General features: G+C 40.3%; 2 protein-coding genes across 7 annotated transcripts; one reads left to right on the top strand and one right to left on the bottom strand.

Moving 5' to 3' along the window:
- Nucleotides 1-29,946: 29,946 nt before the first annotated feature.
- LOC131246310 (ABC transporter B family member 4-like) lies at nucleotides 29,947-92,871 on the top strand. 6 transcript variants are annotated; one of them, XM_058246284.1, is made up of 11 exons: nucleotides 69,743-70,072; nucleotides 70,152-70,448; nucleotides 70,547-70,814; nucleotides 73,461-73,519; nucleotides 73,871-74,051; nucleotides 74,463-74,526; nucleotides 81,154-81,219; nucleotides 91,566-91,739; nucleotides 91,891-91,935; nucleotides 92,648-92,739; nucleotides 92,857-92,871. In XM_058246284.1, the coding sequence occupies exons 2-7, from the start codon at nucleotides 70,401-70,403 to the stop codon at nucleotides 81,176-81,178; spliced, it is 645 nt and encodes a 214-aa protein (XP_058102267.1). In that variant the 5' UTR covers nucleotides 69,743-70,072; nucleotides 70,152-70,400; the 3' UTR covers nucleotides 81,179-81,219; nucleotides 91,566-91,739; nucleotides 91,891-91,935; nucleotides 92,648-92,739; nucleotides 92,857-92,871. The 6 variants fall into 6 exon arrangements, 2 of the variants coding, with proteins under 2 accessions (XP_058102267.1, XP_058102276.1); XR_009171314.1 differs by lacking the exon at nucleotides 92,857-92,871 and having other exon boundaries at nucleotides 70,544-70,814; nucleotides 73,461-73,605; nucleotides 92,648-92,805; XM_058246293.1 differs by lacking the exons at nucleotides 92,648-92,739; nucleotides 92,857-92,871 and adding an exon at nucleotides 92,305-92,641.
- LOC131246303 (serine/threonine-protein kinase 1-like) lies at nucleotides 55,228-58,080 on the bottom strand. Its single transcript, XM_058246271.1, has 2 exons — nucleotides 57,532-58,080; nucleotides 55,228-56,145 (listed from the first exon to the last, which is right to left on the bottom strand). Exon 2 carries the CDS (start codon nucleotides 56,113-56,115, stop codon nucleotides 55,237-55,239), a length of 879 nt encoding a protein of 292 aa, XP_058102254.1. The 5' UTR covers nucleotides 56,116-56,145; nucleotides 57,532-58,080; the 3' UTR covers nucleotides 55,228-55,236.
- Nucleotides 92,872-144,179: the final 51,308 nt, after the last annotated feature.

Below are 144,179 nucleotides of genomic sequence, written 5' to 3'. Positions count from 1 at the left end.
TAGTTGTGCAAGGGCACACTCAAATTGAAGCCATTGATTATGATGAGACCTTTGCCCCAGTAGCTCATCTTGAATCAATCAGACTATTTATATCCATTGCATGCTTTAGAAAGTTCAAAATATACCAAATGGATGTAAAGAGTATATTCTTAAATGGCTATTTAAATGAAGAAGTGTATGTTAAACAACCAATGAGTTTTGAAGACCCTAAGAATGCTGATCATATCTATCGCCTAAAAAAGGCACTCTACGGTTGGAAACAAGCTCCCAGGGCATGGTATGAAAAGTTGACCAAGTTTCTACTAACTTATAACTTTATAACGGGAAGTGTTAATAAGACATTGTTTGTAAAGAAATATAATGATAACATACTAATGGTGCAAATCTATGTTGATGATATTATCTATGGATCTACCTGTGCTAACATGATTGTTGAGTTTGCAGAACTTATGAAGTCTAAATTTGAAATGAGCATGGTTGGAGAATTGAATTATTTCCTAGGGTTGCAAGTCAAACAGCTACCTGATGGTTTCTATATTTCTCAAACTAAATATACTCTGAACTTAGTTAAAAAGTTTGGATTTGAAGTGCAAAAATTTTGATACTCCAATGATTACTACTTTAAAAATCTCAAAGGAATCTACAGGTAAGAGTGTGGATCCTAAGTTGTATCACAGTATGATAGGTAGTTTACTTTATTTAACTGTAAGTCGGCCTGATATTACATTTAGCGTTGAAATTTGGGCTAGATCTCAATCTGACCCTAAAGAGTCACATTTAATTATTGTTAAGCAGATTATGCGATATGTTGCTAGTTAAGCTAATCTTAGTCTTTGGTATCCACATGATACTAGTGTGCAATTAGCTGGTTACAGGGATGCTGATTGGACTAGTAACATTGATGATCGAAAATCAACCAGTGGTGGTTGTTTCTACGTAGGGAACTGTTTAGTTTCTTAGTTAAGTAAGAAACAAAGTTCTATATCGCTCTCAACAGCTAAGGCTGAATACATTGCTGAAGGAAATGCATGTACTCAGCTTGTATGGATGAAAACAATGTTAAGCGATTACGAAATTGTGCAAGATATCATGGTCTCATATTGTGATAATTCACGCGCAATTAATATTTTCAAAATTCCAATCCAGTATTCACGAACCAAGCATATTGATATTAAATATCACTACATTCATGAATTAGTGGAAGACAAGACAATTTCTTTGGATTATATTCCGACCGAAACTCAACTTGCTGACATATTCACAAAACCGCTCGACAAAAGAAGGTTTGCTAAATTGAAATTTGATCTTGGTATGTGCAATTTGAATTTTTGATTCATGTCTTTTTGTATCATAATGTATATATTAGTTATTTTGATTTTTTAAAAAAAATCAAATTTTATGAAAAATTGCACATTTTGTGTTGTGCATGACCAGTCAAGTATATACTCGACCAGTCGTGGCATGATCGGTCGAGCATGTACTCGACCCGTCTTAAAACACGGGTTTGCCTTTTTATTTAGGGAAAAATCACTTTTTCTTCATATGGGTCTTCTTCTCCAATGAGCCCTACATCGATCGATCGAACCCATCTTCGATTCCTCCATGGTTAGTGCGTTGTTTTAAATTTTCTTATAGATTCAAGTCTTTTGCACTTCATTTTCTTCATTTGTGTGGTTTATTTCATGTTTTATTTTGATTTTTAAGGTTTCCTATTTAAAAATCTAATCTACTAGAAACCCATTTTGCCTCTTTTGCAATCTCTTTATTTCTTGATTTCTTTGTTGCAAATGGAGGGTAGAACCAAGAAGAGAGGATCTCGTGGTCCCTCTTCATCTCATTCGACTCCTATCACAGTACGCCACCTTCAGTCGCCCGAGGATGATCCCCATTATGTGCGGGATATTCGTTTGCACAATGTGATAGCAGAATGGCCTGTTAACATTGATCATTTGGCTCCATTTGATATCCTTCCTCTCTTTCAGTCTGTAGGATGGGATAACATACTACATTGGGGTGGGCCGGCATACCGCTCCATTGAACAAGCTATGTATGCGTGCATTACTGATTTTTCTACTGAAAATCTAACATTTACTATTGCTACCAGAGAAGGTCAAATAGATGTGGACTGTCATCTTATTTATGGTTTAATGGACCTTCCAGTTAATGACAAAGGTATTCCCATTAGTTCTCTAGTGGCAAAACCTTCTGAAACTGAGAAACGAATGCTCACAAGAAATTTATGTAATATAGATGCGGAATGGAGTACTGGTAATGCGCTCGCCTCCAAGTTTCTATTACCTAGATACAAAATCCTTCATAGGATTTTCATTTTAAATGTTTATCCTTGATCTGGTAACAAAACCGAACTTACTACATTCATGGTTCGTATTCTTTATTCCATCATTTCTTGAATCTCTGTATGTCTTCCTTCTCTATTTTATCATAGTATCATTTAGTTCTGTCTCCACCCAGGACATAGTGACATACCCTTTGCTTATCTTATGACTATGTTAGCCACCCATTGTTTAGTGGCTATGCCGGTTAGAGAAGCTCTCATTCAACACCTAACCTTCAACAACTCTAATATTAACAAGATGAATTTGAAGTTGGCCCCAGGCCAAGTTAATGTGGGTGTTGATGGAGCTGCTGCCGCAAATGAAGAGGACGGTGATTTTCCTCCAGATGATATCAATATGGATGACCTTTTTGATGAAATTGAATCCGATTTTGTCGCTGATCCTGATTATCAGCCATCTGACTTTGATGCGCATTTGCGCTCACATGAGGAGAAAGTTGAAAGTATGAATGTGTCCTATGAAATGCAATTTAAATATATGCGCAAGTATCTGAAGCGCATTAACAAGGGACTTCATCAAATTGATTCTTTCATCCCTGCTCCTTCATCGGGTTCAGATTAATATTTGAATATGTGTTATGTAATAACTTTTAAACTACTTGAACTTCTCATGTTTATGTGCTTGGTTAACTTGCTTATGAACTTCTCTTGATCATATATTCTTTTATTTCTCATTACTCTTCTATTTACTTCCTTATTTATCTACTTCCATTATCGCTCTTTCCTTTGTCATATTGTGACAAAAAGGGAGAGAATTTATTCTATCATGGTTATTTCATTATGATAATGTGTGATTGTGGATAGGTATAGGTAGGCAAATTTTTCAGCAAAATTTTTTTTCTCCATTATATGAAGTTGGTAGTAAGGGGTAGTATTGATGAGTATTGATTGATGATGCATATTGGTTTAACCAGGATGTAACTAGTGCATGATTCTCTAATCAGGTTGTAACCGGTGCATAATTCTTTGTTCTGCATATATGGTGCATGATTCTTTATTGTGCGGGTTATGCTTATCTTATTTTAATGAAGTGTGTTTTGTCACAAATTTGACAAAGGGGAAGATTGTAAGTGCTATGTTTTCTAGCTCCTGTGATTGTCAAATTTTGTAGTGCCAAAACTTCTTGGAATCTGTATCTTGTTTAGTTCGTCTTCAAGTTCAAGAAGTTCCATTTTAAGATTCAAGTACAAGTTCAAGATGATTCATTTTAAGATTCAAGCATCATAAGTATAAGAGTTCAAGTACAACATTAACTGATAATTCAAGCTTTCAAAGCTCCATCCAAGTCATGACAATATACTTTACTTTGGTACTTAAAGCTCAAAGTGAATTACAACTCAAGTACTTCAAGTTCAAGCTTCAAAGTGTCACAAGTTCAAGCTTTAAAAGTACTTCACGTTCAAGATTCAATGTAGGTCAAGTTATCAAGCTTCGTGTACTTCAAGATCAACAATCAACCGAAATAAAAGATGTTTCAATGTTCAAACATTGCTTATAAGGTATAAATGACCCTAGATTGACTATAGGTTAGGTCATTGTTGATTGCATACTTTAATAGGGTCACTTCATAAGTGTATAGACTGTTTCTCGACTAGTCTTAGACTATGTTCGACTAGTCCTAGTACTGACTTGACTAGTCTGAGAAATTCCTCGACCAGTCCTAGGTTTGTTACTAATTTTTGAGATTTCTGTTATTGCTTCGACCAGTCCTGGAGACTGCTCGATCAATTGAGTGAACAGTGCTTGACCAGTCGAGCAGGCTCGACTCAAAGTCCAGTAACTAAATTGGGTCCCACACGACCAGTCGTGGGCAGGTCTCGACTGGTCATGGAGCCACTCAACCGGTTGTGCAGGCCCTTCGACCAGTCGTGGAACAGCTTTATTTTATCGCACCTAAATTTTCAAAAGTTTGTTGGTCCTTCGATTAATCGAGATGACCTCTAGGCCAGTCGAATGAGCAATTTCTGTACTTATAAATAGAGCACAATTTTCAGAGTTTTATATACAATTCAAGCATAATCAAGACACCACTCTGAGAGATAAGTTAATGATATTCTTAAGTTATTTAGTGCTCATTTAATATTCTCTTTAATTAGCTTCTTTACATTTGATTTTGTATTCTACATTCCAATCTTATTTGAGGAAGGGATTGAAGTTTTTCCATTTCTTAGAATCAAAATCAAATCAAGCTAACCCAAAGTGATTTAATCTAAAAAATCATTTAGAACTTAGAACCATTTCATAAGTGCATGTGAACATTGAACATCTACGCTGAACTTCTAAATCGAATTGGTTCTACTGGGCTGCATCAAAGGAGAATATCCATATAAGTATTTACAATTCTATAAATCTATTCTTTTGGTTTCTTTGAGATTGTGCCAGAAAATCTCTTTATTTTTAGTTTGTCTGAGGTGATCTAAAAAACTCAGAGTGTGAAATTTTTTGAATTGTGTAAGCCCACTTAAAAGACACAATTGTGAAGGTTTTAGGTGAACCTTGAAAAACCAATTCCATAGTAAATGCCAATATCCATTGTGTGAGGATATTGGGAGTGGAGTAGTTGTGTAGCTATTTTTCTAAACAGTTGGTGTACACATAAGCGAACCAATATAAATTCTGGTCTTGTGGTGATTGATTGATTGTGGGATTGTGTGGATGTTGTAATTTTCTTTTTAAGCATTTGTAGAGAATGTTGTAATCTTTTTACGCAAGTGTGGGAATGCTGTAATAGCTTAGTTATTTTCTTTGCTATTTTATTCTTTATTCGTCTGTTTTAGTTTGGTATTTTGATACACAAATCGTTCTAGAAATCAGGTTGTCCTACCATAAGCCATTGGTTTTTGGTGTAAGGTTGTCCTTAAAACAACATTTGTATCAACCTCTCAATACTTGTACATTTGAGATTGTTATTTATTTCTATTTTATGGGATTGTTTAAGTGCTATCTTTATTTATATTTGTTTAATTCTGCATTTATTTTTTTAAAATTTGGCATAGTCCTATTCACCCGCCCTCTAGGACTCTTAGCTCGGCCTTTTCATCAACTTGCTGAAGCGGCATGCCGACATCTTTGCATGGTCCCACCAGGATATGCCCAGCATTAACCTAGAGGTAATGGTTCACAAACTAAACGTTGATCCAGACCATCGACCTATAAGACAAAAATGACGAGTGTTCGAACCAGAGTGATACAAAATCATCGGTTAATAGGTCGGTAAGCTTCTCGAGGCCGAGTTCATTGAAGAGATATACTATCCCGACTAGATAATAAATGTCATGCTAGTGAAGAAATTAAATAGAAAATGGTGAGTATATGTCAACTACACGAACTTGAATAAAGCGTGTCTGAAAAACAATTTCTCTCTTCCAAGGATCGATCAGCTAGTTGACAGTACGACCGAGCATGAGCTCCTCAGCTTCATGGACGCCTACTTGGGCTATAACCAATCACCATGCACGAACACGACAAGCAGGAAATGACCTTCGTCACCGATAAATGACTCTACTGCTACAAGGTCATACCTTTCAGGTCAACAAGATATTCGTTAAAAAGATCAAGCACTCTATGGAAGTTTACATTGATGACATGCTGGTTAAGAGCACCAAGCGATAGACAATGTGGCCGACCTTGAATAAATGTTCACCATTCTGAGGAAGTACCAGATGAGACTGAAGCCGAACAAATGTGCCTTTGGGGTGAGCTCGAGAAAGTTCATTGGCTTTTTAGTCAATTAGAGAGGAATTAAGGTAAATCCCAATAACATTCAGGCACTATTGGACATGAGCTCGCCTAAGACTACAAAGAAATTATGTGTCTCACAGGCATAATCTCGGCCCTCAACAGGTTTATCTTTAGAGCCACTGATAAGTGCCTAACATTCTTCTGATAACTGAAAGGCAAGACGAAGACGACATGGAATGACGACTGTGAACAAGCTTTTCACCAACTCAAGTAGTACTTGGGGTTACCCTCGATACTCTCCAAGTATGAACAGGGAGAACCATTGTTGCTTTACTTGGTTGTCTTAGCTGCAGCGGTTAACTCGACCTGATACGTGAGGTTGAAGGCAAGTAGCTACCTATGTATTATGTTAGCAAGGCCATAGTCCAGGCTGAGACTAGATACGCTGATATCGAGAAGCTGATGCTAGCCCTGATTGTGTCATCGCAACACCTCTGCCCTTACTTCTAGGCCCACACTATTATGGTCCCAACTAATTAGCCACTTTGTCAGGTACTCTAAAAACCTGAGGTGTCAGGGAGATCAACGATGTGGGCAATTAAGCTCGACAAGTTCGACATCTTGTACCGACCTCAAGTCGCCATCAAAGGCCAAGCAGTGATCAAATTTATTGTTGAGTTCACCAATACTAAACCTCTGGAGATGGCTGAGAACGAGGAGAAAACTGATATGCAAGAATGGACCCTTCATGATGGATCTTCTAAGGGCAGTGGAGCAAGGATAATCCTTGTAACACTTGACCAAACCTGTATACAATACGTCATGAGGTTTGGGTTCTCGACCTCTTATAATGATGCGAAGAATGAAGCACTCCTAGCCGGACTCAGACTAGCCAAAGATATGGGCGCTCGAGCCTTGAAGATCCAAAGCGATTCTCAACTCATCGTCAACCAAGTTGCTGATGAGTACCAGGCCAGGGGGAGAAAATGATTGCCTACCTAATGAAGGTGAAAAAGCTTATTGGCGAGTACAGTAAGTGTGAAGTCACCTGGGTCCCCATAGTAGAGAACTCCCAGGTAGATGCTCTAACAAAGCTGGTCGCAACAGCCAATGATGACATTGCCAAAACCATCCCAATCGAGTTCTTACCCAAACCCAGCATCAATCGACCCGATCTAAGGGAAGAACTTCCTATCACCCCTACACTAAGCTGGATGGACCCGATCATAGGCTACCTCCAACGGAATGAACTGCTTGATGATAAGCTCCAAGCAAGAACAATTTGAAACCAGGCAGCTTCGAACATCATGATAGGGGACTTCCTTTACAAGAGGTAATTTTCCCTACCGTACCTTAGGTGCCTTTAACCTGACGAAGCTGAATATATCTTGAGGGAGATCCACGAAAGCATTTGTGGTAACCACTCGAGTGAAAGAGCACTAGCCCATAAAGTGATTTGACGGGGGTACTACTGGCCGACTGTTGAGGGTCAAATATTGTGTATTATCCCCCATTTATATATTGGTTATATGAACATGATAATACTTAATGTTCTATTTTACTCATATTTGTGTTGCAAGGTGAATTTAAGAGCTTGGATTGAAAAGGGTGCTAAAAGTATGGATTTGATGCTCAAGAATCACCAAGGCAAGGGATGAATCCTAGGAGACCAGGATTGAAGAATTCACATGCCAAAGATCCAAGAAAATCAAGTGAGGAATGAAGAGAATCAAAGATTTGAAGTGAAGAAAAGGAATCTAGAAATCATCCTTAAAAAGTATATTTGAAAACTCTAGGTTATTTTATGAAATTGCGCAAAGTAAAGTTTATTTTGAGAAACTGTGCAGAGTGAAGTCTATTTTATCAAACTGTGTAAATTTGAGGCGGTTTCTACAGTTTTCTAATTAGGTGCAAAAGTTAGAGTTCTACAACTATAAATAGGACTCCCTAAGATATTCCTAGGCATTTTCTAGGGTTTAAGGAATGGAGCAAAAGGGTGGAGAAGCTGTCGCTAAGAGTTTTTCTTCTTCTTCCTTAGTTATTTTCATGCTTTCTTCTAGGGTTTTAGATCCAATCATGTCTATGGTTGGCTAAACCTCTTAGCTAGGGCTAAGAGGTGAAGCTTGTAGCATGATGGAATGTTTCTATTACTTTGATTCATGTTTATGTTAAACTCCATGGATTCTAATTTGATATTTAAGGAATACTTTCAGTTTTTAATGGTTTATTGTGACTCAAATTACAGTAGATCTGTGATAGCTTTAAGTATCTTCTTTTCCTGATTTGAGATTGTGAAATAAGTAAGTCCTATTGTTCACATCGTCCCTTGGGCATGGCAGGGTGATGGAATCCTTCCTAATCTTCATAATTCTCGTGCTTTGAGATTATGAGATTGGTAAATCTTATTGTTTGCCATTGTCTCGTGGGCATGGTATGGTGATGGAATCCCTGCCAATTATCATAGTTCTCCTTCACTGAGAATTAGATCAATGGAAGTTCATATTTGGTTTTATTGACATATTTCCAATTGGATAGGATAAGACTCCAATTTTAATTGTGTTACTTGAATCAAGCAAGAGGGCTCCCTGATCACTATAAGTGGATCCTTAGCAACCCAATTCCCACCTTTAAATTCTTAGTTTTAATTACTTAATTCACAATTACTCTCTCAATCACTTCAGAATTAGTTTTATATCTTCTTCTAGATCGGTCTCTATCATGCCCCAAACCCGGAAATCAGATTCACAGGAATCCCGATCACCGAATCCGGTGCCGACAGCCTCCGTAGTACACCATTCTCGCCCCAGCATTCACACACCAAATTTCGATCCTGGGATCTTACAAGGAGGATTTTCAGAATGAATTTTTATTTTTTATTTTTGTAATGGACCATAACCACAAGTATGCCCAATTCACAAAGGCAACATCATCATCACATATCCACTAATATAATCAATTGAATACAATGCTGAAAGGGAAATATATCTATCAAAGCTCCAGAAGACAGCTGCACGCTCCAAGCTCAACGCTGCTGCAACCTAACGCCACCTGCACGCATCTATCGTACATAAGCTTAAACAAAGCTTAAAGGGAGGTGAAAGTGTGTGTAAGGTAAGTGCCAAGTATACAATAAAGCCCATAAGTCATACATCATCGGGATAAGCAGAAATACTGACAAGATTAGGAATCATACGATATTAGAGTAAACGGAAATATACCGGTAGGTCCATGAATTATACAATAACAGAATACGCAATTTGGATCAGCTACGCAAATGTGGAAGCCAAATATCAGATGCTGATGATGCATGCAATATGCAAATCCTGCTAAGTCCGTCTAGGCCATATAAGTGTAAAAACATAATAACCCAAAATGCTAAGTACTACGGATGCAATGTAATATGCGGTGCGAATGAAATGACTATGCTAGAATGTAAAGTTGGGATGATAGTATGTAATATCGTAGGCTATAGGGTCCACCACAAGGGACTTCTACCCAAACCAGTCCCATACCTAAATTTAGATAGTCAAACTCAATGTGGTAAACTCCTGATCTCAGGTTAGTCGTGTGCCCAACCGAAATCCTGACCATGCGATGGTACATGTAACAAATAGTTACACACCACCAACCCGAGTCGATAGTGAATGAATGAAGGAATTGATATCTAATTCCTTCTCAATAAGTCCACATATCAATACGGTTGCACTCTGGAAAAATCACCGGGGCCTATTACACTCCACATCGACTGCTGCCTCCCTAGCCGCACAGCTTAGCGAGTGGAAGAGACCTCACTATCCGCCTAGCCAGCAGTCTGCCAATACCTACTCGGCTCATCGATAGTGGACCCATTTATGAGCTGGTCATATTCAGCCTAACTTATAGCCCCCTCACTCGAGCGGAGTAGGCCATACCCCCTCCCAACCGACCACGACACAGTGGGAGACATGGCCTACTGGTATTCATCACTCGGATGCTCATGTTCCACTCGGTCTAGACGTTGGGGCACCTCCTGCCTTGGAGATTCTGTGATTTTCACTCAAGGATATCCTAAGTTTCCATAGTGCAAAAACTAAGTATTTTCGGTGTCCCAGCCATCCACGATATACCTATGGAGGCCACGACCCTGATGTCGCTAAGGCGTACAATGATCAAGTCACATATATGCGAAATGCATGAATCACACTATCTAGTCATGCAGCAATCCTGCGCGTACGGCGCGTTAATGTGGGCACTCCGTCTCATAAGGAGTCCTGTAAATAGTCTGCCCAATGGCGTATGCTATGATCAAACATTCCTCATATCAGGCATACATATGATGTGTATGGGCATGAATTATGGAGTTATACCAAGCATTTTATATAGTGATGAATTATCTTCACAATGAAGATGGGCCTTGATGGCCTACACACAACAAGTATGGGCCTATTAATAGGCCCTAGGGAGAGTTATAATGCGGACATTTAACTAACATTATTCTTACAATGTGGATGTCAAACCAACATTGCTCCCAAGGCATGGCCCGCCATAAATGTCATTACATAAACCATGGTAGAATCACACAATGCAATAAACCTTGTATACATCCCCCTCGACTCATGGGCCTCAAATACATCAAATGGACCTCATCATATGGTCCTCATATATGTTAAGGTGGGCCTCAACAACGGGCCTCATACACATCATGGTGGGCCTCAATAACAGGCCTTATACACATCAAGGTGGGCCTCAATAACGGACATTGAATACATAACAATGGGCCTCAACCCATGGGCCCTTATATATCACAATGGGCATCAACCCATGGGCCCTAATACAGCACAATGAGCCTTACCAAATGGGTCGGAAATACATTACAATGGGCCTCGTCATATGGGCCGGGAATACATCACAATGGGCCTCGCTAAATGGGCCATAAATATGGCAAGTGGGCCACATCACACGAGTTATATTATATCAAATGGGCGACACCCAAATATAAGTGGTGATAAGGATTTCCAGCATTAAAATTCCTAAGGGTTTAATGGTGGACATTCAAACCCACTTCTTTCTACAATGTGGGCCACTTGATCCTAGATCTGTCTTATTTCTGTCCCAAGCCTTAAGATGAGCTTGCCAAATGGATGGATAGTTTTGGTGCAACACATGCATCATGGTGGGGCTACTGCCGTCCAGCAACCCAGCAAAATGGCTGGACGGCATAGATAAAACACATACGGCGTAATGGGTCCACCGTCCAATGGTGTGAACGGTGTGGATAAAACACATACACCATGGTGAAGCCAGTGCTGGGACCCACTATACATTTATCTGCCATCTAATCTGTTGGTAAGGTCACACGGACCCAGATGCAGAGGAAACACAAATTTCATATATAATCTAAAGCTTCTGTCAACCTAAAAGGGGTTTCGATGGCAGACATTCAAATTCCATTGCTTATTGCTGTGTGGTCCACTAACAGGCAGATCTGCCTCATTTATCTCAAGTCTTAAGGTAGCTTACCAACTAAATGGATGGTTTGGATGTAACCCCCACATCAAAGGCGGGGTCCACTGACCGTCCAGCAGCCTATGGCTGGATGACATGTATAAAACACACACCGTGGTGGGTTCCACCGTCCACAACCGTGGACAATGTGAATAAAACACATACATCAATGGGTCTCATGTGGGGCCCACCATAACATTTATTTATCATCCAAACTGTTGATAAGGTCACACGAACCTAGATGAAAAGGAAGAACAAATTTCATATTAATCTAAAACTTCTGTGACACACAAAAAGGTTTCAACGGCAGACGTTCAATCACACTATCTCCTACCGTGTGGGCCACCTGAGTTCGAAATACGACTGATTTTTGGAGGGGGCCCACTTCAAGAAGGGGCCCACCAAATGAACGGTGTGGATGATAAAAAAACATATCATGGTGGGGCCCACGGTTGGGACCGTGGGTCCTACTGTCCGTCCGCCTATATGCGGTAGGCGCTGCCTACGCCTCTGGCAATAGCAGCATCTGCTGCATTTGTTTTTTTTTGTTTTCTAGTTTTTTTCGCTGTTTTTCATGCGTGGGGCCCACATCGGAAGAATTCGCTCTAGCCATTGCACTCTACAGCTCAAGGTAGATCAAATGAGCCCCATATTCGACGTGTTTCACTGTGTAGAAAAATTAAAGTGAATTTAAATAGTGAAACTCACTATTTTCAAAGATATGGCCCACTAGAAAATTGGATCAGCTTTATTTTCGGCTCAATACCTAAAATGGACTAGAGAATGGAATGAATGGCGTGGATTAAATCCATACATCGAGGTGGGACCTACACAAGTGGCCCACTTAAATAGCTTGTGGAACCAAGCTAATATTTGTGTTTTTCAAATAATGTCCAGCGTCCAGGGACGTTGAACGGTTTGGGCTTTCCAGGTGTAAAAGGTGGGCCTGCTCAGGTGGGCCACCAAATGATGGATGGTGTGGATACAACACATATAAAGTGGGCCCCACCTATAGATCACTTGGATAAAATACATGCCTCATGGTGGGGTTTATCCGGGTGGCCACACGGCCACATCATCACATACAATAGGAAAAAAATTGAAAGAGAGAGGGAGAGAGAGAGAGAGAGAGAGAGAGAGGGAGAGAAAGAGAGAAAGAGGGACATGTGTGATGGAGGGACCCCAATATTATGGGCCCTCCTTTCCGTGATTTACAACATGCATCAAGTGGGTCCCAATACATGTGGGCCCACCAAATCAAATCAACGGTGGAGATTACTTTTCCACCAAAATGGAAGGTCTAGATGACCCTTATCAAACTAGAAAGTAAACATGAAATCTAGGCTATAGATTACTTTTCCACCAAAATGGGGTCCATGGAGAATGGCCCCATCATGGAATGATTAGGATAATCAAGGTGGGTCATTGACCACATCTAGGGTCCAAAGTGAGATCTATACCATCAATCGGTAGGCCTCACTTGGCCCATCATAAAAACATGAAATCTAAGCTATAGAAGCACCCACTGTTTGATCTTCTTGGTCCATTGGAAAGCCGATCTCCTTTTGTCTCACTTTAATGGTGGAAGATGAGAAACGAACGGCTAAGATGAAGGATTTTGAAGTGGGAAGTGGGCCACACACAATACACTTTCTCTCTTGGAAAACCATGGACATCCACCACTTGTTGCTTGGATTTTTTTGTGTTTGAGAAAGAGAGAGAGAGAGAAGGGGTTGTAAGGGAGAGGTGATGGATGTGAGTGATGGAGTGATGAGAAGTTATACTTGACATGTATGGGTGTGTAAGAGAGAGAGTTGACTTTGGGGTTGCTTGTACTTGACATGAGGTGATTGATTGATTGATTGATTGATGGGACATGATGTAGAGATTCTCTTGGGATTGCAAATGCATGGTGTTTTTTCGAACGGAACGCGGATCCACATCTCCCTGCCAAGGTATCGGATCGGTGCGTAATACGGAGTGTCGGAACCATGGCGACGGCGCGGTTGCAGTGGTACACGTCTCAGATTAAGCCAACTCAAATCTACGGGATACGACTTAAGGTCATGCGCAAACGTCGATCATAAGTCGCAGGTTGCCAAAATTCAACGGGAAGGATAGCGGGAGTCAATGGAACAGTACGATTAGGATATGGGTCTTACAGTCCCGTGGATCGACCTCGGTCTTACTGAGATTATTACTACATCACGACCCTACACTTGGGGTTGTGAACACCGACTATCCATGAGGATGTCAAGAAGTATATAAGAAAATGTGATAAGTGCCAATGATTCACCGCAATACCTCGATAGCCCTTCGAGCAGCTAACCTCGATGACTAGCCCTGGCCATTCACCTAGTGGGGCATAGATATCATAGGACCTCTGCCTATGGGTAGAGGTCAAACCAAGTGTAACACCCTGAATTTTACAATACCTGAGTATTGAAAGTCTTCGAGTGTTACTAAGAAATTAACTTAACATGTACACATGTAGGGTACAAATCTAACAATCCTAACCTTACATCTATACCCTGATGCGAAGCTAACTATTGAAAATGATCTCTATTCAATAGATCAAGCCATTGGACTGTTAATTTTGTAAGTGCTATGGTCTCATGCTCCTTTGGTTGTCAAATTTTGTGGTGCCAAAACCTCTATATGTGTCTTGTGTAGTTTGTTATTGTATGGATGTTCAAGACATTGCATCAATGCTTCAAGTCAAGTATGGTGATCTACTTCAAGAAATGCAAGGTCATGTACTTGATCCTCTTCTGTAAGCTTCAATGTTCAGAACTACGTTAATCAGAAGAGTACATTTTCAAGTCTAAAGATGATGTTAAAAAATGAAGTACATTCTAAGAAGACAAATCCAAGCTATAGAAGATCTCAAGATCAAGCTACATCAAGTAGAGATCTCAAGCATCATAAGGTTCAAAGGTCAACCTTCATCTGATTGAATGAAGTTTCAATGTTCATACTTCATGTCTCAGGTATGATAGACCTTAGATTGACCTTAAGGTAGGTCATTTTGAATACATAATTCATATTGAATCACTTTATAAGTATTTGGTCTGTTCTAAGACTAGTCCTGGACCTTATTCGACTAGTCCTAGCACTGGTTCGACCAGTCCTAGAAAATCCAGGACCAGTCCTAAGTTTGTTGCAATTGTTTGAAATTTTCTATTCATCTACGACCAGTCCTGGACTCTGTTCGACCGGTCGTGTGAACAGTGTCGACTAGTCATTCGATTGGTCCTAGTTCTTTGACTCAAACTATAGCAACGAATCCTTGAGTCCTACGACTAGTCGTGGGTTTTCTAGGATGAGTCGTAGAGGTCCTACGACCAGTCGTAGATACCCTACAACCGATCGTGTAACCGTTTGTTTCAATCCCGCTTAAAAGTTCAAAAATCCGTTTCATCTACGACCAGTCATGGAGTACTCAAGACCAGTCGTAGGCGTGATTTTTGCATCTATAAATAGACGACGAATTTTAAAGATTGATAACTCAATTCAAGTAAAATCATGACATCACTCTAAGATAAGTTTGTGTTTATTTTTAAGCTACATTGTACTTATTTAATATTCTCTTTTGTTAGCTTATTTAATTTGATTTTGTTTCTATATTCCAATCTAAATTGAAAAGAGGAATTGTTGTATTCCTTCTTCTTGGAATCAAAATCAAATATAGCTAGCCCAACTGGTTTAATTTAAAATCAATTAGAACTTAGAACCATATCAAAGTAAGTATTGGACATTGAACTTCACATTCAAACTTCTACTCTGATTAGTTCTTCCGAGCTACAACAAAAGGAGAAATCCAAGTATTTTACATTTATTGTAAATTCAATTATTTTGGTTTTGTTTAAGGTTAAGCTAGAAAAATCTAATTGTGTTGGTTATCTGAGGAGAGCCAGAAAACTTAGAAAGTGGGGTTTTTGAATTGTGTAAGCCCATATAAAAGACACAATTGTGAAGGTTTTAGGTGAACCTGTGAAATATATTTTGATAGTGAACGTTGATATCCCCTGTGTGAGGATATTAGGAGTGGAGTAGTTGTGTGGTTGTCGTTTAACAGTTGGTGTACACACAAGTGAACCACTATAATTCTTTATGTCTTGTGGTTTGAATGTTCGTTTAATATTTCCTATCTTTTATCATTCAGAATTGTGGGATGTATGTGTGGATGTGAATGTTGTAATATTTACATTTCAAGCATTGTGGGAATGTTGTAATAGTTTAGACTTTACTTTCTGTTATTTCCCTTTATTATTCCTCTTCAGTTTGGGATATTGATACTTATCGTTCTAGTAAGGTTGTCCTGCCATAAACCCTTGGTTTTTATGGTGCAAGGTTGTCCTTAGAACAACATTTGTATCAGCCTCTCAAGACTTGAATTTGAGGTTGCTTTACATTTCTGTATTGTGATTTGTTCCATTTCTTTTGTTGGCCATCATATTCTTTAGTTTCTATTGTTAAAAGTTTAATTTGGCATAGTCCTATTCACCCCCCCACCCCCCTCTAGGACGTATAGTTTGGCATTTTCAAATTTTAAAACAAGACCCTCCATCATGTGATTTGACGTAAGTACTTTCCAATGAAGGACATGACGAATAACTCCCTATCCATAATGATTTAGATATACGTTCTTTTGTAAGAATTGTTTAGAAACGTGCCTACGACCATGTAAAGCCATTAGATTTCACAAAACTCTTAGATTAACAATAATTACAAAAATATCATTAACACAGACCCTGAATTTTAGATCACATGGTTCCCATGATCTACTTTAGGTGAAATTTTATACTATGCATATCTATTACTAATTAATTGTACACGTTGAATTTTAGCCCTTAGATCATAGTAAACTAGCTACTTGACCTCTACATCCGTCCGTACACTTATCAAATCAAGATTTTGATCCGTCCATTTTGTTCACCTCATGTGAATATGCTTAAACCACCATTAAAATTACAATCTGAGGAACTTATACATGTAAACCAGTCACTCGAATCTAACTTTATACATGTCCCACCCCTAATCACTTCAGAAACCCACTTTATGTCCATCCATTTACGAAACTGACCGTACATTCACCTACATACATGGTCAGAGTGCTAACCATCAAGTTTTCTTATTTTTAGCAAGCAATATAACCATACATCATGATTAGATCGGCCAAATAGGCCACACAAATATTATGGTAAACCGATCATCATGAAGATCTCAGGGTATAGGCCTAAACCACTTGGTGAATCGTCAATTAGATGTGTAAAAATATTATTTTTAAATTAAGGAGTGAGTTAGACATTTAAAAGAGCATCTGGGACATCCTTCGGAGATTGGGGCCCAAACTGGATCGAAGGAAAGAACACGAAAAATGATGAAAGCCCACCAAATTTCAAGACATTCGAATGTCGCAATTTAACGTAATGAGTGTTGAACGCCCGGTTGAGAAATAGATGGCAAGATAGTAAATAGTCAATGCCACTACATGCCACCGTAGATGATCAGTCTCATTTTTAGACCCTTATCCTAATAGGGCGTGTTAAACCCAATGAATAGAGCGGATCATACAACTACAAATAGTAAAGTGGACTTCACACAAAAGAACTCAATTCACGTGAAATTACAAATCTGTCACAGCAAGCAATGTCTCTCGTGCGCGAGGTTTAACGGTGAGGGTTAGATGCTACTTGGACTTACTGTACGAGGCCTACTCCAAATTGCTTCATATTTGACCCCGGGTCTTAACATAATGATACAAAGGTGGTGAACAGAGTAGATCTTCCAGAAGTCAATCACAAATGAACCCCACCTATTTTGAAATAATCATCCCATATAGCATTGGTCCGCACATCGTAACAAAAGGCTTGAACGGTGTGTGTCACCCACACACTTCCTAAATGTGTGGCCCACTAGAGACTTAGAATTACTTCATCTTTTGGGCCGATGCCTAACATGACCCCACGAAACCTATGGACAGAGTGGATCTTTTAAAAACACAACCTAGTGGCCCCACCAGAATCATAAACCAATAAGTATCTATGCTCGCGAATTAATCTCCCGTCCACAAAGGTGAACTTTCAGGAAGCTATAACCTGATGGACCACGTCTGTTTGAGACATATCATGGGCTATCGTAGCCGTTCCTTGAGGTGATCCAAACCGTTCATCAAGTTCGGAGGCCACCTTTGTCCCAACCCTAGGCAGTCTCACATGAGACCGTACACTTGTGTGCACATGACTTCCAGCAAATGAGGGATCTCTGTGCTGTAATGTTAACGAACGTCGTCTATTTGGAGACGTTTTGGCCCACCATTATCATCACTCCTGACTATTTGAACCGTCCATGGTGAACACGGATCAAAACCGACCACTCCCATGAAGGCCATTCGGAACAGATTTTGCACCTAAGTCACTAGAAGAATCGTTTCTTCAGGCGCAAATCCGCGACTGACTCTTTACGCAGAAAGAAGAGCTGCATAAAACGATTGCACAGGCAGTGCCTTGTGTGAAGAATACGCATAGGAGTTTTTGCCTCCCCATGCCTATAAAAACAAACCCCTTCCCGCAGTCGTGAGAGCATAGCAAAGAAAAGAGAGAAAGAGAGAGAGAGAGAGAGAGAGAGAGACTTCGGCCGAGCGGCAGTAGAAAGAGAGGTCCCGTTTGCCTAAGCTTGCTGCTGTCCAGCAAGGAAAGAGAAAGGAAAAGAAAGAAAAGAAAAGAGAAGTAAAGAAAAAAAGAAAGGAAAAGGAAGAAAGGAAAGAAAAGAGAAAGATAAAGAGAAAGAAAAGAAAGAAGGAAGGAAAGAGAAGAAAAGAGAAAAAGAGAGAGATGTTCAGACAAGCTAGGTTGTTTGTCTGATCATCAAGAAGAAAGAGAAGAAGAGAAGATGGGATTTCCATGTAGTCCGCTAGATTTGGATCGTTGGGTTGAGACCCAAAGCTACACAAGGTACGTTATCCACCTGTGTAATAACCTAGGTTAAATTTAGATTATTAAATTATATTACCCTAGACCTAAACTACAGGCCTAACCTTAGTCATTTATCTTAACTATACAAACCACTTGTTATTGTGATTTAACCATACGAAGTATGTTAATCATGATTAGATCTTGGCCGTAAAGTACGAATGCACCAAACTGTTGGAATTGAAAGGCAATTTGTTTTAAAAGGTGAGGGTTTTATCCTTTAAGCTTACATGGATTTAAGATGATATTTTATCGCTCCTTTTATGTTCCTTTTATCTCAATTGAATTAATGCATTTTATATTGCCTTTACACTTGATCTTTACATGCCCTTTATCTGTTCTCAGATTCCTATTACTTTCCCCTTGTTTGCATTTTAATTGTTGTCATCAATTATTGGCCCTTTTGGGATTTTTACATGATATCCATTGTAAGAGGGTTTCTTAGATTCATATGAGGCTATGGATATAAGCCTTACTCTGCCTTACCATTGATTGGCTCTACCACTCTCTCCATTTCCAAGAATCGATGATGGTCACTCTTCTAATTATAGAGTTGGCCGTTGCCACCCTTATTAAAGAATCGGCCATGGCCGCTCTTCTATTTATTGAGTTGGCTTTAACCTCTCTCCTCAGTTCGAGTTGACCTTCGTTGCTCGCCTCTTGCTCGAGCTAGTGATTGTCACTCGCCCCTTTTTCCTTAAGGGCTTAGCAAGTGTTTTGATATTCTTAATCTTCCATGGATAAAAGGAATTCTATCTTGATGCAAGTACTATGTTGGGAATCCCTCCTCTAGCGATCAATGAAATATCATGGATGTAATGCGCTTTCGGTAGCAGCCCCTGGGGTAGTACGCAAATCCACGTTTTCATATTTCATGTGCAGTGGTGCACAAATTGATGTATGTAATCCACAATGCATGTTACATCACTTCCGGGATTGGATGTCACAAATAGTTGCTCCATGAACAAATCGTATCACATAATTCTTCCAGGCATGTGTTATGTTTGTTTTGGGGTAACCGCATAAAGTCATGTTAAGCATGGGACAAGCTAGTGAATATCCGTAGTATGGGATGCGGGTCGAGTCAGATAACTCTAATCATATTCCACATTGTAGTGATCGGTAAGTGTGATGCACCATATATACTTTGCTAGGCATGCAACTCATATAGATTGATTGCACATTGATACCTCTTGTAGTGTGGATTACTTGATCTATCAGAACATTTACATCACTTTTATGAATCTCTTGAATTACTTTTAATCTTGAAGAATAACCATCATTATGAGTAGGGTATTTACCCCTCTCCCAACCGTACAAATGTTGTAGGTGATGTACAAATTGAAGACTTAGATGACCAACTTTCTATAGAAGACTACACCGAAAGAATATAAAGACAACTTATTTACTTAGCTTTATACTTCCGCTGCGAACTTAATGAATGTAATAAGTTTCCATTGGGAAGGCCTTTGATTATTATTTTACTCTGATGAAATATAATTAATACAGTTAATTTAATTCTTATGAATGTTACCTGCATGAATGTATCTGGATGTAAACCAAACGAAAAAAATAGGGTGTGATTTCAGAGCATCCAGTCTATACATTATTAACACCCAGTTTCAGCTTCGGCTTCGTCTTTAGAGGGAGCTGGATCTTCAGGTACTTCATTGGCCAAACAACGTGGGTCGAGTTCTAGGTACCTCTGCTGGACATGCTCATGGCATTGCTCATAGCCAAGGTTGAAGTATTCCTCCAGCTTGTCAGTCCGCTCCTGGGAGGCCTTGTATGCTTTCATAGTTATTGTCTACACTGCAGGGATAGAGGCCTCAACCTCTGCCAACTTGGCCTCAACCTCCACTAGCTTAGCCTCGGGGATGGTTAGGCACGACTTCATTTCCTCTTTCTCACCCCATAGCTTGGCCTTCCCTAGCCGAGCTTCAGCCAACAGAGACCCGAGGGTCACTCGTTCATCCCCGGAAACCCTCAAAGCCTCTTACAAGGACTCGGCCTAAACAATAGCCACAACCTTAGTAGCAACAGAGGCCTCGAGATCTGTGGCCTCAGCCCGAAGATCAACATCCACAGCCTCCAGGTAGCCCCTCATTTCATAGAAGGCCCGGTGGGTAGCGATAGCCCTGGTAGCACCTTGAGAAGAAAAACATAAGAAACATTAATTTATCTACAAAATATAACAAGCTCGAAAGACAGGGATAGAGAGCTGACACAAATACCTTGATAAAGGTGGTCACCAGCACCCCTATGAAGTCCTCGGGACACAGAGACGTCATCGCCATGACCTCTTCCTCGACTACATTTTGGTTGCTCCACTAAGCGAGAATCGCCATATGCCGATTAAGGGGTATGGGGGAGCATGATTCGCTCACCGTCGCCTTGGGAGTCTGACGTCCTGAGGTACCCCCATCTCTGCCTGCTGGTTGCCGACGGCTGCAGCACCCTCAACCTGACGGTCTTTATTCTGAGTCGAGGATGACTCCAAGTCAACGACTTCCATTGCAGCTGGTTTAGGGGGGAGACCTCCCTCGCTGGTTCGTTTGGAGGAGCCCCCTTAAGCTGCCCCGACTCCCCCACTCACAACCGCCTTAGCCGACCTCGGCTGTTCAACGAAAAGCCCCTTTGGGGTGGGTTCGGGCCTGTCCTTTATGACCTTATAAGACTCTCCTTGACAAGCTAGAGGAGGGGCGAGAACCTTCTTAACCGCCCTCCTCAGCTTCTCCAGCTTGGCTGTGGAGGGAAGCTTGATTCTCTTTGATGGGTGGGGCTAGTTTGCCATTTCCACAAAAATAATATGCAAATGTCAAATGAGTAAAAGGTAACGTACAAGCACAAAAGGTATAAAATGACCAACTAACTACAACATATCTGTTAGCTCGACTACGGATAGGCTGGCTTGGTGCAAAGGCGAAGGAGTGATCAGCCTCCTTCAATTTCTTTTAGCTATGCTCCGCTCCTTCTCCAATCTAACTTGGTAAAGCTGCAGCTGAGAGAGCTCGGGCTGCCTCCAGGAAAGGGCTGTAAGGAAGCACAACTAGAGTCAACAAACGAGAGATAGAATACAAAAATAATAAAAGAAAAAAAATATATAAGAACTACAGCTCGACAATTTTTGACTCAAGAAAGCAAAAGCAGTGGGGACCTGAGAGCGCAGTCTGCCCATCTCAACCACTGGGGCCTCCTATTCCCTCGACACGAAGAACCACTTGTCCTTCCAGCCCTTATTGGAGGATGGGTTGTCGGTAATGAGGGCCTAGCCCCAGTTCGCCCAAGAAGAGAAGTAGTACCAGCCCCGAGCACTTGGGCTAGCCTTCACTCTGTACAAGTGTAGAAGCTCATCTGCGGACAACTTGGTATGCCAGAGCATATGCCACAGGATAAAGGTACCAAATATGGCCCACCAGACATTGGGAATCAGCTGGCCTGGGGCAAGCCTGAGGCGGTGGGAAACCTTCCATACGATAAGATGGAGAGGAAGCCAGAGATCGCACTGAAGGGCCACGACATAGATGGCCACCTCGCCTGCATGAGGATGGCCCGGATCTTCCCCGACCTCAGGAGCTTGAAACTCCACAAAGTCGAGGATATGAAATTCTAACCTAATCAGGGCCAGATCTAGCTCCAGCAACCTCGACCCAAAGGGGCCGACGTCCAAAGATGGCCTCTCGACAGGCATAGTAGCCAGCCTCACTGGAGTAGATGCTACCTCCTCCTCCTGAGTTGCCATCATCGGCGATGGTCAACTCGAAGAGGCTCCCGGACGAGAATCCACACTTTCTAGGATGGATTCTCCCTAGAATGCCCTGGACAAGGAAGCCCCCCCTAAAATCTTCCGACGACATTTGAAAGAAAACAAAACGAAAAGGGAAGGAAAGACAGGAAAATAGGTAAGAGGGATTGGTGAAGAGATAAAATACTGGCCGAGGAAGCACCAAAGACGACTAACCAGAAATCGCTTAGACTCAGAAAGAAGCAGAAGAGCGATAGTGCAAGTGAAGCAAATAAGGGAATTAAGGGCAACCCCTCCCCCATTTATAATGATTTCAACTGCAGCATTACATGTGCTCATTCAATGCCATAATCCAAAGCGACACCTTGGCGCATGCCTCTGTCCATGCGGCGGCCAAGGATTCGTGGAAAGGCTCCACTATCAAGGTAGAGACAAATGTCCTCCTACCATTCGTCCAGAGACGGAGTGGCACCGTTCTATGCACGCCTCCTTGTACTACTCGTCGTTATCATCATGTATCCTTCTTGATTCCAACATACGCAGCCTTTCCCTCTCCCACAATAATGACAGGCAGCACTGATTGAGCTGACCTCCCGAAATCCCCCCACGTGAAATCTCATGCTCGAGCGTCAATCCAAGTCCATTTACTTCCTAAGTTCCCAGAGATAACACTTGGAAGTAGGGGGCATATATTATAGGTAAAACTGGACTGACAAAACACCTAAAATAAGATAGAAATAACAAGTGAAATAGCTGAGTTGGTAGGTCGGGTATGAACTCGGCCTCAGATGTCGACTCTGACTATAAGACTCATATCCTAGCCTGTACTGTTCCGTAGGCTTCCGCGTCCTCCCAATCGAATTTCAACGACCCGTAACGCGTAAACAGCATTTGTACACAACCCTAAGTCGTATCCTGTATTTTAAAGTTGGCTTGACCTGAGACTTGTACCCTTGCGACCGCACCGTCGCCGCGATTCCAATGTCGCGTCTCACGCACCGAGGCGATACCTAGGCCAGGAGATGTGGGCCCGCATTAAGTTCAAGGAAATGCCGCGCGTTTGCAATCCTAAGAGAATGTCCCATCAATCACATCAATTAATCAAGTACCATATCATATCATGTCAAGTACAACACCATCCCCAAAGTCAACTCTCTCCTACAACCCATCCCTTACATGTCAAGTACACATCACCCATCACTCACTCACTCACTCATCCCTCTCTCTCTTTATAACATCCCATTCTCTCTCTCTCTCTCTCTCTCTCTCTCTCTCTCTCTCTCTCATTTTCTCCATTTTTCAAGTAAACCCCAAGCAACCCAATGTCCAAACATTTTCCATGGGAGAGGAGAAGCTAGGTGTGGCCCACCTTCCTACCATCCAATCTCACTCTCCAAGCCTCATCTCAACCATTGGATTACATTCTTTGGAGCTATAGAACGCATTGATGGAAGAAGGAAGAAGAGATCTTGAGGTGGGTGATTTGTAGGGTTAGATTTCAATTTTGTAATGGACCAAGTGGGGCCTACCAATTGATGGCATGGATCTCACTTTGGACCCTAGGTGTGGCCGATGGCCTACCATGATTCATATATTCATCCCATGATGGGGCCATTCTCCATGGACCCTATTATGATGTTTACTTTCCTAGTTTGATAAGAGTCATCTAGACCTTGCATTTTGGCGGAGAAGAGATCTCCACCATTGATCTTGATTGGTGAGCCACATGTAATGGGACCCACTTGATGTGTGCTTGTACATGGAGGAGCTCCTCCCATCTCCACCGACCTCTCTCCCTCTCTCTCTTCTCTAATTTTATGGCCCACTTATGATGCATGAATTTTATCCATATCAACCACCAAGTGGACCAAACCGTGGCCCACATTGTAGCCACCTTGCTGCCCACCTAGGGAGGCCCTGTTGAAGGGAAAACACAAATATCAGTTTGGCCTAACAGTGGGCCACGTGTGCGTGGACCCCACTTGATGCCGGCTATCATCCAAGCCGTCCATCTGCAGTGTGCTGCTGGATTGCTGTCCAGCAGCTGATGGACTTTGGCAGTCCTAAAAAAATAAAAATAAATATATATATTATACGCACATATGTTATATACATATCTAGTGGGCCCCACGTGGGAACCCACCTATTGCTGGAAGCGAACTTGCTGGCTTACCACGTACCAACTATATTGCTGCTGTAGTGCAACACTTTCAATGGGACCCACTACTGCGTGGATTCCATCCATGCCGTCCGTCCATTCGTATAGAGCCCACCATGATGTATGTGATGGTCCACACCGTCTAGATGGCCGGACAGTGGGCCACACCATGATGCATGTGCTGGTCCACACCGTCCAGATGGTTGGATGGTAGGCCACTCCATGAGGTATGTATTATATCCTAACCGTCCATTCATCTGGGCCAGTGGCCTGCTGAACCCACGTAAGCAAGATCCGTGGGGCCCACATGATTTATGTGGTGCATTCCACACCATCCACCTGTCCTACATCCACGCTGCCCATCTAATGTGAGGCCCACCTTTGATGAATGTGCTTTGCATCTAGGTCGTTCGTCCAGGACACTGGATGCTGGCATATTTAGTAAAAAAAAAAAAACAACAACAACAACAACATATATATTAATAAAATAATACATAAGCACATATATATATATATATATAACATGTATATAGTGCATGGGTCACACCACGTGGGACCCACCACCATATTTCCATTAAAGACCCTAGCCGTCCCTGCTAGATGGGCCTGGATGGTGGGATCCACTTGAGGGACGTTCTGGTTGCACGTGGCCCAACCATGAAGTAAGTGTTTTATCTATGACCGCCCACCCTACACGTGTGCTGCATCCATGCAGCGTGGGACCCACATGTTGTATTTGTTTTATCTACACCGTCTATCTATGGGTCCCACAAGCCATATAATTGCTGGACGGGCATCAACAAGTTCCGTGGGTCCCGCTGATGTATGTGTTACATCCAAACCATCCATCCAATTGGCAAGCCCATGTTAGGCCTAAGACTAAAAAAAAATGAGGCAGATGTATCAGGTGGACCAGACTGCAAAAAATAGTGGGGAGATGAACGACTACCATTGATATCCTTTTTGGTACCATAGAAATTCTGGATCAATATGATATTTGTTTTTTTCACTTAATCCCGGTCTTTATGACCTTATGAACAGATTGGATGGAAAATAAACGTTATGGTGGGCCCTGTGATTTATAAACACATTAAAATCCACCCTAAGGCCCACTATACTATTTATTTGACATCCAATCTATTAATGAAGTCATACATGCTCAGATGAAGGGTAAAAAATAAAGATAAGCTTGATATATAACTTTTATGGCCTCGATAAGTTTTTAATGGTCCACACCCATTCAACACAGTTTCCTGTAATGAGGTCCACTTAAGATTGATATATATATATATATATATATATATATATATATATATATATATATATATATATATATATATATATATATATATATATATATATATTGGCCCATTAGTGAGGCCCATATGATGAGGCCCAACTTGATGTACACGAGGCCCATTATAATGTGTATTAAGCCTGTATTGTGTGGCCCATTATGATGTGTATTAGGCCCATGACGTGTGGCCCATTTGATGCATACGAGGCCCATATGCAGGGCCCACATGTTGTGTATTTATGGACCTTTACGATGTGGTCCATTGAGTTATATTCGAGGCCCATGTGATACGGCCCATTAATGCTGCCCACTTGTTGTATATGAGGTCATGGGCCTACGATATGTTTGGCTCTATATGGGCCGCTCATTGAATGTAATGATGGTTAAATGTCCACAATGATGGGCGATGATGGTTAAATGTCCACATTGTGACCTTCCCTTAGGCCTTGTTCCGCCGATTGTTAAGGCCGATTCTGATTGTCGAGATCGATTATCGAGGTCGATTCCGATTGTTGAGGCCGATTCTGATTATTGAGGCCGATTCCGATTGTCGAGGCCGATTCCGATTGTTGAGGTTGATTGTATAGGCTAATTATCGAGGCCGATTTCAATTGTCGAGGCCGAATATCCAGGCCAATTAACGAGGCCTAATGTGATGTATATGCGGTCCGTATTTGAGGCCCATTGTGATGTGTATTCAGCCCGTGTTTAAGGCCCAATGTGATGTATATGAGGCCTATGTGATGAGGCCCATTGTGGTGCATTTGAGGACCAGACGATAGAGCCCATTGTGATGTATATTAGGCCCACAAGAGAGGCCCATCGTGATGTGTATTAAGCTCTTGAGTACGGCCCATGGTGTTGTATATTAGGCCCTTGTGTGAGGTCATGGGTCCACTATATGTTAGGCTCTATGTGGGCAATTCCTTGGGGGCAATGTTGGTTAAATGTCTACATTGTCGAGGTCGATTATTGATGCCGGTTATTGATACCGATTATGAGTATGAGATAACATAGCATCATGATACATGCCTATACGCATCATCTGCATGTTTATTATAAAATGTGATTAACCATTGCATATGTCATAATACAGATTATTTATGAGACTCCGTGATAGGTGGAGTAATCCCACATAAGCGTACGGTATACGTAGGATTGATACATGATTGGACTACATGACTCATGCATCTTGCATTGTGTGATTGTGATTACTGCACGCCCTTGCGACATCAGGGTTGTGACCTCCACAGGTATGTCATAGATGATCAGATGAGACACCAAAAATGTTTGGGTTCGAGCATCTGGGCACTTTGGATGTCTGTGGGTGAAAGTCCCTATACCTACGAGGCTAGGAGACACCCCAACGTCTATACCTTATGGATACATGAGCGCCCGAGTGTCAAATACCAATAGACCATGTCTCCCACTATGTCGTGGTCGGTTGGGAGGGGGTGTGGCCTTATCCGCCCTAGCGAGGGGGTTGTAAGCTAGGCTAAGTTTGACCAGCTTCCAAATGGGTCTGCTATCAACGAGCCGGGTAGGCATTGGTAGGTAGGTAGTGAGGTCTTTTCCACTCACTAGGCTATGCAGCCGGCTGGGGCGATAGCCAGCTTAGAGTGTACTAGACCCCGGTGATGATCCCAAAGATGTACAGTACTGATACGTGGACTTATTGAGCAGGAGTTACATACTCATTCATTCATCCATTCACTATTCACTTGGGCTGGTGGTGCGCAACTATTTGTTACGTGTACCTTCGTAATGGCCAGGATTTCGGTTGGAGCGCGTGACTAACCTGATATCAGGAGTTTACCACATTGTGTTTGACTATCCAAATTTAGGTATGAGACTAGTTTGGATAGAATTCCCTTGTGATGGACCCCATGGCCTACGATACTACGTACTATCATCCCGACTTCACTCCAGCTTAGTCATTTCATTCGCATCGCATATTGCATTTTACCCACGGCATATGACATTTTGGATTGCTACATTTCTACACTTATATGGCTTAGACGGACTTGGCAAGATCTGCATATTGCATTGCATCCGCAGTATATGATATTTGACTCATTATGATCTGCATTGCGTATTCTGATATTATATGACTCATGGACTTACCAGTATATTTCCACTTACTCTGATATCGTATGATTCATTATCTTGTCAGTATTTTCGCTTATTCCGATGATGTATGATTTATAGGATTTATTGTATACTTAGCACTTACCTTATACACACTTTCACCACCCTCTAAGCTTTTCTATAAGCTTATGCACGATAGATGCGTGCAGGTGGCGTTAGGTCGCAGTAACGTTGAACTTGGAGTGTGCAACGGACTTCTGGAGCTTTGATTTTGATACATATGTATTTCCCTTTCAGCATTGTATTCAACTGTTTATATTAGTGGATATGTGATGATGATGTTACTTTTGTGATTTGGGTAAACTTATGGTTATACTTCTTACGAGATAAATGTAAGTTAGAAAATCTTCCTTGTAGGATCCTAGGATCGGAATCTGGCGTATACCCGCTGGGATATGAAAATGGGGTACTACGGAGGCTATCGGCACTAGATTCAGTGATTGAGAATTTTGTGAGCCTGGTCTCCGAGTTTGGGGCGTAACACTGACTTTCGCGACCAATTCGAGTGGCAACTAGAGTGTACACAGCTTGAACTTGACTTGAGTCGGTCCTCGAGCCTGACTGGCTGGCTCGGCTTGGTTCGGTCAGCAGCTCGAGCTAGTTCGAGTCGAGTTCGCCTGTGCAGCATTTTCACAAACACATGAACTACACCTTCAAATTCTCACTGTATGTAAAACAACAGCAGTGGTTTTACACGTATTTCATCAAACACCTTATATGCAACATCAAAATCATGAAAAAAATGGTATTTGTTTGATAAAACGTACTTTCCTTGCACCAGCCGACACTTCGTTGAGTCATTTCATTGAACGCTTGGTGAGCAACATCAATATCAAAGTACCAGACTCACCGAACTGGTTCGATTTGAGTTAGGTTTGATCCGAGTCGAGTCGAGCTTGGGCAAGCTTAAACTCGGTTTGAAATTTTTTTGAGCTAAAAAAATTAGCTTGACTTGACTCGAACTCGGTTTTGAACCGAGTCAAATCGATCTTTTTCGAGTCGAGTCGAGCGAGCTAACCGAGCTAACTCTGGTCATGTACAGCCCTAGTGGCAACCATGAACGACGACCTCAACTGCCTAGTTGATGCCTCACAGTCTCAACCAACGGGATGGTTCTGTATGCCAACCTCGAGGGCGACCTCGGCTGTCAGCCTCGAGGACCAGCTTTGACCAAGGGCTCTGACATCAGAGGTCGGCCTCGACCATCGATTTAGAGGTCAGCCCTGGCTATCGACCTTGGCCTTGGATACTGACCACTACCACGCGAAAGGGAAGATCCCCTCAATATACGAGTATGATTACCCCCTCAAGATCTTCACCGAGAATCACACCAAGATAAGTACGATATATTCAAGAAAAGACCCCTTCTATAATACATATCTATCTATCAAATTCACTGCATGTAAGTATTGTCAATGAGTAATAAGTAAGGACCCTCCTCATTGGAAAAGGAATGCCCAATTACCCTAGCCCAACTAACTTAGGCATTGGAGGGTCTTACAATAACCGGGACCTCTTGTTTCTCTCCTTGTTCTACGGGTGTGTGACGGGCTGACAAGGGCATCTGGACTATAGCATCAACAACAACTAAAAAAAACTTACAGGCATGCAAGTGACCAAGGGGCTGAACTCGGCCAAAACTATTTTGGCCCGGGTTGAGTTTGCTTTCTAAAATGGCGCTGGGCTTGAACCGGGCTTTGCCCGATCCTAACTCGCGACGACGCTGGTGTGAAGTGCACACACCCATATACTTCAATAGGCAAGATCGAACCACTCAAGTGGATACCACAGTGTAGATTCCCGGGCAATTAGTGGGGTCGCAAAAGTGGGCCCCTCTGATCTGCGGCTTGGACATTGATGTGTGCATGTGTGGGAGCAAGTCTATCTCCTAGGATTGGCCAACAAACACGTTAGTGAACGCTTGCCCACATGAGACATATGTCCAAGATCCAAGCCCTTGATCAGACGGTCCACAGCAAAGCTATGCCGGAAAATCAAGTTGGGCCACACGTGAACATTGAACGCCGATGCCTCTACGTTCTTTTTAACCATCCGTTGTATCGGTAACAAATGGCCTACCTGATGAACAGAACATCCAAATCGTTGAGCGAGGTCATTAAGGCCCGACCGATGAACGGCGAACGGTGAACGGTGTAGATCTCGTGTTGTTCATCAACAGAAAGTATGTCTCTGTCCTTCTCCCCCAAGACTCCAGCAAGAGCATCGAAGTCGTTTCAGACAGCGGCAGATTTCTCCAATCAGTGCGCTAGGAGTTAACCTGCTCGCCCTCCCGCTCTCTCAGAGCCTTCTTCTCCCTTCAAAAGCTCCTGTCATCTCCCTACCTGTCTCACTCTTCACTGATTCGAGAGATCACCAGCCGTCCAATCAATGGCGCAAAATACGAACTGTCGATTTCTTCCAATGCCGTCGAATCCGATGACCATCGCTCCTCTCAAGCTAATCCCATGCTCTCGTGAGAGCAATTTCGTTGATGCTCTGTTACGTGGTTAGGGTTTTCGGACTCAGAGCTAATAATGAAATGAAGAGGAGAGTCAAGATGTGCTGTCGGACACAATCAAACAGCTTACTAGAGGTATGCATACTTAGATCTATACAATGATTATTTCTTTGGTTTCTAATTTAAATGAATTCTTTCATATTTAAATTTAAATTTCAATAAAATCCCTTTTCGAATCATCCTCTTATTCAGTCATTCCTCTCTATTGATAACCATATCCTATATTACACCATAGATCATCAAGGCCCATTTGAATGTACTCTCAATACTGGCGCTTGACACCAAAACACAATTTTAAGCCAAACCCCATTTGTTTGTTCGTTTGGATGCATTTCTGCAAACTGTCATCTGATCTCTCTCAATGAAATAAGCGCTAAAAAGCTGACTTGGTGAGTGACCAACAAAATTGCGGGAAACCTCCCTTACACGGGAGTTTCATTCAAACAGCCCCAGGTATTTTCTTACTAACTCCACCTGCATCATTTTGGGCCTTCCCCTTGCTATTTTATAGTCTTCAACTGGAAACCACTCACTCCTAACTGGATCAGTTCTTGGTCTCCGTTGCACATGGCCAAACCATCTTAATCAACTTTAGCTCATCTTATTACTTGTTGGTGCTACTCCTAAGTTCCCTTGTATGCATTAATTTCTGGTACTATCCTTCGTCGTCTTGCAACTCATCCATCTCAACATCCTCATTTCTGCTACACTCGTTGTATGAACATGTTTTCACTAGTCAACATTCTGTCCCATAAAGCATGGCTGGTCTTATAGTTGTCCTATACAATCTCCCATTCAGTTTGGTTGGTGTATGGTTATCACATAAAACTCTAGAGGCACGTCTCCACTTCATCCACCTAGCTCTAATTTTATGAGCAACATCCTTCCCAATCTATTGCCATCATGAATTATCGGCCCAAGATATGAAAATGCTCATTTTGGAGTACTTGGTTGGTATTCTTAAACTGTTCCTTGTTTTCACTCCTATTGTTACTAAAATTGCATTCCAATTACTCTATTTTAGTTCGATTACCATTATGATAGTAATAATCATGATGCATAGTCCCTGTACACATGGACCAAGTTTGCTGGTGGGCCATTGCATGGATGAGTCCCAAGCAAAAAATGGCAGTGATTAGACTATCTTTTCTGTTTGATAAGTGTACTTTTGGACATTGAATATAGACTGTTCTTACTGTTTGCTCTACCATTTCGCGTAGACTACAACGTGCATTTTCCACAACTCATCAGGATGCATTAGGTTACCCACTGAGACGCGGCATACATGCATGCAAATCCAGACTGTCTAGATTGTAGGCTCCTTTGTGTATGGAGCATAGCTGTAATTTGCGTGGTTTGGATGATCCTAACCCTTTGGTTTTGCATGTTAAATTTGAACTGCTGACCCTAGCTTTTTAACCATCCAATTGACGGCCACCAATTGGAAGGTGAGGATCATTTGGTTGGTGTGGTTTTGGTTACGTTCCATTTCAGTGGGGCCCATGATTTGGACGTATATGCATGGATGGCATCGATGTAGTGGACGAGTTGCCACAATTAGCAAGTTGATTGCAAACACATCATATCTAGTGCTTTATATTGTTATTTTTCTCAAGCTGTCTATTTCCAGGCTACTAGCTGGATTCCTAAGATGGTCAGATCACCATGATCTTGGGGCTATTGCGCATCTGGTCCACTAGATGAATGGTGCCAACTGTCATTCAAATGTGCCATTTTTGTGGTTTGGATGTGCTTCATGAATACCACTAGTTGTCAAACCCAAACTTCATATTTGGAACTCTCCAAGCAGTTATGAAATGCAACTTGATGGGGGCATCCCAATTTTCATGGATTGGTGTTTACATTGAGGACAATTTCGATAATAGAAGAGATGTAAAGGCTGAAGGCTGCTCGCTGGACTAGGATTTTGAATCCCATTCTCCCCACAGATATTCAACATTGGGTTCATTCATTAGGTGGGTCTAACCACATATGTTCCATGGCCTGAAAATCAGGCTGGTATGGTTGTCAGGTGGTCTATGTGAAAAAGGAAACCAACTGCACGCATTTGGCATAGACATAACCAATTTGGATGCCCAACCAGCCTGATTTTCAGCCACAGAACATGCATAGAAAGGTTCCCATGATGAATGGCCCAGATCTCTCACACGGGCCACATGGAGAATAGATTCGGAATCCAAGTGGCCTTGGGAAAGAAGGATTATGAGACCGGTCCTATGAATGAGCCGACGTTTATGAAATGGGTGTGGTAATGCTCTGAGTTCAGTCTAGTTGTAGCATACCAAGTGAATCTGATGAAGTAGGCGGACTATTCATATCATGAAGAATCCAATACAAAGTGAACCACAACTGATGCGTACTACAAACCTCATACTTGCATTTGTTGCGCTCATGTTTGGCTTCTCTGCTCTTCATTCTCCCAATAAGATGGAATCATTTGTTTAATTTCTCAAGCCTTTTCTTTCCTTTCCAAAGGGGGGAGGGATTTACTTGATATGGATGGGAAGTGATAGGGCAATCTGCACAAGGAGAAAGTGAAGAGGTGTTCTACATCACACTTGTATGAGCTTTGGGCCACTCACATGCAGGTCTCACTGTTAACATGCCCAGGGACAAAAATCAGTCTAGTGCAATCATCACGTGGGCCACATGTCTATGAGCAAAACCATGGTTAGGAAAAATGCGACTACTGGTCTAAATTCAAAGATAAAGAATCCATCATCGCATCCTCTTCTTTTGACAACTCCATCCTCTATTCCTTGATATCAAGCGCCTGAGTTCCATTGAGATTGGATCCCATCTGCAGCTCCCGGTTCCCTTACACGTATTTCTTCTAGTGAATAATCTTGTCCTTTAGCAGCCTCAACTTTTGTAACAACACAAATCCCGGGTGGTCTTCCACCACGAATGACGCCCACCAGTCTTTAACCAAATCCTTGAAACCAGCTACTTAACCATGACAGCTCAAACCAGAAATGACAAGGGCTCCAATTTTCCTCCTCCACCTCCAATAAAACTGTGCAGTGGTCGTAAATCAGCCTTGGGAATCCCCATTGCGAAATGAGGGGGAATCTCTCAATCCACTTTGGAGGAACCAAAAAAAATATTGAGCCTTAATCTCACATTTGAGGCTTGCTCATTGGACAATATATAATTGACGTCTCCCATTGGCCGATTGACCATCTCATTCTTCTGCATCCAATTCAAAAAATCCCTCATTTTGTGAGTAAGATAACCCCTTGTAGGTTTCTCGAAGGAGAATCTAGTGATTTTAAGCCCCCTCCACGTGCCACCTATTTCCTAACAGCATTGTCCCAACCAGTGTTCGAAATATCGGTATCGCGCTATGTATCGCACCCTTAGGATATAGATACATATTGGTTATCGCATGTGATATATTGTTTGTATCGCATAATTTATCGCACTTTTTGGGAAAAATGGTGAAACATTGGAAAATGGTTGAATTTTTCAATGAAACTTTAGGGATTGTTAAAAAAGACCATAATACACACTTTCAAATCGTAACATCTCAAAAAAAGGTGCACAACTGCACATAATAAGTTTCCTTTGTATTGGGTCCTAAGATATGCGATGTTTTACCGAACTAATGCAGCTATATTTAAATTGAATGCATGACATTTATAAATGTATCAAAGACATGTATGAAAACACAATCAATTCATTGAAAAGCAAAAGATGTAAAAATTAAGAAATATACATATCAATAATGTGGAGTAGTTGTGGCTTAGACCCACAGAGTTGCGCGGTAGCTCGTAATCATTGTCTCCATCTCGACGGGGCTGTGAATACTACCGCTCCTCTGCAAATCGACAATACTGTGCCCATGTCATAATAGAGTGGTACCAGTTAAGATATTCCTTGACATAACGCTGGTATTCATCGTCTTCGAACTGAATCAATGCGCCCATCCGTGGGTACTGTGTAATTGTCACAATCTGTAGCTAATATGGATATGGGAAGGGCACATATGAAGCTCCTTGGTATCCATATTCCTGGCCATGTCCATGCTACTGCTCATCCTTGGACATATGCAGAAGTGAACTCCTGACCATAGTTGAAAAACGATGTGCCTTAACTACTGGAGTCACTCATCGCGTATCCACTAGGTCCATATCCATACCTATACTATGGTACATAACTCTAGCTACTCTCCTGTGTTTGTGATCCATATCCATGTTGTGGCCTGTAACACAAGCTCCCCTCCCTTGTCCGTGATCCAAATCTAGAGCCATCTCGCTTGTCACGAACGCCTGTGTCCCTCATGCATTTTGCCAATAGCTCCTCAAAATCTAAAAGCTTCCTAGTCTGCTTTTTCTTTACTAGCCTTTGATGCTTATATGGCTTATTGTAGATAAGACGGGGTTGTGGTCTCCTGGACGAGAATCATGGGCAGGGTCCTGCGTGGCATGATTGAAATCCTCCTCCCTAGTGAAAGGGCTAAGAGGCCTTTGATCCTTACTCCCACCGTTGCTGCCACCATCCCCGTCGCCATCATCACCACCATCGTTACTTTCATCAGAGTCATCATCACGCCCATTATTGTCATCACTATCATCGGACCCACCCCCTGCATCACTCTTTGACTTAGTCTTGGTGTCAAACAATGTCTCCCCGCCACGTGTCCCGCGTGATAGTGGTTGCCGCAGGCTGCTCCCTGGATTCCTCGTCAATGGGTCGAATGCCTCATTAGAGGACCTTTGCTACTCTACACGTGCGACAACATCAATCCCTTGTGTCACTGCTTCCGCCGCAACATGTAGCTCTAGTCATCCATCTGATGTATCCAAGTCATCTGGCCTAACTCACTGGTAAACTAGGTCCTCATCTTTAACATTTGCATGCTGTTCGACCGTCATCGGGTCCAGTGGGTCTTCCTGCGCTTTTCTTCTTCATTTGGCATGAAGCAACCTCTCTCGTAACTTCATATTGTAGTGATAATACACTAGCTTCTGAAGCCTCTCGTACCATAGTTTATTGCGCTTATTTGTGTGGATGATGGCGAATGTACTCTAATTCCTTTCACATTTATGACGAGGACACTGTCTGCGCAAGCACTACCATTCGTCTGCGTATCATAAAATTCTTTCATTAGTTTTAGATTTTCCAAAATAATATGAAATTTCAATTTACCGCAGTAACTCACATGCCATCACGTTGTTCCTTAACCTCACTGTAGGGGGAACCCAAGCATTCCAACCGCGTCGAAGAATCTAACAATCTGTTGATGGCATATAGCAACCAGGGTATGGAATGATTGAGATGAAGATAAGGAGAATGTAAGTGCGGAACATATTTACTTCACTATCGAAGGTGCCTTTCCTGTACAGTCGGGGAATAAGTGTTTGTGCACTTCATGTACAACCTTCTTTAATGATTTGTCTTTGTAGAGATTCTGACTGTAGTGGTATCTGGGATTTAGGGAATCTGCTAAAAACTAACATCTACACGTCAGTACAACTGTTGTTTATTCTTGCATATAGAATTTTTTTTTAATATGAGTACTTACCGGCCTGATGTAGTGGGTGAGAAAACGTCCTTTCCCAATGGTCATCTATTATTGCATGCACTTGCTTATATGCGTTGAGAGCTAGCCTTGATGGCCTCTTTCATCAGCTATATGGATGGATACAACGACCCCATCAATGGATTTGTCTCATTGTTCACCATCCTCGACACCACATAAATGGGCTCTACAATACCCATTACACTACGCACGTGATCCCAGAACGTATTTGTCAACACCAGCTCATCGATTCATCAAGTTACTTTCTTCACCTTCTTTTTCCATTCTTCATAGTCATGAGAGGCAAAAAGCTCGCGTAACCCCCATTTGTGTTTGAGGAGGCTACTTAAGACGATATAATTTGTGGCGAACCGTGTCGCCTCGCGGCACACTATATCTCCACCACACCTCTCGCGCATCGCGGCTAATAACCATATGTACTTATATACAAAGTTTGTGATGAGTCATGCGTCAGTAATAACGATGTTCAACGACGACCTGTCCTCGATTGCCTGCAGCATGAGATCGGTGCAATGAGCTGTGTAGGAGGTCCAATACACATGATACTTGTTCTGAATATGCTTCCCGGCCTTAACAAATGCACTCCTATTGTCTGTAACAAACTACACAATGTTTCTCCTCCCAACATCTTGCATGGCATTGTGCATTAGTTTGTAAATGTAGTTCGAATCTTTAATCTTATTACTCGCATCTACAAACTTTAGGAATGCCGCCCGTCCTCTGCAATAGACCATAAAATTTATGACCGAAATCTTTATCGGTCTGGTCCAATTGTCACACATGACGGTGCAATCGTACATCTCCCATGACTACTTATATGAATCTACATATGTCTTCATCTCTGCATATTTATCATCCAAATACTTCTCCATGATCTCAAAGGGCGTGGGCGACTGCACACCCTCACCCCCACGCTGCACTTATTATATTCTTGATGTGCGGGCTTTCTGCGACATTCACGGGTATTTGATCATAGATAAAAAGCTTCGCTATAGACTTTCCAACTTTCTTCCTCACATCCTCTTCACTAAATATGTCCTTTAATTTTTTTTCTGTGTCCCTCTTGCCTCTTTGTACATCCTCGGATCTGAAGGTAGATTCGGCACCCGGATACTACTACTCCTACTCATGCCTCATAATCCTCCCCGCCTACTACCCTCCCTTTCACCACCCCTAGAGCTCCCATGTAACGCCCCGAAAATCGGCACCCGAGTATATAGACTCCGATCCCGAGTTCCCAGGTGTTAACCAAATGAAAACGCACATGTCCTTATTCAGATTCAAATTCATTTCACACAGATAATCAAAGTAGCGCAATTCGAATTAGCGGATCCAAAGCGAGATAGAGACGACAATAGATTCAGAAATATGGGGCTAAGAGTTAATGATACAATTTCAATTGTGATGATCGCCTAAAATGAGATTATACAAGCTACAATATACATACCCAAGATTTTTAGTGTAAAGCTTTCAGTTTACTCCCAATTCTCCAAAACGTGACGGCGTTGGCACAACCCGATATAAGCCTATCTGTTTGAGGTTTCACTAGTACCTGCATCAACGATATCCCTAATTGGTATTTTAGAACACCGTCCCAGGTGGGAGTGAGTAGCTAACTTAGTAGTTCCATTAGTTTTAAGTTACACATGCTATCGACACAATCAGTGCAGGTAATGATAAAACAAGAAATCAAACATTTCCTAAATACTTTTGTTAAATGTGCATATGGAGATATGATATGATGCATGCCCTTTCCAAACAACACTCCCTCACAGGCGACTCTGACCACCAGTTTCGCAAATGACAACACTTCCTCATCACGCGACAACTAAGCCTGTTCGCCACATTTTAAGCTAATGCAATGCGGTGAATGATCATGTTAGCCGAGTAATTATTAAGTTCAATTCATCCAGCATATTGGCGAATCTAGGATAATGACGTTATATCACGAGTCTTATCCGAATTACGTGGCTTGTTACCGCACGTGGTGGCTCCTTACCAGTGTCCTTTGATCTAAATTTAGGTACCACTCGTTTATATCACAAATCAATAATTTCAAAGATACGATATAGTACCTAAACGTATGAGGATCAACCCTATATGGGTTGTCACTCAAACCAAGTATGATCACTCAGTTCCGAGGTTGTAACAGCCCACAACACGCTGCCCCGACTGACTAGGGCGCTATTTTCAAAGCCCGACTGATCCCACACATGGACCCGGATGACAACCCACGCTTGGACCGCAACCCGGATGAACAGTGGCTAGGGTGTTACAAAGGTGTGGGCTTATCACATTAAACTAAATCAATACAAAGGAAAAGGCTCGTCACTCAATTCCATTCACGCCAGATCGTTTGAATGGTACTCTGGCACAGAACCATCGGCCGGGTAATTTGACGGGGGCCGTTTGAACAATGGTCTATCACCTCCATCAGTGCTCACTGGTCACTATGGGGAGGCTCGTCACCCCAGCATAGGCTAACAGATCAGACACGGTGTCCCATACCACCATGCTCGACTCATGAGTCTTAGTTGCTCACTGGTCACTACGGGGCAGCTCGTCACCCCAGCGTAGGCTGACAACTCGGACACGGTGTTCTATACCACCATCCCCGACTCATGAGTCTTAGCGGGATCGTATCGCACTAACGGTTATAAATGGACACATCCATTGGGAATGGGGTATCTTAGATTCCATTTGGTCGTGTCATACATTGTGAACATACGTGATCAGTCGGGTAGTGGGCTAATTTGATTTGACCTAGGAGAACCACGACGCAACTTGCATTGGGTGCAAGCATCCCATGTAGTCTAACTATTGTCGGTCGTCTGTATTCTACCCGGGTCGATCGAACAAGCCTAGGGTGACCGCCCTAACTCGGGCCACCCCTTGATTTGAGTGATTCACCAACCGACCCAACATTGTAAGCAACTTAAGCATCACTACAAACTTAACAATTCGTCATGCTGTCAACATAGATTCAACGATACAACCACATAGGCATTTCATCGAACATGTAAACATATATAGGATACTACGTTCACTAAGGCATTAAATCAAACATGTGAGCATGCATAAAATAATACAATCACTTGAGTATTAAATCAAGCACATGAGCATCGAAAAAGTGATACATTCCACCATTCAATCATTTCATTAAACACGTGGGCATCCATATTCAACAAATAACATATATTATAAATAAATCAAAACATTTACATGTTACCACGTACAAATTCATCTATAAGCATCTAATCATTAACTGAGACCATCAAGGGTCGATAAATAGAAACCTAGAAATAATGGTCCGCACCTTATGACGATCTGCTTGACTCGTGACGCTTCTAGGATTAGAAAATTGGGGAAAATGATTCCTATATCAATTTAAAAACAATTAGGTAAGATTTATGTCATTCATCCTTTAAAAACCTAGGTTGGGGAGTAAGATTTATTTCTTACCTTCCAATCGTAAATGGGGTGGATTCGGCGGAGGAAAACGATCGATACTAGAGCTTTGATTGGAGAAAACCGATGAAAGGAAAGCACTAAAGCCTCCCCCACACCTACTCTCTCTTCTTCTCTTCTTCTTTCTCTTCCTCTTTCTTTCCTTTGAAAAATACAAATTCGTATGGGGAGATGGGGTGCCCAAAAGAGGCCCTTATATAGTGTCAGATGTTGCACAAATGGCCCCAAGGGCTAAGTTTTTATTATACTAGCCCTATGGGAGAGTGTTTCTAACCTCTAGGGCCCATTATGGGGTGTACATGTTGATATACACCTTAGGATAGTTAACCTTAATGACGATCTATGTATGGATATGATCGGCCCGCCATTTGGATGCGCCAATCAACGGATATGATTAGAAGTCTGTTTAACGGTCACCGATAGTCGATCGGGGCCGCAGCTATACGGATATGAGCATGGAAATATCATTAACTCATGCCTTGAGTTTGGTTGTGATCTAACGGTTGGAAAGCCACAACTTCACGAAAGAGTGAAAGGTCTATTTCACTTAAGTTTCAAATTTTGGCCTAGGGGATTCGCTCATTGAAAGCACTTAGCTTCTGGCCTAAGTTGAGCCATTCTAGGCACTTTCTTGGTTCGCCACCCGCAATGGACGTCAAGCCCAGTGAGACGAACATTATTTTATAGTTTTGGAACTAGTGGCCTACTAACGAGCAGTTTAAAGTTTGTTCGAAAAATCGGGCCATTTCTGGAATGAATTGGGTATTGAGATTTCTCGTGGGCAATGATTAGGGTTTGGATTAACTATGTTCATAGTGTGGCCTATTTATAATTAGTGAAAGTGAAGATGGACATTATTTTATAGTCAAGCCCAGTGAGACGGACATTATTTTATAGTTTTGGAACTAGTGGCCCACTAACGAGCAGTTTAAAGTTTGTTCGAAAAATCGGGCCATTTCTGAAATGAATTGGGTATCGAGATTTCTCGTGGGTAATGATTAGGGTTTGGATTAACTATGTTCATAGTGTGGCCTATTTATAATTAGTGAAAGTGAAGATTTGGTCATGATTGCTCTAAACCATCGGTTGTAGGCTAAAAGAGTAACAGGGTTGATTTGGTCTATTAGTCAAGATCCGGGCCTTATTTGACTCGGTTTCGAGTAGATCTGAGAGTGAAGGAGGGTTTAAGAGGGTTTTGGGGGAGTGAAAACTAGTTGGAAAGGGGTAAAAGGGAGTTTCAAGGGGTGTAGGGTCGTGTGGAGGGGACCCCCGCACGTGAGAGACCCACATGGTCGGGCCGGCGGTGGCGCGCCGCTGTTGTGGCAATGTCGCTGTGCTCCTCTGGAGCCTTCGGCGGTGCGCTGCCTTTCAGCAGTGGCCACTCCCTGGGGTTTGTGTTTTTGCTCGGCGGGACCCCCTGGGTCCCTGTAAATGTATCCATTTCATTTCTAAGTTGAGTATGGTGCATGTACTGTGGTCTAGGGGCTGTTTTTAATTAGTGATAGGTCGGTTAGATTTGGGCCCTATGTAAACAAATCCTGAGGCTAAACTCGATACTTAGTGATCGGGCGGGTTCATCGGCTTTCTACGGTTGATTTATTGAATTTGTGTAGTTCTTTACTAACCATCCGTGTATAAACTAACATTAAGTATTAATGGTCAGTAAGTGATAATATAAGTTAATTATATAAAAAAATTCAAGGATTTTTGGAAATCCAAAACAGCGAAAATCCAAGACGTTACATCCCACCTGATCCACTCCCCCTACCATGCTCATGGATAGATCCCTCAAATCTAGGCTTACTCGTGTCCCACCTCCTTTTCCGATCCCCCTCCCACTGATCCCGTATGGACTCTTGAACTGCGTATCTATATTCAGGATCATTATCGTCATTGACATCCACTACATACTCGTCACCTACATATGATGTTCGTCCCAACTCCTCCCTAATCTCCTTCTCTCGTGTATGTAGTTCATCTTTTGTCTTTACATTTTTTCTTCAATATGACCCTTATCTCTTCTCGCACATCTTGTGAGTACTTAAGGCAGTCCACAACATTGCGATACTCTCCTGCTAAGTGCTCCTTTAAGCGGGTTATCCCCCTCCTCTCGATTACTCCCGAATTGATTATCGGGAGTGGGCCGGCCGTATCGCCACCCTATATCAGGTTGTCTTCCTCTTCATCCTGACATATTTTATCTGTAAAAGAATATTATGTTTATACTTGTTAGGGCCCACCTTGGTGCATGTGTTGTATATCCATTCCGCCCATCCATTTTGCCAGATTATTTTAAGTAATGGTCCTAAAAATGAGAATTATCCAAATCTCAGGTGGAACACACAGTAGGGATTTCCATCACTAGAAACTTCCTGGGGCCCACAAAAGTTTTGGATGGCGCGGAAAATAGATGGATAGCGTAAAATTATTGGGAAATATATGGATAGTGTGGATAAAACACACATCATGGTGGGGCCATACAGCACCATCCAATAGGCAATAAGCAATTCAAGACTAAAACACATGCAGTATATAGTAAGACACTAAAATTAGATAGTCTCATGCATCGGTATGTAGAAAGAATCAGGAAATCAAGGATCTTCATGATATATTGTGCGGGGCCCATAGAGTAGTGTCAGTAGGCACCTCGTTACTGATGCGTCCCCAGGATCCACTGAGGTGGGTGGGACGCCTAACTTTGGGGGCCACTGTGATGTATGTGGCTACAGGAAACTATGGTAATTGACCATTAAAAACTTATCGTGGGCCACAAGTTTTAGATCAATCTGATATTTGTGTGGTCTCTTCATCCAGATCTTTTCATGTAGTGTGGCCCACGTAAGGTTTGGATCTACTTCATTTTTGGGATCATATCCTAAAATGATCTTTCAAAACTGTTGGATGGTGTGGATTTAAGACACATACATCACCCTGAGCCCCACAGTCAGGGTCCGACCCACCTCTGTGGATCCGCATCTCACCTAATTCCTTGGGTGCAAATTTCCTGCAAAAGCCTTTTGCAAGAAGTTCTTGCGTTGGAAACTAAGGTGGGGCCCACCGTGATGTATGTGAGAAATCCACCCCGCCCATCCGTTTTGTGAGCTCATTTTAGGACGTGGTACCAAAAATGAGCCGGATCAAATGCTCAAGTGGGCCAAAAATGTGAGGATTGAACGTACACAGTTGAAATATTTGTGGGGCCATAAAAGTTTTGAATCGTGGTAATATTTGTCTTCTCAGTTCATCCCAGTAGGATTGACGTCATGAATGGTATGGATGGCATTTAAACATCACTGTCGATCCCAGGGAGGTTTTAACGGTAGGAATTTCCCTACCCACCTTTTCCTTTTAGTGCGGTCCACTTGAGTCTTGGAACATGCTCACTTTTGGTCTCAAGTCCTAAAATGAGCTCACAAAATGGATGGACGGGGTGGATTTCTCACAAACATCACGGTGGGCCCCACCTAGGTTTCCAGCGCAGGAAATTCGGAAATCCTCGTCCTACCGGATCACAGACTGGAAGCTTCGTTGGCCCTTTATTCGAGGGGGCAAAGCATGCAATTTCGGGACCCGCAATGCACGAGTTGGTTATATCCAAACCAGCTGCCCATTTGGCGAGCTCGTCGTAAGGCTTGAGCCGAAAATAAGGCAAATCCAATTATCAAGTGGACCACATTGCAAAACGTAGTGGGGGATTGAACGTCTACCATTGAAACCATTTTGGGGTCACAGAAGTTTTGGATCAATATGATATTTGTTTTTCCTCTTCATCTAGGTATGTGTGACCTTATGAACAAATTAGATGGAAAACAAATGTTATGGTGGGCCCTGCAAACGTTTTAATGGTGAGAATCATTGTCCCCACTATTATTTGTGTTGTGGTCCACTTGAGCTTTGGATATGACTCATTTTTGGGCTCATGATCTAAAATGATCTTGCCAAATAGACGAACGGGGTGGATATATAATAAATACATCATTGTGTGGCCCATGTAACTTTGATCTCCTTTGATCCAGTCATACAACTCAGAGCTCGAAGAGTGTTAGCACTCGTCTTCGCACGACACAACCTGTGTGGTACACCAACCAGTCCTGTCACAGGCTCTATGGGGTCCACCTTGCTGTATATATTTTATCCAGGCCGTCCATCTATTTTTTCAGATCATTTAAGCATATTATTCTAAAAATTAAGTAGATCCAAATCTTGGGTGGACTGCGCTAGAAAAATGAAGCAGATCCATATCATTTAATGGTTAAGTGTTCATTAATCACTGTTTGATGTGGTTTGGTCCACTTGAGATTTGAATGTGCTTAATTTTTGGGACGACATCGTAAAATGGGCTATAAAAACGAATGGATGGAGTGGATCTACAACATATCATCAAGGTGGGCCCTACAGTAAGTGTAACACCCACTAAGTTGTTACTCATGTTGCACCCAATCCACGCCTGTAACTCACGGGTATATTTTATTATCGTGTACTTAGTAAACTCTATGGGGTCCACCGTGATTTATATATTTTATCCAACTCCTTCCTTCCATTTCAACAGATAATTTCAGGGCTTGAGCCTAAAATTGAAGCATATCCAAATCTTAAATGGACCACGCCACGGGAAATAGTGCGAATTGAACGTATACCATTGAAAAATTCTTGAGGGCCATAGAAGTTATGAATCAAGCTTATATTTATGTTTTCCCTTCATCCCTGTTTCTGTGATCTTATGAACAGGTTGGATGACAAATGAACATCACTGTGGGGCCTGGCAAGGTTTCGACGGTTGAAATCATTATTCCCACCGTTTCATGTGGTATGGTCCACTTGAGCTTTGGATATGCTTCAATTTTGGGCTCAACCCCTTAAATGAGCTGTAAAAACGGTTGGATGGTGTGGATAAACCACATACATTCACAGTGGGCCCCATAGGTTGTCTTAGTACGATAAGAGCATACTAAGTAACTAGTACGCAATCCGATTTCTATGTAGAAAGCTTCTGTTGAAGCCACCATTTCGAAAGCGGTAAGAGGGTTTCGGATCTTTCGGAACCCTAAAATTCCCAAATATTCTCCTCAAGCCAGCCTGATTTCTCGCCGAAATCTCCGTTGCGAGAAATCCCCAAATCTTCTCCTTAATCAAACTCGATTTCTCACTGAAATCTTTGTTGCTGTATCGATTCGAAGAAAAAGAAATAGGAAAAATCGTAATTACTGCTATCGATTGGAGTGGCCCACCAAATTCGACCTCCGATCATGCAATCTTCATCTACAGGTACCGAAATCCCCTCCAGTTTTTCCTCTTTTTTTTAAAAAAAAAAATTTATTTTTAAATTAAAAAAAATTCTTTTTTCGATTTTTCGGTAATTACACAACCCCACCTTTGGCCTTTTATCGTCGTCGTTGGTTGTTGGCTACAGTAGACTCGTGAGTCCGTGACAGACTTCGCAGTAAACCCATGAGTCTGTGATAAAATCCGAAAAAAATGCGTGATAGTTTCGATGGTATCCATGATATCGAAGATAATTGTGCAATATTTTACGATATATCATGCAATACAAACATTTCTATGATATATCACAGTGGCCCCTAAAGTTAGGGGTCCCACCCACCTCAGTGGATCTTGGGGACATGTCAGTAACTAGGTGGCTACTGACACTGCTCTATGGGCCTTGCACGATATATCATGAAGATTCTTGATTTCCTAATTCTTTCTACATACTGATGCATGAGACTATCTAATTTTGATGTCTTACTATATATTGCATGTGTTTTTGTCTTAAATTGCTTATTGCCTATTGGATGAAGCTCTATGGCCCCACCATGATGTTTATGTTTTATCCACGCTATCCATCTATTTCCCGGTAATTTTATGCAATCCAAAACTTTTGTGGGCCCCACGACATTTCTAATGGTGGAAATCCCTACTGTGTGTTCCACCTGAGATTTGGATAATTCTCATTTTTAGGACCGTTCCTTAAAATAATCTAGCAAAATGGATGGGCAACATGGATATACAACACATGCACCAAGGTGGGACCTAACAAGTATTAATATAACATTCTTTTATAGATAAAATATGTGGAGAGGAAGAGGGAGAACCTGATATAGGGTAGCGATACAGCTGGCCCACTCCCGATAATCGATTCGGAAGTATATGTAATTTATGTGGCCATGTATCGAGGAGTGAGGAGGTAACCCGCTTGAAGGAGTATTTAACAGGAAGGTATCGCAATGTTATGGATTTCTCTAAGTGCCCACAGGATGTGCGAGAAGAGATGAGGACCATATTGAAAAAAAAAATGAAGACAAAAGATGAACGACATGCACAAGAGAGGGAGATGAGGGAGGAGTTAGGGCGGCCGCCATATGTAGATGACGAGTATGTAGTGGATCTCGATGACGATGATGATCCTGAATATAGATGCGCAGTTTAAGAGTCCATATGGGATCAATGGGAGAGGGATCGGGAAAGGAGGTGGGACACGAATAGGCCTCGATTTGAGGGGTTTATCCATGAGCATGGTGGGGGGAGTGGAGCAGGGGGGAGTTCTAGGGGTGGTGAAAGGGAGGGTAGTAGGCAGGGAGGATTATAGGGCATGAGCAGTAGCAGTAGCAATAGCATGCGGGTGCCGGATCTACCCTCAGATCCGAGGATGTACAAAATGGTAGGAGGGACACAAAAGAAATTAAAAGATATGTTTAGTTGAGGGGATGTGAGGAAGAAAGTTGGAAAGTTTATAACGAAGTTTTTATTTTATTTTATTATATATATATATCTATGATCAAATCCCTGCGAATGCTACAGTAAGCCCGCACATCAAGAATATGATAAGTGAAGTGCAACATGGGGTGAGGGTGTGCGCTCACGCCCTTTGAGATCATAGGGAAGTATTTGGATGATGAATATGTAGAGATGAAGACATACGTAGATTCATGTAAGTAGTCATAGGAGATGTTCGACTGCACCATCATGTGTGATGATTGGACTGGACCGATGAAGATGTTGCTCATAAATTTTATGGTCTATTGTAGGAGACAGATGGCTTTCCTAAAGTCTATAGAAGCGTGTAATTATATTAAAGATTCAAACTACATTTACAAACTAATGCACAATGCCATGTAAGATGTTGGGAGGAGAAACATTGTGCAGTTTGTTACAGACAATGGGAGTGCATTTGTCAAGGCGGGGAAGGATATTCAGAACAAGTATCATATGTATTGGACCTCCTGCGCAACCCATTGCATCGATCTCATGTTGGAGGGAATCGGTGATAGGCTATCGTTGAAGATCGTTATTACTGATGCACGACTCATCACAAACTTCATATATAATCACACATGGTTATTAGCCGTGATGCGCGAGAGGTGTGGTGGGGATATAGTGTGCCCCGGGGAGACACGGTTCTCCACAAATTATAGTCTTAAGTAGCCTCCTCAAACATAAATGGGGGTTAACGCGAGCTTTTTGCCTCTCGTGACTATGAAGAATGAAAAAAGAGGGTGAAGAGAATAACTTGGAGAATCAAGGAGCCGGTGTTGACAAATACGTTATGGGATCACGTGCGAAGTGTAGTGGGTATTCTAGAGCCCATTTATCTGGTGTCGAGGATGGTGGACAATGAGACAAATCCGTCGATGGGGTCGTTGTATCCGTCCATACAGTTGATGAAAGAGGCCATCAAGGCTAAAGCTCTCAACGTATATAAGTAGGTGCATGCAATAATAGACGACCATTAGGAAATGACACTTTCTCACCAAGTACATCAGGTTGGTAATTACTTACATGATTTTTTTTTTTCTATATGCAATAATAAACGACGGTTGTATTGATGTGTAGATGTTGGTTTTCAGCGTATTTCCTGAATCCCATATACCACTACAGTCGGAATCTTTACGAAGACAATATATTAAAGAGGGCTCTACATGAGGTGTACGATCACTTATTCCCCGACTGTATGGGGAAAGACACCTTTGGTAGTGAGGTAAATATGTTCTGCACTTACATTCTCTTTATCTTCATCTCAACCATTCTATACTTATCTTGGTTGCCATATGCCATCAATAGATTGTTAGATTCCATGACGCGTTTGGAATGTTTGGGTGCCACCCTGTGGTGAAGTCAAGAAACATCATGATGACATGTGAGTTATTGTGGTAAACTTAAATTTCATATTATTTTAAAAAATCTAAAACTAATGAAAGAATTTTATGATACGCAGGTGAATGGTAGTCCATGTACGGGACTGACTGTAAGGTTTTACAGCGACTGGTTGTCCGTAGGTGCATGCAATAATAGACGGAGTACGTTCTTTATTATCCACACAAATAAGTGCAGTAGACTAGGGTATGAGTGGCTTCGAAAGCTAGTGTATTGTCACTACAATATGAAGTTACGAGAGAGGCTGCTATGCGCCGAAAGAAGAAGAAAAGTACGGGAAGACCCACTTGACCTGATGACGTTCGGACATCATGCATATGTTGAGGATGAGGAGGAAGACCCAGTTTACCAGTGGGTTAGTCAAATGACTAGGATACCTTGGATGGGCGACCAGATCCACATGTTGCGGCGGAGGTAGCAACACAAGGAATTCATGTTGACATACATGTGGAGCAGCAGAGGTCTCCTAATGAGGCATTCGACCCATTGATGAAGAGTCCGAAGGGCAGCCTGCTGCAGTCGCTATCATGTGGGACACGTGGAGTGGAGACATTGTCTGACACTGAGACTGAGTTAGAGAGTGATGCGGGGGGTGGGTCTGGTGATGGTGATGACAACGATGAAGGTGATGATGATTAATGACTTTGATGACAGTAACGATGGTGGTGATGATGGCGAATGGGGATGGTGGCAGTGAGGGTGGGAGTCAGGATCAGAGGCCTCTTAGCCCTTTCACTGGGGAGGAGGATTCCGATCATGCCACGCAGGACCCTGACCATGGTTCTTATTCAATATAACCACGACCCCATCTTATCTGCAATAAGACATACAAGCATCAAAGGCTATTGAAGAAAAAGCAGATTCAGAAGCTTTTAAATTTTGAGAAGCTACTGGCAAAATGCATGAGGGACACAACCGTTTGTGACAAGCGAGGTGGCTCTAGATTTGGATCATGGATGAGGGAGGGGAACTTGAGTTACAAGCCACAACATGGATATGGATCACAAACACATGAGAGTAGCTCGAGTTCTGTACTACAATATGGGTATGGATATGGACCTAGTGGATACGCGTGACTCCAGCAGTTACGGCACATCGTTTTTCAACTATGGCCAGGAGTTCACTTCTGTATATGGGCGGGGATATAAGCAGTAGTATGAATATGGCTAGCAATATGGATACCAAGGAGCTTCATATGTGCCATTCCCAGATCCATATCAGCCACAGACCATGATGATTATGCAGTACCCACGGATGAGCGTATTGATTTAGTTCGAAGAGGATGAGTACCTGCGTTATGTTAGGGAATATCTTAACTGGTACCACTCTACTATGCCTGGGCACAGTATTGTCGATTTGTGGAGGAGCAGTACTATTCACAATCCCATTGAGATGGAGATGATGATTATGAGCCACCACACAACTCTGTGGGTCTAAGCCACAAGCAGTACACATCATTGATATATATATATATATTTCTCAATTTTTACTTCTTTTGTTTTTTAATGAATTGGTTGTGCTTTCATACATGTCTTTGATACATTTATAAATGTTATGCATTCAATTTAAATATAGTTGCATTAGTTCAATTAAACATCGCATAGCTTAGGACCCAATACAATGGAAACTTATTATGTGCACCTTTTTTTTAAGATATTATGATTTAAAAGTGTGTATTAAGGTCCTTTTTAACAATCCCTGAAGTTTCATTGAAAAATTCAACCATTTCCCCAATGTTTCCCCATGTTTCCCAAAAAGTGCAATAAATTATGCGATACAAACAATATGTCCCATGTGATAACTGATACGTTTCTGTATCCCAAGGGTGCGATACATAGTGTGATATTGATATTTTGAATACTGGCCACAATTTAACTGACATTGCACATGAATCTCTTTGGGATTTTTTCTTGCATGTAGCAACTTTGCACAAGCCTTTGCAAAGGCTCTCTCGGGAGCTCTAAAAGAGACATGCCTTGCCCTCCCTCCCCTTTCAGTCCTATTAACAGACCTAATGACTGTGTGGTGTCACATGGAGTCGCCACCTCCAATGCTTTATCCTGAGAGAGGACGTTTGTCCCTGTCACAATTAAGGCCCCATCGCTCCTCAACATGTGTCTTGAAGAGGCTGCATCTCGCCCCTTGTCTCCCCTTTCAACCACTTGTATGACTTCCAGCCTTCTTTTGCGTGGCAAGACAAGACGACAATTGTCCCTTTCACCGTAGCACAGGCGATGTCTTTTGATTCCCCTTGCTATGTGTGCATGCGAGATGCTGTGTGACAAGGTATTTTGTTATGGTAACAGTGATTGTAACAGCCATCACTATTACCTTTACGAAACGGGTTGTATCGTTTGTTACGGTCTCTTTTTTTATTGATAAAAAATGAAAAACCTATATTAGCCCCGTAATGGACCGTTATGGCCTTTACCGGGGGGCGTAATGAAAAACCTATATTGGCCCCGTAATGGACCGTTACGGCCTTTACCGGGGGCGCAATGGGCCGTTATGGGGCTCTAAGGGCCATTACAGGTCATTTTTTCTATAACGCCCATTATGACCCTGTAACGTGTAATGATTGCCATCGTTACCTTTATGTAATGACCTTTACGGCCCTGTAATGGCCACTACGACACCATGCGTGTGCACCTTGCCTCCATCAGATGTCTGGCCTTGGTAAGCCTCCCTTCTCACATGTGTCCGCCCACCCCTTTGTCGTTTCTCTCCTCCCAACTTGTGGCACCTTGGATGTTTCGTAGTCCGCTGACCATAGGGATGATACTCCTTTTGCCCCATATGCGATGTGTCTTCCTTCCTTCGACAACACCGAGTTCTTTAAGCGACCATTTGTCGTTCTGGTATACTCAACAAAGCTTTACTCCCGAACCAACTTCACAACCACTCTTATGTTGCTCACCCCCACTGCCACGTTCTCCGGCACCGGTTTTTGCTTTTGTCTCTGAATTCACAATCTCACTACCCTAAGCTCTGTGCAATTCTTTGACTTGAGATCTATGGCAACAACCTCCCTTAAGCACACTCCAATTTTCAGAAAAACCTCTCACAACTACAGTGCCAAAGGCAAGCCCTCAAGTTGGAAACACCCTTCTTCCCATCTCAGACCAACCGTCTATCTGCATATCGAAGACACTAACCAATCCCTGAATAGGTTACCTGCGAGAATGATGCGCTCCACCTCTGCTTGCATCCAGAGCGATACCAGGACTTCTATCTACTTAGTCACACCAACATTCGTTCCTCTGTGTCCACCCCACAATTGCTTTCAAGCCATTCTCCCACTACCTCTAATAAAGCCCTAGTGTAAACGGAGACGACCAGGTACGACTGAAAGGTCATTCGAGCATTCTTTGGGGCTTGAGGATGGACGTATATTGTAGGACCATCTTCCTCCCACCTTCAAGTCCAGTTAGAGATTGTTTGAGCGATTGCTCCTTTCTCCTTCAAACTTTCCTCCTTCGTTGCTTCCCGCCGCAAACCTTTGCTAGCTACCACATCTCTGAAGGATCTGCTTCCCCCCATGATGGCTCCCCTTTAGCACAAACCTCCTTTGCTTCTTTAGTTATCTCCCTTGATTTCCCTTTAGTCTTCTCTCCCCCCTCTGCCTATTGTGACACCAGACGATTGATGACCTCTAGCCCATACTTCGCCTTCTTCACCAATGGCTGCTTTCTTCCAATTTAACTTTCATTCATTGTTGCAATAGCTCCCTTCACTGCCTCCTCCCTCTCCATTCTAACAAAAGAAAAACCCCACACGAATCCCCTTGATTGAGGAATCACCACCTCCTTCACGCACTCCACTGTGCCGCACTCCCTTTCAAAATGCTTCTTCAACCAACCATCCAAGTAGTTCTTAATGAGCAGTGTTGGGAGCTTTGATAAGGTCCTCTTTCCTTCTTCCCCACTCCTAGTCCTTGAAGGTTTCCTTTTCCTCTGAACTTGTACCCATTCCCTGTGCTCCCCCTCCTCCCTCACCTCTTCATCTTCTCCCTCACCCCTTTCTTCCTTCCTCCTATCTCCTTTCTTGATACCCTTTCTCTGCTCCTTCCCTCCTGTTCATCCCCCCTTCTGAGAGTTGCTTTTGTCCTTCCCTATGATGTCATGTTTTCCCCTCCTAATATTCTGCCTGCTCTCTCCCATCTCTTGTTATTGGCCGCCTTGATTAAGCCTGACAACTTTTCCTGTCACCACCTCTATCGCCTTTCTCACATCTCAATAGCTGCCTACCTATCGCCTCTGGCGTCCTTGCTCACCGACCGTTCGTCGACCCATGTCTCGATCTACCTTTGGACCACCAGCATGCCATCTTTGCTCATGTCTCATCTTTTTTCATGAATCATCCATGCCTAGGAAATGTAATGACACTTGTTCTCAACATTTCCAAGTGAAGAATGGCACGAATCTTCTTTGAATCGTTAATTTACCAACCACATGTCATTGCCAAGTCAAAATACATTGTGTCCCACCACATCTTGCACATGTGGCCTGCTCAATGTTGTCGAATCGCATATGTGATCATGTGCGATCGCATATGCCTATACGCACATGCAATCTCTCTTAGCTTGTGGGCTACCCCAAAGTATTGGGCCCCGATTAGAGGACTTTGTAAGTGCTACGGTTTCTTGATCCTATAATTGTCAAATTTTGTAGTGCCAAAACCTTTTTGAATCTGTATCTTATCCAGTTTATCTACATATTCACTGCCTATCTTTTCTACAATACAACTCTTAAATGACCAAAATGCTGTAGATCTCTGATTTGGTCACCTGTGACATCTTCTGAGCATATCATCTAATATTCCAGGTACTACATAGGATGTGTAAAACATTTCAACAACAGTTCTAGAGAGCACACAATAAGGCATATATTTCCTTTTGTCGTTTGTTGGATTGGTGAATGGACATAATTATCCAACTGTATTTTGTGGCAGTTTATCTCTAAAATACATCCGACTTTCTTCATTTAGATAAGGATATAACCCATTCAGTAAGGCACCACAAAAATAAAAGAACTTGAGTTACCTTGGTAAATAGGAATGTAAGATACATTGACCAAAAGATATAGGAGAATAAATGCAAGCCCTGACATGAATGAGATGTAATGTACTATGTACATGTAACTCCTGGTAGTTCTGAGCATTGATGGAGGCCTAGGCTCATTAATACATTCTAGAGCTAAAAATATCTGGTGAACTAAAAGAGAAGGCTCTACTTCGTAAATGGTGACAACCTTTAAATGATGTGAACAGTTTCAATTTATGCATTCAGATGATAGAGCGTCCCTTCACAAGTTCCAAGAGGTCAAGGCACCGTAATGTAAACCACATGGGCCAATTTTGCCTTTTCCTTGTAGAGGCTCTCATATTCTCATCTTGGGCCATACAGAGTAGCAGTGTAGCACACATCAGAACATTTTTTAGTTTAGTCCTTGAAGATTGTTTCCTTGCATGTTTTGATAGTGGACAGACAGTTGCAGGTTATAGTTATATAGGTTCCATTCAAGTCCTTGCAATAGACTGATGAATCACAAGTATCAACCGTAAGTCTCTGTAATCACAACTGAAGAAAGAATAGTATCTACATTCCCTGTTGGATTGAATTCGATTCCTCAGTTTTTACATAGCAATAGTTCAAGATATGACGCAGCATCTCCTTCCTTGTAACAGGAATGCTAAGAAGGCTTGCCACTTCTGCCCCACCCACCTGATGCTCCAGACCATAGCTACCAGTCTGAGAAACAGATGCAAGAAACGGATGTGCGAAACCTTATTTTATAATTACTGGTTTGGTGTTTAGCCATTAGCAAGGTCAAAATTAGAGTATACATGGCAAAAATCTCACTCATCAAGATCCTCACCGTTCAAGCTAAGGTGAGCTAAATATTGTATTCCTGGGTCATGGTTTATAATTGCACAGATGGAGAAATCACAGATGAGTAAGATTTCCATGTTATTTCTGAGCAGCCTCTGCAGTTGGACCTTCAAGATGAGTAGTCTGGATGACCATCATGAGGGGTGGCAGAAGCGATAAGCTGCTTGGGCAGCCACTAGGGAGCTCATATTATTATTCCTCTTCATCGCATGTAAAAGAACATAGATTAAGTGTGTATGCTCAGCTAGGGGTAAGGAGCCAATGCATTCTCTGCTTTTCTCTCTTGAGTGTGTATGCTCAGCAGTTCTGTTTTGGCCAAAAGTTGTTGGCTGGGGCTCATCTTCAATTGGAGATTTACTTAGTGTTTCTTTTCAACAACAGTTGGCTATTCGTTAGCTATTAAATTGGCTGAATTTGATGCTTTCTCTTTCACTAATAGTTGACTGCTTGCAAGTGATATTATAAGTTCTAAGTAAGGAAATCCAAGGAAAATAAGCATGCTTAAACATCAATGATGAGCCTACACAACTTGAAAGGATTTTTATTATCATGATTTCAAATTCATGTGATCATTCCCCAATGAAGACTTTTGAGATTTTATTTTTTTTTAAAATTTTTAAATTTTATTTATTTATTTTTTATTATTTTTTTTTTATTTTTTCTGGAAAAGTGTAATTATTACCATAAGCTCAAATTCATGTGATCATTCCCTAATGAAGATGAGGGGCAATCTATCACAACTTGCAGTATCGGCCTATCTATCCCCTTAAAATGACAGACCCCATCACGATGATGACTTGAAACAAAAGTCAAGTTGTTTTGCTGGTTAGGTGAGTACACTTTATATGGACGACCTGACTCAACACACAGGTGCAGCCCACGTAGTTAGCAGATCAGCCTGATTTTCTATAAGCTTAATCTGCTTTGTTATTGTTGAACCCCATCCCTTCTGTTATAGTAGATGGCTCTTCCCATCTCCGCTGCCACCCACTGTTGTTAACGTCATCAAAACCCATCATCCAGATTTTCATTTCTGTCCGACACCAAAAATCCCTATTGCAAATATCAAATCCAAAGCCCCATTGGTAGAACTCTAAAACTTGTTGTGTGGATCTGGTGTCCTTATCTTTTCCAACCATCTATCTACCGGATAGAAAGGAATCTCTTCATTACATATTGTTGTGCATCTCTTCTGTATTATTCTTACAAGCTACCTATTGCCGATAACCAGAAATGCAGGGAAAAAGGGGGAAATATGGGGGAAATGGTGGAATTTTTCAGTGAAACTTTAGGACATGCCTAAATACACATATTTACATATTCAAGAATGAAAATTTTGCAAAAAGAATGCATTAAATTAGAAATTTTCATTTAATGGGGGCCAAAGAGTATGCGTTGTCGTAAGAAATCACTCAAATAGTAACCAAAATTAGTTTATATAATACAAATGCAAGCTTACAACAATTAAGACATGCAAAAGTAAATGAATTGAAAAAAATACACATTTCTGGCCATGTTTCATCCCCACATAGAGTGACGAGGTGGCTCGTAATCATTGTCCGGATCCCGTGGCAGTTGAGAGTAATCTTACTGCCCAACATATTGGCAGTACTGTTCCCAGGTCATTCTCCTCTCGTACCAATTGAGGAACTCTCTTATGTACCTCTGATAGTCATCCTCCCCAAACTGTACGAGAACACCTAAACGTGAGAATTGCGTGACATATATCGACGACATTTCTTGAGCAGGGTACTAAGGGAACAGATCAAGTCCAACCCTGACCCCTTGATAGTATTGCTGTCAGTCATATGGGTTCCCCGAATATCCTCCTGTCAAAGGGTCATGACTCGAAGAACTATCTTCCGGCTGCCTGTACCCATGGGTAGATGAGCATGACTGAATGTCACAGCTGTCATGGTCATACCCGTGATATCCCCCATAAGCATAAGGTGGGACAGAGGTGGAGCTCCCCTGATCTGAACTTATGTCCATAGATGACAAGCTGCGTGTGAGAGCATCAGCCGCGGCGCGTCCGGCTTTCTTCTTCGAACGACGTTCGAACATATATCTGGGCTCTGATGCTCTCGCCCTGGATGGTGGACGAGATCCATGATCCCCGTCCTGAGTGGCATGGTCAAAGCTCTGCTCCTCAGTGAACTGGCCAACGGATCGTTGGCTCTGAGCCGTCGTGTACCCCCCACCACTGCCACCCCCACCCCTACTAGTACCACCTATACTAGTGTCGGTGCCTCTGTCCCCTCCTTCATCACCATCATCATCGTCGTCGTCGTCCCCAGGACCAGTGTCAAGTGGGGGTTGAGTCTCATCATCATCATCACTCACTACAACTTGATGATGAGGAGGAGGCCGTGAAGATGCTTCCTCACCCTGATTGGAACGTGCCGAACTCCTCACCAAAGGATCAAAGGAGTCTGTATCCGCCTTTTGTTCCTCTACTACTTGATCGACATCGATACCCAGAGCTGCTGCTCCCTCGGCTACCTGTGGAGCAGGGCCTCCCTCCGCATCATCTAAATCAGCTGATTTGACCCACTCATAAAGTGGGTCCTCATCATCATCACTTATCTGTGCCATGTTACCTATAGACAATAGGTCTAACGGGTCTTGATTTTCCTCCATGTCTCGGTCTACCCGCAACTGTCTCTCTCTTAACTTCATATTGTAATGGCAGTAAACGAGCTTTTGCAGCTTCTCATATGCTAGTCTGTTCCTCTTGTTGGTGTGTATGAGTGACCATGTGCTCCAGTTCCTCTCACACGGTGAGGAGGATACAGTCTGTGCGAGAACACGGACTGCCAATAACTGTAGTGCGGGCGTGTCGACTCCATACATCGCCCACCACTCACCTATATATCCATGAGGAGCTTGTTTTAGTTTGAAGTTTAAATAAAAAATGCAATTACCTAATTATGTTACCATACTCACATGGCATCATCGTTTCAGTCGATGCTTTTGCTAGTGCGGATGAGAACGTACCCCTTGCATCCCTAAACCGCAACGACTGTAAACACGGATTCACATGTTATTATTTTTAATCACCCATATTTCTAGAGGCTATAAGGAAGAAATTTTATTGCATTACCTGGTTATCGCTGTTGATTCTGGGAACAATCGTTCGAACGCCTCGTGGACGGCCATCGTCAAATCTTTATTCTCATGGAGCCGACGTTTATAATGAAATTTGGGATTCAGGTAGTATGCTGAAACCCAAATATTAGTTACTCAGTTGTATTAACATGCAAACAGAAGTGATGCTTAAAGTACTCAGTTGTATTAACAAACTTACCAGCTTGGTGGAGTGGATGCTCGAGAGTCCCAGTCCATCGACGATCGATGATATCGATCACCCACTGATACGAAGTGGGGATTGCAGTCATTGTCCCCCGTCTCATAATTCTCATAAGCTCATACATTGACCCCATCGAAGGCCACATCTCATTATCTACGGCTCGTAGGACCTTGTACATCGGATGCAGAAAGGAAACGATGTTGTGAACCTTTTCCTAAAAGGAATCAGAAAGCATTATCTTCGAACAGGTCTTTGCACCCCTGGTCTTCTTTTGATTCCACTCCATGTATTTCTCGGATCTGAACAAATTTCTCAGACCCACGCGGTGCCTGTATAAGCTGTCGAGTGCAATGAAGTTCGTGGCGAACCGTGTCGCGCCTGGTCTAACGATGTCCCCTCCACAACACTCACACATTGCAGCCAACAACCATGAGTGATTGTATATAAAGTTTGTCACTCTCCTCGCATCCTGGATAGTTTTCTTGACAGAATCCCTCTAGCCTATCTCCTCGGGCATTAAATCAATGCAATGTGCGGCACACGGGGTCTAATAGAGATTGAACTTCATCAATTTCTTCCCCGCCTTAACGAACGCACTGCCATTATCCGTCACAACTTGGACAACATTCTGGTACCCACCCTCTCTAATCACTCATTTTAGGAGAGCATATATGTATTCGTGCTCTTTTATTTTGACCGATGCATTAATGGATTTGAGGAAAACTGGTTGTCCTCTACAGTACACCATGAAATTGATAATGGACAATTTCGTGGGTCCTGTCTACCCATCACACATGATTGTTACCCCATACTGCTTCTAGTTCGGCTTGAGTCCACGTACCCAAGCCTGCATCTCCTCGTGCTCCCGATCGAGGTAGACGCCAAGAATCTCTTGTGGCGTGGGAGGCTTTACGCCGGGCCCGACACGCTGCACCTCCTCAATCATATTTTTGAAGTGAGGACTGGCTGCTGCATTTGCTGGTACATGGCTCGAGATGAACCACCTAGATATAGCGCCACCCACTTTCTCCCTGAGCCCCTTGCTCCACATATTTTTTAATCTTTTTTGATTAACGCCTGCGATGGGTGCATCTAGGACACGAGCGCTTTGCGTGCGTTGTAGGCCATGCCTGCTGCCTCCCTCAAATCGTCTGCTGCTCCCACCAGCCTCATGTCGGGACGTCCCAACGACGACCTACTCTCATCAATCCGTCTTCTTTGCTCCCCCTCCCACTCTGAAGCCCGAGACTCACGAATCACTTGTCTAAAATCACTCCTTTCTTGAGCCGTAACACAGTCATCGGGGTACACGATCCCCTCATCCTCGTCATCATCGTGCTCCCCATCCGGTGCCTCGTAGCTCCTCCCTCATATTCCTCTCCCAATCCCTTTGCTGCAGCTTGCGTGACTTCGCTTCAGTTAAGACTGTTCTCATCTCCTCTCTCACTGGCCTTGTTACACTTGGACAGTCTTTCACATTCTTGTATCCCCCTGCCAAATGTTCCTTTAGCCTAGACACTCCCCCACTCCGTATCACTTGGCCACAATAGTTGCATATGGCTCCATATTTATTTCCCTCCACTGGCCGTCCATGTTTCCACCCAATGTCCCGTGCTCCTCCTTTTCCCGATCCAGACGACATTTTGCTCCCTAGTAGTATACAAATTTGCAATAATTGACAAAAAAGGTGCATCGGCTCGTATTCAGTGTAATAAGCCCAAATCATTTCAAGGGTTAAGATGTTAGATCAAATCAAAATTTCTTATTAATTACAATTGAGGAAAGAGTTTGCAGATTACATACTAAGTAAACTTTAAGGGGCCTATTGTGATTTATACATACAACATGATGAGTATTGGAAAAAAAAAATGAAACAGATATAGTCTCAGGTGGACAATGCAAAAGGAAACGGTTGTGATTGTACGGTCCACCATTAAACGCTTATTAGGACCCACCATAATGTGTCCACAATGTTTATTTTCCATCCAACCCGTTGACAAGGTTACATAAATCTAGATGAAGTGAAAAAACAAATATCCAATCTTTTGTGGCCCATAATAAAGTTCAAGTGGATCCCACCATAGAAAATAGGGACTGTGATTGCATATCCACCATTAAAATCCTCCTAAAGATGGCTGTACTGTTTACTTGACATCCAATCTGTTGATTAGGTCATACAGATCCAGATGAAGGGAAAAAACAAAGATAAGCTTGATCCAAAACTTTTATGGCCCTCAAAAAGTTTATAATAGTTGAAGCTTATTCAACGCCTTTTCCAATAATGTGGTCCACTTGAGACTGTTATATACCTAAGTTTTGGTCTCATTCTATCAAATGATGTAGGAAAATAGTTGGACGGCATAGATGAAACACATTCATCATGGTGGGGCCCACAGAGCATCAACCACCATCCATGGCTGATGGTAGGGGGCGTAGCCAATCTGCTTCTTTTGGCTACAGTTTTTAGCTACAGCTTTAATCTGTAGCCAATGCCCCTGAAATTGGTTTGCTTACTGAGTTAACTCTTATTGTACTGAGTAAACTCAGTTGGGCCCACTGTGAATTTATGTGGTTTATCCACACCTTCCATACGTTTTTCTGTCTCATTTTAGGCGTTGAGCCCAAAATTGAAGGTTATATAAATCTCAAGTGGGCCATACCACAGGAAATAGTGGAAATAATGATTTCCACCGTTGAAACCTTTCTATGCCCCACAGTGATGTTTATTTTTCATCCAAACTGTTCATGAGATCAAACAAACATGGATGAAAGGAAAAAACAAATATAATCTTGTTCCAAAACTTCTGTGGCCCCCAAGAAATTTTCAACGGTATAACTTCAATTCACATTGTTTCCTATAGTGTGGTCCATTTTAGCCTTGTATATCCTTCTGTTTTGATAGAAGGCCCTAAAATTATCTTGTAAAATGGATAGACAGACTGGATAAAATACATAAATCATGGTGGACCCCACAGAGTTTACTTAGTACGGTTAGAATGCCTTACGTAGTACGCAAACGAAATCGGATTGCGTGCTGAGTTACTCAGTACGCTCTTATCGTACTGAGTAAACTCTGTTGGGCCCATTGTGAATGTATCTGGTCTATCCACGCCGTCCATCCATTTTTCCATTTTATTTTAGGGGTTGAGACAAAAATTTAAGCATACCAAAAGATCAAGTGGACCATACCACAAGAAACAGTTGGAATAATGATTTCCACCGTTGAAACCTTCATAGGGCCCATAGTGACGTTTATTTCTCATCTAACCTGTTCATAAGATCACTAAAACATGGATGAAGGGAAATAGAAAATACAAGCTTGATCCAGAACTTCTGGGGGCCCCAAGAAATTTTCGATGTTAAATGTTCAATTCACACTGTTTCCTGTGGTGTGGTCCAATTGAGGTTTGGATATATTTCATTTTTTGGTTCAAGCCCTAAAATTATCATGTAAAATGGATGCACGGAGTGGATAAAATACATAAATCAAGGTGGACCCCACAGAATTTACTCAGTACGCAATCCGCTTCCTACGCAAACAGCCATCCCCTTTCAACAGCAGCGCAGGACTCGGTTTTCCTTCCTGCGCTGCAAGCTTAGGTGGGGCCTACTGTGATATTTGTGATAAATCCTCCTCGTCCATCCGTTTTGTGAGTTTATTTTAGGACATGATGCAAAAAACTAACCGTATCTAAATCTCAAGTAAGCCTAAAACGTGATAATTAAACGTCCACAGTTGAAATATTCGTGGGGCCACATAAGTTTTGATTCAGCTAATATTTTTTTGTTTGAGTTCATCCCAATAGTAATGACATTATTAACGGTACCGATGGCATCTAAACATCACTGTTGAACCCCAGGAAGGTTTCGACGGTCGGAATTTTCCTAGCCACATTTTTCATATAGTACGGCTCACTTGAGCTTTGGAAACTGATTGGCTACTCCCCTGCCGTGCTCTGTGGGCCCCACAACAAGGTATGTGTTTCATCCATTCCGTCCATCTATTTTTATAGATAATTTTATTGTATAGAAAAAAAAAAACAGGTATATCCAAATGTCAATTGGACCACATTACAAGAAATAGTGTTGGATGAACTTTGACCATTCAAAACTTTTTGAGGGCCATGAAGGTTTTGGAACAACCTGATCTTTTTTTCCCTTAATCTGGGTCTATATGACCTAATTAACAGATTGGATGTCAAATAAACAGTATCGTGGGCCTTAGGAGGATTTAAGTGATGGATATCCAATTACTATTATTTTCCTGTGGTGTGGTCCACCTGATACTTTTATCCATCTCATTTTTGGGATAAAGCCCTGCAATGATCTACAAAAATTGATGAACTGAGTGGATAATACAAATACATCATGGTGGGGCCCAAATACATCATGGCTAGACCACACCGCAGGAAATAGTTGAATTGTACATCTACTGTTGCAAAATCCTTGGGGCCACGGAAGTTTTGGATATGCTTAAATTTTTGGGCTCAACCCCTTGAATTAGATAGGAGCGTACTCGCACAGCGGCCGTCGGATTTACCTCCCAAGCTTAGAAGTATTTCATTTTCACCTTCGCTCGACGCGAACTCCTCACCGTGAGAGGGATTTTCACTCCGCGAAATCTGATTTGCCATTGCGAGAGCGATTTCGCTCGGTGTGAAATCCGATTTCAAGGATTTTCGCTCGAAGCAAGAAATTTAAAAAACCGAGAAGCTCTGTCGAGAAAAGAAGGGAGATGGCAAGAAAAGAGGGGTTTTGCATACACATACCGGCTCTGTTGATCGAGAAGCTCCTCTTCCAGCTCCGGTTCCGACTTCCGATTAACCAGGTACGAAAATCACTTTGAAAATTTTTTTCCCCGATATCCCCAATATTTATCGCCGAAAAGAGGGGTAGGGGCTACAGTTTTCTCGTGGGGTTGGTGGCTACAGTCGAGATTCTGAAAATATCTGACGGACGCCGATAATATCTCCCGATATTTCGTCGATAATGGAGTACGAAATGCATATTCCGATAATATCGCCCATCTCGAAAAAATCGCCGATATTTCGCCGATATTTCGTCGACAACTAGCAGAGAAACGAATTTAGGGGGTTTCGGTGTCGCAGAGCTGACGACACCCTTGTTGTGTGGATCTGGTGTCCTTATCTTTTCCAACCATCTATCTACCGGATAGAAAGGAATCTCTTCATTACATATTGTTGTGCATCTCTTCTGTATTATTCTTACAAGCTACCTATTGCCTGTCCTTAGATGATGTATCTTTCGTATTAGGTCTTTACAAGATGTATATTCATTTTTGTAGCAGACATTTGGACTGAACTTGTTATTGTGCTAGGCATTTGGACCAGTGTTCTTTTATGCCAAGTGTTTGGACTGGCCTTGTTTTTGTGCTAAGTGTTTGGACTAGACTCCTTTGTGCTGGGCGTTTGGACTGGACTTGTTATTGTGCCAGAACGGAACGTCGTTATCCTATTGGTGTTATGGCATGTCTTTTTTTTTTTTTTTTCCCTTTGTTGTCAGAATTTCTAGAGACATGAGAAAAGCAGTAGTTAAACTCCCAACTACTGGAAGTATATATCTACCGGAAGAGCAATGAGTGAAATTCCAGTCACAAGAAATGTTAGGAACTATTTGAAACTTGGGCAGAGTATAATGCTTGATGTTTACGAACTTGTAAGTCGAACCCTTGGTTTAATTTGTCTAAAAGGTGGGTCCCATCAGCCATCTTCTCAAAATCACATTTACCGCAGCAATTTTAAATGATGATTGATGGGCATCTGTTTCTTGACTTTGAACTGTAGAATGTTTCCACTAGAACCGTTCAGTTTTATCTCCTACAATCTCATATTCAGGAAATTGAATTTATGTAAAGATTTGGTTTATGGACCGTCTTAGGTTTGAGTTAATCTTGAGATAGGCACACAATTTCTTGGTACTGGTTGTATACACCATCAAGCCCTGCCAGCAGGGAAACACTTGTGTCACCTAGGTAACTACCGTGCATGGAATCCATGCAGTCCATCAGGTAGACCATTGTTTACTTGGCCTGGATCCCAAAAACCAGTCTGATTCAGCACTTGAGTGGGCCAACCTTACACAGACTTGCATGTGTCTGTTTTTTAAATCATTATGGTAAATACTTGTATATTTTTAATTCACTATGGTAAATACAGGTAAATAGGTAATAATTATTTACCAATGTAATTTGAACACTATTATTCAATGCTAACCTTCATGTTTTTCTTTTTTAACACCAAAAACCAAGAGGTGTGAATTTCATGTAGAGCCCACTGCAATGTATATGGCTTATCTAGAAAGTCTGTCTGTTCTGTTCTGCTAGCTGACTTTAGGTCATGATCCTCATTTCAATGAGGCAGATCCAAAGGTCAAGTAGACCACATCACAGGAAACAGTGGAAATTGAATGCCCACTGTCAAAAAAATAAAATAAAAATTGGGGGCCAGAAGTTTTGGATCATTATCTCATTCTTTTTCTTATATATTTCAATATTTGTTTTTTAAATATTTATGCTTATGATTATTTGTTAACTGATGTTGTTAATTAGTATTTAGGCCACCTAGTGGTTTAGCAATGAACCCCCATATTTAGGAATTTATATTGAACAAGTACAATCATTCGACTGAAAATGCTTGTTCTTTGTGGATTCCTAAATTGTCTCATTTGGACAGTTTGGTACCATATCATGTACTTAGGTTGTCCTCATTTTTAATTTACATATAGTTGGAATTTCGATAACGTCTCCCTATATTTTCTCCAGATATGTGGTTTTTACTAATTGGTTTCCTCTATCCTTGTGTAATGGATTACATATGGCAACCAACTAGTATTGAGTTTTACATATATCTGGAAAATATGGGGAGGTGCTATCAAAATTTCGTCTCGCATGTAAACTATATGAGGACAGTACACGGTATGTTACCAAATGGTATAGAGGCAACTCGTAATGCAGGGGCCCACTAGCTAAATCTTTTTGCCACTCACATGTACAGGGATCTTGTTGCGATCCACACACACGAGTATACTACACTAGCAGATTTTGTTTACTATGGTTCTTTCGTTTGAATTTGGAATTTTGTGGTTTAACTCTAAATTATTAGTCATTATGCGGTGCATCAAATGCTTCTATAAAATAGAATGCTAAATGCCTCTTTAATCAAATGAACCATATATCTATTTTGTTTTGATATAGCTTGAATTGAAATATGTTGCTTGTTTTGTTTCAAGAATATAATCATACTTATTAGAAGTTCACTTCTCCAGCTGCAGATAAGAACCTGTTGAATCAGGTATAATTGTGTGCTTACCTATAGTCTTGGTTAATTTATATTTTTATTGCTTCATTTATATTCTGTTGGATAAAGAAAACCCATCTGTTGCTTTCAAGAGCTCTTTGCAAGAAACCTTTAAATGGGGGCATCGAGAGAAGACGTGTAAAAACTTTCTTCTTCTTCTTTTTTTCCTTGTTGGTGCAAATCAGATGCATTGTGCAAGATTGAAGGGTGAGGAGGTTGTTATTGAAGTACAATGACCTGGTATCAGAGCCTTGTTTACGGTTATATTATTTAGTTTAAATTTCTTTAAAACAATAGCCCGTTTGGTAGAAGAGATAACACCTCTAGCCGTGTTTTCTGAGCAGTAGCTCCTTTGGAACACTTTCACGTTGACTCAAGGGTCCTAGTGTGGAACTACCAGATCTGCCTGTTGAGTCTAAAAGAAAGATGCAGTGTTTTTTGTTTTTGTTTGCTAGTCTTATTTTATGCTTATACCTATGAAGGCACTTAATTTAATGGATTTGATATTGAATTTGATCTGAAGAACATTAGGGTTAGTATCTTAATTAGTAATTGGTTTGTATGTAAACCTTCTGCACTGCTCTACTTAATAGTATTATGGCTATAAAAAAACATATTTGTAGCTATACATTACTTTCCCCTTTACTCTTTCTCTTTTACTCCCGTTCATCCCCTTGAAATTGGTATCAGAGCCTTGTTTACGGTTCTATTATTTAGTTTAAATTTCTTTAGAATAACAGCCCGTTTGGTAGAAGAGGTAACACCTCTAGCCATGTTCTTTGAGTAGTAGATCCTTTGGAGCCCGCTTTCACGTCGACCCAAGGGTCCTAGCATGGAGACTACCAAATCTGCCTATTGAGTCTAAAAGAGATACGCAGTATCTTTTGTTTTTGTTTGCTAGTCTTATTTTATGCTTATACCTATGAAGGCACTTAATTTAATGGATTTGATATTGAATTTGGTATGCTTATTTTATATTTTGTCGCTTCATTTATATGATTTCTTAGAAGCCCAACTTATAACTCCTCAGAACCCGCTCTGCCGTAAGATATTATGGTGCATGACGGTTCCCAGTAGGTTAAGTTGCAAGTTGTTATATAAAGTTGATTGGATATCGAGTCATTATCATACTTGCGATTGAAAATGGAAATAAAAAACTTGTTTTATTTCACTAAAGCATGCATCAGAATTTCTTTATTCACTTTAAACACATTTAGTCAGTAGATTCCAACCATCATCTTAACATCAAAATTGACTTGATTATCTCATTTGTTGCAGAATGTCATCATTAGGTAACAAAGCATGGATGGACAAACATAGGTTAAGTCTAGAATATTTGGATTGACTTGTGCATTTTATTGAGTTTACAAAGAACAACGGTGGTGGATTTAATCATTATTCGTGTCCGTATGTGAAATGTAGAAATGGGAGTGGGATGTTCACTCTTGGACAAATTCATGAGCATTTGCTCATTAACGGTATTGATAAATCATACACACATTGGATTTTTCACGGTGAAAGTCTTGCCAAAAGTAACAAGCAACCATCAGCATCGACGTTTGATGATCAATCCAATGATGAGTATCCTAGAATGGAGGAACTTGTTAATGATGCATTTAGAAATATTGGAGAACATGCTGATGCTCTTATGGATGATCTTAAAAGAAATGAAAATTGTCATGAAGACCTTGATGCAGAAAGATATAAGGCTTTATTTGATGATGCAAGACAAGCTTTGTACCCTTTTTGCCTTAGAGAACTCACAAAATTATCGGTTACTGTTGAGTTGTATAGTTTAAAGGCACGTAATGGTTGGTCGGATAACAACTTTAATGATCTTCTTCAATTGATTAAGAAGTTGTTATCAGTAGAAAACACGTTTCCAGTGAGCACATATCAAACGAAAAAGATGATCAACTTATTAGGAATGACTTATGAGACTATACATGCATGTCCCAATGATTGTATTCTTTATTGGAAAGAGTATAAAGATAGACAAAATTGTCCAACATGTCATACATCGGAATGGAGGTCAGATTACTTGGCAAAGAAAAAAAGCGGTAGAGTTCCATCGAAGGTTTTGAGATATTTTCCCCTGGCACCAAGGCTACAGAGGTTATACTAGTGTGCATTCAATGTTAAATATAATTTTAATATTATCTCATATACCTTTTGTTAAAAAAAAAAGTAACAATTTTTTTTTCTTTATTTTCTAGTGTGTCATGGATAGTGGAGCAAATGACTTGGCATTCTCAATAGAAAGAATATAGTGGTATTATGCGACATCCATCTGATTCATCAAGTTAGATGGTAATAAATAACAAGTGGCAAAGTTTTGCTGAAGAATTCCGTAATGTGCGTTTAGGGCTTGTGACTGATGGATTTAACCCATTTAGACATATTAGTAGTGTCTACAGTTGTTAGCATGTCATTATAGTGCCATATAATCTACCCCCATCGATGTGTATGAAAAGAGAATTTTTAATGTTAACGGTATTGATACTGGGTCCAAAGGAACTGAGTAAGGAAATTGATGTCTACCTACAACTGTTGATTGACGAGTTGAAGAATTTATGGCTTATTGGAGTGTGAACATATGATTCTCATTTAAAGACAATTTTTAATTTGAAAGCCATTTTAATGTGGGAAATTGATGATTTTCTTGCATATGGGAGTTTATTAGGATGTGTTACACATGCACAATATGCTTGCCCTGTTTGTGCTGAGGGAACCCTCGTTGAACGGCTGAAGAGTGGCAAGAAGTACTATCAGGGCCATTGAAGATTTCTTCCCATTAATCATGTTTTTAGGACCCCAAAAGTGGCATTCAATAATAAAGTAGAAGAAGGAAGACCTTCTCACCGGTTAAGTGGTTCAGAGGTTGAAGCGAAGGTAATCGGTATTCAGATGGATGTCGGTAAATCAAAGGGGAAGAAATGAAAAAATTATGGTGATGATTTGATTGGGAATATAACTGCTTGGTACAAAAGATCGATCCTATTCGACCTGCCATATTGGAAGGTGATTTCCTTAACTTGTTACTTTCATTTACATGTATATCAGCGAATAAAAACTTAACATTCCATCATAATTGTGTTTTGCTAGGAGTTACCAGTTTGCCATAACTTGGATGTAATGCATGTTGTAAAGAATGTTGGTGACCATTTTCTGTCGACGATTCTAGAAGTCAAAGATAAAACTAAGGATGATGTAAGTGCACGCGAAGATTTGAAAAGAATGAACATAATGAAAGACTTGTGACTGAAAGAAGCGGATGACAAAACTATTAAACCAAAGGCACCATTTACTTTAAGTCGCAAGGAGAAAGAATTGTTTTGTCAAACATTGCACGACTTGAAGTTTCTAACAGGGTATAGTTCCAGATTTAAACATCTTGTGAACTTACAGACTCTCGAGATAAAGGGACTAAAGTCGCATGATTATCACGTCATTATGTGTTAGTAACTACCTGTGTTGCTACAACATGCTTTCTCACAGTATAAAACTTTGCGAACTACTGTTCAACACATTTGTTACTTCTTTAATGTCCTGTGCTTGAAGACAATTAGCGCAGATAATATCATTGCCATCAAACAACGTGTTGTTGTGCAATGTGTGTTTTGGAGAAGTTTTTTCCTCCTCCATTCTTTGTCATTAGCTTTCACCTTATGGTTCATCTAGCTGACGAAGCATTAGGTTGCGGTCCAGTTAGATTTTGGTGGATGTATTCTTTTAAACGGTAAATATCTAACCTTGATGCGATTCATTTAGACTTCATCGTCGTCATATATTAACAATATATTATTAATTGGATGCCTCCATCAGGTTAATGAAGATTTATAAAGGATACGTAAAGAATACAACACATCCTGAAAGGTATATTGCAGAGCGTTACATTGTAGAAAAATCTATTTTATATTGTATGGAGTACATGTCAAACGGTGAGAGAGGAAGTCACAAGCATACACGTCAAACGTTCCTGGACGAGGATGGCGTGTGTGATGAAAGGCCTTTGGATAATGGCAAGAATATATACTTAACTAACATACAACATCAACAAGTACGTAGATGGGTTCTACATTGATACAATGTAATTTATGAATGGCAAAGGTAAGTAGATAAATTTCTAAAATATCGAATCACGTGTGGTAACTAGATAAATACTTCCATATATTTCATATAGGAAGTATGAAATATATTTAGTACTGACCACATCAAAGGGGCAAAGAAGAAAGGGCAGTGTGTCGAAGAACAATGAACATGATTTCATCAATTGGTTACGAAAGGAGGTATTTTTCTAATTATTCATTTAATTTTAAAACATTGAGTGATATATTTGTTCATATATAGTTATTACTTTTTTCTTATTTGCACTTGGAGTTTGTTGAAGGCGAGTTGACATTGAAACGATTAGTAGATGGCCCTACGTTTAAGGCAAAATGTTATAACAAGTATCGCGTGAATGGTTTTGTATTCTCTCCAAGTGAATACGAGACTACTAAGTCAACACAAAATAGCGGGGTGTCCACGAAAGCCATCACTAAATACAGGGCAAGTGCTAAAGATAAGAATTACAAAGAAGATGAGGCTACCTATTATGGAGTAGTAAAACAGATGATCGAGTTGGATTATACTGTCTTCCTTCATATGGTATTTTATTGTGATTGGGTCAGAGTGGAAGATAAGACCAATGGATGCATTGTTGATCCTAAGTCAAATTTGGTAATGGTAAATATGGAGAAATTGAAAGGATATGAGAAGGAAGGAGATGAACCATTCATACTTGCATCCCAAGCAAGTCTTCTACTCTAGGGATCAAACAAGGCCTGGATGGTTTGTTGTTTTAATGTCTTCAAACAGATTGACGAAAGACGTGGACACACTTGAAGATCCGACTATGTTTTCCTCTTCTGGTGGTGAGAATACAAATTTAGAAAGTATTATAAAGGATATTAGGTATGAGTTGTAGGTAATTTTTTTGTTATCATACTTTGTGTTGATTCATTTGACATTTTATCTGATGTAAAAAATATCTTGATAAATGAATTTGTATTTGCATGATGATTTCTTCTTATATAAATTTGTGTCTATAGGCGAGCTTGGACATGTCAATAGCTGAGGAGAACATGTCAACTTTACAAGCATACACATCAAAAAATGCAGGTAAATACAATTCCTTCATTACCTTATTATTGTGATAATTTCATACATAGTTTTAAATAATATTATTTTGATACAATATGAGTTTTGTGTTAGGAACTTCATCGTCGTCAAAAAATAAGCTTGTGATTGCCTTAAATGCATTTGGACAACCTGTGGGCGAACACTCACATAGGTTGGCTACAAGAAGTGGAGATCTGGTTCACACCCATGTCTCTATTGCCATCAAGGATGGGCGTGCAGTGCCAAAGAGTAAGCAAGAAGAACTTTGAAAGCTCTTGTAGGTAAGATACAACAAAATTTCTTATGATATAAATTAACTATTTTTCTTTTTTTGCTTCAACTAAATTCAATCTCAAATTTTCTTGTAGGACAAGTTTGTTATTCCTCAGTCTTACTAGGAGAAATGCTTTAAAAGCATGTTGGATGTGTTCAGGAAGTACAAGACAAAATTGAGGATGCGGTACCTTGATCCCCATACAAATCATGATTCTAAATTAAACAACCGTCCGCCAAGAGTAGGAAATGTTCATTGAACATACTTCGAATCCCAAAACTGTAGAACAAAGGAAAAAAAATGCTGAGAATAGGAAAAATCTAAAAGTTTACCATACGAGTAGCATGCATGGCCACACGAGAATCGAGGAAGAAATGGTAAGTATTGATAGTTATATGTAACTTAAATTTTTTTAGTGGCTTTGTGTTCTTAATAACTAACAATGTGAAATTCATCCAAATATAGAAACGCCAAAAGAAAGATGGAGACACCTCGATTACTAGGACTGAAGTATGGATTAAAACCCATACAAGAAAAGATGGTTCTATTCACAGTAATTCGTCTTCACATGTGGTAACCTCGTTGTCTTAAACTTAAGTTTATAGAATTCAAATTCAGTGTCAATATATTACTTATGTGTATAATATTGCAGGAAAAAGTCAAAGAGTTACTTTCTGGCGAAGGAAGTAATTCCTACGACATCCTCAACGATCCATTGACTCAAGTGTTTGGTTCTGATAGAAGGGGTCGTGTTTGAGGTGTTGGGACCACCATTTCTCAATCACAGATCAGGGGGTCTGCTGCAGCTCTTGAAAATATCTCTTTGTATAAAGGAGAAGTAGAAGAGCAATCGTCCACAATTCAAGAGCAATCGTCCATAATTCAAGAGCTATCATCTAAAATGGATTTTCTTACGCGCGAAATTGGGGGTATCAAAGAGATGATTCAGGTCAATTTTCATTGAAATCCTTCTTTTTTAATTTTAAATAGTAATATTTTTCTTCAATTATCGTTTATAACACATGGTGTGGAACTTTATTACAGTAGCATCGCATGGATTCGGTTCAACCGGAGAATCTGCAATCGACTGGTGGACCTTCAGTTAGGAATCATCAATGTGCAGAGAGAATGTGGCCATGCAAGTTGTACTCTTGGAGTAAAGAGCTCGTTGCTCAAGGGCGAATTATTTTGGCAGATGGGCCTCAAATGATTCATGGCAAACCTCTTCGGGAAGATTTTTACAAGGTTGCCATTGATATCATTATCAAAGGAGACGTCGAATTGCCCGAGCTAGACAGATATCATTCGACTTTAGGTGAAATTGGAATTGGCTCATTTGTTGTATGACATCATTACTTTACTATTCGTGTGGCTCGGACAATTCAGCGTCTCCTTTGATAATGATATCAATGACAACCTTGTAAAAATCTTCCCAAAGAGGTTTGCCATGAATCATTTGGGGCCCATCTGTCAAAATAACTCGCCCTTGAGCAACGAGCTCTTTACGCCAAGAGTGCAACTTGCATGACTGCATTCTCTCTACACGTTAATGATTCCTAACTGAAGGTCCACCAGTCGATTGTAGATTCTTCGGTTGAATCGAATCCATGCGCTGCTACTGTAATAAAGTTCTACACCATGTGTTATATACGATAATTGAAGAAAAATTATTACTATTTAAATTTTAAAAAGAAGGATTTCAATGAAAATTGACCTGAATCATCTCTTTGATATCCCCAATTTCGCGCGCGAGAAAATCTATTTTAGACGATAGCCCTTGAATTATGGACAATTGCTCTTAAATTGTGGACGATTGCTCTTCTACTTTTCCTTTATACAGAGATTTTTTCAAGAGTTGCGGCGGACCCCCTGATTTGTGATTGAGAAATGGTGGTCTCAACACCTCGAACACGACCCCTTGTATCAGGACCAAACACTTGAGTCAATGGATCGTTGAGGATGTCGTGGGAATTACTTCCTTTGCCAGAAAGTATCTTTTTGACTTTTTTCTGCAATATTATACAATTACATTAGTAATATATTGACACTGAATTTAAATTGTATAAACTTAAGCTTAAGACAACGAGGTTACTACATGTGAAGACGCATAACTGTGAATAGAACCATCATTTCTTGTATGGGCTTTAATCCATACTTCAGTCCTACTAATCGAGGTATCTCCATCTTTCTTTCGGTGTTTCTATATTTGGATGAATTTCACATTGTTAGTTATTAAGAACACAAAGCCACTAAAAAATTTAAGTTACATATAACTATCAATACTTACCATTTTTTCCTCGATTCTCGCGTGGTCATGCTTGCCACTCGTATGGTAAATTTTTACGTTTTTCCAATCCTTGGCATTTTTTTTTTCTTTTGTTCTACAGTTTTGGGATCCGAATTATGTTCAATGAACATTTTCCAATCTTCAGGCCTAACTCTTGGTGGACGGTTGTTTAATTTAGAATCATGATCTATATGTGGATCGAGGTACTGCATCCTTAGTTTTGTCTTGTACTTCCTAAACATATCCAACATGCTTTTAAAGCATTTCTCCTCGTAAGACCGAGGAATAATAAACTTATCCTACAAGAAAAATTGAAATTGAATTTTGTTGAAGCAGAAAAAGAATAATAGTTAATTTCTATCATAAGAAATTTTGTTGTATCTTACCTGTAAGAGCTTTCAGAGTTCTTCTTTCTTACTTTTTAGCACTGCATGCCAATCCTTGATGGCAATAGAGACATTGGTGCGAACCGGATCTCCACTTCTTGTAGCCAACCTATGTGAGTGTTCGCCCACAGGTTGTCCAAATGCATTTAAGGTGATCACAAGCTTATTGTTTGACGATGATGAAGTTCCTAACACATATAAAACTTATATTGTATCAAAATAATATTATTTAAAAGTATGTATTAAATTATCAAAATAATAAGGTAATGAAGGAATTGTATTTACTTGCATTTTTTAATGCATATGCTTGTGAAGTTGACATGTTCTCCTCGGCTATTGACATGTCCAAGCTCGCCTATAGACACAAATTTATATAAGAAGAAATCATCATGCAAATTCAAATTCATTTATCAAGATATTTTTTATATCAAATAAAATGTCAAATGAATCAACACAAAGTATGATAACAAAAAAATTGCCTACAACTCATAGCCAATTTCCTTTATAATATTTTCTAAATTTGTATTCTTGCCCCCAAAAGAGGAAAACATAGTTGGATCTTTAAGTGTGTCCACGTCTTTCGTCAAGTTTTTTGGTGACATTAAAACAACATACCATCCAGGCCTTGTTATATCCGTGGAGTAAAATAATTGACTTGCTTGGGATGCAAGTATGAATGGTTCATCTCCTTCCTTCTTATGTCCTTTCAATTTCTCCATATTTACCATTACCAAATTTGACTCGGGATCAATAATGCATCCATTAGTCTCGTCTTCCAATCTGGCCCAATCACAATAAAATACCGTTTGACGGAAGACAGTGTAATCCAACTCGATTATTTGTTTTACTACTCCATAATAGGTAGGCTCATCTTCTTTGTAATTCTTATCTTTAGCACTTGCCCTGTATTTAGTGATGGCTTTCATGGACACCCCACTATTTTGTGTTGACTTAGTAGTCTTGTATTCACTTGGAGAGAATACAAAATCATTCACGCAATACTTGTTATAGCATTTTGCCTTTAAACGTAGGGCCATCTACTAATCGTTTTAATGTCAACTCGCCCTCAACAAACTCTAACTGCAAATAAGAAAAAAGTAATAACCATATATGAACAAATATATAGTTATTTGGACAATTCGGACAATAGTCTAACACTTTTTTGGACAATTTACCTTTTTGGACTGTATGTATGTTTTGATTGTATTTGTGGACTATCCCAAGTACATCTTGTATAGCTTACTTGATTAGTTGTTTCTACAGACTGAACATGATAGATGTAATGCAGGTTTTGGAGAAAAAAGGAGAGCAATCTTGGAAGATCCAGGCATTCTTATAGGAAGAGAGGTGAGATGCAACCCAATTATGTTTTTGGCATTTTGAGGATTGAAACTAGAAGCTGAATGTTAATCTCTTTGATGGCCCTCAGACAGGTAGCCCTTTTGGTTTACTTAAACAAGAACAAATTCATGTGTTAATGCTGGTTGATAAGTTCTTACTTAAACATGTTTATTATTTTCATTCATTCTTTCTTTGGTTACTATTGATGCATGGTCCGTTTTACTTGGTTCATTGAGTTGATCAGATCTGATTTCTCAGTACTGATGTCAAAAAGTGGTGACTTGGGTAGCTGATATCATTGCTGAGTGCCCTTGTTCTTGTATATTTTTTTAATTTTCAAGTTTTCCCACTTTGCAGGTTGGTAAGTTCATTCAGCTGATATCAACATTCGTGGGGGGCTTTGTAGTAGCATTTGTTCAAGGGTTGCTTCTTACCCTTGTTATGCTATCGTCTATTCCTCCTCTTGTGCTCTCTGGTGCTGCCATGGCTATCATGATATCAAAGATGGCGTCCCGTGGACAAACAGCATATGCAGAAGGTAGGTAGATATTTATTTTCTTCTTTGTCCATCGTAAACATAGGCTCATATGTGTCAATCCAGACTGCCCATATTGGTGGGGGCCACTGTATTGGACATGGCTGTGCTGATCAATAAGGCAACATGAGAAAGTTTTTTTTTTTTTTTTTTTTCTTTAGGGAGATGTGAAATAGTGTTTTTTTTTTTTTTTTTCCTGTGGGGAGATATGAAAATTGAAATATTATGCGAGTAGAAAACAGAAAAAGTATTCAAATGCCATTATCTTTTGGTGTATGATTTAATTGTTGTACCCTTTTGGGAGTGCGACAACTAGGGAACTGCATTGGACCAGGAATTACATATCTAATGCATTAGTGTTTGTACTAAATCTATTTACAAGCTTCTGACATGTGGAATTTGTTCAAAATTCAGCATGCTTTCGAGGAAGGGGGAGAACTTTATGGGAAGAAGGTTTACCTCTTCAGCTGCACAGAACGTGAGTAGCTTCTCTAATTTTCAGTTATTATTCTTCCTATATCGTAGTTCATGTCAATGGACTGAGCAGTAAATTATTCAATTCATGCCAGACATGCTACTACAACTTAGACTATTACAACTTAGACTTTACATCGTTTCTAGCTGTTTCCTCTAAAAACTCTACATAATTTTGTATCTTTCGAGTTTAGATCCATATTTTACACTCCGATTGATACATAATGGCTTCTACAATACGTCTTTTATCTTCATTATTTGTCATTTATATTTGGCTTTGGATGGTGCTATTGCAAGAAGCTGATACAAATCATGTGCATTCATATGCTTTATATGAAAATTGAAATATTTCAGGATTACTAGTTTTTCCTATTATTTACTCATGTTCTTATGAAAAGGGCGAGCTTAATAGTCCTAGCGAGGGGGGGGGGGGGGGGGGGTGTGTGTGGTTTGGTGAATAAGACTATGCCAAATAAAAATTAAAAGTGTTGAAATAATAGATAAATTAGGAAACTCAATTGCACTAGTATTGAAAAATTTATTCGATTTAGTTTGTAGGACAACCTACACCCAAAACAAAGTTTAGGCAGGACAACCTTATTTCACGGACAAATGTAAGAATCAAGATTTCAAACCAAGCAATAGAAAATAAAGCTATCTATTACAAAAATTCACCACTTTTGCATAAATAAAATTACAACCATTCTCCATAAATACAAAAAATAAAAATGCACCACAACACCAAGAGTTATAGTAGTTCAGTGTGTACAACAACTATTCTCAAACAGTCACACCTACTCCACTCCCAATAATCACTATCCACGTGATATTGGCTTTTACCATAAACAAGGTTTTTACAGGGTCACCTTAAAACCTGATACAATTATGATTTTAAAGGGCTATCACAAACAAAAACCTCTCACTGAGATTTTCTGGCTATCTAAAAAAAAACCAACAAATGAGATTTTTTGGCTATTTCAATAAAACCAAAATACAAAAGATAGAATATACTCATTTTCGCCTTGAAAACGTTTCTCTTGGTGTAGCCTGTAGAACCGCTTATCTTGAAGTAGATTGTTCAATGTTCAGTCACATAAACAAGGATTCTAGGTTCTAGATTGATTTTAAATCGATTCAAACCAAAGGCTACTTATTTGAATTCCTCGAGATCTCAAAGAAGGGTATCTACTCTCTTTATAGAATAAGATTCATGAAACAAGAGATCTAAGAATTGAAACAAAAAGCTATTAAAGAAATATTAAACATACCATGTAATTGTTAGACATGCCACATGCCTTGTATAGCTAATTTTTCATAGATAAATGATGTATAGCTACTTTCCATAGATAGATGATTCTGTTTTTATCATTTACCTTGTATAGATGATAGTAGATCTCTATATATTCAACCTTTTAGGGTTGTCTCAAATACAAAAAAAAACCAATTGTCTTCTCTTCATTTTCATGGTATCAAAGCCATACCGATCCTAATCCGACACTTCCTTCGTCACCAACACCACCTCCTGACAGATCCGGCCCCTGTCACGTCACACAGCCCCGTCCGACCACCTCTGCTGCTCCGGTCGACCACCCTCAAGTGCGTCTGACCATCCTTGCGACCACACCTAGCCCATCCGACCAACCCCGGCCCATCCGCACATCCTCAGTCTCTGTCCCTTTCTTCCGCACACCCCAACCCCAAGTCCCAACCCCTTTCTGCCGCTATTGTTGTTTTGTTACTGTTCTTCATTACATTGCTATTGTTGTTGTTGTTGCTGTTGCTGTTCTATTGCTGTCGTTGCGACCAACTCTTCTGCTGCAAGGTATCTACTTCCTTGGTGTGGTTTACATCACTTCAGATCTATGGACAAAGACGCCTCACGATGTAGTTTCGATGGTACCAACTACAATCTATGGGCCATCCACTTTCAGAGTTTCCTTAAGGGTTGTGGTTTGTAGGGACTAATTGATGGATCTGTTACTATCCCCACTTCCACAGATGCCGAAAAAATGGTTGAGTGGGAAATAAAAAATGGATGGATTATTACCTGGATTCTCGATTCAGTCGATCGGTCAATAGCTGTTGGCCTCACACCACCTCGCACTGTTAAGGCAGTGTGGGAGCATCTTTAGACAATTTATCAACAGAGAAATGCGGCTCGATTATACCGCCTGGAACAAGATTTGGTTCACCTTACTCAGGGTGACAAAAGTATTCAAACATTCTACTCTACAATTGTTGCAATCTGGACAGAAATGGCTATGATGGATCCGAAATTTCCTCATGACTTTAAATATTCCAAACCATGCACGATAATAGGCAAGTTCGACAGTTTCTTATGAAGCTGCGTCCGGAATCTGAAACAACTATTAAAAAATTTTCATTTTCTTTTACCAAACAACAAATCTGAAAATAGATCATAACCTCTCAAGAAAATCTTGTTAAAAAACAAGCAAGGAAAATAATGTCCCCTTTCCCATAATTTTTTGGAAATAAGCTTTTCTGAAAAACACTATTTCTTTTTCCATGCTTTCCTCGAATCGAAACAAGCCCCTAAGGCACTCAGTCATGGCATTTGATTGCTATCATAGATCCACGTTAAATCTTTGTATTCTCTTGTGTTCTCTTGTGTTTGCTTGGCCGTGGTGGTCGAGGTCGTAGCCGTGGTCGTGCTCTTTCTGCTACTTCCACCATTATTTCTTCCGAGCCTTCTGTTAATGATACTGCATCTATTGTTTCTGCTGAAGGACTTTCCTCACCTTTGACTCCTGTGATGCTCCAGCAGATCATGCAGGCCCTTTGCCGGTATGTCAGGTATATCCTCATCTTCTACATAGCTCTTCGATTCGGGTGCTTCTAATCATACGACTGGTGACGTATCACATTTTCGCGACATTCGTCTCTACACTGGAAATCAGGCTATTTCTACTGCGGATGACACTAGACTACCCATTCACTTCATTGGTTCATTGACTCTCTCCTTCTACCCATCACCAGTTCACCCTTCGTGATGTGTTTCATGTCCCTAAACTTTCCTCAAATTTAATTTCTGTTGGTCAACTTTCATGCAATAATTGCTTAGTCATATTTCTTCCAAACTATTATTTTGTGTAGGATCGGCAATGGGGAAGGTACTTGGGAAGGGTAGGCTGCATGGATGTTTGTACGTACCGGACTTTGACCCATCTGTCACTCCAATTGTTTCTTTTTCCATTTTCATTGGTATCAAATAAAGAAATAAAATATGAAAACAGGCACTTTCGCCTGGGTCATCCACATTCAGATCGGTTGATTTAGTTATTTTCTTTTGGCATGTTAGGGAATATTTCTCTTAATAAAAATAATTTGGATTATTCTTGTTCTTCATGTTGTCCTTCAAAAAGTAAGTGTATTCCCTTTCCTCTAGTACTACAAAATCATCATCTATGTTTGAACTAGTGCATACGGATGTCCGGGGTCTTTCACTAATTATGTCTCTCTCTAGATTACACTATGTTATATTTATTGATGATTTCATACGTTACACTTGGATTTACTTTCTGCACTCTAAGTCATAGGTTTTGAAAAATTCAAGATATTTCACTCTATGGTGGACACTCAATTTCGTAAAATTTCAAATTCTCTGCTTCCAAATAGGGGAGAATATCTCTCAATAAATTTTCGTACATATCAAAGTCATGGGATTATTTATCAAACCACCTGTTCTAATACTCCCAAAACGGGGTGGCTGAACGAAAAAATCGCCATATTGTTGAAACTGCTAACACCCTGATGAAAGCTATGAGTGTTCCTCGTTCTTTCCGGACGGAAGCAATGTTACTCAGTTTACTTGATTATCTGGATGCCAACCAAAGTTCTAAACAGAAATCTCCCTACTTTGTTCTCACCGGCTTACTTCTTACATATTCCACATTTCGTATTTTTGTTGTGTATGTTATGTTCACTGGCATCACGTGAACGTAACAAACTCTCTCCAAAATCAGCAAATGTATGTACTTAGGATTTGGAGAAACTTAGAAGGGTTTTCGATGTTATGATCAGTCTCTCGTCATAGTACGGGTATCACGACATGTTTTTCTTGAGCATATTGCCTTTTATTCTTCATCTGTTCCTCCTCCGTACGCACCAAAACTCTCCTGGTCTTACCGCTTTTCCCGACATTCCTTTTGCCTCAAGTACTCTCCCACGTCCGTTGCAGGTTTCTCGACGACGACCACGTATGCATCCACCACCTATTACTCTCCCTACTATATTGCCGATCCAGAACCCACCTTGATATGTCGTTCCGCTCATGTACATCGACAACTGATTGCTTGATATACTCTATGTCTGTCATGAATGCTACTCTGGATACCGTATCTATTCCTACTTCATACCCTCATGCAACCACTCATGATTGTTGGAAGAAGGCTATGAGAAGAACTTGAAGCATTGGATGATAATCATACATGGGACATTGTCACTCGACCCACCTGACCAACAATTAATTGGTAGTAAATGGATTTATTCGGTCAAGCCAAGTCTGACGGATCATTAGATTGATACAAGGCTCGGCTTGTCGCTCAGGGATACAAACAGGAATATGGAATTGATTATGATGAGACATTCGCTCGTGTAGCCAAGATAAAAACTGTTCGTACTCTTCTCAATATTTCCGTTCGCTCTTGGCCACTTGCTCGGATGGATGTGAAAAATGCTTTTCTTCATGGAGACCCCAAAGAAACGGATATTTGAAACCTCCTCCTGGCTCTTTAATCCCCGCCAATAAGGTATGTCGCCTAAAGAAAGCTCTATACGGCCTCAAACAGCACCTCGGGCATGGTTCCAACGCTTTCACGATATTGTTACGGGTGTTGGCTTTACTCAAAATGGTCATGACCCATCCTTACTTTTGCGCACCACTGCGCATGGAATCGCCATTATTTTCGTATATGTTGACGACCTACTCCTGACTAGAGCGATGATACTAACATCTTGGCATTAAAGAAAGTTTTGAAATCATCCTTTAAGATGAAGGACCTGGGTCATCTCACATACTTTCTTGGGCTTGAATTTTCACGTTCTAAATGTGGGATCCTAGCCAGCGTAAATATACCAAGAATCTTCTTGCCTTGGCCTCATTGACGAATCAGAAGACAGCAGACTCCCTTAGAACTTAACGCTCAATATGGCCGTGACGATGGTGATATACTTGCAAACCCACATTATATCGTCGTTTGGTTGAGAGTCTGGTTTACGTAACAATGAATCGCCCTGATATTGCCTACGCTGTCCAAGTTATCAGCTAGTTTGTTTTTGCTCCTCGGACTCTTCATATGACTGCGGTGTCGCATCTTACAACACCTACGTGGAACTCTAGATCGATCAACGTTCTTCTCCTCCACGGCAACTTTGACCTTCGTACTTATTCGGATGCTGATTGGGCCGGTTGCGCTCTCACACGAAGATTCCTGTGTTTTTCTCGGCACTTCTCTCATCTCTTGGAAGTGTAAGAAGTATGCCACTGTTTCCAAATCAAGCACGGAAGCCAAATATAAAGCAATGTCAGTAGCTTGTAGTAAGATTATCTGGTTACGTGGACTTCTTTCTGACTTGGGCGTTCATCTACAAGATCCTACTCCACTCCATGTAGATAATTGGAGTGCCATTCAGATTGCCTCAAATCCGGTTTTTCATGAATGAACAAAGCATATTGAAGTTAACTGTCACTTCATCCGCGAGAAGTTTCAATCTCGGATCATTTCGCTACCACATGTCGCATCCCAGGATCAAATTGCTGACATTCTCACGAAGTCCCTCACTACGGCACGACACTCATTTCTAGTTGAATCTGTTAGATAGGCCACATGCCTTGTATAGCTACTTTCCATAGATGATGTATAGCTAATTTCCATAGATAGATGATTCCGTTTTTATCATTTACCTTAGATGACTGTGGATCTCTATATATTCAACCTTTTAGGGTTGTCTCAAATACAAGAATATTAAATATAACATGCAATATCTTAACAATAATGAGGACTTCTCTCTCTCTCTCTCTCTCTCTCTCTCTCTCTCTCTCTCTCTCTCTCGATAAAGGCTTTTTCTAGATTGGATTGGTAATTTCGGATTGAGGGAAGACCTCTATTTATATGCAAAAAAGTTGTTGCTTTGACTCGTCTAAGATCTTCTTCGACTCGTCTAATGTCACACCCCAAATCTGGGGATGGACAGCTTCCGAAGTATAGCCTAACAAAAATATAAAAACCCATATAAGTTTGTATCTTGAAAGAACCTAAGCCTAAGGTCTTTCTAGGGTCTGTCATACCAGAAATGACTGAACATTGAAGTTTGAACTTCACGGAACTTGTTCTTCTACTTGATTCTTCAATAGAACTTGTAGAGCTTGATCTTTTAGTGGAACATGAAGCTTGAACTTTCCATCTTGATCTACTTCATGACTTGAACTTTAGTAAAGTCTTGAACTTTGTAGATTTTGAACTATCTGGACTTGAAGTAAGGTATTGAACTTTCCATCTTGATCCACATTAAACTGACCACTTCTTAAGCTGTTTTGTCTAAACGAAATTTGACAAACAAAGGCGTGCTTTATACAATGTAGCACTTACATCTTGTTTTTCTATTTTTGCAGCTCAATTGGTTTTCTTCAAAAATAGTGAAGGGAAAGTGATATGTATCCCTGTTGTGGTGGCGATATGTTCACTCATTGGCGTTATCTTTTCTGTTTGTTTTGCTTTTTTGCTGCTAAAAGTCGGCTATTTCACCTCGGTTGGTGAAATAGCTAAGACATGGCATCTATTTATAACTGAGCAATCATTAGAATTCCTGCATTAGACCTCAAATAGCTAAGACAAGGCCCTGATGATATGATGACAATGATAACAATGATGAGTAATACAAGTCATAGTATTGTTTTAGCCGGGAAAGGAAGAAGACAATGAAGACCCTTGCTAGAGCTGGAGACCCTCCAATGTCAAAGTTAGGACTAGGATTGTGTTGAAGGGTTCTAGAGAGAGTTTTTGTGTACCTTTCACTCTTAAAGTCTCTCATATTTGGAAGGAAAGGATCCTATCATGCTAGGATTCTTTTCCTGATATCTTGAAAATTTAATGCCAATCTAATTTTGGACTCTGGCCGATCCCGAAATCCTCGGGATCAGGGATCTTCCTGGATTTTCGGGGTGGTATTTCATTCTACACCGTTCCTCCCTTCATCGGCCTGACCGACTCTATTGATAAGCGAGTCTTGGCTGGCTATAGGAGGTTGAGCTACTTGCCCTCTGTCTGATGAGACGAGACCGATCCATAATCGGTGCGCCTTCTTATGCCAATAGCCGACTTTGTAACCGACGTAAGGATAGGTCAGTTTTATGGCCAGTCATGTGGCTTTTGAGCATTGGGCCTTTAGTCGGTCTCTTTGGATGCTGTTGCCTCGTTTGTTGAGCCAACTTTGTGCATCTCAAAGATTCTTTCAGTCTGGATTGGTTCCTTTTAATCCGAGCTAAGTCTCTTCTTTAGGCTTCGGGTGTACGTGCCTCGGTCGGGCTTGTTGCCTCGGGATCTCGGGCGATGTTAGTAGAGTTGGTCCATTCCATAGCCGAGTCTCTTAAACTTGTACTATTTTTTCCCAACAGTAAGCCCTCCTACTCCTTGCATCAACTTTGTTGACGCTAAGGAGTAAAGAGTTATTGAGTCGGCTTGAGCTGAGACCGACTTATGATGGAGCATTTATTGCTTGCATGCATTCTACGTCGTCCAGAATATGCACCGGTTCGTTGATCGAGGTCGGACGAGTGAAAAGCTGTCAGAATGTTTCACTGCCTTATGAGAGCCAGACATGTGGCAAAAAAGGCATTTGCGTCACCTGAAGCGCGCCACGTGTAGTGCAGGGGAGTCGAAGCGGGGAGCGGGATGCTGGGTTCCCATTTCCGCACCAGCATTTTTCATTTTCGCTTCCACCGTTTTTTTGCTTCCGCTGCTTTTCCGCCATTTTCGCCTTCCATTTTCGACTTCTGCTCCCACGTTCCATCCTTTCTTCAGCCACTCCTGCTGCCTCCGGTGATTTTTTTAACTCTCTCTCTCCCTTTTGGTTTCAATTATAGTGAAAATGCAAGGATCTTTGAGCCCCCGGGAGGGAGCTTCCGGTGATGAAGGTGAAGCGAGACGTTTTTGGGACATTTCGGAATCACCTTCGCTGTTGGCGGAGATGGCTGTAGATGCCAATGTCGCTTTCCAACACTCTGAAATAATGGTTGAATCTTCAGCGGAGCACCCAGTTCCAGCGGGTTCATCTCGCGGAGGGGCGATGTTTGCGACTGCCCCTGGCAGGCCCAATCCTCCTAAGGAGGAAGCAGAGGAAGAGGGTGAGACGGCTGAAGGAGTTAGTGAGTCGGTCGCTGCCCGAAAATCGGCAAGTGCTGTTGTCACGCCCCCGAATGAATGGAAGGGACCAGTTCACTCAATACTAATCGAGGCTGAATTGGACAAAATCAGGGCCGGGTACCATGTTCTAGACTCGGTCATTCTTCACCTCCCTCCCAGATGAATTACCCAACCGTCCTCCTGATAGGATGGTCGCGATTTTTCAAGTCGCTTTGCAGTGCTGCTTGCATCTACCTCTTCAGGGGATAGCTTGGGATTTGCTTTCCTGACTTCGAATAGCGCTTAGGTAGATACTTCCTATTGGGTGGAGGGACTTGTTCGAATGCGCGATATTATAGAATGAGATGGAGTAGCCCTCACTGACCATCGACGAGTTTCTCTATCTGTACCAAGTACGGCCAAACCCGTAACAGCCCGGCTGGTATTTTTCTATGCTTGGTGGAATAAGGGTGAATCTTTGATAACCGACCTTCCTACTTTCAATAACATTGAAGAGATAAGTGGTTCTGGACGTGTGGTCGCTGGCAGACTGCCGAGCCTGGGCTTATCGATTCTCGCGTTCCTCGGGTTTTCTCCTAAGCAGGTGACTCGGCGTACACTCTTTTCTTCACCTCCCAATAATTCTAAGTCTTTAAGTTTGACTGTGTATGTTTCGCAGATATTCCCGGGCGAAGGCCCAGTCTTGGAGTCGGCGCTCTACCTCAGATCAAAGATCTGAAGGCGCTGAGTCTAAAGCAAAGGTCTTGGAAGAGGCTTCTTCTACCGGATCATCTTTTTTAATCGGGTTTGGACTCGGCTTTAACAGGTACGTTCTGGCCGCCCTTCTTTATTCCCTTCGATTCTTGTTTGACTCGTCTTGTGGTTGATATAGAGATGGCTGAGGCTCGTCCCTTCCTCCATCCGTCTTCCTAAATGAAGGCCCCTCCAAGGTCAGAGCCTCGGCCTTCGAAGAGGCCAAAAACGGTTTCAAAGACTAAGGGGCAAACTGCCCTAGCCATCCCGACCGTGATTGTTCCTGACTCAGGGGAAGGGGTGGGAGCGGCCGATGCGGTGGCTCCTTAGTCTCGAGGGGCGAGCCGGGACCTGTTGCGTAGCCGGTTCTGGAACAAAGGGAGGAGCAGAGAAGGGAGGAGCCCTTAGGAGGGGAGACGACTCAATAGGAGAAGTCGATCTTCCAACGGGCTGTTAAGGACATGCTCCCCTGGGCGATCTCCCATGGGAGCGAAAAGGACTTCGCTGCCCTCTTCGAAGCTCCCTCAAGGTCGACTCTCTCCCATATGGCGAAGACGCTTCTCAAGGTAGGAACTGAACTTTGCGCTTGCTTTGTCAATTTTCTCAGGCATGGCTAACCTTTTGTTTTCCTTTTGCAGTTTACCCCTTGTGTGCTCAGGGCTTGCTCAGATCTGGCTGATGCCCAGAAACAGGCTGAGGAGGTGGAAGCACAACTAGCTACTGCTGTCACTCGGCTCAACATAATGACCGGCGACTTAGGGGTTACCAGGCAAACCTTCGAGAGGGCCACCGCCGAGAGTGCTCGTTTGGCCTCGCAATTGAAAGAGGCCCATGAGAAGAGCCAACAGAATTGCTAGGCCTATGTCTCCTCTGAAGAGAAGTTGGCTTGACTTAGGACCGAGACTATGGTTGCCCTTGCCCATGCCAAGGTCCAGGCCGTAGAGGCCTATCTTGAATCCCTTGAGTATTTGGACGAGCGGGACTGCTTGTATCAGGATGGCTATGCCAAGTGCATGGACCTAATGAAGCTATCCTTCCCTGAACTTGATCTTTCAGGATTCGACGAGAATGGCTCTGGGTCTGATGGTCCGGATGCCGAGGCAACTGGGTCTTCTGGTACGGCGGTGGCTGATCTTGAGATTACTTCCGAGGATGCTCATGAGGCGCCGCCAGTGGTTGCTTCGAGTGGCGGCAACAGCTGAATCCAAGCCACCTCTTGAGTTAGCTCCTGGTGAATCTTGAAGCTAATTTTGGATTGCAAAGCTTCAAGCACTTCAAGCACATCATGTTTGGCCGGCTCGAGAGCATCCGCAACCCAGGGGGACGCCACTTATCTCGGCTGACTCTTTTCAGCGTTTTTCCTTGTCACTTTATTAATGTAATTCCAAAGTACGAGCTAATATAACCCGATGTAAAATTCATACTGATGAATGAATATATTTGATTTTCAAATTCATTTGACTTAGTTTACAGGTTTTCCATTCTTTCCTCGTCTGATAATCGAATTTAACCAATTGCTCACTGGCCGACTTAGGGATAGTAAATTTTTAGATGCTCGGCATTCCATGGATGAGGGAGTAATTACCCAGTTAGATCTTCCAACCAATATGTTCCAGGTTGGATGGTGCTCGAGACAACATAGAGTCTTTCCCAATTGGGTCCCAGTGTGCCCGCACCAACTTCCTTTATGTTCAGGGAAGTTTTTCGGAGGACCATGTCCTCAATTCGGAATCGTCTAACCTAGACTCGGGCATTGTAGAACCGAGATACTTGTTGTTTCCGAACTGTCATTCATAGCCGAGCCCTTTCCTTTTGTTCTTCCAAGAGGTCGAGTCCGAGAGCCAGCAATTCTTTGTTGTCTCGTTCGTTAAACAAACTGACTCGAGCAGAAGGCATTCCGATCTCGACTGGAGTGATGGCTTTTGAACCATATGCAAGGGAGAAAGGAGTCTCTCCGGTGGCCGTTCGAGTAGTAGTTCGGTAAGCCCATAGTATTTTAGGAAATTCTTCAGCCCACGCTCCTTTAGATTGATCGAGTTTGGTTCGGAGGTGCTACTTAATGATCTTGTTAACTACCTCAACTTGTCCATTCGTCTGAGGATGATGAGGAGACGAGTAAACATTCTTTATTCCGAGATTATCGCACATTTCTCAGTATTGCTTGTTGTCGAACTGCTTCCTATTGTCAGTAACAATGGTCCGAGGTATCCCGAATCGGCAGATGATATTTTTCTAGACAAAATCTGTAATCTTTTGTTCAGTTATCATGGTAGTAGTTCGGCTTCGACCTACTTAGTGAAGTAATCCACCGCAACAACGACAAACTTGGTCTGACCCTTCTCCAAAGGGAACGGTCCGATGATGTCCATCCCTCATTGCGTGAAGGGCTAAGGACCAGCCATAGGGGTCAGTTCCTCGGGTGGCTGTCTCGAAATGACCACGAATCGTTGGCATTTGTCGCAACTTTGGACGATCTTACGAGTGTCGTGCTGAATAGTCGGCCAGTAATACCTTTGCTGCAAGACCTTGTGCACGAGTGATCGTCCTCCCGAGTGATTTCTGCAAATTCCTTCGTGAACCTCCTACAGTACATAGTTAGCCTCGTTGTGTCTTAAGCAGCGTAAGAAAGGAGCGAAAACCCCTTTCTTATATAATACACTGTTTAGTATGGTGTAACGAGAGGCTCAGATTTTCAACTGTTGAGTCTCGGCGTGATCCTTAGGTAACTTTCCATTGTCGAGATATTGAACGATCGGGTCAAGCCAAGTAGGTTTCAAATCGATCAAGTGTACGGTCGAGTTAGGCGGGTTGTCGATGCTTGGCTTTGCGACGTACTCAATTGGAACAAACCTAAGTATATCGTCTTCATTGGCAGAGGCAAGTTTTGCCAATAGGTCGGCTTTAGCATTTTCTGTTCAGGGGATCCGAATGATAGTACATCATTGAAAATCGTTGATCAATGCTTTCGCTTTCTTCATGTAGGCTTTCAGCTACTCTTTACATGTTTGATACACGCTAGTAACTTGATTGACGACCAACTGCGAGTCACTGAATACGTTTAGATGAGTAACACCCAGACTAGCTGCTAGTCGAAGGTCAAGCAATAGAGCTTCATATTCTGTTATATTGTTCAAGGCATGAAATCTAAGTCTTAAGGAATATTGCATATAAGTTTGATTGGGAGTTTTCAAGACGACTCCTGCCCCACTTGCCTTAAAGTTGGATGAGCCATCCACATAAAGCTGTCAGTGGGGTGGGTCGGGCGATGTCTCGGGAGCTGCAGCCATCGGCTGATTGGTTGGCTCATTTACAAGCTTGGTCGGTGGATCAGTTTGTGGGGTAACTTCAGTTATGAAGTCAGCCACAGCTTATCCTTTAATTGCTACCCTCGGCTTGTATTGAATATTAAATTCATTGAGCTCAATTGTCTACTTCGTTAGGCAGTCAGAAGCTTCTAGTTTCTGGAGAATCTAATGCAGTGGGAGGTCAGTTACGACGATGATGGTGTGCGCTTGAAAGTATGACCATAGTCATCGTGAAGACACAACTAATACTAAGGTCACTTTCTCCAAAGGTGGATATCGGGTTTCTGATGGGAGCAGTGCCTTGCTGACATAATACACTGATAATTGCTTTCCTTCGTGCTCGCGTATCAAAGCCGAGCTTATAGCTGCGTCAGAAACCTCCAAATACAACATCAAAGCTTCCCCAGACTCGGGCTTTGATAAGAGAGGTGGTGATTTGAGATGTGACTTCAACTGCTAGAACGCTACTTCGCACTCTTCCGTCTAGTCTACCATTTGTCGTCCCTTTAGTTTTTTAAAAAATGGGAGGCATTTATCGGTAGCTCGGGAAAGGAAGCAGTGGAGTGCAGCTACCCGTCCAGTCAGTCTTTATATATCTTTAATCGTTTTCAGGGATTCCATGTCAAGCAACGCCTTGATTTTATCTAGATTTGCCTCTATCCTTCGCTAGTTGAATAAAAATTTAAGAAATTTACCCGAGCTTACTCCAAAGGCACATTTATTCGAGTTCAACTTCATCTGATATTTGTGAAGGATAAGGAACATTTCTTCTAGGTGGGCAATATGATTGGCCGCACGTATACTTTTGACGAGCATATCATCAATGTACACTTCCATGGTTCGGCCGATTTGTCGAGCGCACATTTTGTTCACTAACCGCTGGTAGGTTGCTCCTGCATTTTTTAAGACAAATGGCATCACACGGTAACAATAAAGACCTTTGTCAGTGACAAAGGTAGTCTTAGATTTATCTGATTGATGCATTACAATTTGATTGTATCCAGAATAAGCATCCATAAAACTAAGAAGTTCATGTCCTGCCATGCTGTCCACCAGCTAATCGATCCTCGGAAGAGGAAAGCTATCCTTTGGACAGGCTTTGTTTAAGTCAGTATAATTAATACAGACTCGCCACTTCTCGTTGGCTTTTTTAACGAGTACGACATTTGCTACCCATTCTGGGTACTATATCTCCTCGATGAATTTAACCTTGAGGAGCTTGCTAACCTCTTCTTCAATGATGGCGTACCTTTCTGTATTGAGTGGCAGTCGCTTCTGTCAGATCAGTTGGTAGGTCGGGTCAATTTTGAGGCGATGAGTCATTACCGAGGGATCGATCCCAGGCATGTCTTCATGACTCTACACAAATACGTCGGCGTACTATAGGAGTAGTGATACCGACTTATCTTTCAGGGGCGATTGCAGAGACGAGCCAATCTGAATAGTTTTGGACTCTTCTGTCTCGACTAAAGGTATTAGAATGAGGTTCTCTACCGGTTGACCTCGCTCGTGAGTCTTAGCTCGAGGGTCCAGTGATTCGATCGTGGTTACCTCGACTGGAGCTTTTACGATCGTCACATAACAGCGCCTTACATCCTGTTGGTCACCTTGGACAACTCCTACTCCTGACTCAGTCGAAAATTTCATGGAGAGATGGTACGTCGATACAATAGCTCGGAGGAGGCATAGGGAGGGTTGGCTAGGGATGGCGTTATAGACTGATGACTGGCCAACCATAAGAAAGTCGACCATAACCATTGATTGGTTGGGAGAATCCCCAACAGTTAGTGGGAGTGAGATAACTCCTTCAGGAAGAGTTTGTCGACCCGAGAATTCGATCAATGGGGTTCAAATTGTCCGTAATGCCGACCGTTCGATGCCCATTTTGTCGAATGCTTGAGTGAAAAGTACATCCGCGGATGATCTTATATTAATGAGAATATAGAACACTTTGTGATTTGCTATGGTAAGGGTGACGACTAAGGCATCATCGTGCGGACGAATAATACCCTGAGTGTCTTCATCGGTAAACGATATGCAATACTTTTCATTTTTTTTCCTTTCTTTTGAAGGCCTAGTTAAAATCAGGATCTCAGACTCAAGCCGACTGATGCTCCTTGAGTGATTTGTTCTTGCCACCTCCGCCTCGAGGACCACCGACAACAGTTCAGATTTCTTTCGTAGGTCGGTTGTCACCTGAGCGTTCTTCAGTTGTCCCAGTTCTTTGGTCGACATGTTCTCCGAGATGGCCTTCTCGGATGAGCCTGTCAATTTCTTGTTTCAAATGATAACAATCACTTGTATTGTGCCAATGATCATGATGATAATGGCAGTACTTGTCTTTGTTCCGACGGTTGGGGTTACCGCGGAGCTTGTCGGGCTAATTCATGAACCTTTCGTTCTTTATTTCCATCAGGACTTGCTCACGCAATTTATTGAGCGGAGTGTAAGTCGAGAACCTATTATCGGGCCACTTGCTTGTCTTGCGATCGTCTCGGGGGCGCTCATCTTTCCGCTTCTTACCACTGGCTGAGTCAGTATCCTTTTTGGCCGACTATTTCACCGAGTTTTTGGCATTTTGAGCGGCTTCTCGCAGGATTCGGGTTTCTTTGGCATTAGCATACTTCTTCGACATCCTGTATGATGGAATTGAGGGTCGTTTCATCGAAATGTTTCCGAACCTGTAGTGCTTCAAGATTGAACCGCTTAATATAGTCTTTGAGGAGCTCTCCCTCCTTTTGGACTATGTTGTTCATATGTGTTGATGCCTTGAGTATTTTTCTTTCCTCCAATGAAATTGGCAATGAAGGCGTCGCTAAGCTTGGTGAACGAGCTAATAGACCTTGGTTTCAATTGTTTGAACCAAAGCCGAGCAACATCTGCTAGTGTAAAGGAGAATGCTCGGCACATAACAACATCCGAAGCATCGTATAACTCCATGTAAGTTCAGAAGGACTCAATATGATCAGTTGGGTCAGCGTTTCCAGTATATGGCGTGATCTGAGAAAGGTGGAATCACTTGGGCAGTCGCGCTTGCATTATCAAATGTACGAACGAAGATTCATTTTCCTCAGGTCTCGTCTGGCCGGCTGAGTGACTCTGCTTAGAATCCGAGAATTACTTCCGCAGATCTTGGATCTCAGCTTTTCAAGGTTTTTAACTGTCGGCTGTTCCCTCGACTGGAGGTTTGTCCCGCCTTCTACGGTCTATTTCGTGTCGTAGATCTGAGGCTGGTAGCTGGACTGCTACTGAGACATGAGATGGAGCGGGTTCAGCTGGTGCCTCATGCTGAGTTGGATGAGGAGCAACCGTCAAAACGGTTGGTTGAGGGTTGATCGGTTGTCGGGATTACATGCTGCCGAGCATTTTCCTGATCAGGGACTTGTGCCGGATGGGGCTGTAATTGTTCTAGCATTTGCTTCATATAGTTCATATCATTCCGAATCTCTTGAACCTCTCTTTCTAGTCTTCCGTTCCCTCGGTCCCTCTAGGAGCGCCTGGAGAAGCTAGAGGTCGCTTAGCGGGCTACGGAGCCCTGGCAATTCTCCTGTTGTTCTGGCCGTCTTTGGGCTCCATTGGTCGCTTGGGGTCCCGTAACTAGAACTTCATCAGGTTCCTCTTGAGCGGTTCTTCGTGTTTTTGCCATGGCGGTTTATTTGAAGCTTTTTGATAGAGTTGGGAAAACGACTTTTCGTATCGTTTCCCACAGACAGTGTCAAACTGTTGATGCAAAAATCTGGGGAAGAAGACAATGGAGACCTTGACTAGAGCCAGGGACCCTCCGATGCCAAAGTCAGGGCGAGGACCTTATTGAAGGGTTTGAGAGTGTGTGTTTTTTTGCATACCTTTCACCCTTGAAGTCTCTTATATTTATATGAGGGGAGGATCCCATTGTGCCAGGATTCTTTCCTGATATTTTGGAGATTCGATGCCAATCCAATTTAGGACTCTAGCCTATCCCAAGATCCTTGGGATCGGAGATCTTCTTCCTAGATTTTCGGAAAGGTGTTTCACTTTGCACCGTTTCTCCCTTTCTCAGTAGATTTTACTGATTGAATTGGGCCTGGCTGACTCTATTGATAAACAAGTCTCAGCTAACTACAAAAGGTTGAGCTACCTGCCTTCTGTCGGATGAGACGAGACCGATCCATAATCAGTGCGCCTTCCTAATCCGATAGCCAGCTCTGTAACCGACCCAAGGATAGGTCAGTTTTATGGCCGGTCGTGTGGCTTCCGAGCATTGGGCCTTAGTCGGCCTATTTGGATGCTGCTGCCTCGTTTGTCGAGCCAACTTCGTGCACCTCAAAGATTCTTTGTCTTGCGGCTCGGGACTTTGTAAGCCTCGATTTGGATTGGTTCCTTGTAATCCGAGCTAAGTCTCTCCTTTAGGCTTTGGGTATGCATGCCTTGGTCAGGCTTGTTGCATTAGAATTCCTGCATTAGACCTCAAATAGCTAAGACAAGGCCCTGATGATATGATGACAATGATAACAATGATGAGTAATACAAGTCATAGTATTGTTTTAGCCGGGAATGATGGCTTTCACGTCGAGGAGTGGGCTGTGCATTTCTTGTTTGAGCTGCTGGCTGCTGAAAATCTAGTGGTTGCTGGAACAATGGTGCAGTCTCTGGTATTGCCAAAGCTATGAAATGGTGGGAAAAAGGGGCTTCAACCCAATATGAAAGAGATCGAATCCGCGCAAGCTCTCGTCAATTCCTTGTTAAATGCAGGAAACAAACTTGTTGTTATAGATTTCTTCTCCCCAGGTTGTGGATGCTGGAAAGCCCTCCATCCAAAGGTATATATCAATGTATAGAAAAGGACTAGTTTCTTTTGTTTTCTTTTCCTTTGATAATGGAGGAGGTTTCCTTTGAATAATCAATATTCTTTCTCTGCTTCTTTTTTTTTTTTTTTTTCTTTTCTTTTTTTTTAAATTTTTTTATTTATAGATTTGCCAGATTGCTGAGCAGAACCCAGATGTTCAATTCCTTCAGGTGAATTATGAGGAGCATAAATCCATGTGTTATACCTTAAATGTTCATGTTCTTCCCTTCTTCCAGTTCTACCGAGGAGCCGAAGGTCGCGTATGCAGTTTCAGCTGCACAAATGCCACTGTCAGTACTTTTTTTCTTTCTTTTTCTCCTTTGTTGTCATCATATTTGTCTTTTCATTGCAAGATTTATTGTTTCAAATCTTTTCTCAAAAACCCATGTAAGACCCTAGTTTTTGCTTCAGAATCCAAATTCAGTAGGGCTTGTTTCATATAGTTCCCATTAAATCTGGATCACCTATTTCAATTGGCTATCAGTTTGTTTGATCCATGGTATCAATCTGCTGAATCAAGGCTGTGTTTGGATGCACAGATGAATTTATTTGAAGACTCGGTTTTATTAAGAAGAAATGAGGAATAGTGAGTACTATCCCCCAAATTGCAGTCTACCAATTCCAAGTTGAAATATCACAACTGTGATTTGAAACCTGACAGGCAATGTGAATGCTATAAGTAAATCACAACTTGGTTGTTTCCACGATCATTATTAGACAATGATTGCAATTCAATTAGATTGTACATCTAAATGCGCATGGTCGTATTTTCAAATAACCTGATCTGAGGACCCTGACAAATTGTCTTTAAATTGATGTCTCACGTAAGTATCATCTTTACCAACATAATTTTTCATTGCAAACTTACCATTTTGGTTTCAGCAAAAAGCACTGGAAGTAGCAATGAATGACATAAATAGTTCATTTGGAAAAGTAAGTGTTACAAGATTAGGAAGTGCCAGTGGAGCTTTGGTGTATGTCATTTTCCCCATGTATTTCTTTTCCATATAAATTTATTTCTCACCTCTGCCTGTTTATACATTAAGGAAAAGAAGGTAGACGTGCATTGATAAATTGCATTTATGCTGCAGGGAAACTTTTCCAAGTGGCTGCTTAATGTCGACTTTGCTCTAGGTGGGGGTCTTCCCAAAGGCAGAATTGTTGAGGTAATTTCTCTCATAATTGTTTGAGCAGTCATGTAAACATGAAACTTCTCATCTTTCAGTTTTTGACACCTTGCTTGCTTTCAAATCTTAGGCTATGGTCATACTACCTTGAGCAGTGCACATATTACTGTTTGTATCCCATTGAAACTTTGAGTAGTATGCAGGACAACTGGTTTCCTAGAGAGATAATTGGCTTCCTAGAGAGAAACAATCCTCTACTATGTACCCTTATTTTCTTTTTTCATTTTTACTTTTTTTTTTCAGTGTTGAAAATTTCAGCACAGGATGTTGATGGATATACACACAAAGTCACTAAGAAGTTCTCAACCATGTCTTCAACCCATTGGCAATTGCTTCATCTTTTCCACCACCTGTTTTTGTTTTCATGCTAATGTCAAAGGTTGAGACTGAACTGATTGACATGCATGCATATTCAAGAAAATGAGAATTTGAAAAACTGGTCCAGAGTATGCTCTTATTATTATTATTTTCTTTGGATGTGTAAAGTGGCTTCCTTTTTAACTGTAAATTTTTTTTTTTATTATTATTTTTAAAAAAATTAATAATTTCATTTTTATAGTGCGTCTAGATATGCCCTGTGAAGAGGTGTGATCAGGATGCCTTTTTTCCTATTCAATTTGACAGTCAATGCACATGGAAAAGCAAAACCATTCCTGCTAGGAAATAGACATCCTTTGCATAGGGATTTTTCATGTCCATGGCCTTAATGGGTTGGTTCAAATCATTGTCTAATATAATATTCTTGTTGTGGATCCATAAGGTAAAAAAAAGAAATGAAGAACCATGCCTAAAATGGTTAGTGATTTTTAATGCTGCCCTCATTGGTTTGTAGAATAGATGTGTGGCCATGTCTGTCTATGAATCCCCAGACAAGATTTGGGGAAATAATCCCTTGTTTCCCCTGGACTTCTCACACTCTAGAAATTTGCTTTGTTATCCTTGCTTCAAAGGTCTGACACTTTCTTCTTATGTTATTCTTGTTTTTTTTATTTATTAAATGCTTAGCTTGCCTTGTGGTTAGAATGCTATCTTCTTGACGCTGATATAATCCATATTGAACTTCCTGGTGAAGTTGTTCTTTATGTGATGTTGTAGCTTTTAAATGTTTAGACTACTGGATAACATTAGTGTGATTAACATTTTGGTTTTTTTTTTTTTATTAATGTAGTCATTTGGGTGCAAATTTCAGACTGGTTTTTGTTGTGTTTTATATTTTTTCTCTGTAGAATCGTAGATTTAGGAGTCAGCACAGCCTACAGATACAGAAGAACCGGTGGTTTTGCCGCCGCCTCCACCTGTCATTCCACCAAATGTAGTTCCAAAAAAAGTCTCGATGTCAAATCGAGTCCCAATGGCAAGGTCCGGTACTGGACGGAAAGGGCAAAGTATACAGCTCTACACAAACCATTTTAAAGTTGTTGTCACTAATGTTGATGGTTCTCTCACTACAGTGTATGTTCCCATATCACCTTTAAACCTATATTTTGAGAGTATGTTCCCATTCCTGCCTTAAACTTCTTTTGTCTGCTTTCCATGGCAAGCCGGTTTCACTTTTCTATGAAGATGGCAAACCCATTGATGGGAAGGGTATTGGAAGAAGGTTGGTTGATAGAGTTCACCAGACTTACCATAGTGAGCTTGCTGGAAAGGATTTTGCTTATGACGGCGAGAAGAGCTTGTTTATTGTCGGAGCTCTTCCTCACCAGAACCTGATGCCCCACCACCATCACAAGCCACAAGAAGTCCCGCTCTGACGCCTCACCTCTCTCAACAAGCCAGAGATCCCAGTTCTGCTGCTTGGTCACGCATCATGACATGCTTTGTGGTCTGGGCCATGCATCATGTATGCTTAAACAAGGAGTGGAGCATGGAGGATTTTTTATTTTTTTATTTTTTTTTCTTGTATTCGGACATTGTAAACTTATTGTTGTAAATATATATACATAATTTTTATTATAGAGTTGTAAAATATTTGTTTAATGTTAATTTTTAATTGTACCTATTATTCTTTGGATTTTACATATAAAAACAAATATAGCTTTCAATTGAAAAATAAATAAAAAATTATTGGCAAAAGCCAGTAGTTGTACAGCTTTTATTGGCCATTCCTAAAAGGAAAAATACCGTTCCTAAATTACCATTTGGCAGCATTAAGGGTTCAAAATTGTTCATAAAATTCCGTTCTTAAAATCTGACCGTGGCAACATTAAGAAGGGTTTAAAACTGTTCTCAAGATTTTGTTCCTATAATCTGACCGTTGGCACCAGAACGTTTTAAAACCGTTCCTAAAATTAGAAACAGTACCCAATGGGATGTCCCTTTTTTTTTTTTGCACTGCCTCATTTAGGAACGGTTTTAAACTGTTCCTAAATAGAGATTTTGGTTCTGTCATAGGTTGCTAAGCCAAATCCATATGCCACCTCGATAACTAGAATAACAATCATTATCTGCATAAGATTTTATTTATTTATTTTTAAAATATAACGTGGTCACATCATGGTATATAGCACTGGTTTTTGTAAAAAAACAACCATTACTTTCTCACGACCGACATTGTCGTGTTTGTGTTTCATAATGGGGCTGTTACCACTCAATGCCAACACAGTCCCACCCAGTGTTGATCTTCTACCCAACCCTTGCATGTCCCCAAAGGATGAACAAACAACGGTAAGCACAACGGGCAATTGCCAAGCACAAAGCATCCGCACATATAAAAGGTCATGCGTAAGTACTTGGCTGACCAAAATAGAAGGACACTGACATGCATATGATTACCAATATGACTCACATCTTGCCAACATAGCCAGTCCCCAGATTGCACCTTTGCACAACTACTATGTGCTACTCAAACCTTAGGTCCATTTACAAGATTTTCTACTCCAAAAACTTGAATATATGCCTGATCGAAAACTTTTGCTACTCTATCATTTAAAATCCAATCCCAAATTGATAGGAGAAAGCTAAATTTGATGATGACGGTGCCACTGCTAAATGGGCTCGTAATCATTGCATGATAGTAGTGCTAGCCCACCTTTATAAGGTCATAACATTGTCCTATAGACCTTCACTCGGTAGTTCCTGAGGGAAACTCCAGCCATTCTAGATCTCTAATAAAATGGAGAAAGAACTTGTGGGTTGTCTAGATATCTATACAACAATACAAAAGACAAGTAAGTTCATGGCTTTCCTTCGAATGATTGAAAGATAAGAGATGCAATTGTGTTTTGCTTCCTATCATCTGTTTGGGTGGGTCTTGTCCTGAAAATTCACTATAAGCAAAGTTTGAGTTGGATTACTAGGGGTTTTGAAGAGGAAATCTACTTATCCTTGTATCTACAAGTGCTACCCAGGAGCTAAAGCATCGCATGTGTAAAAGATATGGGAATCCGCAAGTTCCATGGTGAATGTGTCCTATCCCTAAAATAGGCCTGTTTGCATTTCAGTTGGGCTAGAAATGTACACTATATGTACCTTGTAGGTCATCCTTTTCTAACCATCGTATAGATGAATGAAGCGCGAAGTGAAGAGGCAACATATTTAGGTGTGGGACTAATGAAACGTTTGTTTCAAAATGTTAGCAAGTATAAACATCTACTAAGGACGAGTCCAGAGTGATTTGAAGTAGCGGTGCTTTATTAGGAGGATCGTGCAACAAACAACCATCATTTTTTTTTTTTGGTATACGTGTGCCTGACTTGATGGGTGAACTAGCCTAAATTGTATGCCATGGGGCAAAGTTGATTAATGAGGGATCTTACACACATGTTACATTAGCACATTTGGGTGCTTGTATTAGGATGTTGCAGATGTGTGGGTGCAAGTAGCATTCCATGTGTTTGAAAACTCAACCGAATGCTCGAAGAGCTCAAGTTGACTCAATTCGAGCAAGATCGTATTTGAGTTTAAAAAGAGTTGACCACTAGAAGATCCAATCTAGTTCGCAAAACTGAAAAACAAGACTCTTTAAACATTTCATGATAAAAAAAATATTGAATTGATTAAATTCCTTCTCCTTGACTGGAAGGTGTGTGTGTAAACCTATATCACCGGAAGGGGCAGTAATATGATCTATGAAAATGATTAATGTGACGTCTCTCAGAAATCGGTGCAGCCCTTCTTTATTGAACAACTAACATTTTGGAGAGTGGTGGTGGAAAAATCTGGGTGTTATGAGGATGGTAGAGGCATTCTACTAGCAGTTGGATATAGAGGCTCTAATTATTAGAAGGGCATTATGGCAATGGAATTGAAGGTGATCCATTATTATTATTTTTTGAAAGATGATAATTTTATTTCTAAAGAGCCAAGATTCAAATATTTATAAATATAAAAAAACCTAGAAGATTATAACTCCCAACAATCCTAAAAAGCGTTGAAGATGATGCCCATTCTATTACAAGAGATTTTGCCCTTTTAAACACCTTGAAAGCCTGCCCCTTACGATTTTTGAAACATTGGTGGTTCCTTTCTAACACACACACACACACACACACATCATAAAGAAATGCAAAAGAACAATGGAGGAAAAGATGATCCATTGATGCCCAATCTCTCATACACATTAGGCAAATATTCGATAGATTAAATAACCAAGTCACAAAACAACATCACTCTCAGATTGTAAATGCTACTTGTAAATATAGCACCTGGAGTTGTCAAATTTTGTTGTGCCAAACTACTTAGAATTTGTATCTTGTTTTGATGAGATGGATCGATCAACCTCATGCATTATGAGTCATCTTCATCATCGCCAAACTTTTCTATGTATTTAAGTTGAAGAACATTGTCGAAGTTCAGGGATTACAAGTTCAAGTGCAAGAACAAAAGGTCAAGGCTCAACTTCAAGTTGAAAGCTCATTGTTACTACTTTAAAGAATCACGAACTCAAGCCTTAGCTCAAGCTCAAGTTCAAGATTTGGAACACAAGCTTCATGTATTTCAAGTGAATAAGTTACTAAAGCGATCGATGTTTCGATGGTTCAAACTCACAAATAAGGTATCGATGACCTTAGATTGACCATAGGTTAGGTCATATTCATTGCATATTTTATTTGGGTCATTACATAAGTTTATAGGTCATTTCCTCGACTAGTCCTAGTCTTTGTTCGACTAGTCCAAGCACTGGCTCGACCAGCCCAAGAAGTTTCTTGACCAGTTCAAGATTTGTTGTGAATTTTTAGAATTTTCTATTAGACACTGGACCAATCGTGGAGACTGCTCGATCAGTCGAGTGAATAGTGCTCGACCAGTCGAGCAGGCCACTCGACTAGTCGAGCAAGCCACTCGACTAGTCGAGTAATGAACTTATCTTATCGCACCAGAAATTTTGAAATGTGGTTGGTCCTTCAATCAGTCGAACAGAACCTTAGACCAGTCGAGTAAACAATATTTTTGCCTATAAATAGAGGACGAATCTTAGAGTTTTTTATTCATTCCAAGCATAATTAGCCATCACTCTAAGAGATAAGTTCCTGCATTTCTTAAGCTATATTGTGTTCATTTTAAATTATCTTAAATAGCTTTTTGTATATAATTTTATGATCTTCATTTAACTCTATTTCATTAAAGAAGGGAATTGTGATTTTACCCTCTTTGAGATTAAAATCAAATCAAGTTAGCCCAGGTTGATTTAATCTAAAAATCATTTAGACCTAGAACCCTTTCATTTGTGAGACTGGACATTGAATATCTCATCTACATTGGATTGGTTCTACTGGGCTTCATCAAAAGGAGAATCTTCAGATAAGTACAATTTAATTTTGTGTATCTTTTATGGTTTGTGAGATTTAGCCAGGAAAATCTCATTTTTGGTTTTGTCTGAGATAAGCTAGAAAATCTCAGAGTGTGGGATTTTTGTAATTGTATAAGCTTATCTAAAAACACAATTGTGAAGGTTTTAAGGTGAACCTTGGAAAACCTTTTTGATAGTGAAAGCCAATATCCCGTGAGTGTGGATATTAGGAGTGGAGTAGTTGTGTGGCTGTTTTTCAAATAGTTAGTGTATACACACGAACCACTATAATTCTCGGTATTTGGTGGATGCTTATGGTGATGTATGTGTGATGCTGAATGTTATAATTTCCTTTTATGCACTTGTGATGAATGTTGTAATAATTTAGATTATTTCCTTTGCCTCCTTCTAAGTTTGAGGTTTTAATACTTATAAACATTCTAGAAATCAGGTTATCCTACCATAAACCTTGGTTTTTGGTTTAAGGTTGTCCTTAGAACTCAGTTTGTATCAACCTCTCAATACTTGTGCATTTGAGGTTGCTTATAATTGTGTTATCTTTGTTTATCTTTGTAATTTCACATTTATTTTTTCATTTGACGTAGTCCTATTCACCCGCCCCCTCTAGGACTTTAAGCTCTGCCTTTTCAAGTGGTATCAAAGCCTAATAAATCCTTTTTATTATTTGGATTCATTTCCTAAGCTAACCGATCTGAGCTTATAAGATGTCAAATTTTGATAGCCTCTCGATTACTAGGCTTCCACCTTTTGATGGCTCCAATTATGCCTATTGGAAAGCCAGGATGAGGATCTTTATGAGGTCCATTGATGAGAGTGTGTGGCAAGCCATAGTGACTAAATGGAACTCACTCACATTTGAAGTTCTAGGCACTGATGGAACTAAATCTATTAAAGTTACACCTTATTATTTATGGACCACTCTTTAGAAAAATGTCAGTGTCAATGCCAAAGCTTTAAATGCAATCACTTGCACACTATCACTAGATGAATTCAAAAGAATTATATCTTGTGATACTGCAAAGCAAGCTTGAGATATCTTAGAAATGAGATACGAGGGTACGACTATTGTTAAGAAATCTAAACTTCAAATCCTCACCACTAGGTTTGAGGAAACACGTATGGAAGAAAGTGAAACAGTCATGGACTTCTATACTAAATTGAATGAAATAGTTAACTTAATGTGGGGTCTTAGAGATAACATCCTAGAAAGTAAAGTTTGTGTAAAGATACTGTGCTCATTGTCTGAAAGGTTCAATTCTAAGGTCACTGCCATTTAGGAACTTCGTGACACGAATAATATGAGGGTTGGAGAGCTTATCCGTTCTTTACAAACCTACGAGTTAAATTTTAAGACTGTTAAAGGTAAGTCAATAGCACTTAAGTCTTCTAAAAATATTTCTCAAGATAATACTAGTAATTCTGATTGTGAAAATTCAAAAGATGATATGACACTATTAACCAAGAAGTTTTATAAAATTTTTAAAAACAAAAAGAGAGTAGATTTTTAAAAACCCTCTGAAAAGAAAAAGAGTAGATCTAAAAATTGGAAATCTATTAAGACAACCAATGCTTCAACTGCCATGAATACGGGCATCTGGCAAACAAGTGTCCAAAGAGGGACAAACCTAAAAACAAAGGTATGTTGGCTACATGGGATGAATCATCTTGCTTTGAAACTTCTTCTGAGTCAGATGATTCTGAACCTGAGCCTACTAATGAGGTCAAGGCCATAATGACTCTAGGTAAAGTCACTTCCTTAGACAATTGTAATTTAACTTATGATGAAAATCTGAGAAGCGACCCTGAAAACGATGATGATTTACAAGATGCCTATAATGCCCTATACAGAGAGAGTTGTAAGATAGTTGTAAAACTAAAACTTCAAAAAGATAAGTTTTTAAAACTAAAAGAAGATTTTGATAATCTAGTTTTAGAAAAATCGTATCTTTCTGATTGTTTTGAAAAAGCTAAGTATAATTTAGATTTCAAAACATCCCAAATTGAAAAACTAAAGTCTGAAAATGAAAAACTAAAATTAGAAGTCTCTTCTCTCTTGAGTTCGAAGGATACTTGGAGGTATGCCCAGGGTGATCCTAAACTAGAAAAATTGCTAACCGGATCAAGGAAATGTGGCGATAAATCTGGTCTAGGCTACGATAAGAATACGCTTCTTAAATGTAAGACTACTCCTCCTAAGTTTGTCAAAGGGGAGTGCTCTAACTCAAAGGGAAAAGTCTAAATCAAAATAGCTTCAAAAATCCTTAAACTTTTCAGGCTATGAAACCTAAAAGCAACCATATCAATTATAGAAATCAGAATCATAACCCCTTAGCTGAGAAAATTGTAGATTTACTCAAGGAGCTTCTAAAATCTAACTCAAATGGTAGAATATATAATAACTACAAGAGTAGAAAAACCAACTATCCAAAACCCAAAATGGTAATGAAATGGGTCCTTAAGGTTACTTGTCTGGTTACCCACACTGCTTTCAAAGCTTTGAGTTAATTAAAGTGGTACCTAGACAGTGGTTGCTCTAGACACATGACAAGTGACAAAGATTTGTTCACCAATCTTAAAGATATGACTGATGGTTCAATCACATTCGGTGATGATAGCAACTGCAAAATTGTTGGCCAAGGTACAGTTCAACTCTTTAATCTTCCTCCATTTGAGAATGTTTTGTTTGTAGAAGGCCTTAAGCATAATCTCTTAAGCATTTATCAAATTTGTGATAATAAACATAGCGTCAAATTCACTAACTAAGGGTATGAGATTTCTAATGAGAATGGTTCTGTGATATTAAATGGTCGCAAAACATCTAAGAACTACTATATAGTCAGTGATTCAAGTTCATCTAAGTTATCGTGTTACATAGTCCAGACCGATGAGACCGATTTATGGCATAAACGCCTAGGACATGTACACTACCATAATCTTTATAGACTGAGCAAAGGTGAAGTAATAAGAGGTCTACCCAAGTTAAAGAAAATGGATAAAATTTGTGGCGAATGTCACATTGGAAAACAAACTAGGAGTGCTCATAAGAAAGTGAACTCTAGTGCCACATCAAAACCCCTTGAACTCCACCACATGATCTCGTTGGACCTATTAGAACGGAGAGTTGAAGTGGTAAGAAATATATTCTAATAATAGTGGATGACTTTACCAGGTTTACAAGGGTAGTTTTCATGAGAGAGAAATCTGAAACTCTCGATGAAGTGAAAAGGATACTCAAGCGTATCCAAACTGAGAAGGAATCACATGTTACTAAAATATGAAGTGATCATGGATCCAAATTTGATAATAGCACTCTTGAGGAGTTCTGTAGTAATCACGGGATATCACATGAATTTTCTGATACTAAGATACCTCAACAGAATGGGGTTGTTGAAAGAAAAAATCGTGTGCTTTAAGAGATGGCTAGTATTATGTTAAATAGCATAAAACTTCCTAAAAGTCTTTGGGCTGAAGTTGTGAACACTGCTTGTTATATTATTAACCATGTATATACTAAAAAATCAAATAATAAGACTGCATATGAACTGTGGTTCAATAAGGAGCCAACAGCCAAATACTTCTGAGTTTTTGGCAGCAAATGATATATTCTACGTGACCGGGAAGATTTGGGAAAATTCGACACTAAAAGTGACAAGGGTATTTTTCTAGGATATGCGCTAAACAGTCGAGCGTATCATGTTCTTAATAAGAGGACTGGTGTAATTCAGGAATCCATTAATGTAGTTATAGATGATCACCTGAATACACCTGTCTCTAGTTCAGAAGATGATGAAGTCTCATTATTTGATAAACCAGACTCTTCATCCAGTCAAAATGACATTGAACTGCGGTCAGTTAAAGACCATCCAACTGATCAAATACTTGGGAACCCTCTCACTGGTGTGCACACCCGTAGACAACTAGAAAACATATGTAACTATGTGTGCTTCACTTCCCAGATTGAGCCGACCAATGTAAAAGAATCACTTACTGATGAAAACTGAATTATAGCTATGCAAAATGAACTTAATCAATTTATAAGAAATGATATATGACATTTGGTTCTTAGACCTGATAATAAACATATAATTGGGACTAAGTCGATCTTTAAAAATAAGTCTGATGAATTAGGTAACATTATAAGAAACAAGACTAGACTGGTTGTATAATGGTACACTTAGATAGAAGGCATCGATTATGATGAAACCTTTGCCCCAGTAGCTTGTCTCGAATCTATTAGACTGTTCATATCCATTGCTTGATACAAAAATTTTAAAATCTATCAAATGGATGTTAAGAGTACTTTCTTGAATGGTGATTTGCATGAGGAAGTATATGTAGAACAGCGTAAGAGTTTTGAAGACCTTAAACATACTGATCATGTTTATTGCCTGAAAAAGGCACTCTATGAATTAAAATAAGCTCTCAGGGCATGGTATGAAAAGTTAACTAAGTTTCTACTGAGTCATAATTTTGTAATGGGGAGTGTTGATAAGACACTGTTTGTAAAGAAACACAATGATCACTTTCTAATAATACAGATATATGTTGATGACATTTTATATGGATCTACTAGTTCTAACGTGTCTGTTGAGTTTGCAGAATTGATGAAGTCCAAGTTTAAAATGAGCATGGTAGGAGAATTGAACTACTTTTTAGGTTTGCAAGTGAAACAGCTTGGCGATGGGATTTTTATTTCTCAAACCAAGTATGCTCTAAACTTAGTGAAAAAGTTTGAATTTAAGAGCGGTAAAAACTTCGATACTCCAATGAGTACGACACTTAAGCTCTCTAAGGATTCAACAGGTAAAAGTTTAGATCCTAAGTTATATCGCATTATGATAGATAGTTTATTATATTTAACTGCGAGCCGACCTGATATAGAGTTCAGTGTAGGTATCTATGTTAAGTATCAATCTGATCCTAAAGAATCCCACCTGATTGCTGTCAAGCATATTTTGAGATATGTCACAAGTTCGGCGAATCTTGGCCTTTGGTATCCATATGATATTAATGTTCAATTAGCTGGTTATACGGATGCTGATTGGGCTGGTAATATTGATGATCGCAAGTCTACTAGCGGTGGATGTTTTTATGTTGAGAACTGCTTAGTTTCATGGCATAGTAAGAAATAGAGTTCTGTATCGCTATTCACAGCTGATGCTAAATATATCGCAGCTGGTAATGCATGCACTCAGCTTGAGTGGATGAAGAGGATGTTAAATGATTACGGATTTTCGCAAGATTCTATGGTTCTGTATTGTGATAACTCTAACGCAATTAACATCTCTAAAAATCCAATCTAGCATTCACGAACTAAGCATATTGACATTACATATCATTATATTCATGAATTAGTGGAAGACAATATTATTTCATTAGATTATATTCAAACTAAAAATCAGCTTGCAGACATTTTCACAAAATCACTTGACAGAAACATGTTTGCTAAATTGAAATTGGATATTGGTATGTGTAATATGACTAGTTAATTGTGTTTGCTTGTACTATATTGCATGTTGTTATTTTTTACAGATATTTTTAAAAAAAATCAAAAGTTGCTGAAAATTGGAAATTTTTGAGGTTGCACGACCAGTCGAGTAGCTTGGGTTTGGGGTTTTAAAAAGTGAAAAAAGCATTTTTTTCTTCATTCATCTCATCTTCTCCAACCGACCCTTGCACGACTAGTCGAACCCACCTTCGATTACAACTTGGTTAGTGTATCTTTTCCATTTTTCTTTCGGATATAAGATCTTTGCACTTCTATTTCCTTGATTTTGAAGTTTATTTCAAGGTTTCTACTGGTTTCTTTAGTTATCTTGCAAAAAAATCTGAATTGTGTGAAACCCTCCATTCATTTCTTGTATTCTTTTTGTGTATATTGAAATGGAATGTAGAAATAAGAAGAGAACCACTCGTTATCCTTCTTCTTGTTCCACACATATTTTGGTGCGTACTCTTCAACCACCCGAAGTGGACGCAAAACATGTGTGGGATATTCGGCTCCACAATGTTATTGTTGAGCGGATTGTCAATTCCAACCATTTGAATCCTTTCAATATTATTCCCCTCCTTAAGGCTGTAGGATGGGCTAACCTATTGAATTGAGGTGGACCCGTATATCGTTCCATTGCCCAGGCCATGTTTGCTTGCATTAGTGATGTGTCTATTGAAAATTTAACCTTCGTTATTACATTTAGAGAAGGTACATTTCCAGTAGATCGTCACTTGATTTCTAACTTAATGGATATTCTTGTTAATGATGAAGGGATTCCAATTACCACATTGTCTGAGAGATTAAATGAATCTGAGAAATGTATGTTAACTAGAGTTTTGTGCAACATGAACTCAGATTGGAATTCTGGTATTGCGCTCTGATCTAATCATATGTTACCCAGATACAAAATTCTTCATCGAATCTTTATTTCAAATGTATATCCAAGATCAGGTAACAAGACTGAATTAACTTCTTTCATGGTGCGCATCCTTCACTTTGTTATTTCTAGTATTCAAGTGTGTCTTCCATCTCTAATTTACTACATGATAAATTGAGTTCATCTCCATCCGGGCCATAGCGATATACCTTTTGCTTACTTGATGACCACCCTTGTTACTCATTGTCTTGTGGTCATGCCTACTGGAGAAGCTCCTATTTCCCATCTTCCTTTTAACAAGTCTAACATTAACAAGATGAATCTGAAGTTGGCTCCTGGCCAAGTTGATAGGGATGCTAGAGGAGCTGCTGAAGAAGTTGGAGAGGAAGATGCTTTACCTCCTAATGATGTGACTATGGATAATATTTTTGATGAATTAGAATCTGGCTTTGAGGCTGATTCTGATTATCTGCCATCTAATTTTGATGAGCGGTTGAGAACCTTAGAGGAAAAGGTGGAAGGTTTGCATGTGTCCCAAGAGACTCAATTCAAATATATGCACAAATACCTTTGGTGCATTAACAAGGGACTATATCAAATTGATCCATCTATTCCTGCTCCATCTTCTGGTTCTGGCTAGTTTTTATTATCAATGTTGGGTTTGTGATAACTCTTATCTTTTCTTGTGCTTGGATAGTTCTTGAACATGTGTGTTTTGATGAACATGTTAGTATGCTTAATGATGATATTTGTTTATGAACATGTTTATGCCATTCACTTTCTTTTCTCATATTCTTCTCCTATCTTTTTACTTAAATCATCTATTTATTTTTCTTTCCTTTGTCATATTGTGACAAAAAGGGGGAGAATGTAGTATGGATATATTTAATATGCTATATGATGATTGTTGGGGAGATGTGTGATTGTAGAATATATGGAATATGGAAGTGTATTTTTTTTGGATATGTATTTGATTAATATAGGTTCTACAAATCACCTCGCCTGGATTGAGTGGGAGTTGTTGTAGCATGACTGGTGTATGATTCTTTATTGAATTGGTGCATGATTAGAGGATGATGACTGTAAATGCTATCTTGTAAATCTAGCACCTGGAGTTGTCAAATTTTGTTGTGTCAAACTACTTAGAATTTATATCTTGTTTTGATGAGATGGATAGATCAACTTTATGCATTGTGAGTCATCTTCGTCATCGCCAAACTTTTCTACGTATTCAAGTTGAAGAATGTTGTCAAAGTTTAGAGATTATAAGTTTAAGTGCAAGAACAAAATTTCAAGGCTCAAGTTCAAGTTGAAAGCTCATTGTTACTACTTTATAGAATCAAGAACTCAAGCCCTAGCTCAAGTTCAAGTTCAAGATTTGGAATACAAGCTTCATGTATTTCAAGTGAATGTGTTACCGAAGCGATCGATGTTTCGATGGTTCAAACTGACAAATAAGGTATGGATGACCCTAGATTGACCATAAGTTAGGTCATATTCAGTGTATATTTTATTTGGGTCATGACATAAGTTTATAGGTCATTTCCTCGACTAGTCTTAGTCTTTGTTCGACTAGTCCAAGCACTGACTCGACCAGTCCAAGATTTGTTGTGAATTTTTAAAATTTTCTATTGGACCTCGACTCGACCAGTTGTGGACACTGCTCAACCAGTCGAGTGAATAGTGCTCGACCAGTCGTGCAGTGCTCCACTCAAAGTTCAGCAACCATTTTTGGTCCCACTCGACCAGTCGAGCAGGCCACTCAACCAGTCAAGTAACAACCTTATCTTATCGTGCCAGAAATTTTGAAATGTGGTTGGTCCTTCAACCAATCAAACTAACCACTAGACTAGTCGAGAGAACAATATTTTTACCTATAAATAGAGGACGATTTTCAGAGTTATTCATTCATTCCAAGATATATTCAAGGCACAACTCTGAGAACTTTATCCCCACTATTGTGAAGCTATTGTTAGTAATTTTAAGATTATTTTAATAGATTTTTATATTTGATTTTGGGATCTCCATTCAACTCTATTTCATTAAAGAAGGGAATTGTGATTTTACCCTCTTTGAGATCAAAATCAAATCAAGCTAGTCTAGGTTGATTTAATCTAAAAATTATTTAGACCTAGAACCCTTTCATTTGTGAGACTAGACATTGAACATCTTCGTTTACATCGGATTAGTTCTAACAGGCTTCATCAAAAGGAGAATCTTCAGATAAGTACAATTTAATTTTGTGTATCTTTTGTGGTTTGTGAGATTCTACCAGGAAAATCTCATTTTTGGTTTTGTCTGAGATAAGCCAGAAAATCTCAGAGTGTGGGATTTTTGTAATTGTGTAAGCCTATCTAAAAACATAATTGTGAAAGTTTTAAGGTGAACCTTGGAAAACCTTATTTGATAATGAAAGTCAAAATCCCGTGGGAGAGGATATTGGGAGTGGAGTAGTTGTGTGGCTGTTTTTCAAACAGTTGGTGTACACACACGAACCACTATAATTCTTGGTGTTTTGTGGATGCTTATGGTAATGTATGTGCGGTGCTGAATGTTGTAATTTCCTTTTATGCACTTGTGGTGAATGTTGTAATAATTTAGATTATTTCCTTTGCCTCCTTCTAAGTTTGAGTTTTTGACACTTACAAATGTTCTAGAAATCAGGTTGTCCTACCATAAACCATGGTTTTTGGTGTAAGGTTATCCTTAGAACTCAGTTTTATAAAAAAAAAAAATGAGTAATGAGCAAGTAGAGAGATTTCATTGAAAACTTTCCAAACTTAGCTTTTAGCCATTTTAAAGAATCTGATTTTGAGAATACTGGGGATATCTTTTGATAACATTTCCAATAAACAAGTAAATTCTACCACCTCATTTCTTCAATCCCATATTTCCTAACTATTACCTCTCTCCATTAAGTGTCACCTCTATTACAAACCTCCAAACCCATTTTCCTATCAAGGCTAGGTCCATATCCTCCATCTTCCTAAGACCCGCTCCCGCACCCCCCCCCCCCCGCGGGTCCTAAGGCTTACATGCCTCTTCACTTTTCATTAGATGAAACTTATGATTTCCATCTGCACCTTTCCATAAGAAGTCCCACCTAAGCTTATCCAATTTTTCCATAACCAATTTTGAGCATTTAAAAAGAGATATAAATACATAGGAAAGCTAGACATCACTGTCTTGATTAAAGCAATTCTACTTCCCAACGATAGTTGACGAGATTTCCACTGCGACATCTTGGACTCAAACCTTTCAATCACTCGATCCCAAAAGGTATTTCGTTGGTCTACCTATACATAGCAAACGACCCAGATATGTAGTAGGGAAAGCGTCCACCCTACATCCAAGCATTTGCGCAAAAGATTTTATCTCCTCATGAGGGACCCCCACCCCCAATATCTTGACCTCGAAGAAAATGATAATTGATCGAAGGTTTTCAACATATATAGTGTCCACTTCGCAAAACAACAATATATCATCCACACAGTGAAAATGAGATATCTAAAAATCTAATTTATCCACCCCAAAGCCATTCACCAAACCCAACTCTGCCCCTTTATCTGTCATCTTGTCCAAAGCCTCCATCACCACCACGATTAAATATGGGGAGAGAGGATCTCCCTTCCATAATCCTTTAAAAGCTATGGAGTAACCATTCGGAGATCCGTTCACCATTATTGAGAACTTGGCGATCTCACACATTTTTGGATCCAAGATCACCATTTAACCCCACATCTTAATCTCTTTAGCATATAATCCAAAAAAGTCTAATCAACATGATTGTATGGCTTTCCAATATCTAGCTTACAAACAATACCTTTCGCCCCTTTCGTGATACTAGAGTGAATGCATTCATTTGCCACCAAAAAACTATCCATAATCTATCTTCTACAAAGCCCCTTGTGATACAGAAATAACTTTGCCCAAACACTGCTCGAAATCTTGAAGCTAGGACTTCAGCCAAGATCTTGTAAGGACTTCCCAACAAGTTAATGGGCATAAAATCCCAAAGACATTCAATGCCTTATTTTTTTTAGTCATAGCAGTTATGAACATCGCCCCCAATTTCGAAGCAATGCAATCCTTTTCATAAAACTCATTCATAAAAGCAACCACATTGGATTTGACCAATTCCTAAAACCTCCAGTAAAATGCGATCTGAAAGCCATCTGGTCCCGGGGCCTTATCATTGCCCAATTCTAACACCGCCCGATTTAATTTGTTGTTGTGTGAACGGCTTGTCCAAAGAATCAGCCGCTTCTAGATAAGTCTACTCAAAACTCAAATTATTTTAAAGGCATGTCCTATTTTCCTCTTCCTTCACCAGGAGTCCTTTGTAGAAATGGACCATAGCATCACATACCTTTGATTTACCCTCCACCATTAAAGACTTAATCTTATTTGTTCTTGCTCTAGCGCTATCCATCGCATGGAAGAATTTGTATTTTTATCCCTGCTTGCCAAAAAGCCCGTGATTGTTAATGCCATTTAATTTCCTCTGCTTGAAGTCTGGTGTTGTATTTTGCTTGGAATACTTCCCGCCAAGTTGACACCTCTAATTCTTCTTTGATGTCAAGAACCTAAATTTGTTGAATCTGAATGGACGAGGGCCGTAGTCTTCTTCCTTCTTTTCTAGCAATATCAGACAATGATAAGAAAATGGCTTCAAAAAACCCTACTGAAATAACAAAATAAAATTTGTCCACTCAATTGGGCGAGAGAAGGAAATGATCTAATTTTGACTTTGTTGCATTCATTTGACTATTCGACCATGTGAATTTGACTTTGCCCATTGGTAAATCAACCAAATCATTCCCTTGAATCCAATTCAAGAATTTTCGCATGTTTCTAGTTATACAACCTACATTTGATTTTTCATAGGTAAATATGACAACATTGAAATCGCCACACACACCAAAGAAAACCCCATCTACTCCTACATGCATCCTACTCCTCCCAAAACTCTGATTGGAGTCTCGGCTGGCAAGGGTTGTATACTGCTAAAAATACCCAACGAAAGCCTGAGGAGGCTTCTTTTAGCAATAAGGATATAGAATATTCCCTCCTCCAACAATCTTTTTTACTTTAAGTTTTTTGGTCCCATACTACTAATACACCCCCTACAACCCCTATTGCATATGAGGCTACCCATTCTTTCACCTGCCCGCATCATAATTAATTTACCACATCCTGATCTCTTCTAACCAACCTTGTTTCTTGGAAAGCTGCAAATTGACCCTTAAACCTTTTACAAATATCTTTAGTCTGACCACGCTTCTGTGGACACCCAACCCCCTCACGTCCCAACTCATGATCTTCATTGGACACCTATTGACCCCATAATACCCAAAATTGAATATCCTTCATCTGAAATGCTCTTTTCAACTATTGCTGAGGCCGTCATTTTTCTGTTTATCATAGCATTTTGATCATCTGATTGCATCGGTTGTCTGCTTCTTTCTTTCATGAATTCAAATAAAGCAACAAAATCCTCTAGCCTATCCCCAAATGTAACCCCCACCAATTGAGTAATTAACACTTACTATTTTAATACATTTCATACCTTGAGCCATCAACATTTTACGGTTTTGTAGCATACTTTGATCAACAGCAATATTGACATGGTTAGCTACCTCTGGATGCAGATTCAATGCCTATGCCATATTCGTTTGATGCACTATAGCCAATGGGGTCATTTTTTGTGGTTCACCTGAATCTTTTAAGTTCTCTGGACCTTCTTCCCATTGCGTCCTTTGAGAATTGACCTCTATCATCGACGACACTGGACAGTTTGGGCTCTGATATTCATCTTCATTACCTTCCACTGATGTTGTATCCTCGCTACAATCACTGTAGGTGACAAGCTGAGAGATTGCGACACTTTGACTTTCCATTAAAGTCCAACAATGTCGGTTTCCAACTTCCATCGGAACTAGATTTTGAAGCTCTTGCAGATCTGCCTTTGAAGCACAACAGTCTCCTAGATTAGATGCATGTGGGCTACGGTGAGGATTCACTATCTCTAGTTGGGCTCCTAAACACTGAAGATGGAATACATACTCCAAAACTCTCCACAAAACCAGCTCCCTACAACTTACTCCATCTTTGTTGGAAGCGGAACGGACTCAGGCTCGACTTCTTTTGATATATTTCCATTGCATGTGGGATACTTAGTGAGATGTGCGGGAAATTGCAATGAAATTGCACATGCCAATATCGACACATGTTTCCGAGAAGCATATTGTTTCAATGACGATATCATCTCGCGAGAAGGACTCACAATATGTTTTTCGTTAATTGTTGTTACAGGGGATACACTATGCGCCACTTCTAGAACTATTTCTGCCGTTGCCTCGTAAATGAATGCAAGCGACGTCAAGAGTTTTCGCCTCTCTCCGCCGCATGTCGAGCAACCTTGAGAAATTTATGAAAAAAACTTTTTCTTGGCCAATTAGAAGGGGACATGGCTATTCTTTTTCATTCGGTACTTCGACAGTGCATTGTTTTAGTGCTCCTTCACCAGTATTTGTCTTGATCGCTATTGATACACCCCTGCCATCTTCTTCTTTAACTATCGTTTGCTCCTTTGGTTCCTGAAGCACCTTAACAATCACCTTAGCATGCTACACGTAGCATAACCCAGTTTAGACGGGAATCAAACTTCTTTTTCTTGATGTAGTCTAGCATACCGAAGCTCGTCATTATTATTTATTCGAGGATCACTGGTCACCAACACCCCCAATATATGCATCGATCTCTTTGAAGATATCGTCAATCTAGAATTCCATCGGTATGTTCCAAATTTGATACTAGTGGTTCTCCCATCTGAACACAAGTCACTCAACCACTTTTGAATTTTACACATTATATCTTTTCTACCTATCTTAGATGTGGAGAAGACATCCACATGTTCTTGGCAACCAAGAAACACCATAAACACATTTTCCTGGATTCTCTTCACCACTACACTCTCTATGTCAATCTCTTTGTAGTTATTGGTTAGCCACTCTACTAGATTTATATCTATTAGCCTTGGTCTCTTTTTTGAAGGTTGATGGAATTTTATTAAGGGCCCGCTTGCAACAAGCAAAATAGAAAAAGAATACAAAAGCGGGAAAAAGAGACCCACATGGGGCCAAGAGCAGACTAGCACTTACAAGCGGGAAAAAGATGTGGGTGATTGAATCGCCACATCACACTGACCCACATCAAAGGCTGTTCGAGCATGACATGTGGCAGAATCTGAAGAGGCCTCCCACTCATCAGGCCCTCTGACCTTTCCATGCGTCTCATTCCCCACAATATAGGGGACATCTGTTGCAATAAAAGGATTAAGGGCTGCCTTGGTCAGACCATGTGTCACCACATCTTTGCTTTGTTCCGGCTGCAAGCCAGAACCACGCCCGATTTTTGCCCCGGTCTTACTGAAACAGCAAAACAAAATTCAAATGTTTTCATTGAGTCCCTTCTTGTGGATTCGTACCTCGGGGCCTACTCCATGAGACACCTCCACACGGAAGATTCCCCTTTCTCTATCACTTTTGCCCATTGATTATTACTATTCGCCAATGCCTGTTGGAAAGTTTTCTTGTGTCCAGGGGTTGTGGTCCCGAAATTGGTCCATTTTGCAAAGGAGCTGCCGCCCTGACAGTATCCGTCCTCTGCAATCCATCTTCTGGTTTCCTTTGATTTTTCAAGATCATCCCTTCTCTATTTTTTTTGGTTTGGGCCATATCTCATCCTCTGAACACAGACTACTGCCATTGAAGCTTTCCCCATTCAATAGCTAGACTACCTTTTCAACCTCCTGTTTCGAGCTCATCCAAACAAATGCAGAACCCCATAAGCTCAGATGAGTTCCTGACTCTCGGAATCACCACCTCCATAACTATCCCCACCTACCCAAAAACTCTTTCAAAATTAATCAGTTGCAACCCTGACAGAAAATTCTCAACAAAAAGGGTTGGGTATTCTGGTAATAGTTGCTGACCCCTTATTTCATTTTGCTGACTTTCCAACCTTCTCTTTCTAGCTCTCCCATTTTCCTGCTCCTCCTGCCTTCATTGGCCCTGATGAATCACAGGTATCCACGAATACCCTTTTCTGGTTATCTTTGTTCTTCTCTTACAGTCTCACCACATTCCTGCAGTCATATGGTCGTATCAAGGTGATCTAAAGTTTTCCTCTCAATGTCGGGAACAAGCTGGTGACCAGATTTTTGGAGGATTCTGGTGTGGGGGATTCACTGCTTAAATATTCTTTTTGTCATCTCTTTGCCATTGCCAATAGCAAGTTGGCCAAAGTTAGGAATGATGTCGAGATCATGGGTGACCACACCATTTGGACCTCAGTTTTTAGAAGGCACTTTTTTGAAGTTGAGGAGGTATAGTTTGTGAGGCTTTCTCATTCTCTAGCTTGAGTGAAGATTGATCCCTTGAGAGGATATTGTAGTTTGGCATTGGGATCCCTCTTGCCAATTCACAATTAAGTTTGTATTAGGGAGATTGCAGATGAAGGTGCCCCTGAAGTTCCTATAGGATGGATTTGGAAATCAAAAGCCCCTCTTAGAGCCATACCGTTTGCGTGGTTTGCTGCTCGGGACCATCTTCTATGTAGATCATCTTTGAAGAAGGAATATGATTCTGGTTAATGGGTGCTGCATGTGCCTTGGGGATGCAGAAGATTGCAACCATCTTCTCATCCATCGTTTGTTCAAGGCTGCTATGTGAGACTGGTGCTTTCAACAGTTTAGGATGGCTGGGTTGATGCCACGGTTAATTCTGCAGTATTTAGTCACTTGGTGGTTGTGCCCTTTGGTCTGAAGCGCAAAACTGTCTGGGATCTCTGTTTTTTGGCTATCCTTTAGGTATTTGGAAAGAAAGGAACAATTTCCCTTTTGATGGTGAAAGTGCTCGGGTCTTAGCCAGCATCTAGCATGTCAAATGTCTTATTTGTTCTTAGATGGAGGCATTGGGATCCTTTCGTCCTCTTTGGTTGGCAGTGGCACCCCCCTTTGATGGTTGGAGGTTTTTTTTTTTTTTGTAATGTCTTGGGTCCTGTTTGGTAGACGCCTGAAAATGAGTTCCATCTCATTTTAGTTAACAATAATTATTTATTAGAGATCTTGATCTCTTATACATAACTACTATTAACATGAACTCATTCTGTTAACTAAAATGAGATGAACTCATTTTTAGGCACCAAACACGACCTTAGTTTTTTAGTAAAATTTGAGTTTCTGATTTTATTTTTTTAAGGCGAAAAAAAGAGAGGGAAAAATGTTTTTTTTTTTTTTTTTTTTTAAATAGTACTTAATCCAATATGTGGTCACAGTGTCATCGAGTTAAGAGTTTTTCAATTTTAAAGCTCGGCTCTTTATTTTGGCAAATAACAGAGATTTCTTTGTTTATCTTTATGATGCAAACAATGTTTTAAATAGCATGTAGCGTATAGCGTAGCGTTTGGCCCTCTATAGCATGTAGCCTGAGCTATACAATTCTTAATATTTTTAATTAAAATAATAGAACGTATAATAAAATTTACAAAATGCATAATTTCTATTAGTCCTTGACTACGAATCTGGATCATCAATGACTTATTTCCATGCAAAATCTCTCTCTCTCTCTCTCTCTCTCTCTCTCTCTCTCTCTCTCTCTCTCTCTCTCTCTCTCTCTCTCTCTCTGCCTTTAGACATCTCTAAGTATGACTTCTTTTTTATTTGTTGAAACATCACAAATTCATGATATAGACCACAATTTGGATGGTCCAGATTGATCCAAGTGCTCTATCTATGATATGGACCACAATTTGGATGGTCCGGATTAATTTAATGTAGTGCCATCTGTCATAGGTATAAGTCATCACCATTTTAAAATAGGTGTTTAACCAACATAGAAAAAACACTGGAAAAAAAAAATGAGATTTCAGGTAGCTTATGCTATCCACACTACACATTACGCTACGCTACATGTAGCGTATGCTACATATCCTGTAGCTTACACTACCGGGGAATTACGATACATGTGTATGCTATATGCTATGCTACGGTGCTACTGAAAACACTGGATGCAAACTTGTTACCCACAACCACAAGTATTCTACTAATCATGTAAGGAAAACAATGCATATAGATGAAGATGCTAATGATACATTGTGATCCGACTTTCAGTTGATTTGTAGGTGTAATTGTCACACTATGGCGAGGGAAGCTTTGTTTTGAAAGAGGAAAACCTGTCACCCTTGTCATTGGCGTAGTCAAGCTGTAATTGTGTCAACGGCCCAGTCATTGATCGACTCTTCCAATCTGCTATTCAAGGAAAGTAGTATTTATTTAATATTGAATTTTGATTACTTGGGTGCTAATTTGTTTGTATATTTTAGGAGGTCTATGAACAAATCTTCATGTCTAAGATCGCCTGTAATTATTTTATACTATTTATTGAAATAGTGATTTGTTATAGGAAAACTATAACATGCCCACCTCCATGATTTTGTCCAAATCTTTTAAATGGTACAGGGCACAACTCAATCATCAATATCTAACACAAATCCCGACCACTTCGTGCAAACACCATTTAGCAGCTGAGATTACCTACCTCTGATGTCGGTAATTGATGCTTTGTTGAAAATTTGCCTATCTTGTGGTCTTCTGCACCACTCTCTCCTTCTCTTTCTCGCTAATCGAATATGTATGCAAATTCTGTAAAGGATTTGGGGATCAAGACAATATAAGTAGGGGCTTTTTGTGATTTCTTCCCTTAATAGAAACACCTGCCCTATGAGTCTCTAATGTAGAGCAGGTCATGGACACTATCATGTCTAGGATGGATCAGAGAAGGCTCGATCGGAGGCGGACGTCATCAAGACCGTCAGAACCTTAAAATAAGCATATCTCATAAACTGGAATGAGTTAATCGATGTACCATATATGATTTTGGGGTAGGACGAGCTATTTTAGCCAACCAACCTGGCAAAGCCGGGTTACCCATGCCGAATTTCCGAGATTCCATTAGATTGACAGTCAAATTCCATGTTTATTTCCGTTTTTACTAATTTTAGCAAGTTTTAGTTTGATTATAACTCTTCATACGTTGGGCTTTAGGAGTTGTGTTCAACATGAAAAGTACTTAGAAAAAAGTAGGAGAATAACGTGGTTAAGCCACGTAGGACACTTACTATAAATAGAAATTTACTATTTATAGTAAGTTATGAATTTTAGGCAGTTTTAGTTATAATTTAATTCCTAAACTTATTTCAAGTCTTGGTATCCCTATTTAAAGGGTTGTAGACTCATTTATTTCATCTATCAATCAATTTACAAATTTTCATGAATACTATTTCCATTTTCTTGCCTTTTCCTCCTGGATTCGAGAAGTCTCTGTGAGGAGTCCAGAGTAGCTCCGTGGATTCAGAGTAATTATCCTTGAGGAAGACGCTGATCGACCTCATCACATTCATCCCTGCGTCAATTGGTATCAGAGAAAGGACTCCCCTCGAGATGATAACAAATAACAAAGGTATGAACAAAAATCCTATGGACGTTGATACATGGATTCATTATCTTTCAAAAAGAATGGAAGCTTTCCACCGGGAGAGTCAGTTGACTATGCAAGGGCTGCAGACAACTATCAACCGTATTGCAGATGTGCTAATTTTACCCCGAGTCCTAGGTGATGCTCAACTCCCCATGATTGCTATATGGCACAACCCTGATTTCTATAGAGCACTGCCAGTAGTGAATCATAGGGCTATACCAGATAATGCGAGTTCTAGCGATAAGGACCTCGATGATGGCTTTGCCCGACGACCAGTCCATGGAGGAGATCGTCTAGATCGTATTGAAAGAGACTATCGAGATAAGACCGAACTTCCTAGTTTTAATGAATTATTATATATAGAAGATTTCCTCGACTGGCTTGCCGAAGTAGAATGATATTTCAATTACATGGATGTGCTTGAGCATAAAAAGGTGAAGTTGGTAGCCTTTAAATTAAAATCCGGTGCTTCTGCATGGTGAGAGCAATTACGACTCTCATGTGTCCGACAGAACAAGGCACTCATCTCATCATGGTCATAGATGAGACACCTTCTTTAATCATGATTCCTCCCTAGTGATTACGAGCAGGTATTGTTCGAATGATACTAAAAATGCCGACAAGGGAATCGAACCATTACAGATTACACTGAAGAATTCCAGCGGTCGATAACATGAACAATCTATCAGAAATAGAATCACAGAATGTAGCACGATTTATAGGTGGGTTACGATCGGTGATTCAAGACCGAGTTCAAATACACCCAATCAGGACCGTGGATGAAATAGTTCAGTTGGTAGGTATGACAAGAACACAACTTACAAGAGTTCATATTCAGCCTTACCCTTCAACTCGACCCCCCATGATGGGTCCCAATCAGGATTCAGAACTAACACGAGATAAAAAACTAGTAGTAGGACATCCTCAACCTTTTGCAACCAGTGGGAGCGGCCCATCTAGGCTTCAACGCCACGCAACACACTTGATCATTAACAAAGGAGGCACTAAAGGTGAGGCTGCAAAAGAAGACCCTAGCTTTGATGAAGATGAACAAGCCATTGAGGAAGGGACACATGGCGAGGAATGGGTGAGCGAGGATCGTGGCGAATCTTTAGTCGTAAGGCAATTAATGTACACCCCATGGAAAGAATTAAATCCACAACAACATAATGCATTCCGTACGCGGTGCACCGTCAACAGCGAAGTCTGTGATGTGATCATAGACAATGGTAGTAGCGAGAACATCGTCTCAAAAGTGATGGTGGACAAGTTGTAGCTACCTATGACAAAACATACTTCCCCTTACTCAATTGGATGAATTAAAAGGGTGAACGAAACCAAAGTAACTAAATAATATACTGTCTCATTTTCAATTGGTAAAACTTATAAAGATCAGATACTTTGTGATGTGATAGACATGGAAGCATGCCATATGTTACTCGTTCGATCATAACAGTCAAATCGTGATGCGACCCACCGAGGACGAGATAATGTTTATGTCTTTGTTAAGGACAGTCGAAAGATAATCATTGCCCCTACGGCACCAAAGAAACACCCCGAAGCTTCTAAAGTAGGGGGGAGCTCCCTCTTGACCATTTGAGGCTTTGTAAAGGAATCCAAGAAAGCCGGCGAGGTATATGCCGTAGTGGTAAAAGACGAGGAATCGAAACCCTTAAACATTCCTCCAAGTTTAAGGCTTTTCTTGAACTAATTTAAAGAAATCTGGCCCGAAGATTTACTCGATAGATTACTTCCCATGAGGGACATCCAACATCACATTGGCCTTGTTCCTAAGGCTAACTTGCCCAACCACCCTCATTATCAGGTGAGTCAGAAAGAATGTTAGATCTTGAAGGCAGGAGTGAAGGAACTGATCGATACTAGTCAAGTCAAGGAAATCATGAGTACATGTATTGTGTCAGCTCAAGAGCCTAATGCCAAGTACAAGAAAATGACTAATAAACATCGGCATCAAAAGTTATCTCATAATCATGAACCAAGTCCCTTAAGTTACTCAATGACAAGTTTTTTCCAAGCAGAGGGTTCTGATGTAGAACGTATCGCAGATACATTCCTAACATGGTTAGACTAAAAGAAGGTGGACTATTTATCGATCATAACTTTTGATCTGGGTATCGTTACTGCGCACTAGAACGAGTATCAAAAACCAAAGCAGTATGAGAACTCAAGGACTAGTTCTTTTGAAGTGGAGGGGACTGATGTAGAGCGATTCATGGACACTTTCATATCCAAGATGGATCAAAGAAGGCCCGATCGGAGGCGTAAGTCATCAAGACCATTAGAACCTAAAAACAAGCATATCTCGCAAACTGGAATGAGTTACTCGACGTACCATATATGATTTTGGGGTAGGACGAGCTATTTTAGCCAACCAACCCGACAAAGCCGGGTTGCCCATGCTCAATTTGCGAGATTCCATCAAATCGATGGTTAAATTCCATGTTTATTTCCGTTTTTATTATTTTTAATAAGTTTTAGTTTGATTATAACTCTTCATCCGTTGGGCTTTAGGAGTTGTGCCAACATAAAAGGTGCTTAGAACAATTAGGAGAATAGCGTGGTTAAGTTATATAGGACACTTACTATAAATAGAAATTTACTATTTATAGTAAGTTACGAATTTTAGCGAGTTTTAGTTATAGTTTAATTCCTAAACTTATTCCAAGTCTTGGTATCCCTATTTAAAGAGTTGTAGACTCATTTATTTCCTCTATCAATCAATTTATAAACTTTCATAAATACTATTTCTATTTTCTTGCTTTTTCTTTAGGGATTCGAGAAGTCTATGTGAGGAGTCCAGAGAAGCTTCATGGATCGGAGTAGTTATCCTTGAGGAAGACGGTGATTGACCTCATCACATTCATCCCTACGTCAGTCTCCACGTGTTTTTTAAGTAACTTCTCGTTCTCCCTAGATTTCGTGCATGTGGAAGTGTGAAAGTGTATTCAGCCCCTCTTTTCTTATGTGTATGATCACCGTTGTGGAGCCCATTGCATGCTCATATACTGTCTAACAAGCATTCATCTGGACAATCCAGTCTCTTTATTAGCAATGGCCTACTTACCCCACTTACTGGGAAACTCCAACACAATATGGATAGTCTATTCATTCCATGCAACTATTGCTGGGTCATGATGCAAAAATTACACGGTCTAGGTGATTCTTACCTTCCCAATTCCAGTCATTTTCTCATAATCCTCGCCATTTTCACGAGCCATTTGTCGGATGGTCTCGAGTCCTAGGTGGGGCCTATTGGACGGATCTTTCAAGATGATGATTGGACCTATTTTTCCCCCACTAATCTTGACCATGCATTCTTGCATGCAGTTAACCCAATGGTTAGGAAAAATCTGACTGTGGTTTTTGCGTAGTGAGCTACTAATAGTGGTATTTCAATGATAGATGATTGGACATGCTATGTAATATTTAAAAGCTGTTTGCACAACACTAATGTCCCCATGAAGGCTGGCGTGTCAGCCTTCCATTTTTGTATACTCCAAATCATGGTAAAACCGTTCTTTGGGCCTGTTTGATTTTCCAAACCTCATGCACACTACAAGAAAACTGCCCTTTACCAGCGGTCAAAACCGCCGGAAAATCCTTTGCCCGCGGTCAGCTAACAGCCGGTAAAGTGTCGGTCAGTAAAGGCATTACCGGTGATCAGGACCTTTACTGATGATTGTACTAGATGCCGCTACATCGCCAGTTTTTAGTACAGTAGCAGAAAATTGGTTAAAAGCTACGGATAATATCCGTAGCTAAAGATGAGCAGCCACACAGTGGGTCCGTAGCCAGAGGGGCAAATCTTTCTCATTAAAAAAAAGAGTAAAATTGAAGACAAAATTCTGGCAGAAACGTACAAGAAACACAGATTGCAAAACAAAAATAATGGATTCACTTACTGAAGGAGTAAAGCCATTAAATGGATTTTTCCCTGCTTTTGAATCTGCTAATAGATTCCTAGCATTTCGAATATATGATGCCAAAACACCTGCATAGCTTGAATTATGCCGAGTTACCTATAGAAAAGAGCTACTTAGTATTAACAATCTTGCTGACAGGTACAAAGCAATGTAGGTTTCCAGAAACCCATCAAAATCAGTTTGGTCTTCTACCAGAAATTTGTGGTCAGCAAGGCTTCCAAAGATAAATTTCAAAATAATCATAATAATAACAAAAATAAATGTTTGAGTGAGGAAAATGGAAGGTTAAAAGTTGAAACCGATGTTAAACTTTTGCTGCTTGGACTTGGAAATCAACAGAGACCATTTAATATTTCTAGGATACATCAGCTGAGTTGTAAAACTATACTGAGAATGCATGGAATACAAGGTTCTTGTACTCGTAAGAACCAAAATAATAATAACAAAAAAAAAAAGTGCCATGAAAATGAACCTGATCAAAGAAACTTTTCTTTTCTTCATCATCAATACCTTGTTCAGGCCAATGTACAAAAAGATGACTTTGTCCCTCCACCAACAACATTTTTGCAAGCTCAATCTGGCAATCAACAATCAAGATAATGAAGGCAATGAGAATGATATCAAAGTACAACTTTTGAGAATGGTGCCTGAATCTTGATGATGGTTTAATGGAGAGCCAACATTGAGGGTTAATCTAATTAGCAAGTCTCTGTCATTTGAGAGGATTTCTGCATATTGTTGATGTTCTCAATGAAGTGGTGTTTGGTTTTAAACTAACTGCCTGCCTTTATCTCTACATATAAGACTGTTGATTTAGAGAGACTATGGGACCATTGAAACTCCATTAGTTTAAAGGTTCTCTTCCCTATGTTGTTGAAGATCTACTAGGTTCAGCATATATTTCATAGGCCAAAGGAAGGAAGAAAGAAGGAAAAGAAAGGAAACGGATTACTACCATCCGAAATAACACTACCATGAACATCAACATTAAGAGTCTAAAGAATATATAAATAATGTCGAGTTGCCTGAGTTGAGTCGAATTTTTTTTTTAGTGTTGCTGAATTTTTACTGTTTTTCTCAAGTTTTAACCAAGGTGTGACTGGATCTAGTTTTTCCAAGTCTTGGTAAATCTGGTCTAGTCAAGTTGACTCAGCCAAATGAGTTGATTTCTTCCGAGTTTTAAAATTATGGTTTTGGCCATTTGAGCCCATTTCTTGTTATATAGAAACATGTCTAGAAGCAGCAGAATCATGAGAGTGAGTGGAATTCTCATGGCATGCTTGGAAATTGGAAACCCAAGTTTGGTTAGTGAGGTTTGGTTGAAATGGAAACATGAAGTGAAAATCTTCAGCATCAAGGTAATCCTACAAGCACATATTGTATAAAAAACAACCTGAGTCCTTCAGTCTTCCAAACTCCAAATATGATATGCAAGATTTCAGGCTTAGATCCTACCAATTCAGAAATAATCACACAAATTCCACGTCCCACATGAAAATCCAAACATTCAATTAAAAAGGGGAATCTATGCGGGTCCAAGCCGACATAGGACTAGACCAATAAAAATTATAAATCAAACGATGTCAAAGGGAAATAAAATCAACTACTCATGCATAAAAATTAGTCCCTAATCTAAGGGATTCCCTAATTTCAATTCAAGGAACCCTAAGGTGATAAAAAGGAGCAAATCAATTAGGGATCATGTAATCTAAGGTTAGGATTCATGAAAAACGGCTATGAGATGGATAAAAGAGGAGAGAAACAAATCAGAGATGTACTGCACATGTAAACAACAATAATGGCCCAGATGCATATGCGTGTGATCCCAACCACATGTGTGTGGGGCCCACTATTCAGAAAAAAGGCCACCTCGGCCCTAGTCGGCTAGGGGTGGACTCCAAAACTCTCAAATCTCAACTCAATCGAATGTGCAGTCTGTGCGTGGTGCTCCGTCGAAGTTTCAACTCGCTGCGAGTGAAATCTGAAACTCTTGTAATGAAGAAATCGATGCAATAAAAGAAAAAAATTCAAAGTACGGATGGTGGGAGAAGATGGAAAAAGATGATGAAAGATGGAGGTGAATTGGGATCGATGTGGCTTCACACCACGTAGTTAGCCCTTCGAAAAGGAGGGCTTCGCACCCACTTTTGAATTCTTTTACAACTCATGAAGAGAGCAAAAAAGCAGGAATTTTTTATTAACTTCAATGAATCAAAAGAACTACAAGGGGTGCCTAATTATAGAGAAAATCTTATACCCCAAAACTCGCACCATGTACGCAACTTATTACTTGACGATGAAGTAAACTAAAATAAAAACCAAACAGAGAAATCTAAAGCGTTCACAATGTTCTAAATAATAACAATAAGCAAAACTTAAAATATGAAATCAATCCGATGAGTGGGCCACAATCATGAGATCCCATGATGGGTTTTTCTTGACTATCGGGCCCACTTTTTGAACCAAAACTTGTCTTTTAGTTAGGAGGCCCTCCCTAGATGTTGTCATCGAGCCAGAGCGATGGTGGGGTCCTCCTTCTTACGTACGTATGTGCGTAGGGGTGGTGGTGTGCGGGTGTGCATGTGCACGATGTCCTCATCAACTCTCCCTGGCTGCGAAGTTCTCCACTGGCGAAACAAAACTCTTGAACCGCTCAAAGTCGGGATCAAGTCTTTGAAGCTCCTCCTCTGTGAGTCATGTGCTGTCTGAAGCTGGGCATGACTTCCATTTAAGTAAGTATTTCTGAAACCTGCCATTCGACGTGGAAATTACCTTATGGTCCAGGATATCCTCTATTTCCTCTCTGGGTGTGTGAAGACTAAGTATGGGAGGTAGAGGCTGGGATGAAAGGTCGGGAAGAGGCCATAAATCAAAGAGTAAGTCTGAGAAATGAGGATGGGTAGGCGAAGGGCCGGACAAAATATTAGTGGGTCCCTGAAAAGTAACTAGATCTTCCACATTGAATGTGGAACTAATTCCCATGGAAGGTGGAAGATCTACCTCATACGCATTAAGACCGTTTCATTTTATAATTTTGAAGGGCTCAACGCTACGCGCGTGTAACTTACGAATGGCCCCTGGAGGGTACTGCTTGGGCCTGATGCAGACCATCACAGAGTCCTCAATATTGAACTCTTTGAAACGTCTATGTTGGTCTGCAGAAAATTTATAATGCTCATTACTAGTAGTGATCTTTCACCCGATTTCTTAATGCAATGAATGTATGTGATGCCCAAAAGACTCTGCAGGCCTCCGATGGCCTATGGGACAATGACATGAGGATAGGATCAATAGGTTTCCTAGGCTTATAACCAAACGACTTTAAAAGGACTTAGACTTGTGGACTATTGGCAGAACTATTGTATGCAAACTCTGGGTAGTATGGCGTCCCATGTCCTGGTATGCTCCCCCACTAAACATCGAAGTAAACTCCCTAGGCTCCTATTAACCACCTCAGTCTGGCCATCGGTCTGAGGGTGGTAGGCAGAAGAAAAATGGAGCCTAGTATTCATCATGTGCCATAGTGTCTTCCAAAAGTAACTCATGAATCTCACGTCACGGTTAGACACTATGGTTTTTGGTAACCCAAGCAGTTTGACGACCTCACTAAAGAACAACTTGGCAACATGAGATGTGTCGGAGGTCTTAGAACAAGGAATGAAGTGGGCCATTTTAGAGAAACGGTCTACGACAACAAATATAGAGTCATGCTTCCGAATAGTCTTGGGAAGTCCAAGCATGAAGTCCATACTGATGTCCTGCTAAGGGATGAATGGGACTGGTAAATGCGTATATAATCCTATATTTTGTTTCATTTGCTTTGCCAGTTGACAAGTACGACATTGCCCTATAATTTTGGCCACGTCCCGCTTGAGGCTTGGCCAATGAAATTTATCTTCCACTAGGGCAATGGTTTTGTCACGATCGAAATGACCCGCGACCCCTCCTGAATATAACTCCCAGACAAGAAAATCGTGAAGGGAGGTGCGTGGTATGCACAAGCGGTCACTCTAAACAAATATCCGTCCAAAATCAAATACTCACTGTTAGCTCTTGACGGACTCTCTAATAAAGACGCATACACAACCCCAAAATCTGGACACTCAGAATACTCTTCTTTGATGCGCTCAAAGCCCGTAACTTCAACGCTCATGGAGTAGAGTAATGCAACTCGACGACTCAACACGTCGGCAGACTTATTCTCTACACCGGCCTTGTGCTTAAGCACAAAAGTATACTCTTGAAGGAATTGAACCCACTTGGCATGCCTGGGGCTTAATTTTTTCTGAGAGTTCAAGTATCGTAAGGCTTGTGATCTGAGAACAAGACGAATTAATGCGGTAACAGGTAATGTCGCAATGGCGTAGTGATTGCACTACCGCGTAAAATTCCTTGTCATAGGCGGAATATCTTTGCTTCGTCTCATTCAGTTTCTAACTAAAAAAGGCGACAGGGTGCCCTTTCTGGCTAAGTACTCCTATGCCGACTCCTGACGCGCCACATGCGACTTCAAAAGCTGAAAAATCTGGAAGTCGCGTGACTGGAGCTTCGGTTATCTTGACCTTTATCTCCTTGAAGGCCTTCAAAGCGGCCTTTGTCCATTGAAACTCTCCCTTTTTTATGCGATCAGTGATGGAAGCCACAATGGGCCCAAGCATAAAAAGTAGCTAAGCCATGAAAGCTGCGCACCTCATGAATATTGCGGGGTTCAGGCCAATTAACGATGGCCTTGACCTTCTCGGGATCCGCCGATACGCCCTCAGCTGACACAATAAAACCTAAGAAGATCACACTACTAGACAAGAACGCGCACTTCTTTAGGTTGGCATACAATTTCTCGGTTCTAAGGATCCCACAAACCTGCCTTAAATGGTTGAAGTGTTGTTCCTTGGTCATGCTATAAATCAAGATATCATCAAAGTATATGACCAGGAACTTCCCCATGAAGGGCCTCAACACTTGGGTCATCATACGCACGAAAGTGCTTAGGGCGTTAGTTAACCCAAAAGGCATAACTAGCCACTCGTATAGCCCATCCTTCGTCTTGAAGGCCGTCTTCCACTCATCACCAGGGCGTATACGGATTTGGTGATACCCACTTTTGAGGTCAATTTTTGAGAAGATAGTAGCATTAGCCATCATATCTAGCATGTCATCAAGACGCGGTATGGAAAATCGATACTTGATTGTGATTTTGTTAATGACCCTACTATCAACACACATCCTCCATGTGTCATTCTTCTTAGGTGTAAGAAGGGCGGGCACAGCATACGGACTCATGCTCTCTCGAATGAAACCCTTCTCTAGGAGTTCATCAATCTGCCTCTTCAACTCAGCGTGCTCCTTTGGGTTCATTCTGTAATGCGGGAGGTTTGGTAGAGTAGCTCCAGGGATTAAATCAATGGCATGTTGTATATCCCTCATAGGGGGAAGCTCATTCGGTAAATCATCAGGAAAGACATCACGAAACTCATGTACTACCTGAATGGCCTCAGTGGGTAACTCTACGCTAGTCTCTGGTACACTCTCCCTAGCCACAAGGGCGTATATCATCGAGTCCACCTCTGTCTCTCACTTAAAGTCTTTGGCATTTAAAATATGGAGCGATTTGGACTTGGACTTCGACTCCTTCACTTCTTTTAGGTCACTCACACCACTCTGTGTGGTAAACTCTTTTCCAGTTGTGTTCTTGGGTGGCAATGGATTTAGCTTGACCTTCTTGCCCTCAAACCAGAATGTACACACATTTCGAGCAACCAAATATGGTAACATCCCCGTCAAAGAGCCATGGCCTACCCAAAATGATATGGCCAACATCCATGCGAACAGCATCACACCAAAGAGTGTCTTTATATGTCCAAACTGAATAAAAACAAGACAACGGTGCGAGACTAGAATGAACGTTTCATCAACCCAGGAAACTCGATAGGGTTGAGGATGGGCTTCCACCTTCAAGCCCAAACGGCTCACAGTACTAGTCGATGTCATGTTGGCACAACTACCATTATCCACGATCAACTTACAACTTTTTTCTCCACTTTGCATAAGTATAGAAGATCGTGTTGCGGCGCCAGTCATCAGTGTTCTTGGCTTGAGCCAAAGCGCAATGCACAATTGTGAGGGTCGCAGACTCTTGCGCTCCCTTTCCTTATCACTAAGGGTCTCTACGAGCTTATATTCTTCCTCTTTACCATAACTCTCTAGGGGCACTACTACTAGCCCATCAATAAGGAATACTTTGGTGCCCTCTCTCGTGCCGCACTGGTGGGCAAAGTGACCAAACCCCTGACACCTAAAACACCTAGTTGTCCCATTTCCACGTGAACTAGACTCGATAATCTCTTTACCCTTATCATCCTTAGGTCTATGTTGAACATGGGAAGGTTTGTTTTTGAATCCCGTGTTAGGTCTAGCCCAAGAGGGGTTGGCCTTAGCACCGGACTTGGGAAACTCAAATCGCCTTCCCATGGATGCTTTGAGGTATTGCTCAACCTCCAACACTATTTGATATAACTATTCAATAGTGTTTATGTCTTTAGCAAGCAATTATCTCCTAATGTCAGTGCGGAGGCCCGTTTTAAATCAAGCAAGGGTGAGTACGGTATCCTCATCAACTTCACACCTGGTCAAGTACTCTTCGAAGTTCTCAATGTATTCCACCATACTCATGGTACCTTGTCGAAGAGACTGCCATTTCTCAATCAATCGTAAGTGATAAGAGAAAGGGAGGTACATCTTCTTAAGTGTTTCTTTCATTTCTCCCCAATGGACTATTAAGAGCTCCCTCGTTCTTTCTTTCTTTCGCTCAACCGTCGCCCAAAACCTCTTTGCTTGACCCACAAGCTTCATCTTGGGGAATCGGACTCGTCGAGCATCCGACATATCATACCACTCGAAATAGTGGTCCATATCCGCTAGCCAATCTAGAAAGGCTTTAGGGTCCAAGTGGCCATCAAATGTAGGGGCATCTACCCTAACTCCCTTGAGGAGTTGTGCATCTGGGTCATATTGATCATGATGTCCCTCAAGGGGTGGGTGCACAAGTACGCGCACATGACTAGCTCCTTGGCCGCCTCCATTCCTTGGTCTAACCTCCTGACCAACTGCCTGAGATTGGGTATCCTCCCCAGTGGTGGGGTTTGCCCTGAAGGAGGCCTCTATTTTTTCAAGGCATTTATCTATGCGTTGTTCCAAGTGCTTATTCAAGGACTCAACCTGCTGGGCTAACTTGGCCACTGTTTCTTGCAGTTGCTCCATGTTTAGTGTGGGGTGCAAACCGAAACCATGACCCGTACGTGTGGGCATACACTGACTTGCTTAACCTAAGGACCTGTTATGGCAACTATATGCGTCTAAAAATTAAATGACCCTACAAGACTCTATATGAAGGAGACAACACACTGTTACTAAAATTCAGCTATATATGATGGTCTATTTGGATGTAGGACTTAAACAAACTAAACCCTAAATATGTTGTGAATTCCTCTACAAGAACCCTAGGCTTTGATACCAAATTTATGCGGGACATGGAAAATTAAATATGATATGCAGGATTTCGAGGCTTAGATCCTACCAATTCGAAACAATCACACAAATTCCACGTCCCACATGAAAATCCAAACATACAATTAAAAGGGGAATCTATGCGGGTCCAAGCCAACACAAGTAGGACTGGACCAATAAAAGTTATAAACCAAACAATTTCAAAGGGAAATAAAATCAACTACATGTGATATAAAAATCACCCTAATCCAAGGGATTCCCTAATTTCAATTCAAGGAACCTTAAGGTGATAAAAAGGGGCAAATTAATTAAGGGTAATGTAATCTAGGGTTAGGATTCATGAAAAATGGCTATAAGTGGATAAAAGAGGATAAAAACATGAGCCAAAAGATGATTCCGCGTGTGGACAACAACAATGGCCCAAATGCACGTGCGTGTGATCCCGGTCGCACATGTGTGGGGCCCACTATTCGGAAAAGGCCACTTTGACCCTGGTCGGCCAGGATGGACTCTAAAACCCCCAAATCTCGGCTCGATCTAATGTATGGTTTGTGCGTGGTGCTCCACCGAAATTTCAGCTCGCCTGCGAGCCGAAATCTGGAAACATGCTGTAACGAAGAAATTCGATGCAACAAAAGGACAAATTCAAAGTACGGATGATGGGGAAGATGGAAAAAAAAAATAATGGAAGATAGGGGTGAATTGGGATCGATGTGGCCTCCCATGATAGTTAGCCCTTCGAAAAGGGAGGGCTTCGCACCCACTTTTGAATTCTTCCACAACTCACGAAGAGAGCAGAAAAATAAAGCAGGAATTTTTTATTAACTTTAATGAATCAAAATAACTACAAGGGGTGCCTATTTATAGGGAAAATCCTATACCCCAAAACTCGCACCATGTACGCAACCATTTACTTGACGATGAAATAAACTAAAATAAAAACTAAACAGAGAAATCTAAAGCGTTCACAATGTTCTAAATAATAATAATAAGCAAAACCTAAAATATGAAATCAATCCGACGAGTGGGCCACAATCATGAGATCCCATGATGGGCTTTTCTTGACATGCTTGGAAATTGGAAACCCAAGTTTGGTTAGTGAGGTTTGGTTGAAATGGAAACATGAAGTGAAAATCTTCAGCATCAAGGTAATCCTACAAGCACATATTGTATAAAAAACAACCTGAGTCCTTCAGTCTTCCAAACTCCACTTGGGCCACAGAATAGCATTGCTGCAATGGGTCTATCAGGGTCCTTCAGCCTAATGCGGGAGAGATGGCATTGACGGCATCATCTTGGCCAATCACACGTTTCCTAAGCTACACAAAACAAGATGGATTGGAGGGTTTTCCTTTGATGTGATGATTTTTGTTGTTTGGATAGCACAAAACAGGATGGATTGGACTCTGCTTTTCCATAACTTAGATTCTTGACACTAGAAACAAGGTGAGTATGGTAAGAAGAAAATGAGATTTCCACGTACTACACAAACAGTAAAAAAAGCATATGTATACCTACCAAAAATAAAAAGTAAACGGGAGTCTGGATTCAAAGATCATGTAACTAGTGTAGCCAAAAAAAAAAAAGAATTGCATATGCTTGTCTTTCTGAAATAAACGGAGGCGGTTTGATAAAATTGCAAAAATAATCAACCATGCTGGTTAAAAAAGCACGGGTATTTGATTTTGATCACTTCAAATAAGAAAGAAGAAAGAAAATTGATCACTTCCAATGAGAAAAAAGAAAGAAAAGAAAAGAAAAGAAAAAAAAGAAGGTTGTAAGGATGATTAATCTGACATGATAAATATTAAAAACTAACATTAACAGTTCCCACCTTTGCTTTTGGAATGAGACAGCCCTTGGATTCATCCTTCATGTCAACTGTAGACATCAAAATCCCTGCTCATGATGGAAAAACAGATTATTATTATTAATTCACAAGTGTCGACAGGGGAACATGATAGGCAACAACCCAAGTTGGACTTAATCTTCTAACAGCCAGCCCTCTTTCTTCGGAATCTCTGCAATTGTGATGGCCATAGTGATCGCTGAGGTAGAAAAAGCAAGCAAGTTGAGCTAACATAATGGTGATAATAAATAACTCAAGAATGCTATTGAATCTCACAACCTGTATAAATGATTCCAACCCATTTATTTGGTTCTATTAATCATGCTAATAACCTATGAAGATTTTTTATTTTTATTTTTAATAATCTCCTACTTGCATATAATCATCTCCACTTTTAATATCTGTGTATAGTTTGGACTTTGAACAATCTAGTGTCCTTTTGAGAGGTTGGCTTGTCCTAAATACCAACAAAGCCATACCCAAGTCACATGGATTATATTTCCCTGAAAGGAAATGACTATTGTTTGTTAATTTCTTCAAAATGGAATATACAGATTGTGCATTCAAAAAGCCTGATGCATCCGGGGACCTAACACGCCAGACCAGGAAAAAAAAAATCAATTTCTTTAAAACACAGGTTTGCATTGAACCAAGGAAAAAAAAAAAGCAGACTGGTAAGTGTACAAATATTAACAAAATCTAGAAAAAAATTAAGATTCAGGTTTGCATTGAACAAATTCAAAAGTTGCTCTGAAAATTGGAATTGTAGAGATTCGAAAACTTAAATTTGAAGCACGTATAACCTTCTCCAGTTGAGTCTAAGACTAAACCAAGTTGGAAACGAGAACCAACATACCGTTTCACCATCATCACGAGTCGTTCCAGTTGAATTGATGTGAAGATAAATTGGCTGGTTTGGATCCCATCCATTGCAAGTAAAGCAGTTCTGCTATCATGAACTCTGTGACACCTAATCAATGCAAATGGCTAATTATTAGTGTATTATGCCATTAGATAAGACATGAGACTCTACCAATAACAAATTGTATGTGTAACAATATATAGGGGGACTAACAACATAAGAAGTGATAGGAAACAGTTTGGTCAGTTATGTCAGTTGATCCAACTGATGTATTCTGATGAAGACCAACAATCCTTCTCTGCATAAAAGGAATGAGAATGCAGCCAGCAACATGAGTTGATAATGAATACAGGTGGTCCTTCCCATCTTTACTACTTGGAACTGAACTACTAAAAACTAAAAAAAGAAAAAGAAAAAAGGAAACATAGAATATTGATATAAGATACTCCCCCTTAATCGGCTCCACGATCATAACAATTTTATTTATAGCTTTTCCCATCACCTTGAAGACAATTTCATCTGAGCCCTTTTCCTATGCAAATAGTAAATACAATGTTATCAGCAGGAGTCAACAAAAAAAAAAAACCACACACACACACACACGCACCATGCTCACAAAAAATACAATACTTTTTTTCCAGAAAAGTGGAAGCACGCCACTTGTAACTTTATTGATCATTCAAATGAGATGTATAACCATTTTATAGAACTAAGATTGGAATTTCTAAAACTTGTTACCTGAAAATTACTAAATAAGAGAACATAAATCAATGATAAGAAATTATGTTTTTTAGATGACAAAAACAGTGTCTCAGAACAAAATCTGGTAATCTGTCTCAAAAATAGAATAGCAAAAGACAGAAGGGTTAACATGAATCTGGATCCTCTACTTGCCACAAGTAGAAGAATTCAGTTTTTCTGCATCGTTAGTCCCATGCTAGAGACACATGAATCCAATCTAGCAAAACTATCAAATAGCCCATCTACACCTTTTTCTAGCTGAAAACATGAATTTAAATTTGTAATTAAGTCAAATGTACAACACAAACTTCATGCTTTTCCAAATTTACACCTACAACAAGCAGAACCTTCATAGCCCCCAAGGTTGCTTGATATAACACTAATAACATATTATGGCCATGGATACGGATATAACACCTACAATTACAAAGTACATATAAAAATTACATGAGTGTGCTGTAGGATTGTTAAAGAAGAGAAAGTTAATGTGGATGAAGAGACATTTTAACATTTGGCATTATAGGATATGCTGAAACTGAAGCATTGAATTATGAGAAAGCAATAGAGAAACAAATAATAATAGATATGATAATAATAATACATTTGTTCAGACATGGTTGCTGCTAAGTAAACATATTGTGGTTCCACAATCTATATGCTAAACGGTGAAGTACAAAGAAATATAAGAAAACACCTTTACTTGTAGAAGCCGCCGAGCATAACCACCCTCCATTATTCTTGCAAAAGGGGAAGCATGCGAATATTTGTTTCCTTCAAAAGCACCAAAATTGCCAAAATCCAACCTGCCAAACCACCTCCAAATCGATGCAAATAATTTCCACTAGATTATCCATTACTTGCATGAAAGACACTTTCAATAACCACATTTTGCACAAATCAAAATCGCCTACCCCAAAATGACAGAGAGAATAAAACTCCAAGGAAATTCAAATTCACCTGAGTACCCCTTGAATCCCGCCCACTCCCAACGCCACTAAGAAGATTCCACTGTAAAACAATAGAGCTTAGCCACCTTTCACACATGACGACTTCTTGCATGGCAATGCCGGCCACAAGCTCTTTTTATATGCTTGGATTATGAGAAGTACATATCCCTGAAAACCCAAAATCAAATTATAGTTTTAAAGAAATCAGTGAAAATTACAATTCATTCTGTTTAGAATTCAGTTCAATCCAAATTTCGCCATTTATGAGTGTGTTTGCAGTATGAATAGCTGATAATCATTATATAAACATTTCTACTTTGAGTAGGAAAGAAGAAAATCCCAAAAACCAGATCAGTAAATACTACAATGTTCAACAATTGTTTAATATAGAAGTTCATACAGCAAACCCATTTGAGGCCCATCAGATCAACGGTTTTGATAATGTATTTAGAGGCAACCAAGGTTCAAAATATTATAAGAATGGTAGGCTTGGATGTGCCTAGTCATTAGGCCTTTGGGCTAATTGAGGTCTTTCGGCTCGCTCTGTTAGGAATAGACATAACTCAGCCCATGGGTCACCAGGAAGTCTTTTGGCTCGCTCAAGACTTTTGAAAGATAAACTGCAATCGAGTTTCATATGTCAAGTTAACAAAATTTACTGCCTTGCGTATACAGTTTGTGTAATGAGAACTAACCTGCAAATGATGTGTTTCTTAATCCTGCAAAAATGGCAGATAAAGAATTCAAATGAGCATATATTAGCTATATTTAAAAAACAATAAGAAGAAGAAGATCAAAATCAGTATTAAAACACCAAATCAAATTAAAAAAAGGATTTTACTGGAAATCTCTGCATCCAAATCAAAAAGAAAAAATAACCCAATTGAAAAATCATCAAAAGACGAAAACCCCAATTCTGATAGAGCAATCCTATTGGATAGGTTAATTAGATGCCACAAAAATGGTGGGGTGGGCCTCATGCCACACAGAGACCACATAGATGCTACACAAATGTTTTAGGAATGCTCATTTTATCTATGAATGCTTAATTTTTGAATCTTCCTTGAAAAAGTGGTAAAACTTACAAGCATGGAAGACAAACTGCTACATTGCTACCTAACTGGAGAGATCGGACTGAGGTCGATTACTCAGCATGCAAAGTTGCAGGAAGAAAATTTTCCAGCCAAAAATTCAAATGCACGTTCGATATACACTAGTGATTGGATACATGTTGCCAAAAGAAAATGTATTGGTAAAAGAAGCAAAAAACCCCAGTCCCACCTTTTTCAAGGCCGAACCAAAACCACCTCATACCAACAAGTGCAAGCTCCATTCAGAAACATGCACAATTATATTAAAAAGAAAATACACAGTATTTTCATACGTGATAAGAAACATTATTAGAGAAATGAAAATAAAACAGTATCCGAGTTCAAAGCACTACCAACAATTCAAAAATAGAAAAAGCTCCACCACAAAATGACAACAACAATTAAAAGAAAAACAAAAATAACATTTGAAAAAAAAAAAAAAAAAAACCTAGAATCCGACAATCTACAAACGGATGAGACTAAGATGTGGATTTGCTAAACCATTAGCACCAGTGAAACCAAAAAGATGCATCATGCATCACCACCTAGAAGGGTAGATTCAAATAGTTCACCACTTAATATGGCAATCCAGAATTGCTGGCGGAGCATAATCCTAAAAACTACACTGACATGATAGAAACCATCTCATTTCGCCCTCAATTGGACAAGTAGGGTTGCTTGATCAGTGTGGCGTTAGAGATATGATCCATCCAAAGTATGCCCATAGTCCTGATGATCTGGATAGGATAGATGTACATGAGTGCCACATTTGAGGATGTAGAGACACCACCATTTTCAAAATGGTAGTGAGCTATCATAGGAGTCTGCCCCGCCCAGAAAAGCAGAGCGGTAGATTAGCAAAGGTAAACTAAAAGACATCATTATGGTGTAGAGAACACACAAAATAGTCACTTAAATACATCCAGACAAATCACAGTAGCACTTCTCTAACATTCAAAATTTCAAAACCGAATTGGAAAAAAGAGAATCAAAGTAAACTCAATCAGACTTTGTTACTAAAAATCCAACAACATACGAATATAGCCAAACCCATAACAGACACAGTACTCAAAATGTAAATAAAAAAAATAACTAACAGTACTCCAACAACATACGAATTCAGCCAAACCCATCACAGAAATTTCTCCTTCCAAACGGCTCTTTATCCATAGCAAATCCTTCCCTTAGAATTGAGTTGCCATAAAAAAACTAACAAAATCAATCATACACTAAAAACGGAGTGAGAAATTCCATTTTAATACATGGTCTAAAGTGGTATATGTGTGGGATCACTGCCTCTAATGAGGTGGATCTATGTTGATTGTTCCCCTCCCATAGATCAGGCTAGTCCACTCATGGATGGGCCAAAAAAGTATGAAAGAAACAAAGATATTAAATGTACAACAGTGGTACACGTTATTGGTTGAAGCGTTTCTTCAAACAAGCAACATGCAGATGTCAGCGGCCATGGACAGCGGTGGATATGGCTGCTGCCCAAATTTTGATAATCAAAATGGGAAGTGAGAGAGACAGAGATGAAGGGAGAGAGATCGAGAGAGAGTACCTTCGATTTTCTCTTCTTTCTTCTACTTTCTTCGATTGTTGGAGACAGATAGAAGAAGGAACAACACGTCGATGAAAACGAGGGAAAGAGAGATCGAGAGAGAGGGAGGAGAGGGAGATCGAGAGGCGGAGGGAGAGGAAGGTAGAGAGATCGAGGACGGGAGAGGGAGAGGGAGAGACAAGATGGGGGAGATGGAGAGGGAGAGGGAGAGGGAGAGAGATAGGGAGAGGGAGAGAGAGACAGTGACAGTGACAGTGACAGGTAAAGAGAGAGATAGGGTTGGTGACGGGCCGCTGTTGCAGTGGCAACTGCGCCGATGGGTAATAATTATTTCCTTCAGTAATTACTGGATCGTTCCCTCCGATTGATTTGGCTCCTATTTTTTTCATGCCCCCCAATATGTGGGCCTCCACTGTGATATACGTGACTTATTCACACCGTCCATCCATTATGTTAACTGAATTTAGGGCATGAGCCAAAAAAATGAGGTAGATCCAAAGTTCAAGTGAACCACACCACAGGATAAAAGGGAATTAAACAGCCACTGTTAAAAACTTCCCGGGCCACTGTTTACTTTCCTGTAGGCCACTTGAATGTTGGATCTGCTTCATTTTCTAGTTCGGGCTTCAAAATGTTATGTTAAAATGGATGAACAATGTGTACATCATAGTGGGTCCCACAAAATTAAGTTAGACCCTTTGGACTGTTTTTCCAAGCAAAAATACCTGCCTATTTTCATACAAGGTGAAATTGTAATAACTGTTATTTATAGGGCATTTACGGGGAATTTGGAGAATCAAACAGGCCCGTGCGTTTGGATGCTCAATTGAACAAAATGCTAATGAATTGCATTTCAAAGATTTTGCAATCAAAATCCTGATTGCAATCCCCGTGCGATTAAAATTGGATGTTGTAGTAATGGCAATTTGGGCACTACCTATGAGCAATTCAATTCCATCATCCAAAATGCAGCTGTAGTGTTTGTGTTTATTCTCGTTTATCCTCATGGAATGACCGCGACCTGGTTCCAGCTCCTATGGGAACTTGGGAATGGTAATGGTCCGCTAGCTCGATCCTATTAGGCCAGGGCTTGAGCCCCAGCTTGAAATCTTCTCCCGGTCCAACGAATGGCCTGGCTTGGACCGTTGGTTCGGTCCAATGATCAAGTGAGTCACCATTAAAAAAGAATGGACAGTTTCAAGACGTGTGTGGTTTAAAAGCAATTGTCAGGTTCAGGTCATTTTTTGATGATCCAAACCTGTTTATTTGAAGTGACTAATATTAGATACAGGATATCCAAAATAATTCTTGGATTGGAGTATTTCGTACCTTTGTTCATATAAATCTTTCCCTTGCAGGGTCGTCCCGTTGGGCGACGGCCGGGCTTAGGGGGAGCCTGCTAGGCCCAGGGGAACCTTGGCCCGGTCTTAGCCCGACTGCATGCCACTCCAATCAAGGATGTCTAGTTTTTGTTCTAAAAGCTAGGGAAGCACTTAGCAGAGGAATTAAGACTTCCAAGTCATTCTACATTTCCTCTTGCGTGGATTTACGTTCCAGAACCAGTTTGAGCCGGTCGATCATCTCTGGCTGTGATCTGCTTGATCGGACATGGGTTTTGTGGCAGTTAGGAACCATCCAATTGGTGGGTTGTAATATAGGTGGGCCACAGTGCAAAATTTGTACGGATCGAGCAATCCTAACTGCTGTAGCTGATTTTTCGAGAGCTTCAGTTGTGAAATGTGCATCTTCAATTGGATGTGCAACCATTTGGACGAACAGCCATGATAGACACATTGATGCTTGTGGTTAGGGGTGTAAATGGCAGTGTCTTGTGCCATGCCGGATGTCGTGCTGTGCCTTGTGCCATGCCGGATGTTGTGCTTTACTGTACCTAACGGGCCATGCCTATTCGTCCATTCAAAATGAATGCAAATATATTGATATACTGAAAATTATACTTTATTTAATATGTGGATCAAATGTTGAAATGAAAGTTATAAAATTTATTATTGGTTGAGTACATCCAAATACGTTGCCACTCACTCACATATAGCAATTGATAGGAAGAAAGTAAAGAATACTTGATAATAATACATTATTATTATTATTATTATTATTATTTGTTTCTATAAGAAATTGAAAAAAATATATATAATTAAGAAGAAAATATTACATATAATATTAAATTAAACAAACTGTTAAATTTTTTACTTTATTGATTTCATCTCCGAAAGCATCTTCATCGATCAAGCTTTGCTCTTTACTTTAAACTAATCCTTCAAGCATATAACCCTCTACCATCTTTGCTGATAATCTACTCCCGTGGTCATCCAGCACGCGACTACCTACACTAAATGTTGATTCGGAAGTAATTGTAGAAACTTGAACCGTTGGTAGATTTTTGGCCATGACAGAAAGAAAAGAAAACCTAGCTTCATGTCCCCTCCACCAGGTCAAAACGTTAAAATGAGCGACTTCATCCTGAGTATGAAAAACAAGTCGTTCATTTTCAAGATAAATAGCTATGGATCCGATCTACTTAATGATGGAATAAGGCTAAAACTTGTTCATACCATAGCACTTATCCCGTTATGATATTCTTTAAAAAATTTGTTTAAAGTTGTCCTAATAATGATGGTATGGATTGAACTATCAACATTCATATATTTGCTACATTCTCTAAGAAAAACTTCAAAACTGTGTATTTTTATTCCAGGATCCATAATAGAAGCTAAACAAAAAATTATATGAATCTCTTCAATATTAATTTTTTTTCTTTAATTATTATATAAATTTATTGAAAACCAGCTATATTTCGGTAATTTGAAAAAAATAAACTTATATTATATAAATGGTTTATAGTTTGATTAGACGTTGGATAGTAAATACTAAACAAAGTTGTGATCGCATTATAAATGAGTTATAAAAACTCTTTTATTATGTTTGCGATGTATCATTTTATATTAGTTGTCGAATATTCAAAATCTTTGCTTAAGTAAACCTCGGTTATCATATCTTTAAATTCATATGAAGCCTCTAAAATAAAAATGATGAAATTTCACTTGTGTTTAACATCCAATGAAAATTTTCTAGCTTTTTTACATGTTGTCGTGCACATGACTTTAAGGTATTGATATCTAGCAGGATAAGTAAAAAATTAATAAGTACGTCGTATGTAGAAAATTTTTTCACTAACATTAAAGGGATATGGGTTTGTAGAAATCCAACTGTTAAATCATTAGATGAAACATTATTTAGATTTATGAATTTTTTATTTATTATAAATTCCATATTCTTTAAGGTTATTGAGTGCAGTTAAATCACCTGTTTTTAGTATTGAATAAAGGTTCTCAAGTAAAGAAAACGTAATTATTTTTTTCTATAATCTCAGATTCGAATTTATCCAATGAGCGGTTACACATATATAACCTAAATCTTGTTTGAAAGTCCATAAGTCTTAAGTTAGACTTATTTTTCATGAATATTTATAAAAGTTCTAATTAAAGCATCATTTTCATTTTTAAATAGTTCCAAAGTATCATTTCTAACAGTATTTCTTGAAAATTTTAAAAACTGGGGGGTAAATGAATTTCGATCCATTTGTTTGAAATTCTTATTTTCTACAAAAGTAAATGGTTGTTCAGTTTTAGTTAAAAATTTGATGAGTTCTAGCCAAGCATTGCTTGGCTAAAACTAGATGTAAACAAGTTGCTCCCTTTTGAGGCTTGAATCATTTAGATTTTTTTAGGATCTTTTTTCTTATGTTTTGGCAAACATTTATCCATATGACATTTTACGTGGCCAGTACCATCGGAGGGGAATTACAACTATATTGGCTTTTACATAAGACACAAATGACCTTAGACACCATTTGACCCTCGTTATTTTTCAAATTAGTTATTTTCATATATTTTCTAACTTTTGAAGTACAGGTCTGCATTGAACCATTTGATTATTCTATAGGTTGTTCTTCCTCTTCAACTTCTTGATTTAAATTGGGGTTAGGGAGGGGTGGGTAACTAGTGGATTCATAATTAGAAATTGTTTAGTTCATATACTCTAATTCTTCAATATTAAAGAATTTAGCATTCATATCTAATATATATCAAATAAAATATATAGAAAAATTATCTTAATTATAGTAAAAAGGGTGATAGAGAATATGAATTAATTATATATTATTATAATTAAAAGATAATAGAAACAAAATTAAATAAGAAAGTTACCAAACTCTAATAACTTTAAATATTGGAGAAATTGAGATTTTGAGAACTTGAAAACTTGAGATTTCTCAAATATATGATCTGGTAAGCTTGAGACCTTCACAGAATTGAGATTTGTATACTTGATCACTTGAGAGCTTAAGAAGAATTTGAGTATTTAGATAACTTGAGAGAGAGAGAGAGAGAGAGAGAGAGAGAGAGAGAGAGAGAGAGAGAGAGAGAGAGAGAGAGAGAGAGAGAGAGTTTTGAAGAAGGGATAATATCCTTTTATAATTTTTCTACATATCAAATAATCATTTTTACGGTAACTATCAAAAATAGCTGTTTGAGGGTGGTATGAGCCAATCATTAATTGTGTCAAACAGACCATGTTTCATATTGTGCCATGTGCCTGATGTTGAAGCCTGGCACAACCCCACTATTTTACCATGCTGGGGCGGGCTGGGCCTGATAGCTGTTTTACCGTACCAGGCTATGGGTCGACGGGCAGATTTACACCCCATATGCGGTCATGTATAAGTGTCAAGGGACATAAGTAGGGATCTTTTGTGTTGAATGCATAGTGGGATTTCGGTGCCTTCCCTTTTAATTGGAAGCGGATTCGCTAGTGTACCTCACACCAGCTACATAACAACCGTATTGACCTCAGTAAAGTCTGTGAGTATGATAACGAGATATGTGTTATATCCCAACCGTCCATTCATTTGGCGAGCTTGTATTAAGGCTTGAGATAAAAAAAAATAAAATAGATCTAACCATCAGGTGGACCGCTCTGCAAAAAGCAGTGGGGGATTGAACGTCTACCATCGAAACCCTTTTTGGGGTCAAAGAAGTTTTGGATCAATATGAAATTTGTTTTTCCTCTTAATTCAGGTCTTCGTGACCTTATGAACGGATTGGGTGGAAAATAAACGTTATGGTGGGCCCTATGAATTTTTTAACGGTGAAAATCATTATCTTCGCTGCTATTTGTGGTGTGGTCTAGATGATTTTTGGATATGATTCATTTTTTGGATAATACTCTAAAATGATCTCTAAAAATAGATGAACCGTGTAGATATAATGAATACATCACTGTGGGGCCATGTAACTTTGATCTCCTTTCAACTGTCTGTACAACTCAGAGCTCGAGGAGCGTCTGTGCTCGTCTTCGCACGACATAGCCAATGTGAGGTACACTAGCCAGCTATATAGCTGCTGCATTGGCGTTAGCAAGTTCTGTGGGTCTAATCATGAGATATGTGTTATATCAAAACTGTTCATCCATTTCACAGGCTCCTCTTAAGGATTGAGACTAAAAATAATATGGATCTAATTATCAAGTGGACCACACTACAAAAAGGAGTAGAGGATTGAAAATCTACCATGGAAACCCTTTTTGGGGTCACATGAGTTTTGGATCAATATGAAAAAAAAAAATTTCTCTTTATTCAAGCCTTTGTGACCTCATGAACAGAGTGGATGGAAAATAAACGTTATGGTGGGCCCTACGAATTGTTTAACATTGAAAATTATTATCTCTACTGCTATTTGTTTTGTGGTCCATATGATCTCTGGACATGATTCATTTTTCGGATAATGCTCTAAAATGATCTCTAAAAATAGAGTAACAGTATAGATGTAACAAATACATCACTGCTGGGCGCATGTAACCTTGATCTCCTTTAAACCGTTCGTATAACTCGGAGCTCGAGGAGCGTCAGTGCTCGGCCTCGCAGGACAAGTACCTAAAGCAGCTATACGCAGCCTAAAACAGCCATATAGCTGTGTATTCCCAGTTATTATGGTATTTACATCCTGGTACAATTTTCCAAAAAAGGTTTTCATAATTAATTTAAGTAATTTTCATTAATCTACCTACTGTTTGATTTCTCTTAAGGGCCTGTTTGGACGGGTGGATTCGAACGGTAACGGACGGCTTAAGATGGATTGCAGAGTCAAATCCCGCCACGTGCAACAGACGACGCGTTTGAGATAGCGTTCAAATAAGAACGCACACTGTTGCGAGGGATTCTCTGTGGGATTAGGTAATCCCTTCGGATTGGCGACTTTGGAGGTGGATTGTGTCTCGAGCCCATCCCAATCCCTCCGCATGTGGTCGATCGTTGGGACTGCGGGATGGGATTGGGGAGCCAAGGCGGGAGTGATGGAGGGAGACAGGGCGGGAGTGATGGCGGGAGGTGATTTTTCACGGCCAAATGGGGCTATAAATCCAGGTATTATGTGGATCATGATGGTCATGAGTTCCTCCATCATCGTTGTCATCGCCGTCTGATGGTTGGGCTGAGGGCAAAGGTACAGCTTCTTCCTCCCTCTCGAAACCCTCATGCATGTCTAACCCTCATGTGCGGCCCATAAGATGGCCCTCCGAGATGCGTGGCTATTGTCTGTTATCTGTCATGGCTTCTGGTTAGGGGATTTTTATTGTGCATGTTCGATTTCAGCCAAGGAACTAATAAATACGCTGTTATATTTACTCTTTTTCTTCTTTAATCTTGCTTTGGTCACTGAATAAATAGAATTTTCTCAAATTTCGTTGCTAATATTACTGGATTTTGGGGGTTTTTGACGTGTTGCTTTCTCAATCCATTTACTCCCCAAAAAAATGGGGCTGTTAGGTAATCTGTAATTATTTTCCTGTGTTTACACCGATTCTGCGTTAATCCTACTGTGGTTAGCAGGTCGTTTAGAAATTTTATTTTGACGTTGCTCATGGCTATGGGATTTTGGGGGTTTTGGACTATCGATGTCTCAAACCATGAATTACCATGAAAATGGGGGTATCTGGATTTTGGGAGTCTTGTGTTATTTTTTATGTAAAACTTATAGATTTCAACTGAAGCATGGGTAAAGATGAGCAACTTGGGATTGCACAAAATTTTCAGTCCATGGAGTCTACATTATCCTCCATGTCCATCAATAAATTTATCTATAGCCTGTAACATGTTCAGTTCTTCAATACTATTGGATTCCAACTACATATACACAGTTGGATTCATTCAACTACATAGTGTCCTTCGACGCTTTTTTTTGTTGCTAACTCGCAGCTTGGTTTTACTGAATAGAAGGTCATTGATCTCGAACCTTGCATTTGATAAGGATCTCTGGTATGTTCCTTTCAACTATCTTACTTTATTTCTATCCGATTAATTGCATTTTCTATTCATGTCTGATTCTGTCAATGGATGTTACTGTAATGGTATTGAGCTGAGCTTTCTCTTTAATTTCATTCTAGACTTGTTTGCAATAGTTGGGCTTTGCATATATGTTGGCTATGATCATATATTACCGGAAAAGCCTGTTTTAAATTCTTGAGTAAGGATTCTTCTCTTACATCATGAAATCCACTGTTACCATTATTTCCACTGTTACCTGTGGTAAGAAGTGAAGGACCAATGAAATAGGCCACCGTGTCTTTTACTAGAAGAAATGATGAATTTTCCATAAAGTAGGTCTTGTTTGTACAGCTGAAACTTTTCAGTAAGGAAAAAGGTAGCTGAGCAAACATTTAGCTGTTTTGTTCTTTCTTTTTTTCTTCCTGCAAGCTTTTTGAAGAAAACAAGAATAGAAATGTGGTTGTATGGACAACTCTTTTAACTGGTTATGGCTCAAACGATAAACATGAAAGTGCATTGGAAGTTTTTTTTAACATGACAAAGGTCAGGATAGAGCCCAACCAGTCCACTTTCACCAGTGTATTGAATTCATGCTGTAGGCTAGAAGCTATTGATAGAGGAAAAGCGTTCCACACAAAAACCATTAATTTCATCTTGGAGCTTGCACTTAAATTCTTGATAGAGGCAGTCTACATTCACTACCTCATTGAATCAGGACCCATCCATTGACATGAGGTTTGAGCACTATGCATGACTGTAGGATTCATACATACTACTAGTTTCTTAACTCTAAACATCAACCTTGAATCACGCACATCAACCGATACATACATACATCATATATGGATTCATACATACTACTAGTCTCTCAACTCTAGACATCAACCTAGGCTCTATTAGATGCCTTGACTCTAAACATCAGCCTAGGCTCCATTTTGATGGTTAGGATGGTTATTTTTTTATTAGATGCCTTGACTCCAAACATCATACTCAATTTTTTGTCACACCATAGTAGCTGATCATTTGTTATTCTTAACATCTTCAGCACCCTTGATACTAATGTTAAGTCTACCTTTGAGAAGAAGAGGGCATCATCTGAACAATCTCCTTTTGGCTTCTGGAAGTTCTTTACTATGTAGTTTCCACTTCTCTATATGTCTTTCAGATTCTTCTCCTTCTGCAATGCAAGACAATTAAATGATGGTTTCAAAGTGTTTCAACAACATAATAACAAAAATGAGCTTAAGCACTATTTTCTCTATTGAATTCTATTCGTATTTTCATGTAAATGTAGGAAAAAAATTATGAGATATGTTGATCTAGCACGCAGCATTAAGGTGGGCCATCTAGAGACCACATGTGCCCATGTGGCACACTTGTGAGGTTCCAAGCACTACATTGTGCAGGTTCCACTTTGTAGATGCCCTGGTCCAAAATTTAAGTGATTCATCATTGAATGAGATAGAATGTTTGTAGATTTTATTCAGTCATCCATTTGTTTTGGGAACCTATTGACAGGTCTGATTTTTGGGCTAGGACTGCTACAGAACGTGATTCATGAGGTACATGCACACACACATGTAGGGTTACAGAACATCATAAAAATCTATTTAAATCTTGGGATGAATACTTGACAGGAGAAATGATCACCTACAACCAGTTACATGTAGCCCCAATCTAAATTTATATTCTTTCTTTGACCCTTCAAAATATTGGAATAACTT

The sequence above is a fragment of the Magnolia sinica genome, chromosome 1 (genome assembly GCF_029962835.1).
Source record: "Magnolia sinica isolate HGM2019 chromosome 1, MsV1, whole genome shotgun sequence".
Lineage (NCBI taxonomy): Eukaryota > Viridiplantae > Streptophyta > Magnoliopsida > Magnoliales > Magnoliaceae > Magnolia > Magnolia sinica.
The sequence above is the reverse complement of the archived record's forward strand: the minus strand, read 5'-3'. Positions and strand labels throughout refer to the sequence as shown.

Bases quoted from the DNA above. Each gene is read 5' to 3' on its own strand.
- LOC131246303 (XM_058246271.1), bottom strand. From the start codon at position 56,115: ATGAAGTTAAGAGAGAGACAGTTGCGGGTAGACCGAGACATGGAGGAA.
- LOC131246310 (XM_058246284.1), top strand. From the start codon at position 70,401: ATGGATTTTCTTACGCGCGAAATTGGGGGTATCAAAGAGATGATTCAG. The intron at 70,815-73,460 runs GTGAAATTGGAA...GATGTAATGCAG, and splicing joins CAGATATCATTCGACTTTAG to GTTTTGGAGAAAAAAGGAGA. The intron at 73,520-73,870 runs GTGAGATGCAAC...CCCACTTTGCAG, and splicing joins GCATTCTTATAGGAAGAGAG to GTTGGTAAGTTCATTCAGCT.